The sequence below is a fragment of the Chanodichthys erythropterus genome, chromosome 3 (genome assembly GCF_024489055.1).
Source record: "Chanodichthys erythropterus isolate Z2021 chromosome 3, ASM2448905v1, whole genome shotgun sequence".
Lineage (NCBI taxonomy): Eukaryota > Metazoa > Chordata > Actinopteri > Cypriniformes > Xenocyprididae > Chanodichthys > Chanodichthys erythropterus.
In genome coordinates this window covers 40998013-41105424 of record NC_090223.1, presented here as the reverse complement: position 1 = coordinate 41105424, position 107412 = coordinate 40998013, and the positions used below count along the sequence as shown (strand labels likewise).

The 107412-nt window shown below is 37.7% G+C and overlaps 3 protein-coding genes across 4 annotated transcripts in view; 1 reads left to right on the top strand and 2 right to left on the bottom strand.

Annotated features, from left to right (window-relative positions):
• Positions 1-22070, top strand: part of asic2 (acid-sensing (proton-gated) ion channel 2) — a 448191-nt gene extending 426121 nt beyond the window's left edge. For both annotated transcript variants that reach the window (XM_067375601.1, XM_067375593.1), the window contains exons 4-10: positions 2978-3128; positions 11437-11493; positions 15979-16132; positions 18643-18734; positions 18819-18898; positions 21575-21643; positions 21776-22070. In XM_067375601.1, the coding sequence (XP_067231702.1) occupies positions 2978-3128; positions 11437-11493; positions 15979-16132; positions 18643-18734; positions 18819-18898; positions 21575-21643; positions 21776-21877 (705 nt within the window). In that variant the 3' untranslated portion in view covers positions 21878-22070. The remainder of the gene's footprint in view (positions 1-2977; positions 3129-11436; positions 11494-15978; positions 16133-18642; positions 18735-18818; positions 18899-21574; positions 21644-21775) is intronic.
• A 14801-nt stretch (positions 22071-36871) lies between these two features.
• On the bottom strand, positions 36872-61520 carry mpp3a (MAGUK p55 scaffold protein 3a). The gene is made up of 19 exons (XM_067375579.1): positions 61420-61520; positions 53150-53205; positions 52926-53044; positions 52672-52749; positions 52271-52351; positions 52045-52182; positions 50517-50598; positions 49886-49971; positions 49140-49214; positions 48840-49036; positions 47156-47220; positions 46624-46644; positions 45455-45496; positions 40010-40171; positions 39346-39426; positions 38820-38913; positions 38606-38714; positions 37380-37508; positions 36872-37051 (listed from the first exon to the last, which is right to left on the bottom strand). The coding sequence occupies exons 2-19, from the start codon at positions 53184-53186 to the stop codon at positions 36872-36874; spliced, it is 1776 nt and encodes a 591-aa protein (XP_067231680.1). The 5' UTR covers positions 53187-53205; positions 61420-61520.
• A 5753-nt stretch (positions 61521-67273) lies between these two features.
• si:ch211-198m17.1 (mucin-2) lies at positions 67274-96218 on the bottom strand. Its single transcript, XM_067382289.1, has 15 exons — positions 95979-96218; positions 85570-85701; positions 77801-78889; positions 75948-77654; positions 75727-75828; positions 75466-75572; positions 72876-72934; positions 72630-72784; positions 72086-72220; positions 71680-71722; positions 71430-71467; positions 71183-71279; positions 70864-71053; positions 69525-69539; positions 67274-68390 (listed from the first exon to the last, which is right to left on the bottom strand). Exons 1-15 carry the CDS (start codon positions 96025-96027, stop codon positions 68268-68270), a joined length of 4041 nt encoding a protein of 1346 aa, XP_067238390.1. The 5' UTR covers positions 96028-96218; the 3' UTR covers positions 67274-68267.
• Between the last annotated feature and the right edge of the window lie 11194 nt (positions 96219-107412).

Below are 107412 nucleotides of genomic sequence, written 5' to 3'. Positions count from 1 at the left end.
TACATGTATTTTCAGGATTATTTGATAACTTGGAACAGCATTTATTTGAAATAGATATTTTGTAACATTATAAATGTCTTTATTGTCACTTTTGACCGATTTAATGCATAATTGCTAAATGGAGGTAATTATTTATTAAAATAATAATAATCTTACCTTTTTCCCAACTCTTTTAAATGGAAGTGTAACCGTTTTTCAGAAACTGATTTGGGACACATTGGGGCCAGTAAGCTTATGCATTAGTGACAGAAGGTGGAAGGTAAAGTCTCTACCCTTAGTGTGAGTTGAGTGTGATCACAGATAGAGCAATTATGAGCTACACACACACACACACACACACACACACACACACACACACACACACACACACACACACACACACACACACACACACACACACACACACACACACACACACACACACACTGATGCTGGAAGGGAAGGTCAGTATGAAGGGCAGAACCCTGATTTACACTCTAATTGTGTTTATCATTAATGAATAATTAATGGAAATGGAACATCAGCATTTTCTACAACTCAATTGACTGATTGAATTATAAAATAATAGCTTATACAACCTTGCTATACAACTGATTGTAAAAAACGATGTGTAATAATTAAAGCTATCAATTTAACAATTTTAGTTAAAATGTAAAAATAAGTTGAAAAATACAAATGAACGCTGTTAGTTTTAATTCATAAAAACATATTACAGAATTTTTATCCGAATAAAACAGTCTTGACATGTATTTTTGACACAACATCTTGACAGTGTTCATTGCTTATGTTCAGTGATATGAGAATTATACAGCAAATTATATATTTATTTACCTCTAAATCATGTGTAACCCTGGACCACAAAACCAGTCACAAGTCACTTGGGTATATTTGTAGCAATAGCCAACATTACATTGTATGGGTCAAAATTATCGATTTTTCTTTTATGCCAAAAATCAATAGGATATTAAATAAAGATCATGTTCCATGAAGATATTTTGTAAATATCCTACCATAAATATATCAAAAGAATAATTTTTGTGAGTGGACATGCATTGCTAAGGACTTCATTTGGACAACTTTAAAGGTGATTTTCTCAATATTTAGATTTTTTTTTTTGCAACCTGATTACTGATGTAATCTTGCATCTACACAGCTAGTAGTATACAGATGCAGTGTGTTTTTTAACATGACTTAATTAAGGCCGTTTTTCATACAGTTCAAAGAGAGTCTATGGGCTGCAATATGTCTGAAAGCAAGCTGGAGAAATACAAATGAAGTTATTATAAGGCTGTTTACTAAAGAACCTGAGTTTGTTTTAATGATGTTGTTTGTTGCGGAAGACTAGTGTCAGATCTGGATGCCGGTTTTATTTTTGATTCCTGGAGCAGAGGTAAGACAACAGGCCTTTTAAAGTCTTCCCATGCCAAAACAGCTTTTATTTTATCTCCACTGACAAATTTCATTTGCCTGTCAGATATCTTTTTTTCCCATCAGTAGCCGCGTGAAATCGGTTCCTCAATCTGTGCCTGATGCTCAGTGGTTTCCAGACGCAGTTGGAAAGAGATTATGTCCCTTCTTATCCTTTCCAAGTCAGCTCATTATTCACATTTGGCTCTTTCAGTCTTAAGACTGCATTACCCATGATGTCTCCCATTGAGACTAAATGAAGCTGACCTGCATGGAAGCGTGGGTAATGTATGCTAGGAGAAGTGTGAATGTGGACAACCTATTGTTTTGGGGCAGATGGGATCCTCCTCCTCTCCACCTGACATTTCCTGTGCTGTGTCTCTGCCTCTTGTTATTTACTATCTCTTTTGTCATTCCCTCTTAAATCCTTAATCCCGCTCCATATTTCTCGCTCCCTTGACATTCACGCCCTTCCCTCCCTGTCGTCTTCCCCATCCGTCTGCTGCCAGGTTCACTGAGATGAGAGCCAGTTCAAGGTGTTTGCTCATGAAGGATTGTTGAGTATGAGTGTGTTAGAAGTTGTAACACAGTAAACACTCCTTCCAGCCAATGGACTCATGCCAGCAGAATGCCTGTTGCTGCGCCTGGCAAAAACACACTTTTTGTGTTTGTGTGACTTCCTTAGACAAAGCAACCTTTTAATTATTAGTATTTTTTGATCAATTCGTATAATTCCAATTGTTTATCACTCTTGCACAGAACAGAAGGCAGGGAAACTATGCACTATGTATGCCGAACTTGAATTCACCCTTTTCCGATGATTGTGATGTGCAAATTTAAATGTGTTAGGAATACTTTTTAATTTATTTTTCTGGCTGAAACAACAATGGTTTTGGATTTCATACTGACAGGCATGGATACAGAGGATGCAACATTTATTTATTTATTCAGCAAGCAAAGTGTACGATAATAGGGGGTTACTAAGAACTTTCTATTTAAACAGGAAGAGACTGTCTGATGGATTTGATGTCAAATGAAAAGTAACAGACCACACAGTTGTCATTGTTAATTCTTCCCTTAAATCTTATCTTTACTTTGTAGCACTGTAGCTTTTTATCTTTTAAATTGGTTGACCTTTTATTTTTTATTTGTATCTGTTTTCATTTTGGATCAACTTAAGTCATAGCTTTGTAAATAAACGTTGACTTAATAGTTCATTTGGTTTTTACTTGCAGTTTATAATAGAGCAAACTCATGAAAATGCATTATGCGGCAGTTTCTGTGACCGATTGTATGGAAAGCAGAAAAGGTCAAAACAGGCATAACTGGACTGTACAGAAGATGTTTCACTTGCTAAATCAAAACTCTGATGGCACTAATTAAAAATGTAAAAATGCAGAATGTTTTCTGTGATGGGTAGGATTAGGGGTAGGGGTAGTGTAGGGGGATAGAATGTACCCCCAAAATTACTTGTCTAATACCTTTTTGCTTTTACTCACTTATGCTGTTGCATGTCAATCATTTGCTAATCAATCTGTCTAATGAATTATAATCCTTTCTCCTCCTTCAGTTGACGTACCTTCCTCCTCCATGGGGCGAGTGTGTGTCCAGAGCCCTGGATTCAGGCCTCTTTCAGGTGTACAGCGTGTCTGCCTGCCGTATCGAGTGTGAAACGCGCTACATCATAGAGAACTGCAACTGCAGGATGGTCTACATGCCTGGTACGTCCCAACCTACACTCAAAAAAATGAATTGTTGGATTTACTTAAAAAATAAGTAAATAACAATATTGAGTAATTTGTACAAAAAACTAAAGTAAAGTAAAGCTGACAAAAATACAAATCATTTGAATGTCACTGTTACATAATATTTATATGTGCAGTTTACTTAATAATGTTATGTTGATTACATAAGGTGAACACTTTTTTTTTTTTTTTGAATAATCATTTAAATAAAAAGGATACAACATATCAGAATGCAGCCCCTCACCCCAAAATGCACTCAAAAAATAACTAATTGAACAAACTCAATTGAATTGAGAGCAGGAATTTAATCCTATAAACATGCCTATATGAGGCTCACAGCCTAAACACAGGCGACACTCTTCTGCATGATGGTAACCACAAAATTCAAAAACATTACAGAAACTACTCTAAATGTCCAACATAACTGAACATTGAACACTAACATAAACTAACAACATCTTTCCCTTTACTGAAAAACACATAAAATAACACTTTAATCCCTAAATTTACTCTCCTAATGCAGTCCCTTGCAAAGCATGCTGGGAACTACGGATCCACTGCACAGTTAGTTATGTCAACAATAATGTGTGCGTTTCACACAGCAATGTTAAGTTGACTGAACAAACACTTACTAAGTAAAGCTGACAATACTCAATATAAGTAGAAACAACGCAGTTAAATTACGTTCATGTAGTTACATGAGTTTTTAAGTAATGTGAACAAGGGTGGTTTGAGTGAAACTAACAACAGTGAAAGTTCATTTTTTTGAGTGTAGCAGTGCTTAAAACTTTATACCGTATACCTCTTTCTTTATAATTATACTGTTTATTTTTATCTATACTGTAAAGCAATGTTAGGTAAACTTCCGGCTTGCCTAGCTTAATAGATAAAAACATCCAGCTTTTCTCAGTACCCTTCTTTGTTTTAGATCTGGCAGTTACTACACTCTTACAAGTGTTTGCTTTTTAATGTACCTCGAGTTTTTACTGCATTTTACTTCCACACACCCTGGGCTTGGAATAATTTGCAAAAAGATTTAAAACTAGATAAATTTGTGTCTATTGGTCCATTTAGAGGCATAATAAAGACAGAAATGGAGGCTTGTGATTGTTTTTGTTGAGAGGATACTTTGTTTTAATATTTCTGTTTTATTGTTGTATTTTAAAGTGTTGTCTTACTATATGGCTGCTACCTTGGCCAGGTCTTTCTTGTAAAAGAGATTTTAATCTCAATGAGACTTCCTGGTAAAATAAAGGTAAATAAAATAAATTACTTTATACAGATCCTCTAGCACATCTCGATTTCACTATTGTTGAAGCATTAATAATAATAAAAATGTGAAAAAAGGTGCCTGTAATGACAAATTCCAAAAACTTATTTTTAAAATGACTATAACAATAATAACAGAGTAATAAAAAATAATAATAAAAAATACGTGATTGCCTGTAATGTCCTGCCATAATAAATTTGGCCTAAGAGCAACCTCTCAAAATAAATTAAATTAAATTAAATTAAATTGACAGTACATGTTTGAAACCAGCTTGCAATTAAATTAATTAAAAAAAAACATTCAGCAAGACATTTAAGAGCAATGAAAATATTCCATTATATAAACAAATACAGAAAATGGTGTTCAAAGCAGTGAGTGATTACATACATATGGGATAGAAATAAATGACAGCTTTTATGATGTGCAAATAAATAGTCTGCAAACAAATCAGCACAGATCCAACCTTTTATTTATGTTATCAGATGAAAGACATGATGAAGACGTCGCTTATAATGTCTGTGACTGAATAGTTATGACAAATAGAGTTTGTACTGTCTATCACAAAACCAGCAGGGACCAGTGTTCCTGTCTTCTCTGTGTAAACCCCTGTCGAAGATCTTCATTTCTTGATGAACAGTTAGCCAGTGAGGTCAGATTTCATATGCTCGTGGAAAGCATAAGGTTGTGTGTTGCAATAACTTAATGCCTTGTGGCATTTGTGGTTTGTATTTGGTAGTGGAGCAAAACCTAGCTGAACTTGTTTAGGAGAGGTCAGAATATAGAAAATAATTCAGTTCCCTTTCGTGGGAACTGTCGACGCTGCGTGGTAACGCATTGGGAACCTTCTGCGTGATGTCGTCACTGAAGCACTCATGTATCTAGCCAATCGCGAAGCGAGACGTCAGAGACGGGTGACGTCACGGACCAGGAAACTATAAAGCACACTCGGATGCAGAGCACGCCAGCTTCTGTGTCTTCAGCAGCAACACTTATTTGGTGTTGTTTGTCCTGCTTATTTTTGGAAAACATTATCTCTTCGTCTGAGGACAAGAGTGTTATTGTGCACCACACATATATATATATATATATATAGTGAATAAAGACACGAGTGAAATGGCGGAAGGCAGACAATTTAAAAAGTGTGTTCACCCATGCACACGGTTTATTCCAGATGGGGACACTCATGAGATGTGTGTTGTCTGCCTGGGGGTTGAGCATGCACAGGCAGCTCTCGAGGGGGCTGTCTGTGTTCATTGTGAGAAGCTCACCCTCAGAGTTTTAAGATCACGCCGGGCACTCTTTCACGATAAAGAGAGTGCTCCGGTCGGCGTTCCCCGCGGATCGGGTCCCGCTGTTGCTGAGGCGCAGCGGCGGCTTCATTCGTGGGGTTCGCAAATGGAGCTGGCAGAGGGGGTTGAGACGGGCCCAGCCTTATCTCGCCCTTTACCTGCCAGCCCCAGTGCCTCTTCTCAGGCGGCGGAAGCACGCGCTGCGGTTTCTTCCCCCCAGAGAGAGGCACCCGCGCTTCATCTCTCTTCCTCTGAGGAGGTTGATGTGATGAGCGTGGGGGAAGAGAAACCGCCATCCTCTTCCCCAGCACATGAGGAGCTCCTGGAGGTAGTGACCAGGGCTGTTGCCAAATTAAAAATTGACTGGCCAGCAGAGCGGGCAGATACTAGACCAAAGAGTAAGCTGGATGAGCGCTTTCTGCCCGCTCGGTCACTACCCCAGCGTCGGGGTTTGCCCTTCTTTCCGGACCTCCACACCGAGGTCTCGAGGTCTTGGAAGAAGCCGGCATCATATCGTGTCTTCAGCCCCCAGACCTCAATGTATAGTAACATCGTGGGGCTGAAGCAGCAAGGCTATGCGGCGATGCCTCGGGTGGAAGAGACGCTTGCGGGCTATCTCTCCCCCGAGTCTGCATCGTCGCTGAAAACCCCGACGTTGCCCACCAAGCCATTAAAAACTACATCAGGCTTGGTGGGCAAGGCTTATGCGGCAGCAGGTCAGGCAGCGGCATGTCTACATACCATGTCGCTCCTACAGGCATATCAAGCCGACCTGCTGGGGGAAGTGGAGAATAGCGGGGAGGCCACGTATGAGTGCATCCAGGAAATCAGGATGGCAACTGACCTGGCTCTCCGTGCCACCAAAGAGACGGCAAAAGAAATCGGCCGCTCTATGGCAGCATTGGTGGCTACGGAGAGGCACTTGTGGCTGAACCTCTCGGACATAAGGGAGCGTGACAAAGCCTCCCTTATGGACGCGCCGCTGTCTCCTGCGGGCCTCTTCGGCGACGCCGTTACAACAGTCGTCGAGAGGTTCCAGGAGGCTAAGAAACAATCTGCGGCGTTCCAGAGGTTCATCCCCCGCAAACCAAGAATCCCTCCCCCGAGGCTGATGAGCGGGATCAGCCTCGGCCGTCAACGAGCTCCTCAGCGCACCACAGAGCGCAACAAAGATTAGCGTGGCCGCCCGTGCTCCCCCGCAGAGAGCTTGGGGATCGGGTCGGCCCGCTCAGCCGAAGCCTTCTAGGGGCAGAACGGACCTGCGCGCCGTTATCCTGGCCCGGAAGGCTTCGAAGCGGTCCTGATGTCTGTGGGTCAGGAACCGATGAGGGCGGCCCCCTCCGAAGGGAGCCGGCGAAAAATACATCTAAAAGCCGCTTCCCTTCGGCGCCCTCAGGGGATCGTTATGCCAACCCTGCCACCCAGGGTGCGTCAGGGCGCAGCGGTCTCCACCGACCCTCCGAGGAGGGCCGGCCACTTGATTCGATTGTTCTCTGCCGGTGCGCCGCTTCAGAGCGTCGAATCAGGTGCTCAAAAAACACCAGAGGCCAGTCTCGAGAGACTGGTTCCCTTAGTAAATTTTCTGGTAGAATGGAAACTTCTTCCGAATATATCAAAATGGGTGCTGCTCACTATAAAAGAGGGTTACAAGATCCAGTTCGGGTCTCGCCCGCCCAGATTCAACGGGGTTCTTCCCACAGTGGTAACCCCCGAGCAGTCTCTGGTTATGGAACAAGAAGTTGCGACACTTTTGCGAAAAGGAGCTATAGAAAGGGTTCCTCCTCCCAGCAACCAGTCAGGGTTCTACAGCCGTTACTTCATTGTTCCAAAGAAGGATGGAGGTCTACGACCTATTATAGATTTACGTGTGCTAAATCGCTCAATACAAAAGCTCAAGTTCAAGATGCTGACACTCAAACAGATTATACCACAGATCAGGTCCGAGGACTGGTTTGTGGCAATAGACCTGAAAGATGCTTACTTTCATGTGTCCATCCATCCTTCTCACAGGAAGTTCCTCAGGTTTGCTTTCGGGGGCGAAGCTTACCAGTACAGGGTTCTTCCGTTCGGCCTATCATTATCACCCCGCACATTCACGAAATGCGTGGACGCAGCTCTGGCTCCGCTGAGGATCCAGGGCATTCGCATACTGAATTATATCGACGATTGGTTGATTCTAGCTCAGTCAGAGCAACTAGCAGTTCAGCATCGAGATGCTGTTCTGTCCCATATGAAGAGGCTTGGGCTGAGGCTCAATGCCAAAAAGAGTGTGCTAGTTCCAGCTCAATCCACCAACTATCTGGGTGTAGTGTGGGACTCCACCACGATGCGGGCATATTTGTCTCCCGCTCGGGTGAGTGCCATTCTTATGGCTATGAAAGGGGTGAAGTTAGGCCAGTCACTCACTGTAAAACAGTTCCAGAAACTGCTGGGTCTGATGGCAGCTGCGTCCAACGTGATACCTTTTGGCCTTCTGCACATGAGGCCCCTACAGTGGTGGCTCAGGACCAGGGGGTTCTCCCCGAGGGGAAATCCCTTTCGCATGATCAAAGTCTCAAAACGATGTCTTCGTTCTCTGACCATGTGGAAAGACCCCGGTTCCTGTCCCAGGGACCCGTGTTGGGGGCCACTACTCGTCGAGTAATGCTTACGACGGACGCCTCCCTCACGGGCTGGGGAGCGATCATGAGTGGTCGCTCAGCTCAGGGTCTTTGGGAAGACCATCAGCTCTCTTGGCACATAAATCGGCTAGAGATGATGGCAGTGTTCCTAGCTCTGAAACACTTTCTCCCAGACCTGAGAGGTTACCATGTGTTGGTTCGTACGGACAACACTGCAGTGGTTGCATATATAAATCATCAGGGGGGTCTGCGGTCTCGCCGACTATATTACTTGGCCCGTCAGATCCTCCTGTGGTCCCAAGGGAAGCTGCTCTCGCTGAGGGCAGCTTACATCCCGGGACATCAAAATGTGGGAGCAGATGCCCTGTCGAGGCAGGGGCCAAGGCCCGGGGAGTGGAAACTCCACCCAGAAGTGGTGAGTCTCCTATGGAAAAATTTCGGTCGAGCGGAAGTCGACCTGTTCGCCTCGGGAGAGTCAACCCAGTGTCCGCTCTGGTACTCCCTAACACATCCAGCACCTCTGGGTCTGGATGCTATGGTACAGACGTGGCCGAGGCTGCGCCTGTACGCATTTCCCCCGATCGCCCTGCTCCCGGGAGTTCTGGAAAAAGTACGCCGAGAAGGGGCCAATCTAATACTGGTAGCCCCATTCTGGCCAACCAGGATATGGTTCTCAGACCTAGTGTCGTTACTCAACGGCTCCCCAATGGAGCTTCCTCTCAGACAGGACCTCCTGTCTCAAGCGGGCGGCATGATTATACATCCCCGCCCAGAACGACTGAAACTATGGGCCTGGCCTCTGAGGGGGCCAGACTCATAAATGCTGGTCTCCCAACCGAGGTTGTGGAGACCATTCTTAACTCCAGAGCTCCCGCCACGAGGAAGTTGTATGCCTACAAATGGAATTTGTTTTCTACCTGGTGCAGACACAATAATACGGACCCTGTCCTTTCTTCTGTTAGCTTTGTGCTAAAATTCCTCCAGAAAAAATTCTCGGAGGGCCTATCTCACTCAACCTTAAAGGTTTATGTTGCAGCAATTTCAGCATATCATGCTCCTCTTGAGGGGAATATCTCGGTAGGTCGAGACCCCTCGTCACACGCTTCCTCCGTGGCACACTGAGGTTGAGGCCTCCAGTGCGCACAAGGGTGCCAACCTGGGACTTGGCTGTGGTCTTACAAGGGTTAGCTGAGGCTCCCTTTGAACCATTAGAGGAGGTTCCTGAGAGGTTCCTCACTCTGAAAACGATTATTTTATTAGCTATCACTTCTCTGAAGCGGATAGGAGATTTACAAGCACTTTCTGTTGCTCCCTCTTTCCTTGAATTTGCTCCAGGAATGGTGAAAGCATTCCTGTATCCTAAACCGGGGTATGTCCCAAAGGTCCCTACCAATGTCCCAGGCCCCATTGTGCTTCAGTCTTTCTATCCTCCTCCATTTGAATCTGCGGATCAGGAAAAATTGAATCTGTTATGCCCAGTAAGGGCTTTGGATACTTATGTCCACAGAGCTGCCCTGTGGCGTAAGTCAGATCAGTTGTTTGTCTGTTATGGGTCCCCTAGAAAAGGGGGCCCAGCATCAAAACAGAGAATGAGCAAGTGGGTGGTCGAGGCCATCTCACTTGCATACGAAGCGGCCGGACAGCCCTCTCCCTTGAATGTTCGCGCCCATTCTACCAGGGGTATGGCGGCATCAAAAGCTCTGATGTCAGGAGTCTCCATGAGTGACATATGTGATGCAGCTGGATGGTCATGCCAGCACACATTTATTAAATATTATAACCTTGATGTTGGCTCCACTCCGGGGTCCTCTGTCCTGTCAAGATAACCTTGGCAAGTGCTTGAGCTACGGCTCAGTTGGGATTGCGTTCCCAATGCGTTACCACGCAGCGTCGACAGTTCCCACGAAAGGGAACGTCTCAGGTTACAGATGTAACCCTGGTTCCCTGAGTAGGGAACGAGACGCTGCGTCTCTTGCCGTACCCCTGCACACTTGCAAGTGCTTGCTTCAGACTTACTTAGAAGCTGGCGTGCTCTGCATCCGAGTGTGCTTTATAGTTTCCTGGTCCGTGACGTCACCCGTCTCTGACGTCTCGCTTCGCGATTGGCTAGATACATGAGTGCTTCAGTGACGACATCACGCAGAAGGTTCCCAATGCGTTACCACGCAGCGTCTCGTTCCCTACTCAGGGAACCAGGGTTACATCTGTAACCTGAGACGTTTTCTGTGGGTCAAAGGTGGTTTGGAACAAGCCCACAAACTGACAGCAAGGACTTGGAAGCAGGAGCTGTGACATATTGTGTAATTTGAAAAGTGTGGAAGAGCTCTTCCCAAAATATTCTTCAGAAACGTTCAGTTTTAATTTCATTTCACTGATAAAATGGTCATTTTGGCCTACTGATAAATAGTCATCTTTAATTGTTGCTAAATGGTCTTTTTTAAAGACGTAATATATTTCCATGATTTCATAATATGATTTCAACTTCTCATTGTGACTCAGGGCCCTTTATGTCCCGTTCTTAATGCCAATTTACGCTCTCCCGTAATAGCTGATATTTAAAGTTAGTGCTGCTGTAGATTTCATTGTCAACTGGTCTCTTTTAATGACACTATATAGTCTCCATTTTCACCATTTTCTCCATTTTTATCTGATAAAATTGCACTTCTTTTTCATAAAGGTCCTTATTAATTCTAACCCATAGGTGCCAACCTCAACCTCAAATTGGCACTCAAGACAGAACAATTATCTCATAGATGACTAGTCCTTCATTCACACAAGCGCCCTTCTCTAATAATGTAATTATAGATTCATTAACTGATTATGATTGTCCTTTAATGTACGTTTGGGATACATCTGACACATTTTGACCAGGAGCAAGTGTAGACTCGTTTAATTCTCTCTTCCATGTGTGCACACACATACACTCACTGTTGTTTATTTCCCGTGTCTGGCTGGGTGAAGGTTGGGACTGTTTTTCTCCTACTCAGAACACGATATCAGTGTTTCATTATTAATTTAAGAAGGCTGAATAAAGAAGAATTTTTCTTTGACATTTTCCATATTTTTTTTTCTTTTCATTTTCTTTGTTTCCTTCTTGCTGCTAGGTGATTCTCCGTACTGCACTCCTGAACAGTATAAGGACTGTGCTGAACCTGCTCTGGGTGAGTGTGATCTTCACACACACACACACACATATACACGTCTCAACCCTCAACAGCCATTCATTAACTAATACACAAACACACAGGTTAAGATGAGTCAGAACAATCCAGAATGGCATTCCACTACCTTCAATTCAAGAAATGTTGGCAATTTGTTTGCCAGTCATATTAAAATTAATATTAATATAGAAAAAATTAATAAAATAATAATATCTAATTGACTGCACTGACACTATTGGATGAGAACAAAACTTGAACTCAGTTTAGCTGGATAATGACACTATTGTCTTCTGTAGAGCTGCTTTACAACTGATGAACTCGGCAACATCGACACTGTTATTGAACAGAATTGAATCAACATTGAACTGACTTGAGCTGAAAATCACACTATTTTCTTCTGTAGAGCTGCCTATAGTTGAATTGAACTTGTTTCATAATTTATGTTGCACTGTTATTGAACTGAGTTGAGCTGAATAATGACTCTGTTGTCTTCTGTAGAGCTGCTTTATAGTTGAAATGGATAATTTATGAATTTTGCAAGATTAACATTGTTATTTTCCTGTTTATTACTGTGATGCTAGTTAGAAACAATCTGTATTATATAAAGCACTTTATAAATAAATGTGAATTGACTTGACTTCCCTGTTGGAGGCTCTACTAATAAACTCATAATATTAATTAGATGTGTTGCAGAAGGGAGACTTAACAACCAGAATTATGTCGGATCCTGTTATATATAAGCTATATCTGAAATTGCAGACTTTTAGTACTCACATTGTGACTTTTTAAAAACACATGATTTATAGTATTAATGTGTGTAGTTTGAATGCAATATGGACAAACATTTGTCATGTTGTCATTGACATTCACATCTGGCATTCACAAGTCATCTGGGTACTTTTTGCATACTATTTTATAAAAACTGTGAATTCAGACATATTACTTTTTTTGCCAACTATGCATATCTGCATGCAGCCATAGTGATAAAGCATTTCATGTAGACATATAAACCTCTGTAATTGGCGTGGCACGACGCAACAAAACAAGAATCCTGTTGTAATCAACAAAGCTGTCCACACAGGCACTTTTTGTTGTGTTGCTCGCTTGCACGGTATAAATCCAGGTGTATCTGACATTTTCTCAGTGAGACGGACTGAACGAATGAATTCTGATTTGAATCCTGATGTATTACTAGGCTCATTTTCATTCATCTACCACACTACCATGGCACAAAATATATATGCGCAAGTTTCTGTCCAACAGGCCTTCATGACTATTATGGCACTGACCCTCCATAAAATCCAATTCAAGGAAAAACTGACAACAAGTCTGTAGTTGCGTTTTGTTCTTGAGTAGAATCCTTAAAGAGGATAAAAGGGCAAATGGTAGAGCAAAGAAATAAATAAATAAAATTAGAACAAATCTGTTTGTTTATATGTGTTTTGTACAGCAGTGTGTAGACTTTAGACATCAGAATGTATTATCTATAATCTTCACCAGCTTCACCAATTAGACTATATTAACTCTGCATGGAGAAACTTTGAAAGTATGCTTCAGTTCTCTCACAAAATAATTGCATTTTTCTTTGCTGATCTTGATTCCTCTTAACACGGAGACTTCTTTATTGAACTTTAAATTCCCTCATGAACTTGCTCAAATTAAGTCATTATTTTGGAAACGTATTCAGGGAAAACAAAGACTTTAACTGGTTTATGCACCATCCCTACCGACAGAATGCAGTCTGGCCCTCATTAACTCCCTCTCTACATACCATCTGACAGTATATACCAGTGGTCTATCCCACTCATAATAAGCAAGTTGGCTCTGTGCTCACTAATTATCTTCCACTAATGAGGAAATTCAAATTAGAGCACTGCTAAGACTGTACTTTTCAGGTATTCAGCACACAAACCATTTCCAAAGACTTCCTTGGTTTATTAACATGTCTAATTACACACATTTTTACCTTTGATTAGAATTCTGTGTGCACAATCATGCGAGATAAAGCCAATTTTAATATGAAGAGGGACAGTATTCCAAACCACTGGAAAAGTTTCGATTGGAAATGTCTGACCTCAATCAGACAAGGCACAACGGCACAGCATAAGAGGCTGCACAGCTTGTCCAAAACTTTAGCTGCTGGCTTCAAAATGCTTGACAGCTGGTTCTTATCTTTGGCAAAGTGGAGAGGAAATTATCACCAACTCCAACTCTCTGTTCACAGCACCCTGAGGAGGGAAGAAATATGTACTTTCTGTTTCACTCCAGAACAGTATGCAGATGAACACATTTAGACATGAATGAGAGGCTATTAGAGGTATGAAGTGAAAATTGCTGGATTTAAAAAAAAATAAATAAATGAATAAATAAAAAAGACACCATTGTCTTAGATGTTTGAGATAATATTTTTATGGCAATGATATAGACCAATCAGGGACAGATGACTATTATTTTGCAATTTAAATTGAATTATTTTAATCCAATTAACATTTTTTCCTTTAGTCCAATCAAATACTATGGAAAAAAGAAAATATTTGTGGTCAGTGCCAGGGTAGTTAGCACATATACTGTAACACATTATTCTTTAAAGCACATGTGGACAATGCATGTTTGAATCCAGCTTGCAACATTTCCTAATCCCATTTTACCCTCTTTTCTCCATAAATTCTTGTCCTCTCTGTTCTATACTATACTATACTATACTATACTATACTATACTATACTATACTATACTATACTATACTATACTATACTATACTATACTATACTATAAATAAAAGGCTAATGTAAAGTAAAGTAAAATGAAACATAAAAACTGTGGTTAAATGGCTAGCCACGCTGGAAGTGGAAGGTCGAGTGGAATGCATTGTGAGATATGAGTCTTGAATGCTTTGGTTGTATACTGTACTTTGCCAAACGTTGGTCATTTAACTGTTTCATGCATGCAAAAAATGTCCATGCTGTGCACTGTTTACATTTTGCACTGTCAAAATAGTACAAGTAGTATGAAACTCACAACCATTTTCTATAACAGAACCTTTGTGGTTTGAGCACAGGATCTGCCATAGGCGATGCCTAGAGAAGACAGGAGTTATGGGATGTGAACAGTGCTGTGAAGTTCATACAGAACGATGGATTTAGCAGAAGATTATAGCAGATTTAATAGCTGTGTGTGTGATTGTTTTCTGTTCATTTGTCAATGAGTGTGTTGAGGAGGTTAAATCTCACTTAATTCCCCAATTAAATGATGTGACTTTAGCATCGTCTCCTAGGGTTTTAGAGAGGATGGAAGTGAGGAGAAGATAGAAAAGGAGATAGAAAAGGTCAGGCATTTTAAAATGTTTCTGTGAAAGGTCAGATTCCATCTCCAGGTCATGCAAGTTATGAGCTGATTAGAAATCTGAGGAAGGCACAGCCAAGAGAAAAAGATTTCAGCCCTGGGCAACCGACAAGAGAATAGCAAATTATTCTCTTTTGTTTCTTTTACATGTACAAAAAGAGAAACAGTATTAAACATTAAGGTGTCGGTTATGAAACACATTTGACTCTTGCCAAAAGAAATTCCAGATTTTCCTATTTTAAATTCCAAATTGTATTTTTATTAAAAAATAAGGCTATTATGATTAACAATAGGATAAAATGTCCCCGTAGGATATCAAAAGGAATTTCCAGAGAATCGTTGAGGGTTTTTAATCTCTTGTTGCTCCCCTGTGATTTTTCTTTCTGTCCAGCTGCAGAACAGTTTATGGAAATCACAGTTCAAATGAAATAACTGGGATTCTGACAAAGACCCAGATGGACTCTAGGAATTAAATCAAAAAGTCCTGTAGGAATTTCTTTATATCCAGTAGCAACTTTATATGGTTCCTAGATAATTCTTATTTGATCCCATTAGGATGCTTATTGGTATGATTGGCATTCCAATTACAATTCCGTACACGTTCTTTTAGCACTTTTTGACTAGCAGGGGATGGACTCTTCATTTCACTGAAATTACCATCTAACTCCTTATTACTCACTGAAAGCTAAATGTCAGCACAAGTTTATTCAAAATTAATACATTTCACCTGCCAATCAATCTTTTGTTTTTCAGTCAGTTTTTGTAGACTTCTAGAAAGCACTTTGACAGAAAGATCCTTGTGGTTTATTTTTTTATTTTTTTGCAGTATCTCTGTAAAGATAATCAAAAGTGCAAAAGTGCAACACGCAATATTTTTCAAAGTCTCAAGGTTCGACAGCAGCGATTTAAAAGTGTTCTGACAAGGCTAAAAGTTGAATTATACTCCGATCTGTGTGAGTGTTTGTGTGTGTGTATGTGAAGACATACATGGATATCATATATATAGAACTCAGTTCAGGAATACCTCCTGCAGAAAGAACAGACCGATATTCTCCCTTTCTTCCCTGTACTCTTTCCTGTCTCTCCTCATTTTCTTTTTCTCTTTTCTTTTTTCTCACTTCTATTCTATTTTATGCTCTCCGTAGCTGCTCTGTCAGCTGTTGAAGGCACAAACTGCATCTGCAGGAGCCCCTGTAACATGACCCGATACAACAAAGAGCTTTCCATGGTCAAGATCCCCAGTAAAACCTCTGCCCGCTACCTGGAGAAGAAGTTCAACCGATCTGAGAAATACATCACGTGAGTTTGCACCTCACAACCCTTTTAAAAGCCGCTTTCCTCTACATCAAAATGGCTTTGAATTCAGCATCCAAAGGTTTCTGAGTTTTTTTTTTTTTTTGTCTGTGTTACAACTTCTCCTTTCCAAACTTTTTAATTGTAGTTCTTGTAATACCTTTCACAGGCTTTAACTTTATCTCATTACTGCCACCAATTTGCAAAATTACCAGTTAATGTACCACCTCATATCAATGATCACAGAGATACGGAGCTTGTTAATGATCACAAGCCTGCACTTTTCTGCCAAGGACGAGCTATGATGTTATTAGGATTGAGAATAAAATTTGGAAATTAATAATTGGCTTCATTTTATTCACAAGGTTGTACTGAATTGGCCATGAACCAGAGGACATTGAAATGACAGGAAGATGAATTTACTGAATTAAACAAAACAATTTAGTAAAAACAGTCATTAATTTACAACTGAACGAATGTGGAGTCATTATGTTTTTTGAAAGAACTTTCTTCTACTGACCAATTTTTCCAATATATTTTTAAATATCATTACAATTTAAAATAACTGTTTTTTTCTTTGAGCAATTTTCAGCATCATTACTCCAGTCTTCAGTGTCACATGATCCTTCACAAATCATTCTAATATGATGATTTGATGCTCAAGAAACATTTATGATTATTATCTGTGTTGAAAACAGTTGTGCATTGCAATATTTTTATAGAAAGCGTGATACATTTTTTCCTTATTTTTGATGAAGAGAAAGTTCAAAAGACCAGCTCTTATTTGAAATGGAAAGATTGTCACTTTTGTTACATTTAATGCATCCGTGCTGAATAAACAAATAATTAATTTTAAAAAAAATCTTACTGCCCCAACATTTTGAACAGTAGTGTGTATATATAAGTTAAGAAAAAAAGCAAGTAATGCTGGTAAACACAACATGACTGTTATTTTGAAGTACACCTAAAACAGTTCGGTTGCTTTTTGAATTTATTCTGTTTTAATTTTGCTTACTAAATATAAATTGCAATTTTTTCATTGTTCAAATGCAAATTGAGGAAATTATTATAAATGAATTGACATTTCCATTCAGTTATAAACGGCACATAGCCAGGGTTGTGACACTGAACATGAGGAAATGGACACTGGATTCTGCGAGAAAGCTTCACTCGTGTCAAAGAAACTCCCCATGTGTGTTGTCGTTCATAATGTGCGTTTGAAATGTTGCCCCATAGATGTGCTTCTCTACAATAAAAGCAGCATTAGGACATCAAGACATTTGATGTGGCCCTCAGACATATTTATTTCTCCTCAAGACATTTAGCTGACAAGTTGAGAACACTTTTGCTTTGTGTCAGGAAGATTCAGTGAGATGTTCTTCAGTATAGTGACAGATATCGCATCCTCTCCATTCATTAGTTCATCGTCATAGCGATAAGCTTGTGATTGATGTGTCTGAGACGTGGAGCTATTGGAAATACTGACTCTCTCGCCCTCTCTCTCTCTCTCTCTCTCTCACACACACACACACACACACACACACACAGAGAGATACACACACAGATGTTGCTCAAGTGCAGAGTCAATTAAATCAGCATAAAGCAGACAGCATATCATCACTCTAGTGTCCCACTAGAGAGATAAGCTTCTCTAGACAGTTTCATTTTATGGTGATAGAAAAAGAAAAAAAAACCTTGTTTACTTTTAACTCCTCCACTCCTCCCTCCTCACATACGCACAAATTATCGGTCATGCCAAGATCATTCATCTCTGCAGAATAATTGGAGCATAATGAATGGTTGAGATAATGCTAGTGTAATTGTTGTCAGGGTTTGGAGGTTGCAGTTTAGCCACTAACATCCAATAACAGTCAATTTGCCTTTGGCTCAGTGTGTGTGTGTGTGTCCCAGTGGGGGCTTAAACCTGAATGCACACGGACTCATGGGGACTCGTGTCACCGTGGGGACATAAATTGAGGTCCCTATGATGTAGCAATCCTATAAATCACACAGAGTGAGTTTTGAATGAGAAAATGTAAAAATGCAGAAAGTTTTGTGTGATTGGTAGGTTTAGGAGTAGGGTTAGTGTAAGGGGACAGAATATACAGTTTGTACAGTATAAAAACCATTATGTCTATGGAGTGTCCCCACAAGGATAGTAAACCAGACATTACCAGTTCTTTGATCTGAGTTTCTGTTCTAAGCAGCCACAATGTTTTATTGGCCAACTGCACACTTTATTGGTCATTTGTTTTTTATTTCTGTTGCATCATGGTGAGTAGCCCTGCCCACAGTGAAATCAAATCTAATTGGTCCAAAGTCCTGCTATACTTAGCCTAAAATGAAACATCAAAAGTCTTCTGATTTGTTGTGTTAGTGTCACATTTTACAGCATTTGCAGGTATTTCAGGTGTGAACAAACCAATCACTTTTTACATGAAACTTGTTTACTGGTTTTGCCATGAATCAAAATATCTGAAATTCAAAACATCCCTCTTTGTGTTCTGTTGATACAGGGACAATATCCTGGTTCTGGATGTGTTCTTTGAAGCTCTGAATTATGAGACCATAGAGCAGAAGAAAGCATATGAGGTGGCAGGTCTACTAGGTAACACAACACACAATGGATACTGTCTCTTTCATCTTTTCTCTCTCTTTGTTCATCTGAATCATAAATATATTTATGTTGCAGGTGATATTGGTGGTCAGATGGGCTTGTTTATTGGTGCAAGTATCCTGACCATACTGGAGCTATTCGATTATGCATATGAGGTATGTCAGCATCTAAACACAGGGTCCAACATGCCATCGTGTAACATTCTCTATTATAATAATTAAAAAAAAAAATAAATAAAAAAAATAAATATATATATATATATATATATATATATATATATATATATATATATATATATATATATATATATATATATATATATATATATATATATACTGGACACTTTATTGGTCATTTGGTTATTTATATATATATATATATATATATATATATATATATATATATACTGTACATATATATAACAACCAGGACAACTGTTTTCGACATTGATAATAATAAGTAGTGTTTCTTCAAATCAGCATATTAGAATGATTTCTAAAGGATCATGTGACACTAAAGATGATGCTGAAAATTCAGTTTTGATTAATGGAATAAATGACAGTTTAACACATATTAAAAATAGAAAACAGCTGCTGTTTTTACTGTATGAGCATGAGATGTCTTTCAAAAACATAAAAAAAAAACGACAACTTACCTATACCCCAAACTTTTGAACAGTAGTGTACGCATCTCTCGGGTAAACCACAGTTGTCACAAAAACATGAAAGCCTTTTGTGATTCACCCCCCAAATATTTTTATTTTGCTCTATTATTGCAAGTAATATTGTGCATGTGTGATTATCATTCTTATAAGTTAACCAGCCAATTCTGTCAATTTTTTGTCTGACACAGACAAAAACCCGTTGTTCAGTGTCTGAACTCAGGGGCACAGGAAACGCTATACACACTGCAATAAGCACACTGAGACATTAAAAACTGCAAATTTATTCCGAGAATCGCACACACACACATAAATTCTTCCAGACACTGTGATGGCTGTTGAAAACTTAAGTCTGTCTGTCTCTGGTGTAGAATGAATGACACTCTGATGGAGAGTTTCATCATAATGAGCCTTCATTAATTCTGCATTGCTACTGGTCTCTTTGCTCTGTGGACAGCAGCCAGCACAAGCCCTTACACCACTCATACCCTCAGGGACACACACACACATTTTGCATTCTGTCCTGTCCTGTTTTAATGGATTTTTGATTCATTATAGCTTTAAATGGATGTTTATTTAATTTAAATTCAAACTTTTTTATTTTCTTAAGCTTCTGAAGTCTCTCTGGATTTTAATAAATTGTGGCTGCTGTTAAAAAAGCACATTAAATTAAAAGAAACACTAAAGTGTTTAGCTTCATTGTGAATGCATGACACAAAAATGTGGTCATGAACTGACCTATTAACCAGTAATTATTAAAAAAGAGGAGGCATGTTAAACATCCTCGGGGCCAGGGCAAAGGCACCCCTGCTAGTGTGTGATATTACGAATCATACTAGAGCTCATGAATATTGATTATATGAGCCTCACATTTATTGGTATCCTCCTAGTGCAACCCAGTAATGCGACCTAATTAATATTCATGAGTTCTGACTTTTCCATAGTAGAATTCTACCTGCCCAAATTTTTTCACATGACCAAAAAGATGTTATACCGACAAACGACCCATAGGAGCGTTTACTAAAGTTTCGCCCCTATCGACAACAGGATCATATCTTGGGTATGATAACGTATCGCATATTGCATATCGCATATCTCGCGTAGCTTAATTGGCAGAGCATTGCAATATATAACAATATGGAATCGTGATCATGCGATCGTGGGTTCGATCCCAGGGAACGCATGTGCTCATAAAGTGTATATGCACTATAAATCACTAAGGGTAGGTTTAGGGATGGGGTAGGTGTAGTCGTTAATAAAAAAATGAGTTTTTGCTAAATGGAAATTGGACAAATGATGTAAAAAGTCCACATATTCCATTTAAATGGTACATCATTTCATGACGACAGACGTAACACAACACTGTCATTATTTTTATGTCCGCTAGAGGGCGCATGACTTTAAAACGTAAATATAGGTCGTAATAAGGTGCTTGAAAAATGACCTATAGGGTGTTTTTTTTTTTTGTTTGTTTTTTTGGAGGACCATATTGCATGGATAATTCATTCAAATATGAAAATACAATGTAAACGGTCAAGCAATGATCTCAGTTCTAACCACGCTCTAAAAACCAACATTTTTGTTAAACAACAATAAAATTAATGCAACCGTCTGCATCAATCTTTTTCAGTTATGAAAAGTTCTAATGAAATTATGTTCCACCAACAAACTAAGTTAGTGGAAATTAATAATTTGTAGCATGAACACATTTTTTTTCATAAACAGTCAACAGTTAAATTATTTCTTTTTAGAGTGCATATCAAACAGGCTTTGACATCACTGTCAAGAAGTTTAGTCTGTTTTGATTCATGTAAGTTTTCAGGCTTTTTATTAGCTCCAACTTCAAAACCTTTCCATTCCAGTGACATTTTAGAGTAGATCATGTCAAGATGAGATCATGTGTGCATTGCCAACATGAGGATCTGCGCAGCCAGTTTGGAGATGGAAACTAGACCAGACTGCATGAATTTCCCAATCAAAATGGCCACTTTCAATTCCCGTATGATTTCACGTTCCTGGGATCCCCCCGTGGTCATTGCCCTGGGCTGCAACCCATGTCGCTGATTTGATTAACACAGCGCTGGCAGAGCTACAAAGCTGTTCTCAGGCCAGCAGTTTGAGACCTGATTTGGCAGTGAATGAGATGGTGGTTTGTGATGTGTGCTGGCAGGTGGTGAAGGAGAGAATGCTGGACCTGCTGAACCGAGAGGAGGAGGAAGAGAGTCATGGAGAGGATGTGGTAAAAACAACCGCCTGCTAAGCTTCAAATAATTTATTTAGATATCAAGAACCCATTGCGTGGAATGACTGAGTTGTGCCTCAGGCATACAGTTTTAAGAACGATAACATCTGTTTGTTTGGTTTTTCTCAGAGTACATGTGATCCGGTGGTAAACCACTCTGAATCGATTAGCCACACGGTCAGTGTTCCCCTGCAGACCACCCTGGGCACCCTCGAGGAGATCGCCTGCTGAGCGCCGTTCCCCTCCACACCACCAGGAGGAGCCGGGCTTCTCCACTCCAATGGGTGAAGGACAGAGGAAAAAGAAGGAAACAGACTGGTTTTCTTTTTCTCAACATGTCATCATTTGGCATAAACATGAGAACTCGAAGCCAAGGAGCTTCTTGAGGAACATGAGGACCCCAAAGTTTCTCACAAACACCATCTGTTTGTTCTGGACTCATGAAGGAAAGCAGAAGTTTGTGGACCTGTCAGGACAGTCACTTGTAAACATAAGACAAACACGAAAACACGAGCATGTGAGGAACTGCAAATGCACCCGGCCTCGGCGTGTTCTCGCATCCTCTCTCTCTCTCTCTCCCCCCAGCCGCCATTTTGAAGTTTACTGCCAAAACACTGTAAATTATTAACAGAGAAAATGTTGTAAAACTGTTCTAACTGTGCATGTGTCAGTTCCATGCGTTACAATACGGTTTTCTCAAACATGTCGTTCTCTCTCACGTGTGGAGATGGTTTTGTTTTCTTGTGCTGTTCGTTTGCTATGTGATTCTAGCATCTCATTTGGCTTTTCGATGTATCAGGGATGCATCATAAAACCGAGAGCCCCTTCCTTCCTTTTATTTTTCTATCCTTCATAGAAGAGCCGGATGGGTCACGGTACAATAGCAGCCATTATGAGCCCATTGTGGCTGTGTATGGCTCTTCTAAATGCTTTCCGGATCCCACTTGAAAAATGATGAACAAAGAAAGTTTTTGTTGCTTTCCGCATAAGATTATAGAGATACTGTTTTCATTTTGTCAGAGGTAATAATGAATTTGTTATTTAAAACTGATATTAGAAAGCTGATATGATCTTTCATGCTTTTAGTTCAGAGTTGAGAGTACTCTTTTGAGAGATTTTTGAGAGCCATCGTGATTCCACTTTCCCAACCTCCTTAACTGGGACATTTTCAAACATATAAAGGATTTAGAGGTGTCCATGGTGGTTTATTATGTGTGTTCAGTCTTTATCTCATCATTTCAGAGCTCTTCATCTGTGCTGCGGTTTGTAATACTGTAATTGCCATATGTTATCTGATATTTTCCCACAGTGTTCTTTGATGATGGATGATAGACAGTTCAAATGTGTGATTGTGAACTAAATATGTGGTTCTCAGATCACTATACTTTAGTATGAATGAAGCCTCAGCCGACCTATTCATTCTTCAACATGTGTACAGTGTTTCAGCCAAAATTCATTAACTGAGGCAAAATCATTCTCGCAATGATTTTTCTCCTTTGGCTAAAAATAATGAAAAGAGGGCCAGTTCTGGGTGGTGAGAGTGAGCTTGATTGGATTTCTCAATTTAACTCACTTCAATATTCAATTTAAGAATACTGACTGGTGCAAAATTCAGTCACAGAATGAATAGAAAGAATAAAAGCTTGTGTCTTGGAACTGTAGGTGAAGCTTTTGAACAAATTGTTCTGGGACACTAAGGCCCCTGGCAGATGTGTTGCACCATGAAATTGTTGACAAGCTCCTAGAATCTGCATATGAATAAATATAAGGTAATCTGCTTTAATAAGCCTAGGCATCCACATGTGACCCACAGGGCACCCTTGTCCAATCAGATTTGAGCTTAGAGCCAGTATGCAAATATCTGTCATAAATATCCATGCTAAGATATATTTGTTTCAGGATTATTAGTAGTTATTTTCATGCCCCACTTCAGGGGCAACAGTATTAAGAGGCGTGATTTGCACCTATATCGTAATGCAAAATTTAATAAAGGAGCGGAAACGCTATAATTTTGCCACAGGGAACAGAATAATGAATGTGTACTCTGGGTTGTTTGCAGCATGTGAGAGAGCCATGTGATTGTTAATACAGACACATGTTGCTTAACATGTGTTATGTTTTATTCTATAAAAGTAGTTGGGGAAAACACGCAGTCGGGTCACTTTCCTAATTTGCAAAGTATCTGTGATCGAATGTAGATGTTTTTAGTTGTTTTATTTGCAATTCAGTTTGTGTAATGGACTGTAGAGGATGAACGTCTTATCCTTATTTGCCCTAAAATGTGATGATTTCTTAAATCTGTGTCAAAGATAGATCTGTGAACCTCAGAGGGTTTCAAGCACATGCAAAGAAAAAAAATAACCAGACATACACAGTACAAACGCATCCGCCCATACTTTCAAAACCGCGAACTAAGAAGCCACTTATAGTGTTAAACAGTGATTTTAGTAGACAGACTCTTTCTTGCCATGTGGACAAACACCAAAGGGGTGTCATGTCACCTTTGCTATTTTCTCATTAGCAGAAACCAGAGGGGTTGATGGTTTGTAACTCCAAGGTAATTGCTTCAGTACCTCAAACCTTATATGAAAACAATAAAGGATAAATGGATTACAGCACCTGTGTCTTTGCCTATGTCTCACTTGCATCTATCTATCTATCTATCTATCTATCTATCTATCTATCTATCTATCTATCTATCTATCTATCTATCTATCTATCTATCTATCTATCTATCTATCTATCTATCTATCTATCTATCTATCTATCCATCCATCCATCCATCCATCCATCCATCCATCCATCCATCCATCCAATGTACTTTTTTCCATCATTGGGTTATTCAAGGACTGCTTTCACAAAGAAATCCACTGTTTCTAAATTTGATTGAAATATTTTTATTTTATACATGCTTATCATGTCTTGTTACTCGATTAAACGGTTTCTCTTTTATCATGTGCTTGCATGTGGGCGTGAACACGGGTGAAGGATATGCATGTCTGTCTAGGTTGTCAGAAACAAATGGTAAAATACAGTTTTGACAGTGTGATCACTACCTAGTGAAGAAGAAACAAAGAAGCGAAGATGCAAGAAACAAATTCATTTTCAACACCCTTATAAACAGATATACACATACAAACATCACGAAGAACAAGAGCTATTTTTGAGCTCAGAGATAATGTATGAACTCGAGTGTGAGGGCTCTGCATGCCATTTACTTCCAAGAAAAACTAGCTACCAGCTCCTATCAACTTAATTGTAACTTAGAGCTATGAAAGTTGACCAGAAATTGCGTCACAAGGCTTTCTAAGGTCACGTTGCATAAGATGTTGCTGTTCGTTGTCATCACTGCAACATTAATTATTTAAATATGAATGGTTTATTTACTGATTTATGAATACAAGTGTTACCTTGCTGTTGTGGTTCTTGTTGCTGGTTTGTCTGTTTATTTATTTGATATGGTACCATCAAAAGTAGGGTAAGGGTAAGAAAACTTTTTTTTTTTTCTTCTTGATGCTCATGAGATACATGTACATTTCAGAGACATATTCACTATTTATTAAAACCTACTGGCTAATTTAGTGAAATCATTCTATTTGAATGTATAGTGTGTCATATTTTTGATTAAAATATGGGCAAGTAAATATTTACATATTCATTTAAGTCATAGAATAAATCTACCTTTCAGATGAATATCTTTTACTGGGATTCTGCCTTGCCTGTCATCAGTTATTCATTTATTCAACTAAATTGTCAAAAAAACAAATTTTAAAAAGAATAGTTGATTTAGTTCTTTAAAAATTAAAATGCACATGGTTCTTGGGGCATCTTTCCCCATCTTACCCTACCATCTGCCCATTGCAGTGCAGCACAGGATATTATGGAATGATCATGACTAAATATGTGCAATTTTAACTTTAATTGTAATCTTTAATTGCAATTTGCAGTGATTTCCCTTAGTCGTAATGAAATCAAAATTGATCGTCGAAGTAAAGAATGCAAAATAAGTGCTGCACAGGGCATGAGTTCCTTGTCTCGTTGCTCTTTGGGTGTAAGGGATGGTTCAACTCGTAAAAATAATGATAGTCCAAGGCACTCTAATCTTATTGAAAAAGTTTTAAAAAGCCTTTATTTAATCATGGCTACACTGTAAAAAATGATCGTAATTTTAACAGTAAAAGACTGTAAAAATGCTGGGGTAAAAAAATGTCAATTGGTCTACAGAAAGTAATAACTGTAATAGATCTAACTGTACATTTAATGTAATTTTAAGGTAAAATACCATTAAATTCACAGTTTTTGGAAGTGAAAAATAACAATTCATTGTAAAATTTACAGTGAAAAACCGTAAATTGACATTCCCACAATTCCCTGCTTGACACTTCACATTTGATATATTTTTGTTGAAATAACTCTGTTTCTTCTTAGTTTTTCTCATTTTTTTTTCTAATCAGTTATGTACATTAGGGTTTTATGTTACATCTAATGTTGTTAAATTAATGTTTATTGCATTTTTAAAATTGTATGCATGTTTCCATGATGGTGTTTAGTGTGTGTGTGAATGACGCTGTGTGCACCTTCTATATATTAGTGTTGTCCTTCTCAACTTGTGGAAAATCTGCTTGTGATGAACTTTGATTCATCATGTGACTCTCATCACCCCTGTGTTTGGTGACTGTCAGTGTATTATAAAAGTACAAAACGGATATTAGTACTTCATTAGGTTGGTAAATTAACATTATATCAGTTAATGAAATATGTTATTTTACCGTAAATTTAACAGATTTTTTTTTTTACGTTGCTACTGTATTTTTTACGGTAAAGTTCTGGCAACCACAGCTGCCGTTTTTTTACCGTAAATTTTACTGGGATTTTTTTTACAGTGTATAAATTTTAAAAACAGGTGACAAGTGCACATCTACACATGTATTTGTCGAGCTTCCTATCTTCTGTTTGTCATGTTCAGCACGACCAGGTGATTGTTATTAGACTAATTAATTGCTGCTCAAAATGAACTCAGATTGTGTTTGTGTTTGTCACACCCTGACAACGTGTAGATGTGCACTTGTCACCTGTTTTTAAAACTTATAGCCATGATGAAATAAAGGCTTTTTAAAACATTTTCAATAAGATTTGAGTGCCTTGGACTGTCATTATTTTCAAAATTGATCCTATTTACTTTGTTAGTGCACATTATTAGTCTTGTAGTGAACAAATCTGTGTCAGTTAATCAGTTAATAAAAAAAAAAAAAAATCAAAATCTGAAAAAACTTCCCCTCTGGAATGGCCTTCCTTCTTTGATGACGTCGAGTTTGACAGTTTGGGTAGAACCAGAGAACATCCCCTCCAACAGGGACGTGCACAGGGGGGTTGCTCAGGTTGCCCGGGCAACTGCCCATATGCCCTTCTCGACTCACGTTGCCCTTCCGAGGTGGAAAAAAATAAATAAAAAAATCGTACAATGGATGCAGAATTTCACTTAGGCCTAGATAAAATAAATAAATACATAAAAAAAATCACAAAGCCTCATTCACTTCCATATTCGGGCACCCGTCCGAAAGTGAAAGTCAGTAGGGGAAGGGCAAACTCTGTTTACTTGGCTGCAGCGCTGCACGCGACCGGCACCTGAGCGGAGCCTGCATGAGCGGCACTAGAAGGAGATTGTCGCGGTTGTCGGAAAGGTGAGTAAGGTTATAATCGTTAATGAAAACGAACGAAAAAACGAAAAGTAGGTGGGGAAAAACATCGTCGTTAACTGAAATAAAAATAAAAACGAGGCATTACAAAAAAACGATAACTAACCAAAACTGTAATGTGTGTTTGGCAAAACTAACTAAAATAAAATAAAATTATAGATTAAATGTCCTTAGTTTTCGTCTTTGTCAATGTCTTTCTTAGAGCAAACATTCAGCTGCATTTCATTTCCCTGCGTCTCTCACTCACGCGTTTCTCTCACATACTCGCGCGCGCATAGCCCCTCCCCTCCGTGCACACCGCGCCTCCATGAGAACGAGTGTTGGAAGCAAGTTCGCGAAAGGTTGGTATCTCGTGAAAACCTTTACACAAGCACACATTAAAAAGTGGTATAAAAATATTTTTAATTATAATATAATTTTGTCAGTGTGTTAATGTCGACCCGAGAAGCGATTGCTACTTTAGAAAGTTAACTAGACGCAAGTTTGAGGTATAAATGCACTTGGGTTGTCCATGTCAAAACACTATTTAAGCTGTCCCTCAAAATTCCTGTGCACGTCCCTGCCCTCCAACCAGAGCCAGCCCAAGGCATAAGCGGACTAAGCGGCTGCTTAGGGCCCCCGTAGCCACCAGGGGGCCCCCAAGAGCATATGAAATGACAGCTTGATCAGTTGCAGTTCTAGTGCCTCCGTTCCAATAATACTGTACAACTCGACGTACATTCATATCACATTAGGGCTGCACAATGCATCGTTTTAGCATCGATATCGTGATGTGCGTATCCACGATAGTCACATCAAAGGAACTGCAAAGATTAACCAAAGTTGCACGTGTCACACGGAGCCGTGCATACGCACGTGAACACCAAATTGCATTCGGACCACTTCCACATCAATTTGTGTTTGAACGGACATATACACGCAGAATTATGTCAAAATGTCCTTGTAAACACAGTTGCTTATAGGTAATGCAAACAATGAAAACGGATGTGTATCATTATTAACGATCCGTGCATTCGGTCTTAAAGTCACAGCAGGCTTGCTGCTTTTTGTTGTTAACAATCAACAAAATACAAAGAGAAAATTTGCTTTAACAGATTAATTATATTTAATTTATACAGTGAAGACTATGCAGTGTTATTTTACATTTGATTATTCATTTTCTGGACCTGAATACTTACCTGAAAAATATAAAACACTAATTTATTTGATTTAAATCACCCCAATTGTTCAAGAATTATTCTTTCCAAATAGAGCTATTCAAGTTATCTGTTAAATTTATTTCATATTATTTCATAACATATATTGCAGAAAAACAAAAATCACAGTTTTTTCCAATACCGTGCAGTCCTACATCACATGTTAATGCAGCAATAGAGTTACACTCATGGGACACTGCACTTATTCATAACCACAAAAGTTCATTATTTGTATGTGCTTTAAAGCCTTGCCGGTTAAACATTTCATTCACGTGCTGTTCTGACATGCGCTTTTTCTGAGCACAGAATCCCGAAACGTGTGCACTCTACAAGCCTGTCCAACAGCGCCCGATTACGCCTGATTGCGCTAATATTGTCAAATACTCACTAGGTTTACATAAACACAGTTGGTTATGTCTAAAGTAAAATTAATTATTTGAGAAAAAAACAAAAACAAATGTGTGTCTTTTTGTTAGATGCGTGCAGGTCTTAAAGTGACAGCAGCTTAATATTAAACATATTGCCGCTTGTCCTTAAAGGGATAGTTCACCCAAAAAATGAAAAATCCTGTCATTATTCACTCTTTCTCATGTTGTTCCAAACCTGTATTAACTTCTTTCTTCTGCTGAACATTTTGAAGAATGTGGGTATACCAAACAGTTGTTGGCTCCCATTGACTTAATAGAAAAAATACACTATAGAAGTCAATGGTGTTTAGTTACCCACATTCTTCAAAGTAACTTTTATGTTGAACAGAAGAAAGAAACTCATTCAGGTTTAAAACAACTTGAGAGTGAGTAAATGACAGAATTTTCATTTTTGGGTGAACTATTCCTTTAATGTTTATTGTTTTTTTATTATTGTTATCTTGTTACAGATCCACCTGATCTGTTCATTTTATTTCTTTATTTAAGTATGTGATTTTAAATGGTGCGTTTGGTAAATTTACATTTATTTTTTATATAATAAGATACTGTTTATCTTAAGTTATTCTAACAAGGGGCCCCCAAAATAAAATTCAGCTTAGGGCCCAATAAAGGCTTGGGCCGGCCCTGCCTCAAACTGTCAGTCTGCTGCGAGCTTTAACAGCAAACTGAATGACACGCTCACTACTCTAGATCTAATCGATTCCCAGAAGGGAAAAGCCACACTCTCTATTTGTTTTATTCAATGGCTGTGTCCAAAATCTCAAAAATTCTGCCTTTGGAGGATGCATACCAAGGTAGGAAGACATCAAAGCACGTCCGAATCCAATGTTAGCTTCGCTTCCTGTTTCCTGAGATACCTTCATCTGATCGATTTTTGAAGGCAGCATTGATGTATCCTTCGCTGCCTTTGATATCCCACAATCATGTTCTTCCCATTCCTTTACCATCGAGCTTAAAAATATAGATGGTGTCTGAAAGTTGTGGTGGGTGGTTGGTTTGTGTGTAAATGTATGTTTTTTTGACCAGCATTTTCCACTTCTGATGTCATTTCTAGCGAGAAATTACTATTGTAGTAATTAAATATTTGTTTAGTTCTCACCAAAGCTCACACTATTTTGCGGTAAATCATTAAACCATTACAGTGCCTCAGAAGTCTGTCCGAAATCAGTTTCACGAGGTGCCTTTGTGCGCAAACACTGTCTACAAAGTCATTGTCAATGTATTTCCAGTTCCAAACTGCTTATCTGGTAGAAATTGTTTTCATTGTTTTAGCCATCAGTCCCTTCCGTCACAAAAGTAATCAGAATTAGAGCTGTTTCGCCAATTATTTCCAAACTAAAATACCAAACATATTTTAGATGTGTTTTGTAAATCACAAGCAGCAGTTATGTTAAGGGCAAGTCATATGCAATCACTTGTCACTCTTGTTTACTGCCTTTGAGAGACTGCTGGCTAATTGAATGGAAATATAACAAGGCCTGGGGAAATCAATGGCATTTAAACAGTGGCCCAACAACTAATGATGAGCGTGGCATCGGTGTCAGCCATTTGGATCCACAATAATGCTCCTTTCTGACTGCCTGCTGACAAATAATAATCTCAGTATGAGGCATTTACAGCAATTCTGTGAACCTGTTCTCCGAAGACTTAATTGTGCCAGGTAGAGGTAGGGAAGGCAATTTCAGAAAGGATAGCAATAGCCAGCTAGCTTTGAAAGCATAAGACCCCACCCTCCCTTCAGAGCATCTCCAAACCCACACCTCCTCCAAAACACACAAACCCGCACACAGCAGAGTCTGCAAAGCATCACAAGATGAGAGACGGTACTAAATCACCTCATATCTCAAAGCACATAACATTACGAAAACGTAAACAACTTACAGAGCTCCAGTTGTACCACCTGACTGCTACAGATTCATTTCAGCGTTGTCAGTGTTGACATAGAAATGCATAAATCAGCGTTGGAGGACGTGAATAGCTCTGGGGAGAACGTCAAAGGTTGCCATCTTGTAAATATGTGACCCTGGACCACAAAACCAGTCATAAGTCACACGGGTACATTTGTAGCAATAGCCAAAAATAAATTGTATGGGTCAAAATTATCGATTTTTCTTTTATGCCAAAAATCATTAAGATATAAAATAAAGATCAAGTTCCATGAAGATATTTTGTAAATTTCCTACCGTAAATATATATATATATATATATATATATATATATATATATATATATATATATATATATATATATATATATATATATATATATATATATATATATATAAATTGTGAGTGGATATGAATTGCTAAGGACTTAATTTGGACAACTTTAAAGGTGATTTTCGCAATATTTAGATTTTTTTTGCACCCTCAGATTACAGATATTCAAATAGTTGTATATTGGCCAAATATTGTCACATACAAACCATAAATCAGTGGAAAGCTTATTTATTAAAAAAAACTGATCCTTATGACTGGTTTTGGTCACATATGGTTACGACATGGTGTGAACGCAGCATAAATGTTAAGGAGTGGTCACATTAGCAAAATTTCAGTACATTTTTATGGGCAAAAAGGACCATTGTCTGGCCTTTATAGCAGAAGCACAGCAATTGCTTTTAGACCAAGCTGCTTTCTTTTGGTCAACATGGTGATTCTGCTTGTGAACTCTTTTTCACTCTCACGCAAAATATCTGATCGCATGGATTCCTGGTTTAGCTTGAGAATTTGCTGAACAGCGGTAAATGCATCGGCCCCTTAAGTGCTTTAAGTGCTTGTTTCCACTTGCAGTCGGGAGGAGCTGAAAATGGAGACTTTCTGCTTCCCTTAGGAAAGACATGAGGGTGAGTAATGAACCTGAAGGTGTTAGAATAATCACGAAACATGTGATTGTTGTCATGCAGTGAATCCGGTCAATCGTGAAACAGCTGATGTTGTCAGCGCTCTCAAGTCAGACAAAATTTCTAGCCGGCATTTACTGCTTCAAGTCAACCGCCGATCGGTCTGTGCAGCGCTGCAACAAGCCTTAACTTAACTGTCAGTAGACTGTTTGCTTTTACAAACTGAGGTAGGTATATGAGTTGGTTTTTATTTTATCTACCCTAATTGACTGCACACAGCCAATAGAATTTAACTTGTATTTACCCAGACCTTTTAAACTGACATTGTGCCCCCCCCCAACATCGATATACTTGTGATTGTGCTATAGTTCAATATCGCTATCGCCAGTCCATAAAAGCATAAAAACATACTATCCAATGGCTCTGTGATGTTGACGGTCTGTCTAGAACGTTAAATCCTCAAATCTGTGTTTTTTATTCATTATGATTCTTTTGCAGTTTTATGACATAAATCCAATCTGTAGCGTAAAAGAAAATACGGTGTCTGAATAAGCCCCCTGAGGCTAAATACAACAGGTATATGCAGGGAGAAGATGTTCTGCAGGAGGTAATTTATCTAAATCCTTCAAAGATGACACAAAGCTTTTATTTTCCTGCGCATCTAACATAGAATACTAATTTCAGCTAAGAGTGTTTGCAAACAAAGGTTATAGCCTTTTTTTAATGTGGATGGCAATCAAGCTGATGTTGGCCTAGAGTAGAAACTGCAGGGTTTTTTTAGTTGTTGTTGTTTTTTTAGGCCGTTTGAATGTTCACTGTGATACTTAGAGCTCCATTTATCAATCGAGTGCTGAGTTAAACATTATATTCTAATGCTGCTTCTTTTTTTTCTGATTTGACTCCCAAATGTTTTGTCATATGTGAATGAACTGGAGGCACTAAAAAGGTGCAAGTGTGAAATAAATGCGTACAGTATACGGCCCAAGATGCTAGACTCCAGCATCCCCGCGACCATGCATAATGCAAGCGGTTTATTGGGAGGATGGATAGATATTTGTTATTTTTAGTAATAATGCATCTAATTACTCCTCGTATGTCTTCTTGTGGTTCTCAAAGGCATTGCTGCCACTAGCAAAATCGACTCTAAACAGATGAAGGTTTAATAAAAGAATAATCACACAAATTTTCGTTCTGATGAACCAAACGGTCAGAGTTAATTCGTTTTTGTTTATGAAGTCAAAGCTATCCTCAGCCACTTTACATTTGCATTAATTATTAAAAAACAATAAGTAAGACTTGACAGATATTCAGTTGGTTTTGAGCTATAAAGTAAAAAGTAAGGTAATTCTGCATCAGAGATGCAAAAAAGTTTACTGTCAGAAAAAAAAAATAGACAAAAATCTGAGCTTTAGGGGTACAACAGCTTGTCAGCAGGGCAGTATCCTCAAAAACACTCATAGTGCCTGAAGTACACATTAAGGTACTAATGTACCCTTTAGGCCACAGTGACAAGCTGTCGTCGTATACCCCTAAAGGTACAAACTTTGCAGAAAAAAATTCTAACAGTACAGTACACTCATTAAGTTTTAACAAGTTATAATGCCAGCGGTGCTGCTTTCGTAAACAGACATCATGGCATGCCTGATGTAACGGGCTGATAGTTGAGCCTCAGGATGCTTGTGAAACATTTTAAATTACTTTTATGTAATAGAAATCAGGAGTTTGGAGTCTGAACAGCAAAGCAAAACTGCAAAAGCTGATCATCCAGGATGCACTAAACAATGATACAATTACAAAACCCGCCCAATGCATATTTGCAATATCAATTGCTCTAATGACATTCAGTAAACATAAAAAAAGGTAGGCCATGAAAAAGCTAAGCAGGCTACTGATTTGAAAATGTCATTAATGTTGGCCTTTATCAGAGTTATTAGCAATGCCCTTAATGATACAAAACACAATACAGTGTAAATTAGCATGCTGTCAGACACATGCAACACAAAAGTCTCAGATAAATGAATAAACTAGCTAATGAGAATATTGTTACCTCACAAGGATGACTCTATTTTGCATTTTCAGTATAGTATTTCACACAAGTTAATCACACTGTGTGTGTGTGTGTGTGGTTGGCTTCAGCTTCACTTTTAAGTTCCTTCTAAAAATGTTGTGTTTATGGCATTATGATTCTGTGCTGGTAATAGAAATCCACTCCTCTGCCAAGACTTCCATACTAATGAGATCAATCACCACCCATTTTAATTGTTTTTTCTTCTCCTTCCCATCTGTCTTATAGGGCAACCAAAATGTTCCAGAACTTAATTGCTCGAGAGGGAGAACGAGGCTGAGACGGGATGACTTCAAAGGATCTTTCTGCCACCAAACAAATAACAGTTCTTCCCACACAATCAAACAAATGTCAATTACCAAGCATCACATCCCCTCCCTCTCAGCCCAATTAAGTGGATAAAAGTCTATCACACAAATATGCCACTGCTCAGAGACCTGTGAAATAAAGCTGGCTTAAGATAGCCGAGCTTTCACTGAGCCCAGGCCTTCTGTCCACTTTCCTACTAAAGACCATGATCTACTAATGAATAAGAAAGTCTGACACTCAGAGGTCTCCGCCAGGGGGTCGGTTGTTTAATCGGACACTTGGCTTTTCTTTGATGCTTTTAAAGGATTACAGGATGACTGCACTGAGGGAATGTGTTGTTTTCTCCATCTTTTCACTACTCCCAGATTGAATTTGGCAGAGCTAGCACCCCGTCTGATTGATGCATATACCTTTTTGCTTGCATATTAGGTGAAATGATTCATCTGAGTGTTGTGGACACCTCAAATATTGAACAAATCTAACATTGTTTATTTCAGTTCTGTTTTAAGACAGCAGCTGTCAAACTGTCATAAATGCAGTCTAACATGAAACAGAAAAAAACAATAACCTGAGCTTGGAAATGGGATAACACAGTCTCAGGTTTGATTGCCCGCAGCAAATATATTCATAATGTTAATGCACAATAGAGTGGCTGACAGAATAATCCGCAAAAACACGCAGTACTGCTTACTGTCATTTCAATCTGAATGCAATAGACAAATGTAATAAGAGGCGGCGTTAGTCATAATAGTCACATTTCCACACATTCAAGACAGCCAGCTTCTTGATAGGTTTTGATTTTTACTTGCAACCAGTACATGACATACAATTAAGAATTTACACCAAAGAATGGCAGCTTACAACAAAAGCGACAGATTTCAGTTGAAAAACGGTGAGGTAGGATCAAGAGGATTTGTATGATATGTTGGGAAATGGTAGAAAGTCCTAGAGAAATTGTGAATGTGACAGTTAAATGGCAAAAGATGCATGAGCTCATAATGTAGTTGAAACGTATCACGCTGAACTGTCGCTTAAACCTTTACAAACAAAGTCTAGTTTAAAATAAGGGGCCTTTGTGTTACTGTCTCAACTCAACACTGTCTCAGTTCATCTACATCTAACAAACCTCAACTCCAGGAAGCTTAGTTACATATTTACATAGATCATGTGTAGCGTAAGTGCTTTGGCGTGGTATTTCGTAACCCACCGAATGAAGAAAATCTCTGAGAAGAAAAGCTTGGTGCATTGAGACAGTTGTTGGCACAGCAGGAGTTTAATATTTTCCTGTGAAACTTTGATCAGTCGTGCTCTTCAAAAAGAACCTGATTTCTGTGATTAAATTAGACAACAAAGTCTGATAAGCAACACTTTATGAAATTAAAACTTCAACTGATTTTCAACTGAAGTAGTTACGGTTGCTAAATGAGTCTCTGCATGGGAGTGCGTGGGAAAGGCTTACTGTGCATTGTGCAAATGTACAGTTCAATCTGCAAATTTCCCACTTGCTATGGTAAGATGTGGAGTTCTATGGTAACCATATTCCACATTCAATACTAAATATCAACACCTTTCTGAAAATATAATCTGGTTATAACTGAAGTATTGCTTTAGTGAACAGTCTTCTGAAACTCTTGAAATAACTTAAAAGGAAGATATCAAGTATCAACTAAACAAATGTTATGACACCACAAGGCAAATAATAAATAACTAAAGTAATTAAAAAATAAATTATATCATTCATGCCGATATAAGTGCTTATGTGCCTGCATGTCCCAGCCTGAAAACAAAACCTATATTAAGACAGACACCCCCAATGGCCTGTTTCCCTCTTTTTAGTCTCTTAATGCTTTCCCTAGAGGTCTGCGAGACCGAGTGCGGCGCGGGACGAGTTTTGAATTGCTGAGTGTGTGTGCTGATGGGAAGATACTGATATGTGGCAGAACCTGATTTCACCAAGTACAACATGTTCCTGGAGCGAAATCTTTGTTGATCCTGGAACAACATTCCAATGAACCAATCAGATTTGAGGGACAAGTTTACAGTTGGTCAAGTTTAGACTTACAGTCAGGGTTTGGTGCTTCTATATCAGTGTTATTCACCTATCATTTCCTTCTGATTTAGGGATAACTTATGGGTATGGTTAGGTTTAGGGGTAGGGATATGGTTAGGATTCATTTTTGGACAGGAATGTTGTAATTTTTGGAAAAAAATATGTTGACTCGGGAACGCGTCTTCTAACTCTGCAAAATCAGGATGTGTTGATATGTGCGCAGAAAGTTGAAGAAATGACTCGTTGGCACCTGCAAAATATAATAATGTAATAATAACTGCATGCATAAGTCTGTCACTGGAGCTCTGAAGCGTTGTGTGTGTGGAAATAAGAAAAAATAGCCCATTGACCCCTGAACAAGACAGAATCTAACCAAAAATCTGCATAGACCTCTTCCTATGGGCTTTTGTCTGAGGGAACGGGACAAAACGGAATAAACTATAACATTTTTGTTGGGAGTGGGCGGGATCGGGATTGAAAAATCCATCCTGCGCAGACCTCTACATTCCCTTACAGATAGTGGATGGCTGAAAGAAGCCAGGCCAAGGAGAACGTGTGCAGTCCGACTGCACCGTATGGAAGAAAAGAAGCCTTCAGTGGAAGTGTTGGTCAACAGTCTGGAATGAAGCTAATGGGGGGGTCCTAGGCCTTGACCCAGCTCAAAGGAACCCAGAAGGTCTCCCGCTCCAGTCTCTCCAGGATGCTACGTAGTTCTGCGCTGGCACTGGCAGTGTCCTCCTTAATCAGGACCCGATCCACTAGATGACCATATTGTTGATCTATCTGCTGCGCAGACAGACGCATTTCCTGCAGTTCCTCTTCCTGAAAAATGAAGAGATGAGAGAAAGTAGGGCATTAATATTAATAGTGAGAATGAAATGAAAGAGATGTCAGAAGATGTGTGCAAAAATATATTATAGTCAAGCTAGCGATATCGTGCCTGTAGATTCTGTGATTTTCCCATAAATTCTGCAAGTGAGACAAACCTCAAGCTGATTTTCAAAGCCAGACAGTCGTGGCAATTTTATTGCAATTATCACTAAATTACCCAATTTCATGGCTGATTTTTGAGAGGTTGGAAGAATCGTTGTTGATCAGTGTCACAGGGTTTCTTGAAAGCTGAGTGATGTAAACCTGAGATGAGACTCACTGTGATTCGGCCATGTTCACCTCCTCCCGGCGAGGTGCCGGCACTGCGGCGTCTACGACTCTCTGGGATTCGTGGTTTTACAAATATGACATAAGGCTTGAATTCGGCTGTCCGCAGGGCCTTCAGAGCCTGTGGCAGGGCAAACAACAAAAACAGTAATGTGACAGGTTAAATGATACTATCTATATGTGTACAGTACTGTTTTGGTGTCAGTAAGATTTTATTTTATTTTTTTAAAGAAATTAATACTTTTATACAGCAAGGATGCATTAAATTGGTCAAAAATTACAATAAAGACATTTATAATGTTAGAAAAAAAATATTTCAAATAAATGTTGTTCTTTTGAACTTTCAATTCATCAAATATTCCTAATAATAATAAGAAATGCACCAAATCAGCATATTAGAATGATTTCTGAAGGATCATGTGACACTGAAGATTTAAGTAATGATGCTGAAAATTCAGCTTTGACATCACAGGAATAAATTACATTTTAAAATATATTCAAATACAAAACAGTTGTTTTCAATTGTAATAATATTACTGTTTTTACTGTATTTTTGATCAAATATATACAGCCTTGGTGAGCATAAGAGACTTCTTTCAAAAACATAAAAAACTTGATGCCCAATCTATCTGACTCTTTCAAAACCTTTCCTTTATTGAGGTTTGGCATTTAAAATATACATCTGTAGGGCCTCACCAAGAGACTTTCTGAAATAGTTAAACTAGTTTTAACCCAGCTGCAGTGATCCTCTGATGTCCATTTACTGTACAAAATCAAATATTAAGTCAATTATGTGGTCCATATTTCCTGATAAACGTCTTGTTCAGTTTCAGCCAGTAGCGGTAAAATCTCACATTAAAAATGCATGAGAGCGAGTTTAAGGTAAATTGCCTGCCATGACCATAAGAAGGATTCTTGCCATTGGGGTAAAGTGCTGCATGTGGTCTTGCGCAACTAAAATGCTTTTTGCAATAGGTAAGTAGCTCCACCTGAAGGTGAAACCAGTCAGTACATATCAGCATTGGAGAAAGACTTCCTTTTGGCTAAGTGATGCATGAAAATTGTAAATATAACCAAAACAACATGTACAAAACATGTAATTAGACATATGCTTTTGTGCATAATTTACGTTGATTAGAGAATAGTTTTGCTGCTTTCATGTTCAATGTTTACAGTAGTTCTTGCATCACACCCAGGGCAAAAGCTGCAGTAATTTACCTCAGGCTGTACATCTACCAGACACATCTTGTTCTTGGCTTGAACAGAGCGGATGGCCTCTATACTGGTCCCATATAGATTCTCCTTATACTCTCCATACTCTATAAATCTACAGACAAACAATTTAAGTCAGGGTATGGCAATAGGACAATATATTTTCAAATGCTAGTAGAAAAGCAGCAGTAGAAGAAGTTCACATCACCACAGCACTCACTTGTTATTCTGTGCATCTGTATCAAAGGCCTGCTTAGTCACAAAGTGGTACTCTACTCCTTCCTTCTCGTGGCTCTTTTTGGGCCGTGTGGTGTCTGTGATGGAGGACAGAAAGCCAAAAATGTCATTTGGTTTAAATGGATAGTAGAAAAATTATGCTGTCATTTACTCACCCTTATGTACTTTCAAACATGTATGACTTTTCTTTGTGTAAAATACAAAAATTAAAATTCCCAAGACTGCAATTATAAAGGGAACTGAATCTTTCAAGCTTCAAAAGGGATGAAAATGGACCATAAAAAGATCATCAAAGTGGTCAGTTTGTGCTTTTACGCCCAGTCCTGTTTCACTTTGATTATGTATGGCCAAGATATTCTGGTCTAAAAACACTTTTAAGTCTAAAAACCCTTTTAAGTTTTAATGTTAATGGTTTGAACTATGTGTACTGTATATAATATAACTAGTGCATTTATCAGGAAACTCTTCTTATCCTGAATATGAAATGAGGAAATGAAATGAAGACCTACGGGGCACAGCCACGGCGTAGCGATGGGGATTTTCTGCAATGACCTTTTGCTTCAGCTCATTGATGCGTGCTCCCAGAGAACCTGCGCAAAGATAGGCAGCAAGTTCGTTTCAATTTAAACTAGTGTGTATTTTTAACCACATATTTTGTTTTAGGTTGACGAATAACATTCTGTCCAGGGACTACAGAGGGGAAAAAAAAGCCTTTGGATAATACTGGCACAAACAAAACAAAACTAATACATTTAAATAAATAAGTGAAGTAAAATACTTTAATGAAAGTGATCTCACAAAATGACAGAGACATTCTGAAGCTGAGTAAAATCATTATTGCCACTAGGGGTCAGTGTATCATCAGAATGTGGGATGCAGTAAACCAGGTTAGCAAACATCTAACTGATACAGGCAATTGTTTATGGATGGTATAATTTCTTTGTTCTACCTGCCATATGTTCCAAGTCTTATTCATAGTGATTCATATTGATTAGGCTGTTGTTTACTTTGTAAAATGGCAAGGACTTCGACAACCACTGTGCCTCTAGTATATAAAATTACACAGTGCACAATATTTACTGATTACTTATTACAAAATTATACAGTGCACGATATACACAGTATACCAAACACTGATCTGTAGTTGAAATATTATGTTTTATATTATCTTACCAATGAGAACTACTAATCGGGGTCTCTCATTGGGCCTCTGCTGGTAACGTGTCACTTCTTCATAGGTCAGGAACTCTGTGTCATTCTGGTCAGTAACACTGGCCTCTCCTGAAGATCCACGACGGTCCTTCCGACTTAGACGGAAACTTCTCCTTAAACCGGCTGAGACAGAGTCAAGAAAGCAGGTCACAAAATCAGAAAACATAATTTATTACATGTCTTAGAGTTTAAAATTACAAGACTAATCATTTTATGTATTTTTTCACTAACGTTATACCATTCAAACGTTTGAGGTCAGTAGGAGTATATATTTTTGAAATAAGTATCTGCCAAGGCTGCTTTTGTTCTATCAAAAATAAAATATAATATTGTATAATATAATTACAATTTAAAAATTTTGTTATAAAATACTATATATTAAAAAAATGCTGAATTTTCACCATCACTCCAGTCTTCAGTCACACGATCCTTCAGAACCCATTCTAATATGATTTGCTGCTGAAGAAACATTTCGTATTATATCCACATTGATATAATATGAAATGTTTCTTGAGCAGCAAATCATATTAGAATGGGTTCTGAAGGATCACTCACAATGAATTGATAATAATTCATTGTATATATATATATATATATATATATATATATATATATATATATATATATATATATATATATATATAATTTATTAAACAGTTAATTCCGGTCCTTGAATCTGATATTCACAATAAATCACAGCTATGACCGCTTCACCCAACGGTTCTGCGTATCGCTACACAACACCCTTAGCAACCACTCTTAGCAACGTAAACTGTATGTTCTCAATTGATGTTGTTCATTTAATCTTACCGTATTGTGTAGAAGAGTATTGTGAGAAAGAGATAGATTGAGCAAGTTTATTACCTGCATTCAGATTTATCATTTTCCTTCAGGTCAGTCCTATGTTCATAATAAAAAATCTGTTTAAATGGCCGATGTATTATCTTGTCCTTTTAACAGTTAAGGGGTTTTCCCGTGACTGACAGCGCTAGTCAAAGCATTTGTCAGTTGCGTCTTGTTCCGTGTTCACAACAATTCAGACTTTTCAATGTAAAAGTCTTCGCTACTGACTGACACACTCATAAAGACAGTCTTTGCCGCCATCTAATGGTGTAATTGCTGTTCACTGTCAGGGACTATTTTTTTCTGGCGGAAGGAAGGCTATTAGTGAAAGTTTACTTAATGAAAGTTGCATTGATACATATTTTTGGCTTTAATATTTGTATTGTGTGTTAACCGTTTTATAAAAGCAATAAGGTACTCGAGGCTATATATATATATATATATATATATATATATATATATATATATATATATATATATATATATATAGGATTTATTTGAAATAGAATTTTTGTTTTTCGATATTTTTGTTTTTAGATTTGAGTCATTTTAACAGATTTAATGCAGTAAAATCTTACTAACCCCAAAGTTTTGAATAGTAGTGCATATTTACTGTATTTATAATGGAAGAATAATGTGAAAGACAATTAAAAGTGAAATAGTTCAATTTAATTGATGAAATTCTCAGTAGTCAACTTACTCTATTTAAACTCTTAAGAACTCACACTTTCACTTTGTATAGTAATGATAAAGACATTGCCAAATGATAAAATATTGAAACCAAGCAGTGATTAGCCATAGCCTAACCACTAACTGTCCCTTAACTAGTTCCATCTTCAATGAAAATCCTGTATGGTAACTCCTGTAATCTTCACCCCACCCTCTAGCAGTATTGCTGATGTTATGAAAATTGTTGTAAAGTGTTATATTTCAGGACATGGAGGTTAGTGGTGGCAACTGTGTGGGAAGATTGAGGACTGTACCTGAGTAAAACTCCCAGGAAAACACCTGGCCACAGGAGGGTGTCACTGCATTACACTTCGAAGAGACTACAATGCGCATTAGACCACCTCACACTTGTGCATAAGCCACACTCTGCCTTCAACAACTGACCCAAAATCAGTTTAGACTTTCACTTCTGAGATCATTTATAACTGGCCATGAGTTGAATCCTGCATCAGCACTACCCCAAAAGTTGGCCTATTCAGAATCTGCCCAATTCATCACAATTTCTGTAACATTTGTGAGGAAAAATCTGCAGCAAGCATAGGATTTACATATACAGTAGTAAAATGCAGCTGAAAGCAACAACAAATTATCAAAAATATTTAAGAAACAGTCAAGTTGGAAATAAGGGATATGCAGAATGTTTTAAATTACAGATATTTGAGTTCTGCTGAAATTTATACAGATGTTTTATAACATTCTGTGGAGGCAGATTCCTTGCTGTCAGTAAATATGACTTCTAGACATTCCCACTGTCGTCTTTGGCACTTCTCAGTATTAATGCTATCAGATTATTGAAATGATTCTAGGTCAGTGGCTAAGGGCTGAGAGTTGCCATCATGCACATTAGCTATCACACACTTGACTCAGTGAGTGAGTGCACAGCCAATCGTGCAGGGTGGAATGTGCAGAGTGTCCAATAGAAGGGCAGCAGCCTGACAGTGGTTTTGGAGGGGTGGGGCTTTTTAGGGATGGAGGACTAAAGGAAGCAGAAGGCAGCAGAGGAATACATTCACATAGAGATCAGGCAAGGGAAAGTACTACCTGCCAGAGGGGAGGAAGGTAAAGTAAATTATTCTCATCTAATGTCAATGTAAACTAAGATTTGGTCATATTTGAACCAGAGGTAAAGTCTCACTACGAATTATATTTGCCTAACGATAGCACATTTGCACATGCTGTCCCTGTTGTTGGTCTGTATACACTATTGTTCAAAAGTTTAGGGTCAGTGAGATTTTTTTTTTAATGTTTTTAAAAGAAGTCTCTTATGCCCTACATGGCTATTTGATCAAAAATACAGTAAATAGTAATATATTGTGAAATAATATTACAATTTAAAATATCTATTTGAATATTTATTTTCAGCAGTTATTACTTCAGTCACATGATTAAGTGTCACATGATCCTTCAGAAATCAGTTTAATATGCTGCTTAATTGACATTGATTTGCTGCTCAATAAACATTTCTCATTATTACCAATGTTGAAAACAGTTGTGCTGCTTAATATTTTTGTGGAATTTTTTTTTTTTTTTCAGCAGCAAGATTCTTTGTGAATAGAAAAGCATTTAAAATTTTGTTTTTATTGTCATCTTTGATCAATTTGATGCATCTATGCTGAATAAAAGTATTAATTAAAAAAATATCTTGACCCCAAACTTTTGAAGGGTAGTGCACATCCAAAGTTACATATCTATTATTTAATCAGTTTCTATTTCCATGATTAATAAAAAAATAAATAAAAAATAAATAAAAACTTAGAACAATGTTAATTTTGCCAGGCTAACAGCATTCCATAACAAGCATAATGTAGATAAAAAAGGAGGTGTGTTTGCACTAAGTTTAATAATCACATCACAAACTATTTGAGCATAATTGGCACTTGGGAAAAAAATTAAATAAATTACAGGTGGTTGGTGAACAATAAGGTTTCTGCACTGGAAATTTGCACCAGCTTTTCAAATATCATAGCTATACTTATTCACACCACCCACAGAAAGTCACATAAATCTAAATTTTGTCAAGCTCATCTTCACAGACAGTGAGAAGGAGACTTCTGGTGTCAGAAAGTGAAGACTGGCAGATGAGAAGCTGTCAGCCTGTTGGTTGTCCCGACTGACACATCTTCATAGATATTTCTGCAGCTGGTACACGTTTTGAAAATAGCGTGATAGCCTGTGAATCAAATAGCTAACACTATCTGAACTGAATATCACGTCTCTTTCTTCACTCTCACAGCTCCTCAAATTAGCACTCATTAACTAATGAGACTTGAAACATGGTAGACATGTTTCTAACACTTTTTACTCAGAGGGATAACAAACCCTGCCTCTCTTTTTTAAAGAGTATGTGAGCGTTGCGGAGGATGATTTTGCCTAGAGATAAGAAAGTTTTGTAAGTCAGAGTATATATATATATATTTTTTATTATTATTATAATTATTTTTATATTAATTGTATTACTGGAAAGGAATACAAGATTAGCACATTTTTATTTCGCAGTTCTTACTGTTTCTTGCAATTGCGAGTTTATGTCTCAGAATTATGAGAAAAAAGTCAGAATTGTGAGTTATAAACTCATAATTGTGATAAATAAAGTGTGAACTGCAAGAAAAAAATCAGTAGTAGTTCTGAATTTATTTCTCAGAATTGTGAAATTTTTCCCAGTTTCACAGACAAGGTTTAAGCTGGTCCTAGACTAAAATGCATGTTTGAGCTGTTTTAACTGAATGCAACTAGCACTGACATATCTTAAAATATGTCAGTGCCAATGTTTTGTCTCAATATGCACATCAGTAATGTTTTTTTTTTCTAGGGTACGTTTATAAAATATACTTAAATACCCTAATCCTGGTTTAGCCTAAGCCCTGTCTGTGAAACCAGGCCATAAACTCACAGTTGTGAGCTATAAAGTCAGAATTGTAAGACATAAACTTGCCAAATGAATATAAATCCAATCTTCAATTCCCGAGCTAAATGCGAATTCAAGATCACATCACTGAAAGTAACCACACTTATCATCAGCTGATTTCAAGGTCAAAGACCACAAGGGTAGAGAGAGCGGAATCAGCAATGGCGAGAGAATTTAGCATTCACCACGGTTAATGAAGATGACTATGTGTTGAGGTTTAGGATGAGATGCGGAATGTTGAGTTTAAATTGCAGCAGTTTGAGCGTCTGCTTGCTGAAAAGAGATACTCATCTCCAGCGGGCCATATCTATGGAGATGTACGTTGTAGCGGTGTGGTATTTGGCTACTCCTTTTCCTAATCTACACATTTTTTTTTTTTTTACCATTTTGGGAGGAGTAAAATTTACATATGTAGCTTCAACATCCAAATGCATTTACAATTTTGCATCTGGAATGCATCAAAAACCACATCCTGAAGAGGATCGAGTGGTCGATAGCTATTCAAACAGAGGAAACACATGAAATGACCATGGGTGAAGAGGCCCACCAGTGAGTAAGGAGCGAGAAATGGAAAACCCGGCAGTGATTACTGAGGAGAAATTGCTGTCGTTCCGCTCCACTCACATACTCTATTACTATGCGAAATCAAAGGTGTGAACAAAAATAGCCACCCGCTTCCCAGTCTATCTTCCAGAGAAACATCAATGCACCACTGCAAATTGGTTTCTTCACAGTGAAAGATTCAACTGATCTAAAATTCCCTTCACGCTGCCAAACACCCCCCAATCCGGCCTCCCCTCATCAAGGGCTCGGCCATTGCTCTTGGCACAGACGCAGGCAGCAATAGATGCTCACTCAGGCAGAAGGTTAGTACATTTCAGAGTTAGCAGGCAATGCCTGGGTACAGGAGTGGGCATGCAGGTTCTCACCTATGTACTGTCCATTGAAATAGCCCTCACAGTCACAGTCTTCTGTTGGGAGGCAAGCAGGGAGAGAGGGAGTGAGCAAAGGAGAACAGGAGAGAGGAAGCAGGGCTGCAGAACTACAGTTACACAAGCAGGTTCAACAATTAGGCAGGCAAGAGGGTGGACAGCAAGTATTTCAGCAGACTGTGACGGCCGTGGCCAACCAAGGGGGTTTGTTATTTGCCGAGAAGAAAATGATGGTGTGGTAGAGTGTAAATATTAGGATTTGTCTGTGTGGTTGAGTGGGACTCAGAGGAAACAGTGATTGTTTATAACCTACAGTAAATGGAAATGTGGTCCTTAGATTGAAAAACAAAACAATGAGAAAAGGTGATAGAGATTTGAAAAATAAATAAATAAATAAATAAATAAATAATGGAAGATACAGTCAAACCAAACTTTATTCAGACACCTTGAACATTTCATTCATTAATACAGTTTATTCGCTATAGTTTAAAATAATAAAAGTAATAAAATATGACAAGATCTCAGAGTTAAACTGTGTCAAATTTTTATCAGTTTTACTGGTAGTCCACTGTATGGAGAATTTTTGTGTATAATATACCAGTTTACTTTATTTTGCTATCCTCACTTACATAAGTGAACTATAGTGTCCTGCACCCACTAGTAAAAATATATTAAAAATATAAAAAATGTCTGAACAATTTTTGGTTTGACTGCATAACATCATCTGACAGCTATAGACAATCTAAGAAAGAAATTGTGAATACTTGTAGGTGGTTTTGTGTTTCTGTTGTACTGGCCTAAATGCTATTCATTCCTAACAGTGTTAATGTAGTATTATGCAAAAGCAAGAGGTGTCAATCACTGATGCCACTGTAAAAATGTGTACAGTCAGCCAGATTCATATGCAAAAGTGTTACTGATTTGGATGGTCATGTGATCTCAGCATGACCCCCATGAGGTGACTATAGCCCCAAGTAAAACATAAAACATGTAAACCCAATGTTTGTGTGTGTGTGTGTGTACAGTAGAACAGCAGTTGTAGTCTCTTTGCAGGAATTAAAATAGATTAGATGACAGACTGGCCTAATTTCCTAATCACTGTGGTACCAATAGGTGTGTGTTGTGTATTAGAGTGTGAATGTGTGAACTCAGATCTAGAAACCCACCTTTATCACATCCCTGGTCATCTGGTGTCAGCAGTAATAGGAAAAGGAAAAGATATGATGACAATGAAAGAAGCCAAAACTGCAGACTTCATTAACAGTGAATGGGAAATAATGCTTTAATAATGGCCTTGGAGATTACTTATTTAATAGAGATTGTTTATAATTGACATCATTCCCACATCACGCAGGTCAGCAGTGAGTCCAGCAGTAAAGACCAACTCAGAGATGCAGTAATAACGTTAAAAGCAGAAGAGGATCAGATATAATACACGTAATGAGAGTCTGTGAGTGAGTGAGCGGGGAGAGAGAGAGAGAGAGAGAGAGAGGGGGAGACATGTTGCTAAACTGCAGATGTGTCTGTTCTCTAATCAGCTTTAGATTAGCGAACATGAAGCGCTTGGTTGGAGCTCAATAATCACCTGGCCACTTCACACAAGCACACACATCAGCAAATTATGCCTCCCGTTAGTCAACACTGATTAATAACAGAAGGGGTTTTCGGTAAGGAAAGAAGAATCACTGAAATACTCACAGACAGTTTTTTTGGGAGACTTGGAGTTTTGAAGAGTGCCCATTTTTATTCTGTAGGCTAACCGCCTGAGGGGGAAAACCATATAAGGTGAACTTCAAACAGTTGAAAAACATCAAGTCCCTTGGCAAATATAGCTATACTGGTCTGACTAGAGCCATCATACATTATTGAGCAAGATCAAACAAACTCATTGGTGAAAGAAAAAATCCTATTCTTACTATATCCAGCCAAAATACACCCCGCTGAGATGAAAGACAAAAAGACAGACTGGCGAATTTCTGTCTGGTAAGACCCACAGAGGGAATAATTTAGACTTAATTTAATTGATTTGGCCTAAAGAAACCACAGCTTTGAAAGACTGAATGTAATTTGTAACTATTAACAATGATGCAGCAGCCACACTGTCCATTTATATCTGATTTACTAAATTCTCAATAACGTTGTGTAATTTAGAAACACAACTGTATCTCTTAACACATATCACGCTGATATTACAGATAATTGTTTTTAAGCAACCCAAGTTACCTTGTGTTTAAAAAATGCTAGTCAGGGTTGGTTTAAAAAAGTAGTTTGTATTAAATGTACAGTGTATCTCAAATCTTAAAAGTATATTTAAAAATAAAACTACTTGCAGATAATATTAATGAAATAAAAGTCCACTTAAATGTACATTCAAGACTGCTTCTTAACTTTGTAATAATGTCAAATTAAAGTTTTACTTTAAAATGCTTTTTAAATCATTATGTTTTAATAATCTTTTTGTAATGCTTTAAAGAAATATTACTGTTAGTTATTATTATTATTCAGGTCTCGTTTCATTCTTCGTGCTGTGCTCAAGGACTCTTATGTTGAAGTGTATTTTCTGTTACTATTGTTCCTGGGTTCCCTTCCTGTGTTTTCCTTGTTTCCTTTGCTCCCTTGATTGGCTGGATCCCAAATGGCACCCTAAACCGTCACGGTCTTCCTCTGAGTCTGCACTTTGGTGACGTTATGCCGCTTTGACTGCCGGGTAAAGTCCTCTGCGTAGCTCGCGAACTTGCGGGCTCAGCTGAAGTGCGCATCCAGGGCGCATCCCTCGTGAGCACCTTTCTGAAACCTAAAATGATTAATGGGACACCCTACGGTCTCTACTTAAAGGATACGCTCACGGGGCAGCCACTGTAAGTCCACAAGACCGAAAGTGCTATGAAGTGTGCCATTTGGGATTCAGCCATTGTCTCAATAGTTACTATAGTTTGTTGCGATAGTGATTAATTACCCTCAACTGTCCATTGTTAGCCCCTTGTTATCTTGTGTATTTAAACCTAAGGGTTTTCTATTTTCTTGGTCTAGTGTTTTCCAGTGATTGTTGATGTGCTCAGTATTTTCAGTTCTGTTCCTGATTTTATGTGTTTCTCTGATATTTTAAGCTAGTTTGTGTCTTTGTATTCAGCTCTCCCTCGTTTCTGAGTCTGTTCATTATTACAATTATATTTTCAATGTACTAAATAGCAACTTCACCATTACAAATGAGTAATTACAAATATATTTAAATGCTAGACATACATAGTTTCTTACAAGAAGCTGGTTGATCTTGCTAGTCAGGCTATTTTTTGAGCGGGGTTCCTAAAATATTTAGCAGTTTCATGCAAACGAAACATCTCTGAGGTAGCAGGGTGTGTGTTTTATGGATCATTTGTCCCACCTCTCCTGAAACTGTTTGGATGGGATGAGTCCTGCACGTAGGCTGCAGTCTCCCACTCTCTTGGCCTGCCACCACGTCTGATCATCTTGACTGACCACCTGCAGGACGTCTCCACGTTTAAACGGAAGCCCTGCCTCCTGACATGGCGTGGCTTTGTCCTCCAATGGAGTGTAATCGAACAGTGCCCGCATGTAGACCTGAAGACGACGCAAACTCAGTTGACAAGACAAAAACACTGGAGAGATGCTGGGCTGATTACTGTTAAATTACTAGGTTTCTTGCTGTTTTATAGTCAATCACCTTGCTCTCTTTCAGCTTGTCCTCCTCTTTGATTGCTGGGATGATTTTCAGTGTGATAGAACCTTGTGATTGTGACTGAGAAAGAAAAAAAACTGCTCAAATGATTCTGTTATTATGACAATAAACGGGAATGATTATGGTAATTTTTAGGGCTGTCTCAATTGATTAAACAGGTTAATCAAATTAATTACATGATATGTTAATTAACTCAATTATTCACAATTCTATCATGAGAACTCTGAAGATTTTAACATGGTAATGATATGACAATGTTAATGTATTTGGTCTTGGTGGAATAGATCTGCTACGCTGCTGCTGAATTGATGCTGCTGTTGATTATTGTTGTAGTTGTAGATTATTGCTGCTGCAGAGTAAGTACAGGAACTTGCTACTGCCAGTACATAAGCTGATACACTACTGTGAGTATATTCATGACATACTACTGCTACACAAATAGCATTTATAAAATGACTCATAGCAGATCTATACAGGTGGAGCTGGGGAAGGTGGAGGGTTTCTACCTATACCTTTGTGTCTACCTATAGACTTTGTGTCAAGCTAGAAATGCTTTGATGATAGAGCAACACCTTGATATAGAATTTAGGAAGCATGTGTTGTTAATTTATCTGTTTAAATCGTTTGTTTGTTTTTTTTGTTTTTTTTTAATTGATTATTATTATTATTATTTATTATTATTATTAATTATACCAAATGAATGTGATAGGAGTTAAGTAGGTCCTCCTTACCAGTAGTTGACTGATCTCATCTGGTCTCTTGTGCATTACAGAGCTGCCGTTGACTTCTCTCAGTTCATCACCGACATGCACCAGACCTGTGGAGAAAGGAAGGAAGGACAGATTTACTACTACATGTTCAAGCTGCACCCGCCGTGTTTGATCCACAATACACTTTATAGGCATAGTTTGATGAATTTTTAATGACCAAGATCATTCTCACCACACACACACACACACAGCTTATATGGATTATATTCCCATGGCAACAGCTGTGGTCAGGTGGTTACTGAGTCTGTTTGATTCTCTTGATTGGGTCCTTGGAGACCCATTTTGACCACACAGATGGACCATTGCAGCAGACATGCCGCCCAGTGCCCATCACGTAGGTGAAAATAAGCATATACAGTATAGCACACTCAGTAGAGGTGCAGGGATATTTAGACTCTTCACTGGGTTTAGAGATGAATACAGAACCTCTGAAGACTACAGTGGTTTTCCACTCAATGGTAAATGAAAAAGATAAAACACATTTCAGGAGTATATTTGGTAAAATAGCTTTGCATCAGGATAATTATGGATTCCAGCATGAAGTAAAATGAGACCTCAAGATTAAAGAGAAATTCTTTCAAGTGTCACTCACCACTCCTGTCTGCAGCCCCTCCCTTCATGATCCGAGCTACAATCACGGCCCCGGTGGATTCATCCCGCCGAATAGTGGCACCCTGAGAGACAGAGAGAGACAAAGAAAAGGTTCTGCAAAGAAAAAACAAACTATAATGACCTAAATATTGATGGTGATGACAGATGAAAAATCTCTTCTGACCCCAAAAAGTGTATTAGGACTTTTTAGTCACACTTATAGTGTTTGATTTATTTGCTTCTTTTGCTTTCTTATGTGTTGTTCAAGTCAGTGTTGTTATTTGTTAACTAAAACTAAAACTATTAAAAAACATTTTCCATAATTGAAATAAAGCTGAAATAAAATATACATTTTAGCTGAAAAATATGTTGAAAAAACATTAATTAAAAATGCTACCTTGGCAACTAAATGAAATAAATTAAGTTTAACAACTAAAATTACTAAAACTAAATTGAAATAAAAATGAAAGCAGATAGAAATAAATAAAAAACTAATCCAAAAGACAATAAAAATTTTGTTTAACATTACTAAAACTTAAGCAAAACATGGTCATTTTTTTAAATTTTAGTTTAAGTGTTAGAAAAAAGTGTTAGTATTTTCACCCCACAAAAAAATGTTTTTAAGCTAGTTATTTATATCTTTTGCTGTAGTGTGTGAATAGGAATTATCAGTTTACATTTACAAACATTAATTTTGCCATTAATTTTAATAATCCAGTGAGATTTTTGTGTGACTGACTATAGCCGGTGCTGCACAGAGATCTGATCTCACCATCATTGAGTTTTTCTGTGATTACGTGAAGAAACAGAAAAAACTTAGACTAAATCCAGAAGAACTGTGGCCGAGTCTCCAAGATGCTTGAAGAAGCGATCTACAAAGATACAGTACTGTGAAAAGTTTAGGCACTTGTGTAAAAATGCTGTAAAGTGAGGATGCTTTCAAAAATACTGTCAGAAATTGATTTTATGTATCAATTAATTTCTATTAACTAAATTAAAATCAATATTTGGTGTAACCACCCTTTGCGTTTAAAACAGCTTATGTCCAGGTATCCTTGTGCATCATTTTTCAGGTATCTTTACAGGTTGGTTTCTTCAAGCCTCTTGGAGATGTTTCCACAGTTCTTCTGGATTCGGTTTGTCTCAGTTTCATCTGTTTCTCCATGTTATCAAAGACGGATTTGATGATGGTGAGATCAGATCTCCATGTGGAGCACCGGCTGTTGTCAGACTCCTTGTGTGTTCAAAAATCTCACTGGATTATTACAATTAATGGCAAAAATGAATGTTTGGAAATGTGAACTGATATTTCCTACTGACACATTACAACAAAAAATATATAAATAACTGGCTTAAAACCCCTTTTTTGGGGGGATGAAAATACTGACGTGCCTAAGCTTTTGCACAGTACTGTATATAACGTAGGAATAAATACTATAATAGTGTGTAAATAATACTAAAAACACACAGTGTCCTAATATGTTCTGGGTCACTGTATGTGTGCAACAGGCATTGTTTATTTTTCTCACCAGTGGCTCTTTGTTTTTAACTAGGCGGACGATCTTGACAGAGTCCTCATCTAGTTCATCCTCAAAGTCGTCAGGAAGAGGAGGCAGCACAGGGTCAAAATTCTTCTGCGCCACTGTGTCATGAACTGACAGAACCGCCTAACAAGCAGGAGGGATATGAACATCTACATTTTGTTTCTAGTCCAACATTTTTAATGGAGGTCTAACAATAAAGGTGTTTTTGTACCTTGAGATGAGGTGATGTCAACAAATGTAGAAGTTCTTTTTCCTCAACGCTCATCGGTCCACTTTGCAACTCCTCTGCCACCTACCAATCAGTAAGGGTAGACCAAAATCAAAGCATTTAGCAAGCTAGCTATCTTTAAATAATATAGTATTCTTCTTTACCCAACCTCAAGGGACATTTTTGAGCAAATTTGTCCTCAGAGTATGGATACATTAGAGATTCAAATTCGTATGCAATTTAATTAACTTTCTCAAGAAAGTGTAACACAGAAAGTTGCTGAGTCAAGCAATTTAGGGTTTCCATCAGTCCTCCCAGATACCATTAAACTAGTCTCATATATTATTGTAAAAGGCCATTAATCTTGCCTGAGGTGATGTGATATGACAGACTGCAGCACTTACATCCTCTGCCAGAGTGGAGGCACTGTGGAGAACTGGGGTGGGGCTCTGCCTTTCATATTGACGCAACTTCTCATGGATCTAAAAAAGACACACATAATGCACATGTACTATATACAGAACTGGAAAAGACTGGTGTCTTACACATTTGCTGCCATAAATTTAAAAATAAGATATAAGGTAAATAATGCATGTTGTGAATAGTTTATAACATATGATGCTGCGTATAAGAGGCGAATTTAATGCAAAGCCCACACCTTCATCAGGTAGCTGAGACTCCTCTCACTGAAGACATCTTTGAGGAAGACCATGTCCTCTTTGTGATTGGCATCTGGACGCAGCTGTGAGGTCAGCAGGGCAAGCGTCTCATGCAACCCTACAAGTAAACAGGAGCGTCTTTGTGACTGACTGACTGACTGACTGTCTGTGACTGTACATACATAAGTATGTTTATTTTGGTGGATACATTTGTGCAGCGCACCTGCTCCTGCAGAGAGGACTGGCATGGCTTCTTTCATCGATCAGGAAGGGGTTGACCTAAAAAAAAAAAGGTAACCATTATTGCAGTGTATGCACCCACAGTCCTGACAGTGTTTTTAAATCAAGCGTTCCCATTGTAATTTTAAGTTTACGATAAAGGGCTTGGAAAAATGTAAACATTTGCGACACTAACTTTCATTAGTCTGAGGTGGCGTTGGTTAATCAGCCATATTGCGTCCGCAAACAATGTTTACTGCACGATTCGCGAACAAATGAATCTTGTGAACCGGTTATTTTTAATGAATCTGTGAATCTTTCAGTGTTGTAAATTAGTACACAATTGATTCACTCACTGAACCGCAAGTCATTTTTCGTTCCAGTTCAAAGATGAAGCCTATTTGAGCCTATTGAGGTGTAATATCATTTTATAACAGACTTTTGTTGCAATATTCTAGAACTAGAACTGCTTAGCTGAATTGAACTTTCATAATTTATGAACTTTGTAAAATTGCCACAGTAAAACTGAATTGAAACAACATTAAACTAAATTGAGATGAATAATGACACTATTGTCTTCTGTAGAACTGCTTTACAGCTGAAATTGAATTCATTTCATATTCATAATGGGTTAATTTTATAACATTAACACTGCTATTTTCCTGTTCATTCATGTGAAGCGTGCTTTATACAATCTGTATTGTATAAAGCACTATATTCAACTCCAGAATTATTGGCACCCTTGGTAAATATGAGCAAAGGCGGCTGTGAAAATAAATCTGCATTGTTTATCCTTTTGGTCTTTCATTCAAAAAATTCACAAAATTCTAACCTTTCATTAAAGGTGCTAAAGAGGATCTTTTCGTCGACTGAGAATCCAAAGACTGTTACTGAGTTTTTGAAATGAGCGCATGCGTAAGAACAACCCCCCTCCTTCGAAGGAACGCCTCCCAAAACTCGTGCACGAGTATGTTTACCACCGGCATTCGTTGTGTCGTGTTAGTGGATTCATTATGTCGGACTCACCGTAGGTAACTCATAATCTGCAGTTGTTACTCCTGTCTCCGGATGAAAACATTGCATGCGGCGCCTGTGGAGTGTGGAAAAGTACTGGAGCACGCAGCCACGCTCGTCTCTCAAGCCTCGTTTACACTGCATGCGTGTGCGGCACGTTACGGCAGTGACGCAGCTACCGGAGCTGATACGCGGCCACTCTAGTCAATGCTCGTGTTTACACCAGCCACGCCGCGGTGCGTTTGAGAAGCGTCCCAGAAGCGCCTCGCCTATTTTTGATGGACGCTGCATCCAAGACGCGCAGCTCAAATACAAAATAAAGTCAAAATTATCACCCTGAGTAAACTCCCGCTTATATTTCACATCACTACGATGCCAGAAACTGACGACAAGAGATTTGAAGTTGAAAAACTTTAAATTTCTTTGTTTTTGTTGTCCATAACTGGAATTTTAAGTGTGTTAACTTCATCTGTATGGCTACAGCAAAATAAAATGGCATAGCAATAAACACAATCAAACCGGACAAAATATAACCATTTAGCCATTAAAAACACGAAAAAATCAATGAAAAAAACGTCAGATATGCAAATCTCGTGGTCCCAGGAATCCAGCCGCTTCGCTTCCGAAATGCTTCTGGTGTGAGTTGACACCGCTCAGAAGACGGAACAAAACCTTGCCAAAGCCTTACTACAACGCACACACGTGCAGTGTAAACGAGGCTTCACAAGGAACGTCACGGCAGTGATTGACAAGCCAGAGGGCCAATCGTTTACGCGATGATCACGTAAATGATTGGCTGATGTTTTTAAGGCCCTACCTCGTGCACAGATGATGTATATTATTATTATTCCTTTCAGTGCACCTAATAAATAGTCTTTTATCAGTTAGTAAAGATAGTTTCAAGTAATATTGCAAAAATGTATAAAACAAAACATCCTCTTTAGCACCTTTAAGGTAAAATAATTGAAAGTGGGGGGAAACTCACATTATGAAATAAATGTTTTTTCATAAATATTCTTATGAGTAAAATATCTCTAAAGTATATTCCCATTCATATTTGTTTAGCACATCAGGGTGACTAGGAGCATGAAATTGTCCAGCCATGACTTCTTGTTTCACAGGAGTATAAACATGAGGAAACACAAAGGCCAAATTCCCGTAATCATTCATCACAATGAATAAAACCAAAGAATATAGTTCTGATATGCAGCAAAAAGTTTGTTGAGCTTTGCAAAATAGAAAGTGGCTGAAAATAGCTAAAGCATTGAAAATCCCCATTTCCACCAACTAAAGATGTTACAAATTTGCCTGGAAGAGGATGTATGTTTATATCGTCCTAATGCACTGTGAGGAGGAGAGTTTGAGTGGCCAAAGACTCTACAAGGATCACAGCTGGAGAATTGCAGAGATTAGTTGATTCTTGGGGTCAGAAAGCCTAAACAAATTATCAAACAGTACCTACATCAAGTTGTTCGGGAGGGTTTCAAGAAAAATCCTCTGCTCTCATCCAGAAAAAAATCTCCAGCATATTCAGTTGCCAGACACGACTGGAACTTCAAACAGGACCGACTTCTATGGTCAGATGAAACTAAACAAATAAAAAAAGCTTTTTGCCAGCAAACCCACCAGATGGGTTTGGTGCACACATGGATAAAAATTACTCCATGCCCACGGTTAAATAAACTGCTGGATATTTAATGTTGTGGGCCTGTTTTTTTGCTGGAGGTCCTGGACATCTTGTTCAGATACATGGTATCATGGATTCTATCAAATACCAACAGATAAAAAAATCAAAACCTGAAGCTTCTGCTAGAAATCTAATAATGGGCCATGGATCTTCCATCAGGGTAATGATCCAAAACATACATTGAAATCAACACAAAAAATGAGCACAAAATGAAGCTTCTGCCATGGCCATCCCATTTCCCTGACCTGAACCCTAAAGAAAATGAGTGGAGTGAACTGAAGAGAAGAAGCACATGGAGATGGGAATCTGAAGGATCTGGAGAGATTCTGCATGAATTAATGGTCTCTGATCTTGTCAGGTGTTCTCCAAACTCATCAGGCATTATAAGTGAAGACTCAGAGCTGTTATCTTGGCAAAAGGAGGTTGCAGTATTTGGGTGCCAATAATTGTGGCCAACGTGAACTAGAGAAAAACATTTATTTCATAATGAGATTTCCCCCCACTTTCCATTGTTTACTTCAATGAAAGGCTAGAATTTTGTGATTTTTGTTTTTTGAATGAAAAATAAAAAGGATAAACAATATAGATTTATTTTCAAAGCCCCCTTTGATCATATTTAACAAGGGGGCTAATAATACTGGACTTGACTATAGATAAACATCAAAATGTAAAGATAAACGTAAAAAGACAGAAGAGCACATGGAAAACAAACAAAAGACATGTTCTCCAACAGAAATGTTTATGGTGCATGGATGTCAGAATTCAGACACCAAATATCGAAATTGAACTAGACTGGAGTGTGATCCAGACACCATGCCCTGAACACTCAAAACATAAAAACATAACAGGGATGTCACAATCTCATCACCGCTGACCAGAAACAAACTCACAAAGGTGACAGGACCATGACACCAATGGCTCCTTGTTATTTTATAGTAACCCTGTTAAAATCATGTGCTATTTTTTTCTTTGTTTTATCTTTAATCTGCAAAATTATTTATGTATTTTCAATGTATGATTCATCTACTATCTAACCATTGCTGGTTTTGTCAAAGCTCTAGTAATCTGTTTAAATACCTGTAGTGGATCTGTACATCGATATCCCATCACTTTTAAGCTTGAAACTTCATCTAGTTCTACTGAGTGTGCATTGCCTTGATAAGATTAATGGATATTCGGCCATGATAAAGTGCTAGAATAGAGGAGAGAGAGAGTGACTGGAAGTGATGCTCTTCTGTGGGTGCTGAGAGGCCACAGCATGAACACAAATCTCAGAGTGCTGTCACAACTTCCTCTTTTACACTCTTTCTCCCACACAAACACTCTCCCAAAGAAATTCAGACGTGCCATACTTTCACAGTGCCAGTGAAACAGAAATAGCATTTCCACAAGCACTGATCCATCTAGAAAAGAGATGAGAGACAAAAAATAGAAACTCTACTGCAGTTTTTCTTCCTCGTAACACTCAGCGTAAGCAGTGTTGTAACATGGGGTGAGCTTTATCGGTTGAACCAGTTAGAAATGAGCTACAGTGAAGCTTACCTGCTGACAGTCTGGAATGAATGCTGATGTAGATGGACATGTCAGGACTGAGTAATGTGCTCATTGTGAACACACTCATACTTATTTAGCTGGCTAAAAGCAAACCAAGCAACCAATCCTGCATCACTCTTGTGAAAATAATTAGATGGAAATCTGTGACTGTTCCATGTAGTAACACAATATAACATCATATGCACTTCCTGCTGTGTCTGTTGGGGAAAAAACAACAACAACAACTACAAACAACAAGCTATATGATTGCAGAGTATATGGCAAATCACATTTTTATATATATATATATATATATATATAGGGGCTGATAAGATAGCTGCAGGCACGTATAATACTATAAAGCTGCATTCAATTCTCAGCATTATCAGAACAGTGAATGTGAGATATAAACTAATAATCCAGTCATGACTACCGCAGACAGGAATCCACAATCACTTTTGCTCTAAAGGATGATGTCATTCCCACTTTACGCTGTTCTGGTAATGATATAATTGGCTTTTGTGGAAGCAATACACAGGGGAATGAGATGTGTTTTTAAAGGTGTGTGTGTAGCTAGTATTGAGAAAGAAAAAGGGTTTTATTGTTAGAAACTTTATAAATGTATATTATATCATCAAAGGAATACCAGTTTAATGAGTTTTTACTAAATGAAAGTATTACTTTATAAATATTTAAAATAAAATCTTACAGGCCCCAAATGGTACTGTATAGTTAAGCATTGCTATATAACTGTAATACAGTACTTACTGTATTTTATCAAAAATAATATCTGGTTAAATATAAGTGTAATGTTATGTAAAATGTAATTTGTATGGCTTGTTCACCTAAAAAAAAGATAAATATGATTTTTGGCATAAATGCATGAACACGTCATCATGTGTGCTATTTCTGTACAGAACAGCTTAGAGCCCATTTCGTTTTTTGGCTTGGATATAAGAAAGGCACAAACAGACAGACACACACACGCACACAAACTCTCAAAGACCTCTCTGCAACCTTATTGGCTTTGAAAGTCTGTTTAGGTCACACAGTCTTCAGCAGATAGTACATCTGTTTGGCCTTCCTAATTCTCACATATACGTGCTGAATTTCAGACCGTCAAATGCAGTCTGCTTGTTAAAAACTTTAAGGATGTATAAAACACATTAATGTAGTTAAGTGAATGTTGCTGTCTGGAGGATGTTCACTGTACCAGACAATGAAAGGGAAAAATATGTAACCTATATGGAAGCTTGTGTTTCTACTAGCCTTGAACTTGAATATGAGTGAACATTTTTAAGATTGTTTGAATACAGTCATATTTCATTAACATTTTGTAATTTTCTCAATGTAAAATTCCCTGTTTTATACTGTAGGTTAATTTCCCTGAAAAGTGAAACACTGGCTTTGTTGTACCATCAAACATTTATGACAGACAGTTGCTTGATGAGTGCAGTTTACTTTCTTGAGCTGACCTTACTAATGAAACTGGAAAGTTGAAAAACAGCATTTATTTGAAATAGAAATCTTTTGTAACATTATATGTCTACTCTCACTTTTGATCAATTTAATGCATCCTTACTAAATAAAAACATATAAGAATTTATTTAAAAAATCTTACCGACCCCAAACTAGTAATTGGTCCCCCTGATATACTAAATCATGGCTACTAATTTGTTCACTTGTTTTAGTTTAATATATATATATATATATATATATATATATATATATATATATATATATATATATATATATATATATATATATATATATATATATATATATATATATATATATATATATATATATATATATATATATATATATATATATATATATATATATATATATATATATATATATATATATATATATATATATACACAGTAAGAGTATATATACTATATACTATTTATTTGTCTGAATGTCATGTGTGGGACTCCATAGTACATATTTGCTGAAAGTGAATTTTGTTCAAGTTCAGGAAAACACTAGCATGAGCTAATACACACATGAAATAAAAGCTCCAAAACTCAATTTTTTTTTAATTTCATTGCTGGTGCCTGGTGACTGCTGGGAAGGTTATTACAAATAATCATAATGAATTGTTTGCTTACACAGCTGAAAGCAGGTGGAGAGCTGCTTGGCAGGATGGTGCCTGCTGTCTAAGGGCAGGTGGGATACTGCTCCTTTAAACTGTTATAATGGTGACGAGATGTTTCAATCAGGTTATCTAAGAAATGGATAGGTTTTCACAGACAGAGATAAAAGCATGTACATGATTGTAGAGTTTTTATTTCCCTCAGGATGAATTTTGATCCAGTGCTGGTGATGAATCTGGGAAGGCAATGTGAAGTCTGAGAATAAAGAATCACATTTTGACCTGGACACTTTTAAGATAAAAATAAAATCATCCTCAAAAAACACCTAGGCCTAATAGTATGATTTTTTTTTTTTTTTTTTACTAAATGATATCTTGAACAATAATTCTCAGCCTTTTTGTCTAAAAGCCCCCCATTGTCCAATGCAATATTTGAATATTGCAGTATTTCTGCTGTAATTATGACAACGCTGCTTGTTATCTGCAGTGTTGGATGTAATGCATTACTAAGTAATTAATTGTTGTAGTTTAATTACTTTTCTCTTAAAAAGTAACGTATTATACCTAATTATTCTGTAATTTAAATCCAATTACTTCTGATGTAATTGCATTAAATACTGTATAGATTATAGAACAGTTCTATATAAAACAATAGTGGATCTAACTTCAAAATGTAACATCTAAGGATAAAATGTGTGTTTTTAATGTAACATTCTCCCTTTAAATACTTTGGTCAGCTCAGTAATAATGTATGCAATTTTATATCATTTACTTGAAAGAATTAAAAGAGCAGTTTCATGTCTTTCCTTGTATTGTTCAACTGGTTGAGGTTGAAATGGGATATGGAAAATAATTATAATAAGCAATGCATTTTTGAGAGAGTAATTAATACAGTAATCGAATTACACTGTTGAAGATGTACTTAGTAGCTAGTAATTCATTACATTTGTATTAACAGAAACTGTGAGTGTTATTTTAAATTTAAATGGATTTTTTAGCATTTAAACTAAGGATTCATTATTTCTTATCGTTATACTGAACCACTGATCTAGAACAATATATAAACAAGTGAGTCCTTATTCTTACTTTTAAAGTCTTCAGGACCTCTGAAGATGGTGTATGTTTATGACATATAGTGGGAGATTTCATAGTACCAAATGGATTTATGAATAATAATCTGACCCTAGGGGTGAAAGGTCAGCCATCACAACAGAAGCTCCTTTTGTTAGAGATTAAAAAGACAGCAAGACATTTTTAGACATCAGTTTGAGTGTTTTCCTGGACCCTCTTCAAAAATTTAATTCATCTGAAAGGAATATAAGTTGCCTGGAGGCTGCACTCTTGTTAAAAAAAAAAAAAGTTATTTTGCAAGAGCAAGTTCATTAGTAGTTCAACTGCCTGTTGGCATGAACCAAACTAAAACATGTTATAGCATTCTGTCACAAATAGCGGTTATTTAACCCTGCATCCACCTCCAAACAGATCCAGACCATTAGAATTCAACTCACAGTGACCTAATTCTGTTTCACTTACATTGTTGCATTACCATGTGCAACACACACAGGAACACGTGCACCTTATATGAACAAATAGATGGACTCTTACCAATAATAACGGAAACAGGTGGGCACGTTTTCCTCAGCAGTGTTGTGAAAGCATCAGTACTTTCTCTTTCTCTCTGCTCAGATGCCTAATGCATCCTTACACACACTCTCTCTCTCCATTACAGCCTTTCTCTTCCTCCATCTGCAGTGCAGTGCTGATTTGCACATATGCCACTGATTGGCTCAGAGAGAAAAAAGCCCCTCTACATAAGATAATCACCAAAACACACACATACAATCGCACGCATGATCTCGTGCAGTGCATGCTGGGCCTTGCTTTGTGTTCAGCTCCGGTATGATGAAGCAAATGAACGTAATAAAAAGGAGCAGCCTACCTCTGGCTCCGTCTTCTCCTCTGTTTTCTGTGTTTCTGGATCTGTCGTTCCCAGACGGTTGCCTTACTGATCCTTTCGCTGTGACTCTTCCTCCAGCTGCCGCCCCTGCCGTCTGTCGCTTCTCTTTCTGTCTCTCTCTTCCACACACATACACAAACCCCCTCCCCTTTCCATCCTCCCTCCCCTACTATCTCCTCCCCTTCTCTCCTCCGTTCATCCAGGACTGTATTCCCCAGCTAGTCTCTCTCTCTCTCTGTTGTCATTATGTCACCAGAGACAGAAGCAGGTGGGCGTTGTAAGACACTCGGGGTCCGTGTTGCCTTCAGTGGGCATCTCTCCCCCCTCCCACCCTCTGTGTCTTTTTTCTCTTTAGATTATTGTGTTCACTTGAGCAGCTCTGAAAGCCTGAGCACTCATTCACTCACAGTCAGATGGAAGAGAAAGAGAAAAGAGGATCTCCCCACCCCCCTCTTCTCTATTCCACAGGCATGCAGCATGTTTATATGCGTGTGCATGTGAGATTGTTGCTGTTTCTTTGTTGTGTAGATGGATTAGTCCAGTCCAGAGCTTATGTTTGCTTCTGAGCTAGTGTAGGTTTCATTTCAGGTACAGATGGAAATCTGGAATTTTTGTTTATTTATTTATTTCAATTAAATTAAACCTTTAGAATTCTGATTATGTTAGAACATGAATAAATGAAGTTGAGAAAGTGAATAAGATTCTTCATTATTTAGAAACAAAATAGTAAATTTGTGACATTTATCATCAACTTCTTTGTACAAATTTTTCATTCATTACATTATTTTAAATTGTCTAATTTGTTTTTAACTGGTTTATCACTGGTAATATAATTTATAATTTTAAAATTGATATTGTAATTTATGAAAACATTTGCATTAAATTAAAAACTGCTAATTTTAAATGAAAACATTTGTTTTAAAAATATAATGGTTGGTATAATTTGTAATGAAAATATTTATATTAAATTAAAAACAGAAAATATATCCATAAAAATGGATCTTAATGTACTGTGTTAATATGAAGAAATGTTCTGTGTTGAGTTTTCACTGGTGTTTTACCTGTATTTTGAATTTCGCATTGCATTTAGTTGTGTTTTAGTATTGAAGAAAATGATCTAACTTATCTCATTATCTTTTTTTTATTTTTTAACTTAATGAAAAATGTTGTATTAAATTATAAAGAAATAAAAAAGAACCATTTTCACAAGTAGTCTTTTGTATGCTGCTGTATGTGATACTAAATCTCCCTAAATAGAAGATTAAATACAGACATGAATGGACTTGTTAGTAGTTTATAATGGAACTCTTGTTTTAATAACAGGCTTATACTGTAGGATCAAACCGTGTGTTTGTGTTGGGGCCATGTGGTCCTCTCTGACACAGTAAAATAAATGACATGGATGTTCTTCAGTCAGAGCCCTTCATTTTTGAGTGCAGGGTCGTTAAGGGTTGAAAGGGTTGTTTTGGGACTGTTGTCTAATTAATTCAGAGACATCTGTTACACCTGATCTGACTCTAAGGAAAAGATTTAAAAGAGCCCTCTGTCAGTGCACACACACACACACACACACACACACACACATACACGTTTGTTTTTGTGAAATGTGGGGACATTCCATAGGTGTGATGGTTTTTATACTGTACAAACCGTATTTTCTATCACACCAACACTACATCACACCCATCACAGGAAACTGCACATTTTTACTTTCTCAAAAAACTCATTCTGTATGATTTATAAGCCTTTTGAAAAATGGAGACATGGGGTAATGTCCTCATAAGTCACCCTCTCCTTGTAATACCTATGCCATACCCATGTCATTATACAAATTTGTGTCCTGAATGATATGACACACACACACAGAGAGAGAGAGAGAGAGAGAGAGAGAGAGAGAGAGAGAGAGAGAGAGAGAGAGAAAGAAGATAATAAAAGGTCATCTTTAAATGTTATAGAATGTTTTCACAATATATCTCAACCTGAATATGTATTGCAGATATATCTTTTGCTCTTATATGGACAGTCTTTTTTGTTTAACATTTTTATTCATGTAGTTTCCAGTTTCCTCTGACTAATTTATAACTTTTCAGAATTTAACACATTAAAGGTAGGTCATTTTCGGATTGGCTAACAATAGCAAGCTAGCTTTGAAAGCATAAGATCCCACCCTCCCTTCAGAGCATCTCCAAAGCCACGCCTCCTTCAAAACACATGAACGCACACTTTATTTGCTTTGGAAGTTTAGTTGGCAGAGAAAATAACCGTTCTGTATGCCATCAATTATCCGGCCAATACTCAATATTAATTAAATAATCTCAGCGTATTGCCTAAAACAAAAGTTATGACTGTGTATGATGACTTAAATTGATACTGGTCTGGGCTTCACTACCATATCAGTGTGCCAAAAGTGTTGGCTATTAGGTAGTTGTGAGTGCAGGTGTGAATAAATGATTACTTCTGAGATAAACTAGTATATTAATAATATTTTGTCAAGCCGTTTGCTTGTTTGGCTGTTTGATGAGAAAGAGATTAAATGTAGTCGCAATAAATGCATTAAAATCCATAGCAGCGGGCTTCGGAGAACTATTATTCTGCTGCGTGGAACTGCGGAAGAACTATGGCACGGTTTAATGTTTGTTTGACCAATCAGTGGAAAAGGGTGTTGCATTCCCGCCCACATGTATAGATCAAATATTGAGTTTATTAATTTTCTACCCCATAACAAATGTTGTTTTTTGTTTTGTTTGTAAAATGAAAAATGTGCCTTTTTTTTTCATTTTTCTGATTTAATATTAAATCAAAAAATGAATGAATGGAAGATACCCTGATTTGTAACCAATGAGGTTAATTCTTGTGTGTTACACAGCACGTTTGTGCTTCTGGAAGAGGTTTGTTCTTGTGCGATGTTCAGGTTAGGTTGAGCTTCTGCTTATGTTCGCTGATCAGTGTTTACATGAGAGTAAAAGCCTAAATCAAATCTGTTCATCATAACAAGCAATGGATTCTCTTCAGAAAATCTGGACTAAACCGCTCGATTCATATGGATTAGTTTTCTGATCTCTTTATGAAGTTTTTGAAGTGTCAAAGTAGTCTATGGTTGACCATAATATCCTGATTTCGAGGCTAGAACAATGTGTTGGTATTAAGGGTACTGCATTGGAATGGTTTAAATCCTATTTGGCTGAAAGATCTTTTTCGGTTCATCTTGGAGACTATACCTCCTCAACTGCTGCACTCACATGTGGGGTGCCCCAGGGCTCCATTTTGGGGCCTATTCTGTTCTCCCTGTACATACTCCCATTGGGTCATATTTTTAGGAAATTTGGTATTTCTTTTCATTGCTATGCAGATGATCTGCAAATTTATCTGCCCTTGAAGCGTAAAGATACCTGCTCTTTAGCACCTCTTTTGCAGTGTTTTGAAGAAATTAAGACCTGGATGGCACTAAATTTCCTTAATTTTAATGAAAAGAAAACCGAAGTGGTGTTGTTTACGCCAGGGGGAACTTGTGAGACAGTAGACCTAAACCTCGGAGAGCTGAATCCATATGTGAAGCCCCATGTAAAAAATGTAGGTGTTGTTGTGGATTGTGATTTTAAATTGGATAAACAGATAAATTTAGTAGTTAAATCATGTTTTTTCCAATTGAGACAACTCACCAAGGTGAAACCTTTCTTGTCATCTAAAGACTTTCAAAGAGTTGTGCATATTTTCATTTCAAGCCGCCTTGATTATTGTAACAGCCTTTATTTAGGCATTAGTCAGGCCTCTCTCTCCAGACTGCAAGTGGTCCAGAATGCGGCAGCTCGCCTATTGACGGGCACACGAAAGCGGGAACATATCACTCCCGTTCTTGCGTCTCTTCACTGGCTACCTGTCCATTATAGGATTAATTTTAAAATTTTGGTGCTCGTTTTTAAATCTCTTAATGGTTCGGTGCCAAGTTATTTATCAGATTTGATTAATCTGTATTCTCCGTCACGAGCACTAAGGTCTGCTGACCATTTGCTTTTAGCTGTTCCTAGGGCAAAACTGAAGAGCAGGGGGGACAGAGCCTTTGCAGGGGCGGCCCCGAAGCTATGGAACAGCTTGCCTCTCTATATCAGACAGGCTCAAACACTTGAGGTCTTCAAATCTGGCCTTAAAACTTATTTTTATAGTCTGGCTTTCAATGCCATGTGAGAGCTGCTTTCTTTACTGTTTTATTGGGTCTTAAGTGTTTTTTCTTTATGGTGCTGACTGTTTGTATTATTGAATATGTTTTCTTTTTGTATGTACAGCACTTTGATAAACACTTGTTGTTTTAAAAAAGTGCTTTATAAATAAACTTTGACTTTGACTTATGGTAGGAAATCTGACAGCATTCTGTCATCAAAAATATCTTAAAGCGGAACTCAGTAAGATTTGCGAAGCTCCCCCTACAGGTTCCTTCAGTGAATCACAGTGTCTTAAATACTCCAAGTGCAGCTCTGGACTACAATGAATAACAAATACAGTACGAGAAATCTCAATGGAGGTGGGTAATTTTCGAAATTGTCTTATAAAGTCATAATATATACATTGTTTTTGAATTACCGTAAAGCATTTTGTCACTCTCACGTGAACTCGAGGCGAGATTGTGTCAGGTCGGTGCAGCTCAACTTGCAAGTGCTGTTTTCTGGCGTAGACGTGCCAGAGGGGGTTAGTGTCAATTAAGTCAATTAACCATCGTAAGGACTTAGAAAATTATTTATGAAGGTAAAAAAAATTGTTACTTAGTTCTGCTTTAATTTGTGTTCTGAAGATGAAAGTCTTGTGGCTGTGGAACGACATGAGGGTGAGTAATTAAGAATTTTCATTTTGGGGTGAACTAACCCTTTAAACTACCTCATGTCTCATAGCACAAACAACATAAACAACTTAAAGAGCACTGACCTGTACCATCTGACAGCTGCAGATTCATTTCGACATTGATAGTGTTGCCATTGAAACTCATAAATTTGAATCACAAACCGCTCTTAGTATAACATCACAGGATTCCATCTCTTCCAAATTACAGTAGTTACGGTGTGAATGCAGCATAAGCTAATTTTTTTGGTTCAGGAGGAAGGTGGCTGCTGTTTTGGTTGTGGTGCTCGTGACTGACATCTGTCTAACACTAGCATGAACATAGCGTGAAATGCGTCGATGACGTGTGATGTCTGCGTGAGCAAGGTGTGCAAGAGTATGAGAATACATAGATTGACAGGCAGGTAGGACATCATATCATTCCTTTCGGACTGAATGCAATGATTTGGCAAACATTTCATTATCCTACGCTTTCCACAGACTAATATGCTAAATTAGACCACTTATGTAAGAATGTACTTTTATAATGATTGTTATCTCATAAACCAGATGCCATGATTATACAACTGTGCGCTAATAAACTAATATGGTAACACTTTACAATAAGGTTCATTAGTTAACATGAACTAAGAATGAACTGCACTTTTTCAGCATTTATTAATCTTTGTTAATGTTAATTTCATCATTTACTAATACATTATTAAAATATTTTTACTATTAGTTAATGCACTGTGAACTAACATAATGAACAACTGTATTTTCATGAACTAATACAGTAACAAATGTATTGCTCATGGTTAGTTCATGTTAATTAATACATTGAATAATGTTTAACTAATGAACCTTATTGTAAAGTGTTATTACTAATATTAAATGTCTAACACTTGCAAAATATCTTAATTTAACAATACTGGAAAACAAAATCATTAAAAAAAGGAAAGAAATAGGCTACGTGTTTAAATGTGCGTATGCATGTGTGGTGGCATATACAAAGACAGCTGGACAAATATTAGATAACTACATCTTTATATTAATTTATTTCCTTTCAATATACAGAACAAGATGAACCAATTTGTCCCAAGAGCATTGTTTTACAAAAGCTTTATGTACAGATAGAAAATATCCCAGTGACACATAAATAAGTATATATATATGAAGCAAACAGATGGTTGCGTAAACAACAACATCATGTTCTGATTTAAATAAATATGATTATTGGCACGACTACAGAGGAGACATGGTTAAGAACTCCTCCTCATTGCATAAGTCTCCTATTCAAAAAACAACATCAGAGTCAGGCACAGAGATCAATTTCGGGTGGCATGCATTGTCCTGGCATAAAATAAATTAATGCTTTCATATAGCATCATATAACTTAAAACGCAAACACAACATAGACACATGACATGCTCTCTTACTGTATCAGAATATAGATTAGATGCAATCAGAACTACTGGATTACACTGTATATTCCGCCATTTATTGCTTCCACAGATAAGAAAAAATTTAATATAAATGTGCTGAAATGTGGTTCAAAATTAAATCCTTTATAATAAAGTATTTTGAGTTGAAAACCACAGTAACATGCATGACCTCTGACAGACAACAAAACACTGAATATGATATAAATTGTGCAGATAAAACATGGTAAGAAATGACAAGAAATACAGATGAGTGGTTGTTCAATGTTCATCTCTCATTGACATACATAAGACACATCAGTCAAGCTTGTGGTAAAAGAAACCCAATCATCAATGCACTTTTAGGAAATGAGCATTTTATCCTGGGTGAGAGGGATTTAAGATAAAAACGGTAAAATATTAAAAACAGTGTATCTCTCAAATGCCGTTTGTGTGCAAACTTTGAGTCTGTGATCAGCTGTATGGTTTTGACAGCATTAACTTTCCTGAAACAGTTTGATCCAAGGCCTTTTTTATAATTCATTTTGTTATTGCACTCTTTTTTTCTCCTCTTACTATTCACTGGCTTTTCTGCTTCTTTCCTCATCTCTTCTCATCTCCTTGTATGAAGTAGGGGTTTTCATGACCCACCAGATAAGAGTATCGTGTGGGGTTTGGGTCCTTAAAGGTCCTCATGCCATCTGTTCTGAGGTCATACGAGCCCGTCTGCCCAAGAAATGAGTTCATATTAGCCACATAGAGGTAAACACAACCCACAACCCTTCACTCTCTCAGCCCAGCTCCTCTTATAATAATACCAGCATGCAGGAAAATTACCTGCTTAAAAACACATGCAAAGCTTATGATGGCATGCAAACAGTTGAAAACAGAGATCAAAGTCAAGATCTCATCCAGAATGGCAATTCAGCATAGTGGCAGAATAGCAGCGATGTAATTCACAAAGAGAAAAGAAGAAATAAAGAAAAGTAAAGGAATATTCCTTCCAGGTTAAATACAGCTTAAGTCATAGCAGATGTTGGTGCTGCATTCATTATTCTGGTTTTGCTAGTGATGCAGAATTACATACTTAACATTAAAGTTGTATTTAATCCAGAATATTCCTTTACTTGGACTTGGACAATAAAGTCTCTTTAAGGCACGTCAGTTCACTTGGTGGCCATATTAGTAACGCAGCCACTTTCAGCTATACAAGCCGTGAAAAAATTCAATTTATGTAAATGTTTGTTAAAATTACATTTCGATAACATACACTGCTGTTTAAAAAGTTTGGGAACTGTATTTAATTTTTTTTTTTTTTTTTTTTTTGAAAGAAGTCTCTTATGCTCACCAAGGCTACATTTATTTGATCAAAAATGCAATAAAAACAGTAATATGGTGTAATATTATTACAAAAAAAATAAATAAAAGAACTGTATTTCTATTTTAAAATGTCATTTAAAAAGTCATTAAAACTGTTTTACTAACTCCAAACTTTTAAAAGGTTGTGTATTTTAAATCAGTAATATAATCTGACAGCAATCTTATCATATTTTGTGCTTTAAGCTCAAATCACATATACAAATATTGCATTTTTCAGGCTGGTCCAGCTAATGTTGAATGTAGGGTAAACAAACACACAATTCGCTGTTTTAACTTCAATTCCTACAGCCATCAAATTAAGCATTTCAATAACACGACTGCCATTTTAACTTTTAGGCAGAACTACAGGAGGTATGTTCCTGTTGTGCATTCATATTTGTGCAAGTGGACCGTCTTTGCCTTTTACAGTCCCTGACGATGCACCATCACACACTTTAACAGCCCAATTTTTTTTTTCCAATCGCTGAGTCGGTGACTTACCTTTCCTCTAATCTTCTACAGTCATAGTGTTTGGAGTGAGGCAGAATCAAGCCCGTGTACGGGATACCACATACAAAGCACAGTAACCACAAATACGTGCACAAACACACACACAAAGAGGTTTGTTTATGAGCTTATGAGGTCATAAAACTTGTACATCTATGATAATATTATGATTTTAAAAAAAGTCTAAAATACGCTGAGAGATAGCCCAGTTTCCTAAGAAATGTTAGCTTTACTTTGCCTCACACTGCAAAGGCACTAATGTAATAGAGCCTCTTTATGTGTGGCCTTGTTAGGACTGCATCTGCTCATAATGGACTTCAGTCATTCAGTCAAGTAATACTTGGGTGAAAATTAGGATAATGGATTAATTAATAGTGTTTGTGGAGTTCAGCTTGGCAGGCAGAGTATTAGAAGGTGTGGTGTGTCTGATGACACTGATTAGTGTTAGTATAAGATTACATGCAGGATTAATGTAAGAATTGGAGGGAACTAGCTTACAGTGGGTTAATACAATTATTAAAACGAGCTACAGTAATATGCAATATAAAAATGAATATAATATATGAATAAAATAATATATAAGAATAATATATAAATTACAAACTATCATAAAAATTTGGGGTCAGTAAGAATTTATATTTTTTTAAAGAAGTCTCTTATGCTCACCAAGGCTACATTTATTTATTCAAAAATGCAGTAAAAACAGTAATATTGTTATTACATAATACATGTGTGTATATTGTGTATATTTATTATGTATATATAAATACACACACACATTTATATATTTTACCTATATATATATATTATATATATATATATATATATATATATATATATATATATATATATATATATATATATATATATATATATATATATATATATATATATATGTGTGTGTGTGTGTGTGTGTGTGATATGTCCTGTGATGGCAAAGCTGAATTTTCAGCATCAATACTCCAGTCTTCAGTGTCACACGATCCTTCAGAAATCATAAGAATATGCTGATTTGTTGCTTAAGAAACGTTATTATTAATCTGCGATGTTGAAAACAGTTGTGCTGCTTAATATTTATGTGGAAACCTGACCCCAAACATTTGAACAGTAGTGTATATGTATAAAAATACAAAAATAATACAAAAATTCAATTGTTTACTAGATTTTATTTTACAATGATTTATTATTTTATTTAAAATGTCCACACAAGCTTGTCTTTGAATCAGAACAAAACCCACTGTAAGTTAAAGATCAGTGTAACGGCTCTGTGAACCAGTGTGTTTAATAAGTTCTCAACATATTTGTGAAGTTTTGACTGGAAGGAGGTACTCACCATTCCATTACTGTGGCCTTTTTTGCCTGGCCCTTCAACCATCTCCAGATTGTTGCCAAAGACATCATTGCTGGAAGTAGATGTGAGAGTGACACGAGGAATATGGCTGATGTCCTGAGAGGGCCACGTGCCCCGGAATTCCTCAGTAGGATACGGGCTGTTGAAATGATTGTCGTTTGACTTCCTTCTGCTGCAAAATAAGTAATACACACACAAATTGTCAACAAGTGGGGAATGTACAGTACATCCATACCCAAGCATAAAAGACACAGAAGAGAGATTCAAATGCATGCCAACCTGACCTCTCATAAACACTCACCTATGAGTCACACAGATATAGATGAGAACAGCCAGAATCACAATGAGCAGCAGTCCCCCTAACACACACGCCACCACCACTAGAGCCAACAAAGAGGCTACGCAGAGAGACAAACTCATTAGGCACAAATATACACACAAAATCTATAATTTAGCAAAGTATAAAATAAACAAGCAGATGTAATGAATGGTGTAAATTAAAAATACAAAAAAAAAAAAAAAAAAATTGTCATAATATTATATCTTACAGTCATCACAGTTGAAACCAGAATAGCCAAATGAACATCTGTAAAAAAAAAAAAAAAAAAGAGAGAAAATAAACATTGAAACCCAGCCACAGACATGTGACTGTCGCAATTTTGCCATGACACAAGGGGGCAGCAGTTTCTATTACAAATACACTGACCATTGAAAAGAAACAGTCAGTTGTTTAGGAGATGATTGTTTTTAATACATACACTCTCATACTGAAATGCAAAGAAATGAAATGGTACTCACTGAACACAAACATTTCCCTGTGCTTTGTAGCCACTTAGGCAAACTGTGAAAAGAATAGAAAGCAAATAGTTGGTTTTGTTTATGAAAATGACATTACAATAAGACTATTCTTTTTTATATTATGTAGTAATTCTCCCAAAAAAGTGGCTTTTTTAATTTCTTTATTATTTTTGGTGAGTATACAGTACATTCTGAACCCTGATCTCACCAGATCAGTATTCATTTGTCTGTAACCATAGATAAATCCACTTCAACTCAAAGGTCACAGATGATTATGATATGCAAACACACATACACATAGCCTATGCGAGTGTATGTGTGTGTTGTTGGGGGGGTGGGGGCTATGTGTGTGTGCATATCATAATCATCGGTGACACACAAGCACACATAAAAGACACAAACTCACCTCTACAGCTTCTGGTCTGGTAAGGGCTGGGTACATGGCCAGGTTTGCAGGTACAAACAGCGATCCCATCTTTGGTCTCACACACTGTAGTGTCAGCATCACAAGGAGCAGGATCTCGTTCGCACAGATTGCTTACTAACAAGAGAGACAGTGAGAGAGAAAGAGAGTATAGTAGTGGGTAGTTGTTTAGAGAGATAAAAGAAAAGTATAAATAAAAGTATAAAAGAAATGGATTTTTAAAGTATAAATAGTTCACAGTCTCATGTAATTTAATGTAGTTCCATTTAATATGAATACTGTAATACATACATAAAAAGCTACATGTTAAGCTATATCTTTGTGGAAATTATCATTAAAAAAATACTATTGTATTGACATACAAATTTGTTGCCTAAACATGAATTAATGTGTTTAGAATTAATGTAATGTAGATGTAAAGAATATATTTTTTATAAAGAATGATTTTATATAATATAATTCATTATGGAAATTTAAACACTCTTGTTTCACATACAGCAAAACTGAATCTTTTCAAGATACGCACCAGTATATTGAGCACCAGAAAGAATGCCACAGTCTGCCGTTCCACAGTTTGTTGCATTTTTTATAGCAGTATTTATGGCTGATGCAACCGATTCCTGTGTGACTGGAGAGTAAGGCTGAAAATAACTGTTTACTGAAGCCACTATACTGCCAGGCCTGGAAACATTTACACAAAGATTAGTAATTGACAAATATGATACAAATGTGTAAGAGCTGTGGTTAAAAACTGTTTGGAAGGGCGACTTACGTCAACCTAAGGACTGTGCTGTTAATGTAGTTTGGCTGGTTAAGCAGAACTTGATTTACCTATGGTGAAAGGGAAGAATGGGTAATGATTTAGACTCACTAAGACTGAAGGATATTGAGCCAGGATATTTACTTTGGCAGTTGTTATTTATATACAAGTTTGTTTATTTGCATGATTATTAAACAGTCTATACTGCCAAAGCAATATGTAGCAATATTTAATCTTATATAATATAGCTTAAAATATGATCAATTCTATAATATGTATGTATACAGTGTATCCGGAAAGTATTCACAGCGCTTCAATTTTTCCACATTTTGTTATATTACAGCATTATTTCTAAGGGGATTAAATTTTTTTTTTCCTCAAAATTATACAAACAATATCCCATAATGACAATGTGAAAGAAGTTTGAAACCTTTGCAAATTTATTAAAGTCCCCCTGTAGTCAATTATTTTATCCCTTAAAAATCATCTTTGATCACCAAAATGACATATTAAAAAAAAAAAAAAAAAAATCAAGTGAATTTTTTTTTTTCATGCCTTAAAATAGCTTGAATGTAACTCTACAACTTTGCCTCATTTAATATACATGGATCAATGAATATGCAAATTAGCCCTGCCTCCATTCACGCCAGCTCGGAGAGTCTACTGTTGCTGCAGTGACGATTTGTTGTTTGTGTTGTGGCTACATGAAATAAATGCACATCCTTGAATGAGCGTGAATTTCCAGCGTATTTACTTGAACTTATCAGATTATCAGGCTAATATCTATGGTTTGATCCATTCCAGAGGCAGCCAAAATCAGAATTTATAATGGACTGAATAGCTCTCTCAGGACAAAAACATTAACTTTATTGGCTTTAAAAAATAAAAAAATAAATCACACGTACATAGGTATTCACAGCCTTTACCATGGCACTCGAAATTGAGCTCAGGTGCTTCCTGTTTCCACTGATCATCCTTGAGATGTTTCTACAACTTGAATGAAGTCCACCTGTGGTAAATTCAGTTGATTGGACATGATTTGGTAAGGCACACACCTGTCTATATAAGGTCCCACAGTTAACAGTGCATGTCAGATGTCATGAAGTCCAAGGAATTGTCTGTAGACCTCTGAGACAGGATTGTATAGAGGCACAGATCTGGGGAATGGTACAGAAAAATTTCTGTAGCATTGAAGGTCCCAATGAGCACAGTGGCCTCCATCATCCGTAAATGGAAGAAGTTTGGATACACCAGGACTCTGCCTAGAGTGGGCCGCCCAGCCAAACTGAGCGATCGAGGGAGAGGGCCTTAGTCAGGGAGGTGACCAAGAACCTGATGGTCACTCTGACAGAGCTCCAGTGTTTCTCTGTGGAGAGAGGAGAACCTTCCAGAAGAACAACCATCTCTGCAGCACTCAACCAATCAAGCCTGTATGGTAGAGTGACCAGACAGAAGCCACTCCTCAGTAAAAGCACATGACAGCCCGCCTGGAGTTTGCCAAATGGCACCTGAAGGGCTCTCAGACCATGAGATCAACAAAGATTGAACTTTTTGGCCTGAATAACAAGCGTCATGTCTGGAGGAAACCAGGCACCACTCATCACCTGGCCAATACCATCCCTACAGTGAAGCATGGTGGTGGCAACATCATGTAGTGGGGATGTTTTTCAGCGGCAGGAACTGGGAGATTAGTCAGGATAGAGGGAAAGATGAATGCAGCAATGTACAGAGATATCTTTGATGAAAACCAGCTCCAGAGCGCTCTGGACCTCAGACTGGGGCGAAGGTTCATCATCCAACAGGACAACAACCCTAAACACACAGCCAAGATAAGGAGTGGCTGTGGTACAACTCTGTGAATATCCTTGAGTGGTCCAGCCAGAGCCCAGACTTGAACCCAATTGAACATCTCTGGAGAGATCTGAAAATGGCTGTGCAGCAACGCTGCCCATCCGACCTGATGGAGCTTGAGAGGTCCAAAAATAGGTGTGCCAAGCTTGTAGCATTTTACTCAAAAAGACTTGAGGCTGTAATTGGTGCCAAAGGTGCTTCCACAAAGTATTGAGCAAAGGCTGTGAATACTTATGTACATGTCTTTGTATATATATATATATATATATATATATATATATATATATATATTTATATATATATATATATATTTTTTTTTTTTTTTATTTATATTTTTTTGTAATAAATTTGCAAAGTTTTCAAACAAACCTTTCACCCTGTCATTATGGGGTATTGTTTGTAGAATTTTGAGGGGGAAAAAATGTAATCCTTTTTGGAATGAGGCTGTACTGTAACATACCAAAATGTGGAAAAAATTAAGTGCTGTGAATACATTCCGGATGCACTGTAATTCTATATGATACATGAAATCAAATACACTACATTTATGATCAAACTCTATCCAAATTTGTATTAATATATTTATTTTGCAAAGTTATTAGATGAACAATTTTATTCCATGCCTTCTTAACAGTTATACAGCCAGACTTCATAAATTACACAGTTTCAGTGTGTAGAACTACATCTTTGCAAATATTAACTGAAATGTTAAAGCTAAAACACCAGATTGTAATGTAAATTTGTGACATACCGCAATTAGGATTTCATTAGATGCAATCTGGAATGCAGGTGATAGGGGATCATTCATAGCATTTACAAATGTGCGGTTCACCCTTAGTGAACTAGGGAAGGTTTTAGCTGGGAATAAGACAGAATGGGGGTGTTAAAGGTCTTGCACTGTCTATCTTGTTGTTTTCACTACAAAGTATTACACAAAGTGTAATTATACAAACTAAAAGAAAGAAGTGATTGACAGTCATTGACAGAGTCTTGGCATCAGATAGAAACTTACTTTCCACACAGGTATTATTTGAAGGAATAGTTCCTGTCAGACACTGACAGATGGAGTTCACACAGACACTGAGTGGTGGGCAGGGCACGGAAGGACAGGTAGCTAAAAGAACAAACGGAGTGAGTTAAAGGGAGAATGGGAGAAAGTATTAGGCATTTGTGAAGATTTACAATGCATGAACATTACACTGCAATTCACACAACACATTCATTCAAACACACCTGGTGTGGTTGTGGGGTTAGTTGGGTTAGTAGTAGGTACGATGGGTCCATTCGTTGAGTTGGTAATGGGTGGTGTGGTAACATTTCCTGTTGTAGATTGAGGTGGTGTGGTAGCATTCCCTGTTGTAGTGTTTCCTGGTGTAGTTATGGGTGGTGTGGTAGTGTTGCCTGGTGTAGTTATGGGTGGTGTAGTAGCGTTTACTGCTGTAGTCATGGGTGATGTGGTGATGTTTTCTGTTGCATTGTTCCCTGGTGTAGTCATGGCTGGTGTAGTAGCATTTACTGTTGCATTGTTTTCTGGTGTAGTTGTGGGTGGTGTAGTAGCATTTAATGGTGTAGTCATGGGTTGTGTTGTAGCATTTACTGTTGCATTGTTCCCCGGTGTAGTCATGGGTGTGGTGGTAATGTTTACTGTTGCATTGCTACCTGGTGTAGTTATGGGTGGTGTTGTAGTATTTACTGTTGCATTATTCCCTGGTGTAGTCATGGGTGGTGTTGTAGTATTTACTGTTGCATTATTCCCTGGTGTAGTCATTGGTGGTGTGGTAATGTTTCCGGTTGCATTATTCCCTGGTGTAGTTATGGGTGGAGTGGTAATGTTTACTGTTGCATTGCTACCTGGTGTAGTCATGGGTGTGGTGGTAATGTTTACGGTTGCATTGTTCTCTGGTGTAGTCATGGGTGGTGTTGTAGCATTTACTGTTGCATTGTTCCCTGGTGTAGTCATGGGTGAAGTGGTAATGTTTACTGTTGCATTGCTACCTGGTGTAGTCATGGGTGGTGTTGTAGCATTTACTGTTGCATTGCTACCTGGTGTAGTCATGGGTGGTGTTGTAGCATTTACTGTCGCATTGTTCCCTGGTGTAGTCATGGGTGTGGTGGTAATGTTTACTGTTGCATTGCTACCTGGTGTAGTCATGGGTGTGGTGGTAATGTTCACTGTTGCATTGCTACCTGGTGTAGTCATGGGTGGTGTTGTAGCATTTACTGTTGCATTGTTCCCTGATGTAGTCATGAGTGGTGTGGTAATGTTTACTGTTGCATTATTCCCTGGTGTAGTCATGGGTGTGGTGGTAATGTTTACTGTTGCATTGCTACCTGGTGTAGTCATGGGTGGTGTTGTAGCATTTACTGTTGCATTGCTACCTGGTGTAGTCATGGGTGGTGTTGTAGAATTTACTGTCGCATTGTTCCCTGATGTAGTCATGGGTGTGGTGGTAATGTTTACTGTTGCATTGCTACCTGGTGTAGTCATGGGTGGTGTTGTAGCATTTACTGTTGCATTGCTACCTGGTGTAGTCATGGGTGGTGTTGTAGAATTTACTGTTGCATTATTCCCTGGTGTAGTCATGGGTGTGGTGGTAATGTTTACTGTTGCATTGCTACCTGGTGTAGTCATAAGTGGTGTTGTAGCATTTACTGTTGCATTGTTCCCTGGTGTAGTCATGGGTGGTGTTGTAGAATTTACTGATGCATTATTCCCTGGTGTAGTCATGGGTGTGGTGGTAATGTTTACTGTTGCATTGCTACCTGGTGTAGTCATAAGTGGTGTTGTAGCATTTACTGTTGCATTGTTCCCTGGTGTAGTCATGGGTGGTGTTGTAGCATTTACTGTTGCATTGTTCTCTGGTGTAGTCATGGGTGGTGTGGTAGCATTTACTGTTGCATTGTTCTCTGGTGTAGTTAGTGGTGGTGTTGTAGCATTTACTGTTGCATTATTCCCTGATGTAGTCATGGGTGTGGTGGTAATGTTTACTGTTGCATTGTTCTCTGGTGTAGTCATGGGTGGAGTGGTAACATTTACTGTTGTGTAGTGGTGTGTGGTGTGGTAGCATTTGCTGTTGTAGCATTACCTGATGTAGTTTGTGCTGTAATTGTGACATTGTTCCCTGGTGTAGTCATGGGTGGTGTTGTAGCATTTACTGTTGCATTGTTCTCTGGTGTAGTCATGGGTGGTGTGGTAGCATTTACTGTTGCATTGTTCTCTGGTGTAGTTAGTGGTGGTGTTGTAGCATTTACTGTTGCATTATTCCCTGATGTAGTCATGGGTGTGGTGGTAATGTTTACTGTTGCATTGTTCTCTGGTGTAGTCATGGGTGGAGTGGTAACATTTACTTGTGTAGTGGTGTGTGGTGTGGTAGCGTTTGCTGTTGTAGCATTACCTGATGTAGTTTGTGCTGTAATTGTGACATTGCTTGGTGTTGTAATTGGTGAAGCTGTGCTGTTGCCTGGATCAGGTAAAGGAGTAGTTGTGTTGTTGCCTGGATCAGGTAAAGGAGTAGTTGTGTTGTTGCCTGGATCAGGTAAAGGAGTAGTTGTGTTGTTGCCTGGATCAGGTAAAGGAGTAGTTGTGTTGTTGCCTGGATCAGGTAAAGGAGTAGTTGTGTTGTTGCCTGGATCAGGTAAAGGAGTAGTTGTGTTGTTGCCTGGATCAGGTAAAGGAGTAGTTGTGTTGTTGCCTGGATCAGGTAAAGGAGTAGTTGTGTTGTTGCCTGGATCAGGTAAAGGAGTAGTTGTGTTGTTGCCTGGATCAGGTAAAGGAGTAGTTGTGTTGTTGCCTGGATCAGGTAAAGTAGTAGTTGTGATGTTGCCTGGATCAGGTAAAGAAGTAGTTGTGGTGTTGCCTGGATCAGGTAAAGAAGTAGTGGTGTTGTTGCCTGATGCAGTTACAGGATGGCTTGTAGCATTCCCCGTTGTAGGTACAAGTGGACTTGTGGTGTTGGCTGCTGTAGTTACAAGTGCAGGTGAAGTTGTGGTATTTCCTGATGTATTCACTGATGAACTTGTAGCATTTACTGGTGCAGATGTGGATGAGTTTGTCACGATGCCTTGAGTAGATAAAGGTGGAGATGTTACATTGCCACCATGCGTTGACAACAGTGGAGTTGTGGCATTGTTTGGGAATGTCGTCGTCGTATTCCCAGATGGAATGCTTGTTACTGCTGTTGTTGGCGAAAAACACAATCACAAAAAAAATTATTGCATAAAGTTTTAGAAATCTAATCTCAACTTAAATCAGTGACACCTGAAGCTTTACAGCTGTACACACTGTGACCCAAGAAACGTTTTCCCTGCTAATATTTTGGCAGTTATTATGTGTCTCATATTTCTGAACCCCTTTTAGGGGTTATTTCAGCTGTGTTGAAAAACATTAGTATAGAAACGTGTTTCCACCTCAGAGTAAAAGTAGGTAATTTCTTGTTGTTATGACTCTTTAATCTGTCAGCATGGGTTTCATTTGATGGGGTCACCTTATACCTTGAATAAAATTCAACTTATTTTATTTCTAAATTTACTGAATCTAATTACATTGGATGTTAAAATATGTTCTCAGAACTCTTTACTATTAAAGGTAATATTGTATAAATGATTAAAACTGTAAAGTATGCTGTATTTATAACTGTATTCACCCAACATATAGGACATATTATGTTAAAACAGTGGTTCCCTTTCGTGGGAACTATCGACGCTACGTCAGTGACGTGATGGGAATCCTCTGCATTTTTGTGTTCGTGAAGCACTATTGTATCCAACCAATGAGAGAACGTGACATCAGAGGCGGGCAACATCGCGGACCGGAACCTATAAAGCATGCCCAGAAACAAAGAACGCTAGCTTCTGTTGTCTTCAGTAAGCGCTATTTGTATCTTGTCTGTCTTATTTACTGTTGTCTGTCTACCATCTCGCCAGAAAGTGATCTCTTTGTCTGAGGACAAGAGTTTCTAACAAGACACATAAAAGACATACATATATATATATATACATATATATATATATATATATATATATATATATATATATATATAAAATGACGGAGAAAAGCCAGCGTTTCACTAAGTGTGCACCTCCTTGCCCGCGATTCATCGTGGAGGGAGATACACACGAGATGTGTGTGAAATGCCTGGGAGTTGAGCACGCACAGGCAGCTCTTGAGGGGGCTGTCTGTGTGCACTGTGAGCGGCTCACTCTCAGGGCGCTGCGCTCACGCCGGGCGCTCTTTGAGGAGGGTGCCGCGGCGAGTGTTCCCCGCGGGTCTGGTCCCGCTGCTGCCGAGGCACAGCGAAGGCTGCACTCGTGGGGTTCACAAATGGATCTAGCAGAGGGGGGAGAGATGGGCTCTGCCTTATCGCTTCCCTTACCTGCTAGATCTAGTGTCTCTCCTTTGGTGGTGGAAGCACGCACTGCGGTTTCTTCCCCGCAAAGGGAGGCACCGGCACTGAATATATCTTCCTCCGAGGAGGTTGATGTTGAAGGTGTCGAGGGTGGTGATGAGGGACCGTCATCCTCATCTCCAGCCCATGAGGAGCTTATGGAGGTAGTGACCCGGGCAGTAGAAAAACTGAAAATAAGCTGGCCCGCGGAGGAGAGCGTTCAAAAAATAAAAAGCAAGTTAGATGAACGCTTCCTCCCAGCTAGGTCACTACCCCAGCGTCGGGGACTGCCGTTCTTTCCCGACCTCCACACCGAGGTGTTGAGGTCATGGAATAGACCCGTGCAGTACAGTGTCTTCAGCCCACAAACGACAATGTACAGTAATATCACGGGGCTGAAGCAACACGGTTATGGGGCGATGCCTCGGGTTGAGGAGACGCTTGCGAGCTATCTCTTGCCCGAGTCTGCATCGTCCCTGAAATCCCCGACGTTGCCCACCAAACTACTAAAACAAACATTGAGTCTGGTGGGCAAGGCTTATTCGGCAGCGGGTCAGGCTGCGGCATGTCTGCACACAATGTCCATACTGCAGGCATACCAAGCTGATCTGCTGGGGGAGATTGAGGAGACTGGGGAAGCTACTTTTGAAACAATTCAAGAGTTGAGAAAAGCCGCAGATTTAGCTCTCCGTGCCACCAAGGAGACGGCCAAGTCAGTAGGCCGTTCTATGGCAGCCCTGGTGGCCACGGAGAGACATCTGTGGCTCAATCTTGCAGATATTAAGGATAAGGACAAACATATCCTTATGGATGCGCCGCTTTCCTCCGAGGGCCTGTTCGGTGACGCAGTTGCTACTGTCGTCGACAGGTTCGAGGAGGCGAAAAAACAGAAAGCGGCGTTCCAAAGATTCCTTCCCCGGAAATCTCATCCCCCTGAGGCTGCTGGGCGGGAGCAGCCTCAGCCGATAGCCTGCTCCTCGGGATACAGGTCCCAGCAGAAAGCTAGTGTGGCCGCCCGTGCTCCCCCACGGAAAGCTTGGGGACCGGTGCGCGCTGTACAGCAGAAGCCTTCTGGGGGTAGGGCGGATCTGAGGACCGTCATTATTTCCCGGAAGGCTTCCCAAAAGAAATCCTGACGGTCATGGGTCAGGGTTTCTGAGGGCAGTCCCCTCCGAAGGGGTTCGACGATTAACATCTATCGTTCCCCATCGGTGCCCTCAGGGGGCTGTTCTGCCAACCCTGCCACCCAGTGTGCGACAGGGCGCAGCAGTCCCCGTCGATCCTTCGAGGAGGGTCGGCCAGCACATGATTCGCTTATCTGCCGGTGCGCCGTGCCAGATAAACGAGCCAAGTGCTCAAAAAACACCAGAGACCAGTCTCGAGAGGCTGGTTCCCTTAGTAGAATTTTTGGGGGAATGGAAACTTCTTCCGAATATTTCGAAATGGGTGCTGCTCATGGTAGAACAGGGTTACAGAATTCAGTTCGGTTCTCGTCCGCCCAGGTTCAGTGGAGTGATTCACACAGTGGTAGCTCCAGAGCAGTCTCTGGTAATGGAACAGGAGGTTACGACGCTTTTGCAAAAAGGGGCTATAGAACGGGTTCCCTCTCCCAGCAAAATGTCGGGCTTTTACAGCCGCTACTTCATTGTTCCAAAGAAGGATGGGGGTTGCGTCCGATCATAGATCTTCGTATACTAAATCGATCTGTAAAGAAGTTGAAGTTCAAGATGCTTACACTCAAACAGATTATTCCACAGATCAGATCCGAGGACTGGTTTGTGGCGATAGATCTAAAGGACGCATATTTTCACATTTCCATCCATCCTTCTCACAGGAAGTTCCTCAGGTTTGCTTTCGGGGGCGAAGCATACCAATACAGGGTTCTTCCCTTCGGCCTATCACTATCACCCCGCACGTTCACGAAGTGCGTGGATGCAGCCTTGGCTCCGCTGAGACTCCAGGGCATCCGCGTGCTGAACTATATCGACGATTGGTTGATTTTAGCTCAAACAGAACGTCTGCCAGCTCAACATCGAGATGTTGTGTTGTCGCACATGAAGAAGCTTGGGCTGAGGCTCAACGCCAAGAAAAGTGTGCTGGTTCCGAGTCAGGTTGCCAACTATCTTGGGGTAATCTGGGATTCCATCACGATGCGGGCGCAATTGACTCCCGCTCGTGTGACTTCCATTCTCGGGGCCATGAATGGGGTGAAGTTAGGCCGGTCACTCACTGTAAAACAGTTTCAGAGACTGTTGGGTCTGATGGCAGCTGCGTCCAACGTTGTTACTTTTGGCCTTCTACACATGAGACCCTTACAGTGGTGGCTCAGGACCAAGGGGTTTTCTCCGAGGGGAAATCCTTTTCGCATGATCAAAGTCACGCGGCGATGCCTTCGTGCTCTGGTCATGTGGAAAAAGCCTTGGTTCCTGTCCCAGGGACCCGTGTTGGGAACTTCATGTCGTCGCGTAATGCTTACGACAGATGCGTCCCTCACGGGCTGAGGAGCGATCATGAGTGGTCGCTCAGCTCAAGGTCACTGGGAAGTACACCAGCTCTCCTGGCACATAAATCGGCTGGAGATGCTGGCAGTGTTTCAGGCTCTGAAGCACTTCCTCCCCGACCTGAGGGGCCACCATGTGTTGGTTCAGACAGACAACACTACGGTGGTCTCCTACATAAATCACCAAGGGGGACTGCGGTCTCGGCCACTATGCAAACTGGACAGTCACATCCTCCTGTGGACCCAGGGGAAATTACTCTCACTAAAGGCGGCGTATATTCCGGGGTATTTGAATATGGGGGCGGACGCTCTGTCGAGGCAGAGCGCGAGTCCGGGGGAATGGAAGCTTCACTCAGAGGTAGTGGAGCTCATATGGAAAACATTCGGTCGAGCAGAAGTCGATCTCTTTGCCACAGAGGAGTCAACTCAATGCCCTCTGTGGTACTCTCTGAGGCACCCAGCTCCTCTGGGGTTGGATGCCATGATACAGACGTGGCCGAGGCGACGTCTGTATGCTTTTCCCCCAGTCTCTCTGCTCCCGGGAGTTCTGGACAAAGTCCGTCAGGAAGGGGTAGACCTGATATCGGTGGCTCCTTTCTGGCCAACAAGAATATGGTTTGCGGACCTAGTATCACTTCTTCACGGCTCTCCTCTGGAGCTTCCAGTCAGACAGGATCTCCTGTCCCAAGCGGGCGGCATGATTTTACATCCCCGTCCAGAAATGTGGAAACTGTGGGCCTGGCCCCTGAGGGGGCAAGGCTCATAGAATCTGGTCTCCCAACCGAGGTTGTGGAGACCATCCTTCAGTCCAGAGCTCCATCTACAAGGAAGCTTTATATGTATAAGTGGAAGGTTTTCGCTACATGGTGTAGCCATCATAGGGTGGACCCGGTCCACTCATCTGTCAGCTATGTGCTTCAATTCCTCCAAGAAAAGCTTTCAGAAGGCTTAACTCACTCCACATTAAAAGTGTATGTGGCTGCTATTTCAGCCTATCATGTTCCTATGGGTGGTGTCTCGGTAGGTCGAGACCCCTTAGTTGTTCGCTTCCTTCGTGGCGCACTGAGGCTGAGGCCTTCAGTACGCCCAAAATCTCTGACCTGGGACTTAGCCATTGTGTTACAAGGGTTGGCTGAGGCGCCCTTTGAACCTTTGGAAGATGTGTCAGATAAAATGCTCACATTGAAGACTGTGTTTTTACTGGCCATCTCATCCTTGAAAAGGATAGGTGACCTTCAAGCTCTTTCAGTTTCACCATCATGTTTAGAGTTTGCACCAGGCATGGTTAAGGCCTTTCTACATACAAGGCCTGGTTACATTCCTAAGGTCCCCACTAGGGTCCCAGGTCCTATCGTTTTGGAGGCTTTTTATCCCCCTCCGTTTACTAATCCGGATCAGGAAAAACTTAATCTGCTGTGTCCTGTGAGGGCATTGGACGCTTATGTTCACAGAGCTGCCCTGTGGAGAAAATCAGACCAACTATTTGTATGTTATGGGTCCCCGAGTCGAGGGGGCCCAGCGTCTAAGCAGAGGATGAGTAAATGGGTGGTTGAGGCCATCTCATTGTCGTATAAAGCCCTGGGGCGTCCATGCCCCTTGGATGTTAGGGCACACTCAACTAGAGGTATGGCTGCTTCAAGAGCTCACATGTCAGGAGTTTCCTTGGCGGATATTTGTGGCGTTGCTGGATGGTCATCCCAGCACACCTTCATCAGATTTTATAATCTTAATGTGAGTAGAACTCCGGGTGCTTTGGTGTTACAAGATAGCAGCCAGGCACTCTGAGGCACGGAGTAGTGGGGACAGCGTTCCCATCATGTCACTGACGTAGCGTCGATAGTTCCCACGAAAGGGAACGTCTTGGGTTACGAGTGTAACCCTTGTTCCCTGAGTAAGGGAACGAGACGCTACGTCACGTTGCCGTACCTCCAGCATGCCTGGAGCGCTTACTTCAGACATATCACAGAAGCTAGCGTTCTTTGTTTCTGGGCATGCTTTATAGGTTCCGGTCCGCGACATCGCCCGCCTCTGACGTCACGTTCTCTCATTGGTTGGATACAATAGTGCTTCACGAACACAAAAATGCAGAGGATTCCCATCACGTCACTGACGTCACTGAAGTAGCGTCTCGTTCCCTTACTCAGGGAACAAGGGTTACACTCGTAACCCAAGACGTTTTGTAGTGTATTTTATAAAACTTTAGAGGATTTAAGTTAATCTGGAAATATTAACCTATGTATGAGGTAAAAATAAGTTATATAAAAATAAGCATAATACCTGTAATAAATGAACTAGCAGAAATCATTCCATTACTCTGTGTTAAATGAACAACCAAACATGCTAGGTCAAAATAACCGACTGTCCGTCTTTTACCCATCAATTGGTTCCAGAACAACTCAAATTGGGTTAGTTTCAACCTGACATTTGTGTATAGCATGATATTAGAAACAGATTTGGTATTACAGAAATAAGCATGTGAGAATAAACATTCATCAACAAATATCTGAATTAAGCTGTAGTTAAATAACAGTGACCTATTTTGTCAAGACAAAAGGTCTTTATACCAAATTCTTCAAATAAAGTGTGCTAATATTTATGTATGGCTATAACTAGTAGTTGCCCATCCTTACTTCTTTAAACAAATGACAGACAGTAAAACCAGTATAAAAACAATGGTTTGGTTATTGAACAAGCAACAGCAGAAGTTGAACAATGCCGATGCAAACGAAAGGAGAATATTTACAAAATTGTTTTTATCATTTAAAAGAAAGATCAATTGTATCACATGAAGAAACATTGCTAGTGCTGCTTAGCTTCTGAAGCAACAGCATATTAGCAATGATATTTCTTGAGGTAGTAGAGGTCGATGTGGTGTTACTGTTTTTATATATAGGCTATAATAATGTCTGATATAATGACTTCATCTGCGTTGTAGTGATTGTACAAGCTAATGTTTTGAATGTGTCCTTACCAACAGTGGCAGTAGAGGTATCATTGATTGGTCTAGCTGTGGAATCACTGGTTGAATTTGTGCTAGATAAAACTGGTGTCGTTGTGAAGGTAGTCATGCTTACGGGATCCACATTGGCTGTGGCTATTAAAGCTGTGAAAACACACAAAATTGATCAGATGGCATGATACATACAACAAATACATACAATCTTGGGACACAAATTTCAGTTTGGTTTCCTGACTCTTTCTTGTAATTCAGTCAGGCACACCCATAGCATTTCAGTAGTCAATAAGGTACTATTTACTGTCAAACACCAAAATTACACAAAGTATGCATCACATCCTGGCAGTAATATAATTAGTTTCGAGAACAAACAGTCATATAGAGTGAATGTCTCCTGAAGCTATGTACCTAGCAACCACACACAAAAGAACAATAGATTAATAAGGAAATGTGAACTCCAGAACACACACACACAGGTTTGTTTTTGTGAATTGTGAGGACATTCCATAGGCGTAATGGTTTTTATACTGTACAAACATAATATACCCAGTTTTTATACTGTACAAACACCCGTATTTTCTAACGCCCTACACCAACCCTTCTCCTAAACCTACCCATTACAGGAAACTGTGCACATTTTTACTTTCTCAAAAAAACTCATTCTGTCTGATTTATAAGCCTTTTGAAAAATGGAGACATGGGGTAATGTCCTCATAAGTCACCCTTTCCTTGTAATACCTATGCCATACCCATGTCATTATACAAACACACACAAAGAGAGAGAGAGAGAGAGAGAGAGAGAGAGAGAGAGAGAGAGAGAGAGAGAGAGAGAGAGAGAGAGAGAGAGAGAGAGAATTTGAATTTTAACAATCCTTTATTACAAAAATGAAACACAAACCAATTAATTTACAATATTATAAAAAGTGAATAAAACACAAATCTCCTTCAAAAACACAGCACAAAGCTTCATTGCAACACCAAATACCTTCAAAGGTAACAAGATCATCCATAAATTTATAATAATTAAAATCAATCAATATTGAATATCAATCAATCAAGAGAGAGAGAGAGAGAGAGAGAGAGAGAGAGAGAGAGAGAGAGAGAGTCTTATTTCTATTATTGCTTTTATTGTTTGCTTTTGAAAGTAAGCCAGAAATCCAAATAAAGAAAAGAGTTACAAAAATTAAGAACTATCAGGCTATTTGCATAACTGCCTGTTTATTTATTAACTTTTCCACTCACCTACACACTCACAGATAGATCACAGTTTACCCAGCAATAAAGTCACATTTATTCACGCTTAGTGGAGAAGAACATGTCAATAAAATAGATCAAAAATAGGCTATCACGACTTGTTTAAAAGAACCATGTCAACCTTATAATTCATGAATGTCTTGCGAATGTAAGCAGAATTCTCATTTATGAGCACAAGTTGTGCAGAGGAGTAAAGAGTACCTGAAAACCACACTTGAGTAAAAGTACTGATACCTTACATCGAAAATGACTCCATTATAGTTACAAGTAACCAATTCCAATACAACTTGAGTAAAAGTCTAAGAGTATCTGATTTTAACAGTACTTAAGTATTTTACTCATGCTGAATGTAGGCTCAGAGATGCACTAGTCCTCAACACCTGAGAGACATGCTAGTGAATATAAGAAACAGTTGATTTGTAAGATGAGAAATCAAGTTTATTTTCTAAAATCAAAATAAAACTGAACACCTCATTGTTGCAATAAATCAAGGTCGACACAACAGCCTCTTAAACGTCTACAAACTCTCAAGTCTCTGTTAATCTCAAGTGCACAGAAAGGTCATAAGTAAACCGATATCCTTCAAAAAGATCTTGTCACTATAGTGGATAAACACAACAATGTTAAGTAAATTTAAATAGTCAAAGTCTATGGTATGTGCTGGTTTGAGCCTCATCACCGGCTGCAGTAATTTCCTCATCTCAAAAATCAAACACACGTGATCAGCAACTACCTGCTAATGCACTCACATTCACGTAAAGTAGCCTTGTTGACATGTTAGGGTGAGTAAAGGCAAAATGCACAAGGATATAGTACCTTCAATGCCCTTAGATGGCGATATCGCTTTTTTATAGCAGAAACAAACTGCTGCAGAAAAAGTTGTGTGCCATGAAAAATGTAATTTGTAATTGCATTACCCATCACAAATGTAGTGGAGTAAAAAGTACATTTACTTCCTCAAAAATGTAGTCAAGTAGAGAGTAAAAGTTGCCAATATCTTTGATACTCAGTACAACTACAAAGTAGCCAAAAAGATTAAGTACAGTAACTAACTTAAGTACAGTAACTAATTACATTTACTCAAATACTGATGTGAACTCATGTGAAATCAATTAGATTGAAACAAAGTATTCTTACATACATATATATATATATATTTCTTTGAATGTCTCCCAGCTTTTTAAAGGAAAATCAGGCTTAATGTTTCCCTGCATCAGTGGGTCATATCTCAAAGGATGCAGGTTTTTAGCTAACAAAGAAATATGTTGATAGACATTCATATAGGCAGTTCTAGAATCTGCATTTCCTGAGGATTTAAGGGGCTTCTTTAAAAGTAAAGATCCAGCAGACTCAGAGGCACTATGCTCAAATCAGAAACATCTGCTTGTCTTCATAGTTTATCATTGTGAGGACAAAAAGTGAAAACATTACCAATACTCCCAAAAAAGAAGTATATTTCAAGTAGTGAATTCCACAAAGGTACATACTATTTAAATAACTGTATTTAAGTATTATATATAAAAAATTCTATTATATTACATGACATAACTTTGCAGGAAAGTTATCTGTTTGACGATCATATATATGCAAAGTAAAAAAATAAAAATAACACTACAGCAAAAAAAATTACTGTCTAATCCTGCATTATTTTATTAAACAATTTTAGCATTAATAATAAATCTTGTGTGTTTTCCCAAGGGCAGGGCATGGTTTAGGGTGATTAGCCTACTACTTGCTAATCTGTTCCAGACACAAAAGAGATGAGTGGGTTACGTAAGGTCCAGTTCTAGCTCAAAGCATCACCAGAAAACCAAGTCTGAATGAGGAATGAGGCTGTCTGGGTCAAAGAGCACATAAGACTTCACTTCTGACCAGAGCAGAGGTCAGGTCAGATGTGATCCTAGTGGAATTTACCAACTTAATTGAACTTTCTACATATATTTTTCCACAAATCTCTTATTTGAGTGTAGTAGTGGTCTGGACGGCAAAGGTTTTTTTAATGTTTTATTTATTATGTGTTAAGTTTTGTTTCTATAAAAATTTTAAAAATAATAACAATGAACATCAAATGGTTAATTTGCAGTGGATTTTAAATTATATTTTATATTAATTATATTTTATGCTACTTCTTGAGTGGTGGAGTCTTGAGCACAAGTATCAGGTTATTATACAAACCTTTTGTTTGTTTTTTAATGTGTTAATGTGCTTGTCAAGAATGGATGCCATTATCATATCATTTTACTGCAAAACAAATTTATCTGCGGGTATAAATAAAGTAACCTAACCTTACTGCCATCAGCAGAAAGGAAAGTTATACATTTTGAATAAAGATCACAAAGAAAGATCACCTTTTCATTAACAATAGGACTGTCAATTCATATGTAGTGGTTAAAATAAATAAATAAATAAATCAACAAATAATTAACCAAATTAGGTATTATTATGAACATTTATAATTATTAAGACAGTAAAGACATTAGCTTTACGGTCAATTAAAGTTTGTCATCAAATGAAAGACTGCTAGTCTGCTGAGAGCATTCACAGGATACGATTATTGGGGTCACCCTAGAATTCAACTACAGCATTCATGCAGGTCAAAGGAAGACAAGTTGCTTCTGTCCTGTTACCAGAGTAGCCAATGTCTCAACACCCTGTCCTCGAACCAAATTCCACTATTGCTATGTACAGTAGGACCTCTATTTCTGAACTAATGTGTGTGTGTGGCAGGTATAAAATGACCTTGGAGCTTATCCCCACAGAACCTTGGAGCTTGTCCACTCCCTCTCACACAGAAACACACCCACTAGATTTGTGAACTATGTGGCAATAAGCATAAGTGTAAGATATAAAGCCAAAATTACTTCTTTAGACCAAACATGCACACTGAGGGGCAGACAGTGCAAGAAAAACTAAACAAGATGGGTTGTGGGTGTGTGAGAGAGAGAGAGAAAATGTGCGGGTTGACAAGCAGATCTGAGATGCCCCGAGGCTGGAGTCTTCTGCTCGCCACTTCAAAGCAGCAAACTTGATGCCAGGCAGCAGGAAAATGTGAAAATTGTGAACTGCTTTCACCTCCACCTCCCACAGATAAACACACACTCACACCCACCCACACAATCATCTATCATCCTGGCTCTCTAAAACACACGTAACCTTCTCATTCTTGTAACCCAACACAAAAACCATGTCTGACTTTCTCTGACGCACACTGATTGCCCTTTCTCTCTGTTTAATCATCTCCTCCATTCACTCCATGGGCTCAATTAAAATCTTTTGTTAAGTAAGTTGAGTTTCGGTTTTTGGACAATAAGTGGTTAAATGTACTTTAATTAAAGTAATATATCCTTGTATGTATTTGTAACGTTTGCAGTTTGAACCAAATATGCTTTTGTTCAGCAGTGTCAATAGTACTGTTTGAGCTACAACAGATCTGTAGTTAGTTAAAATATATTGATGTATTATATATATATATATATATATATATATATATTATATATATATATAAACTCAATCTGCTTGCAGTCTCATCATTCTCTATAGGTCACAGCTGATCACTTCCTGCTGTTTCAGTAGCCAATCAGCTCGCTGCTCAACCTTCAAATACTTGGTCAGCATTTGCTGCAGCAGTTTGCAGCGCACTTTCAGAAACCCTCCACCTTCCCCAGCTCCACCTGTATAGATCTGCTTTGGGTAATAAATGTATGCTTTATTGTACAGCAGAAGCATGTCTTTAACATTTGCACCCTTCCCTTTTTACAGTAAGGGTGTGAGAAGAACAGCAAGTCGGTCTGATCACAATGTTATCTGATGTTTTACACACTTTTTACAACCAGTGTTTCCCTCACTATTTCAGACACATTTTCAACTTGACATGTTTTATGGGCTGGGGGTGGCATATGTTGTGCCTTTTTTAAAGACAAAATAAAAATTCTGTCATTTACAAAGTAAAAATTATTGTCTTGTTTTCAGAAAAAAAAAGTGACGATTATTTAGCTTGTTTTCGGTTTGAAATAAGATTATTTTGCTTACCCCTTTGGCTGATTATTTTGCTTGTTTTAAGGAGAAACTTGTCATTTTTACTTTAGATATTTGGACTAGAAAAAAACAAAACAAACAAAAAAAAAAAATCTAAGCAAGAATAGCATTTTTTGTTGTCCCTTTAAGTTATCCTCTAGGCCAGGAGAAATGAAATAATAATAATATTAATATACCTAGTTTGATTTAAGGTTGTCTGCTATTAATTGAAATGTAAAGAAGGCATCTATGAGAGGGCCATAAGAACATGACTTCTCCAAAAATGTCATGTAGTGAGAAAAATCCACAAGGTCATAGCGACACGACACCCCGCCTCAAGCATAAGCTGTGTCATGTAATCAAAGTAAGTTGAAACAATGGGCAACACCATTAACCTGCTAGGAAACAGTTTAAATGCATGCAATTTCATTTGTGAATGAATTTAAACATTTATTTTTTATCAAAATCGTATCAAAAGTATCTGGCAAAAAAAATCTTTAGCATATAAAAATTATTGTGCATCTTTCAGTCATAGGCAGCTGTATATCATGAGGCTTTTGTAAATATTTACGGTGACATGAACAAAAAAATGGCACTTTCAAACAGAAACTTGCATGCGATCAGTGTTTAGTTACCGTTCCTCACTTACATTGTTATATACTCAGCTGTGACAATGTTGTTCCTCTATCTTATCTTTCTTTTCTCTCTTATGGCACAGACATGCTCTCCCACACTCACTCTGTTCCTCCTTCACACTACCTTATCTGTATTCATAATATAAGTAGCATTTGGAGATACGTGACCTCTGTTTAGGGTTCCTGCCTGCCTGGCGCTTTAGAACTACTTTCATAGACTGAAACTTCTTAATGCCAATACTAAAAATTGGCACCAGCCATCCTGGCCATTTGGACAGTAGAATCACATCTGGTCTGTCAAGTTAATCAGAACAAAGCAATCAGCAATCACAGATCTCAAGTCAGCTTAAAAATCAATGTTAAGTCTGTAGTTTGGCTTAAAATAAGGGTCTAAACAATTTAAAGTCTCTTGTGCCCTGAAAGGGATTTCTTGAACTGCTAAAAACAAAGTAATGTTTAACTATAGACAGTATTTTTATATTGTTAATTAACACTAAAACTGCTAAAAAACATTTGTGAAGTGAAGTAAAGATGAAATCAAATCAAATAAATGATGACTCAAATCCTGCCGCTTGTTGGGAAAAAAAGGTGTGATATGACATTTCTAAGCCGCCTGACTGATGTACTTTTTATTTTGGACCAGTAAGCAACCACATACAACACCCTAGGATTCACATAAAGCCATTAAGCAAAACCCTGGCAACCATTCACAACACCCACATATCATTTTATTTACAATATGTAAAAAAATCTGAGTAGTTCTGATTTACATATAGGTCTTGGCCTAAATACTTGTTTTAGATAAAGTTCCCATTTTCTTTGTTCCTTAAAAGGTTAGTTCAGCCAAAAATGAAAATTCTGTCATTGATTACTCACCCTTGTGTCGTTCTACATCCATAAGACCTTTGTTCATCTTCAGAACACAAATTAAGATCTTTTTGATGAAGTCTGAGAGGTTTCTGTCCCTCCATAGAGATCCAACGCAACTACCACTTCAAGGTCCAGAAAGGAAGGAAAGAAACCATTAAAGTACTCCATGTGACTCCAGTGGCTTAAACTCAATTTTCTTTTTTTTTGTGAAAAAAACAACATAATCTACCATTTTATTTACAAAATATTATCCAAGGCGTGTTCACGCAACAACGTCAGCTCTCATGCGAACACAAAACGCATGCATCATAAAGCTCTCGTAAATGTCGCTTGATAAAATTGAGTTTAAGCCACTGGAGTCACACGGAGTACTTTAATGATGTCTTTCCTTACTTTCTGGACCTTGAAGTGGTAGTTGCTTTGGATCTCTATGGAGGGACAGAAACCTTTCAGACTTCATCAAAAATATGAACGAAGATGAACGAAGGTCTTATGAATGTGGAACGACATGAGGGTGAGTAATTAATGACAGAATTTTCATTTTTGGCTGAACTTGTGAGGTTTACTGATGTTTTGTTGAGGATGTTATATATATTATTCACAGAATTTATTAACATAATTTTACTGCACATATTACTGTCATTTGATTCATTAAGGAATGGAACAAGTGACTGTATGTATGAATGAATCATTGAATCATTTGCGAAACCGATTAGTTAATAAACGCTGAATCATTCATTTCAAAAAGCAAACACAGATCTTAACCACACATCCTCTTTTTGTGTAAATTTGGATGATTTTGCTATTTATAGACACAACATGCCATTATAACGCCATATACTCTCCCTTACTCTCTCTTACAAGGGCTTACAAAGCTTTAAATGGCTTTTAGGTAACAGATGGTTCCCTGGAGAAGCACTTCTGAGCAAATACACACTAGACAAACTCACACTCAATCATATCCAATTAAAGCACAGTCAGTCTATGCTGTCCAATTAAAGGGGCAGATTTACAATTACTAATCCGAAAAGAATTAATGTTATAAACAATTTCTGAAAGCTAGAATTATCAAAAGAAACTAAAATCTGCAATTAACTCCTTGTAGATTTGGATGAAGCTCATGGTTAACTTACAAACCAGGCAGCATTAATAAACTATATTGGCTGTATTAGAGGGCTTCTTTATCCCTCAGATGGCCAGATTAGTGTTACAGCACTTTGCCTGGATTAGAGCACACTCTGAAACAAAGGCCTTATTCCACAATCCTCCCAGCCCCATTTAATCAGACCTCAGAAGACCCAATAACATCATTTATAATGATTTTTTAATTTAAATATATGTATAGGCTATTTTTCACTTACATTTTATAGCCTATTTTATTCTGCTACAATTGCAAGTACTATTGCAACAAATAAATAAACAAGGAAAAACCAAGGAGTGTCCCGAAGGCCGTTTTGTTTAGAGCTACTTTCTTATGCCTATGATTATTAAGGATCTGAAATTGTCCGAGCCTTATTACTCATTTAAAAAACATCACCTCAGAAACTAACAACAACACATGTTGTTTCTGAGGCAGTCATATGACATTGCTTTTACACAACAGTTCAATAAACAAGAAGTTCATTTTGAATAACTTCCATTTTAGACACAAATTCACAATATTGCTTTTCATGAACAAAAAAGTCCCAAACAAAGCCACATCAGAACCTTAGCAGCACACTTTAGTGGTGTTTGCTTTTCGAAATTAATGATTCAGTGTTTATTAACTAATCGGTTTCGCGAATGATTCAATGACTCATTCATACATACAGTCACTTGTTCCATTCCTTAATGAATCAGCGTTTTTGAAGTAAATGATTAAATTGGTAAATGTTTCAAATGACAGTAATATGTGCAGTAAAATTATGTTAATAAATTCTGTAAATAATATATATAACATCCTCAATAAAACATCAGTAAACCTCAGTAATATGTATGGCATATCAGTAATATGATACGCATGATGATTATGGGTTAGAAATAAGGGAGATAAATATAAATACTATCTCTCTCCCCCTCACACAAGACATCTTGCCATCTATCTGCCATCCTGCCATTCTCTCTTTTACTCGCTCTCTGTGTTTGACAGGTCCCCTGTAAGACACAGCTGGACTTGGTGCCAGACAGAAAGGCAAGACATACCCACAGGCTATTCTTCTATTACAGAACTTCACACACACACAGTAGGACTTTATTAGAAACACAAACAAGCCCTGAGGCAAAGGTACGTGTGATGCCGCATCTATTATGTTTAACTAGGCCTCCAGACCAGTTTGCCATGATTGAAATTTCAAAACATGAAATTTGAGTCAAATTTATGAAATAAACTTATCAGTCTGTGATCAGTACGTCACAATCAGAGCTGCAACACAAAAGCTCATATCCTGAACCAAACAAATGATATTTAATAGCCTACTTCTGCGGTAGCTGCTAAACTAAAGGATGTGACGTAGCCAGTCCCCCGAGTGCTCACTCACACCCAAGTGTGTGTGCGTGAATGAACACTGGAGAGTCTCAAAGTCATGTCTGACTGTGTGTGTGATACAGTGACTCACCACAGACTAACCCTCACACCACACAAAATGCCCAAATTAAACAGAAACTTGAAAATAAAATAAACTCATGATCTTTTTAATATGATGTGTTTTATGATAGAATTACAAAGAAACTTTTGTTCTATTCTCTATCATACAAAAATCCTGTAGTTTACTTGGTTTTTACTATTAGGCAATAGTGGATAGTGAATAAAAGGGGAATAATCCAAGAATAAATCATAACTATTGCTTGTTTCAATAAATGTTTCTACTTTGAAACCTACAATTTTAAAATGTGAATCAGTTACTTATTCAAAATGAGTCTGTTTTCCACTGACCACAACTGTGACCGATGACATATTTGCATGTGATCATGTTTTATATGAGAAAGAGCAATCTTTTTTTTAAAAAATGCATTATAATATAATTTCAATACTCTATTTAATCTATCACATGTGGCAGTTGTGTTTGTATCACTGCATGTTTTACAGAGCTTTATCAGAGGAACAACATGTGGCATCATGTGACTTTAAATTAGCCATAAAAATGTCCACATGAATTCAAAACACTTTGTACTTTAATTTATAGCTGACAACTCTGTAAAATGTAAAATGATTCAGCTGATAGTTTTTAGAGTCTTAAAAGTACGTAAATGACGCAAATGGTGCCTGTAGGATTAAATGGGTTAACTAAGGACAACGCTGAACGCCTATAAATGCTGCCTAAGTTTTCAATGTCGATGTATCAACACTATTATTTCATCATTTTTTCTTCTTCAAAACGGGATAGACTCGTTTGTGCTCAAAATCTTCAAACGTGCCCCACGTTTGCGCCCAGCGAAAGTTTTGACTTTTACAAACAAAGACCAACATTAGTATAAAACTAAATGGACATTTTGGAGCTTGTCCAGCTCTCGAGACTGTCCATGGTCCTTAAAACATATCCAAGGAGCAAGTCAAATTAACACCAGTGTGTTAGTCCAAATTAAATAGCCATCACCTGGTCTTTCTTTTCAAACAGACTACTTATTGTATATCTAAAAATAAACCCATCAGCACACAAAAACACACGCGCTTACCTGAAGTCGAGATGAACATTAATAGGAAGAGTCGATGCGTCAGTAACATAGTTCTAGCTATACTTGAGTGGCGTTCATACAAATAAAAAACAACAGATAAAAAGCTAAAGCAAAAATATTAAAAACAAATTTACTAGAAGAAGTCTTCCGTGTCAATGGGTTTATGTCCGTTAACTCGGTGGCTTTCGGAGGTTTATTTCCGTTGGAGGACACAGATCCGCTACAGGTGGCTTCACAGAGTCCTGCGAGTTAAATACGCCCGCAGGGGGAGGATACTTAGGCTACAACCTAGATTGCGAAACTGGACTCTTCAAATCAGAGTGGCATATTTCTTCCCCTGCGGATAGATTCCGTAACACATGGGTTAACCAACGTCATGGGTCTGTTAAAAAAATGTCATTTATTAAAAATCAATGGTTAACTTCCTATTTTTAAATGTTCAGTCCTCTTTATAGCTGCTGCTTTATTTGCATTCGTTTGGTAGCCTATACGTTTGCATCAATATGCAGTTTATTTGCAATAACATGAGCGATGAGAGTCAGATCAGAAAATCCTTTAGGACTCACGTAAAGACCTCTCAAAATTTAAATTAATTTCCATAGAGAATCAACAGTGAAATTAAGCTTATGACTGGTTTAGGGTCAGTATGAAAGAAAACTCTATTGTTTTGTTTTCTTTTTTATTCACCTTGGTACTATTTTCACCATTGAATTTTAACATTTTCCAAAAAAAAAAAAAAATAAAATAAATCACAACTAAAACCTGATTTCATTCTTTCATTACAGTTAGCATACATATTTTTAGTCTTCATAATCATTGTTTCAAAAAAAGATTATTTTAATATTTAAGGTGAGACACCCCAGGTGAATAGGGTAAAAAAACAAACAAAAAAAAAACTAATAGATATCACCATACTACCCCAGCTGATTGATTACATATTACTTTCTAAAATGTTATGTGTATATGCAAATGAGGCGTTATGTAATTAAATATGCACTAATTTGCATACATTTCTAGAACAAAAATCTGAATATTGGATGACATCAGGTTCAAAATTCTCATCTAATTTTTTGGACATATTAAATTAAAAGAAATTTTTACAGAGGGAATTTTGGATATCTCTTTATTACACTCTAAAAATGCTGGGTTAAATATGGACAAAACCAGGGATTGGGTTGTTTTTACCCAGCCATTTTTTTCAACCAATTTTGGATTTATTTTTTTAACCAGCAATATATTAATATAGTAAAAGGTATGTTTTTGCTCACCCCCAAATAGGGGCACATTTGTGGGGTATTTTAAGCTGAAACTTGACCAGACCAGAGACTTATATTACATCATGTGAAAGAGGGCATAATAGGTGCCCTTTAACCCAACCTGCTGGGTTTGTCCATATTTAACCCAGCTTGGGTTGTTTTTAACCCAGCATTTTTTTAGAGTGTATCACTCCATAAATCAGAAAATACTATCAACAGCCAGGAAATATATATTTTCACCATTTTTTAGGAATAAAATGTTGTATAAAATCAGGCAAATTATATATCAATGAATCCCTCTGTAAAAGCCTTCAGAATATAGATAGGAATAAAACTGTAAGGTTTGGTGTATATAAGTTCTGCTGAATTAGAGATTTCTGACTCAGAGCAGGAGAAAAAACTTTTGAGAAAACGGCCTTTAAAGATATTTACTTGAAATCTATAGATGCAAATAGATAAAGTGCTATAAAATATACACTTAAAAGTGTATTTTGAATGTTTTCTTTCCACCAGTCTGAAAAAAACACTTTATGAAAAGCCAAAAAGTGCAAAATCTCAAAATTGACAGGTGCATGAAAAAACAGTGTTTTGCCTGTAGTGTCCCCCCTTAAAAAACACAACAGTATAATCTAATTTTAACAATAGCAAACAATGCAAGACATGTTTCAAATCCCCCTTGTTGCTAAAGTAATTACAATAATGCAAACTACAGATGCTACATTTGAAAATACACTTGCGTTACTTGTGTAACTGACACAAGTTATATAAGAGTTTGCTGTCAATACAGTACCATATGACTGATTTTGTACTGTAGTTGACCTTTGCAGATGAGTTGTGGCAGTCTCTTCCATGGTAATTCCTTGGTTTAAAATATCACATGGTGTATTTGATGCATCTGTCTCCCTTCTAATGCATCTTTGATCAATCTGATGTTACACAGTCATTGACTGTTTCTTTTCCTTTATACTTTATCCTGATGTGTTCACAAATCACAAATCTCTCTGTATCTCTCTCTCTCTCAACACACACGCAGACACTTTGAACACAGTAGTTATCGTCTAAGATAAATCACTCATGATGTAATTTGAAAATGTCCTCCAATAATGTGTGTGTATACGTATATATATATATATATATATATATATATATACATTTGGTTATCTGTATCAGAAATTGCAACTAGTTCTACAGAAAGTAACTGTATCTGAATCTATATAGAAATCTAGATGTACCAAATGATTCAATGATTAACCATTAAGATCAGTTTGGTTAAATAATAGACAAATGCATTAAACTGTGAATGAAATGTTTATATTATAGATGAAACACTTATTTGTACTGAAAATTGTACTTTGTGATTTTGTGTATTGTACTAACAATTGAAAATATGCTGAAATGTTTGATAAAAGTGCACTTTTGATGATCTGTTGTGATATTAGTACTAAAAGTTTTGAAAATGTACCACTTTATAGTGAAAATTGCGCCAAAGCGATTTAAGTGTGTGTCTGTGTATGTATGCATGATGTATGTCACTCATTTATTCTATCACTTTATGATGGAAACACTTAATTCAGATCAGTAATAAAGCAGTAATAATTAGATAACCATCTTTCCTTTCAAACTATATCGTCATATTGGTCCTATACTGACGCACACATAGGAGTTGGTCAGTTAGAGCACACCTTATTGTGAAACACTTTACAAATTCTTTTTTCATAAAATTAACTCAAGCCTTCTAGTATAGCATAATATGTATTTTTATGGGGCAATAAAAAGGCTCCTGCTTTGAACTAAATCATATCTGAGGTTGTCAACATTACAGGCTTACTTGATGTTTGCAGATGACATGATGAAGCATAAGTAAACCCTATTAACAAATATGAAAAATTTAAACCACAGAGAGGAAAACAGTATGAAAAAGAGTCTGACGTCAAAGTTTTATTACTCTGATTCATTACGAAACTCATCAAGAGCTTCGCACAAGGGTGGAAATCATTCATATCTGCAATGGAAATGTTCTGTTTGATAATGTTTTAAAGAAGAATGTCCTGACATTTAGTGCTCCAACTCCTTCACTTTGTATCAAGTAGCTAGACACTCCCTTCCTTCTTATCACTTTGGAAAATTTGTGGATTGCCAAGGACGGGATGGCAACATAAGCCTTTTGTTTAACCAGCAGTGATAAAAAGAAAGACTGTGAACACTCCAAGTCCCAAGAGATAAAACGTAGCTATGCCAAGACTCGGTGTCAACCAGCAGGCCACAGCAAAATGTAGCGAAACAAAACAGCCAGACATTGTTCTAGTTGTTTTTATGCATTTCTAATTCACAAAACCTTTTTATTGTACTCCTCAAGGCACCTTTGTATAATAAACAAATAAAAATAGTAATTTTACAAGAGGGATATTGTGGATTCATGATCAGAACATCATGTAATGAGAATATCTTGGGTCCTCCACGTCTAATCTCTCATCTTCTGATGTTCTACACACTTCATCCAAACATTATCAAAAGCTTCCACTTATATGTCATTTACTGTGTGATAAAGACTGAACTGTGCTACCATTCGGACTGTATATGAGGGCAAAGAGTTGTTGAGCTGTAGCCTACTGTATTGATAACATTTCGAAATGGTCATAAAGACAAACGGGGTCTGTGTAATGAGGAGGGCTTGAACTCTAATCTGTGTAGGAATGCAAAGTCATCAGCGTGGAGTATCAGTATAGTCAGTGTAAGCACCGACAGGGATACACCACACATGTCAGATTTTTCCATGTTGTTATTACTAATAGAGCACGTATGGCTTTACTTAAATCTGAGTATTTTTAAATGTTTTAAGTAAGGTTGTTAATAGTGAGCTAAATTATTAGACTGACTTGAAAAAAAAAAAGTAAGGGTACGTTTACACAACAACGATAGAATGTAGAATGAACACATAATACCAATGCTACACTCTAAAAAATCCTGGGTTAAAAACAACCCAAGTTGGGTTAAAAATGGACAAACCCAGCGGTAGGGTTAAATGTTTGCCCAACCTGCTGGGTAGTTTTATTTAACTCATCTATTGTTTTAAAATTACTGTATTGCTTAATTAAAAATAACCCAAAGTAAACCCCAGTGATGGGTAGGTTTAGGGGCGGGGTTAGGGGTAGGTCATTCGTACGAATTCGTACAAATTAGCCACCTCGTAAAATACGTATGAAAATACAAATTCACAATTTTTGTAGTCATCAGGCCCCCAAAATGCCGGTGTTGTAAAACGGTGTCATGTAAACGCCCTCTTAAAGGGATACTTCACCCAAAAATGAAAATAATCCCATGATTTACTCACGCTCAAACCATCCTAGGTGTATATGACTATCTTCATTCTGACAAACACAATCTGAGATATTTAAAAAAAAATATCTTTAGTCCTCCAAGGTTTATAATGGTTGTGAATGGGGGCCTGCATTTTGAAAAAAAAAAAAAAAAAATAAAAAAAAAAAGCATCCATCCATAATCGAAGTAATCCATACGGCTCCAGTGGGTAATTTTAAATGCGGCTCTCATTCACAACCATTATAAATCTTAATGGAATACTTTTAATTATGGATGGATGCATTTTTTTTTTTAAATGCGGGCCCCCATTCACAACCATTATAAACCTTGGAGGACTAAGGATACTTTTAAATTGTGTTCATCTGAAAGAAGAAAGTCATACAGACCTAAGATGGCTTGAGTGTGAGTAAATCATGGGATAATTTTCATTTTTGGGTGAACTTAATCTCTTCTCTACAAAATACTTGTTGGAAATGCTGTTCAGAAGTGATTCGAAAAAAGTAAACAATAGAGATGAGAATTGGATTTAAGTTACGGCATTACATTTGTTGGACTCAATGCAGGTTACTAGGTTAATTCAATGCTGGTTATATAGGATGGAGGAAGCAGATTTTGGACTAAGCTTGATGATTGCACACAAGTATACAGAGGCTCATTTTGCCCTAGCCTTTATAGTTCGAGAGAGCTCCATTATGTACTCATGAAAATTTGAGGGAATGATTTCAAACAAGTATTATGATAGGCAGGCAAATCGTCATGAGAGAAAGGCAGATAGCTGGCCGCCACCATTCCAAGAATGGTTACAGAACATGGGAAATTTGCAGCATATGAAAATGTTTTATTGTCTAGTTAAAAGAATAGATGTTTACTTCCGAAAAGGGTATATTTTATAGTAGGTAGTGAAACATGACCTTTCAGGGAGTCTAAGACCGTTAATTATTGGAGGACATTTTCAAATTACCTGTTTATTTGAACAACACATGTATTAATTTGGCACGTGTGTGAGTTTTATAATATAAAATAAAATAATTTTAACTTTATAAAAGGATGCTTTATCAGTTCCTGAATCCTGTATTCAATTAACACTTTTGTACATATTATACTGTTCTCTTTGTCATCCATCATTTCAGAGTAATGGCAGAGTAACAGTGACCATAGTAAAAAAAAAAGCTGACCACTTCCAAACAGAAGCAGATAGACATGAAACCTTTGCAATTTAAAGGGATAGTCATCATTTACTCAGGCTGTTACAAAACTGTATACTTTTCTTTGTTCTGTTGAACACAAAGGAAGATATTTTGAAGAATGTGAGAAACTGAACAGTTTCACGGCATCAATGAATTCCATGGTATTTTTTTCCCTACTATGGAAGTCAATGGTGTCCCAAAGTGGCCTGGTTACAAACTTTCTTCAAAATATCTGCCTTTGTGTTCAGTAGAACAAAGAAGCTCATACAGGTTTGGAACAACTTGAGGGTGAGTAAATGGTGACTGAATTTTCATTTTTGGGTGAACTATCCTTATAAGTAACAATTTTATATGCAGCATGAATTTACGAACCATGTGTGCGTCTGTTGTTACTTTTATTGATGTGCAACAGGAAGAAAAATTAGGAAATAGGAACAAAAATATAAGTAATGCATATAAAGTAGTAAATGGAAGTTCCCTAAAAATGTATCACATACCAGCTCTGTCATTATTCTTTTATTATACTTATTGTCTCATATCTCTAATGCTCTCAATAATAGAGTCTGTGACACACATCTGAGCCATTGTTTTGATGTCATTTCCTCAAGATGTTCTAAACCATCAGTAAACGTGTGAGCGGTTGTTCCGCAAGATTACCATGTTTGAATACGCTGCTTGTTCCTAAGATACATGGGACAGAAGTTTTTTTTTTGTTTTTTTTTTTGTGGCCAGTCATTCATCAAAAGGACAGGACATAGAAAACTGCAGTAAATCCTTGTGCCTTTAATTAAAACAGAAGAAAGAAAAAAAAAAAAAAACACTTCTTAAGGTCATGGTAAACTTGACAGTCTTACAGCTGCAATACTGATTAAAATTTGGAGACCCTAAAAGAACCTAAATCAAGGACAATTTTAGTACAATAAGTTATTTTCTTTTTGCACTGTATAATCCCACGAACCCTCTAAATCGAAAATGTTTTAAGTATGGTAATCACAGAGTAATAGAGGTAGTAGTACACAGTAATAAAATAAAATAAATGCATATTGTGATAAGATAAGAAAAATATAAATACAAATTTAGCCTTCATTTTTTAGCTTTTGGGTTGAAGCTGCAGTTTTGTTGTTGTTGTTTTTACATAAAAGAATAAAAACTTCCCTTTGTCTGTAAACAATATGCATTCTGAGTTCAGATCCACTGGGAAGTCTATTCCAGGACATGGGAAGCAGGAAGAAGAATTACTGTATTTTCACAGTAAAATATGACTTCTTCCTTACTGTTATGGTTAGAATGGAAGTGTGGAATCAGAATAACAAACAAATAACAAATAAGCAGCCCATCAAGAATGTCAATTTAGAAACATTTTTGAAGCATCTGCATACAGTTGATAGAGACTCTACCTCATCTCTGTGATGCCAAACTAAGGATACAATATCTTATTGAGTTAAAAGAGTTCACTTCGGTTCTGCTGGGATATTCTATTATTAAAAAGAGAATGCTGAAATGAAGTAAAAGACAAGGAAGTTGAGTATAGATATGAAAAGCACTGTCATATGATATGACTCAAATACGGTCAAACAAAAGTCTCAAAGGGATTTGCTTCTAAATTACATCAAATCTATCACAAAATGGGAAAATATGAATAATAAAGAACAAATGGATGAATTTGAACTCTCACACCACACCACCTAAATCGCAACCTAGAATTGGAAGCTTATTCCGTACAGTCAATAGATGCTTGGCTGAAATGTATTCCCTCTGTCTGTCCAAGTAACAACTCTCTGTTTGATCAGGTGTGCTCAGGACATGATACATTTTTATGGCTTTATGACATGCAAGTTGCCATGGTGATCACTCAGTCCTTCACTGTAAATATTTCTTAGAAAGCTGCTCCTTTGCCCTCTTTTTGTGACTGATGCGAATTTAGAAACCTACAACTTGCCTGATAAGATGAGAGTACTAAAGTCATTTTTAAGAGTTCATTTTCATAGCGGAGTTACAGTGGCCTATCTAATGTGTGACGTGAATGACTACAAACAAACAGTCATGCGTGGACTTTAAACCTATTGAGTGACTGCACAATGTGTCTAATGTGTTATTACTAGGGCTGTCAATCGATTGAAATATTCTATCTAATTATTTACAGTGTAAATAATTAGATAAAATATTTCATTCGATTGACAGCCCTAGTAATAACACACTCTAAAAAATGTTTGGTTAAAAACAACCCAAGTTGGGTTGAAAATGGACAAACCCAGCAATTGGGTTGTTTTAACCCAGTTGTTGGGTTAAATGTTTGCAAAACCTGCTGGGTAGTTTTATTTAACCCAACTACTGATTAGAAATGACTATATGGCTGGCTTAAAATGAAACCAAAATATGTTGGAAATTAAAAATCAGATGCATAATTACTAGAGGTAACAATAATAATCAAAAGGTGTACATTTATTAATAAGCAATTTAATAAATGTTTATTGTTTATTATTCATTATCTTATTAATAAATGCTCGTTTTTTAAACATATTAATAAATGTTAATTTCCAGCATATTTTGGGTTCATTTTAAGCAAGCAATACAGTAATTTTTATACAAAAGATGAGTTAAATAAAACTACCCAGCACGTTGGGCAAACATTTAACCCAACCACTGGGTTAAAACAACCCAATTGCTGGGTTTGTCCATTTTCAACCCAACTTGGGTTGTTTTTAACCCAGCATTTTTTAGAGTGCACATTAGACACATTGTGCAGTCACTCAATGTGCTGATTAAGTAATCTAAATAATGGCAAATTAATTACACATCAAATTTGGCTGAGAAATTACCCCCAAAAGATCATTTAAAGTCATTATTGTGTTAATAATGACTTAAATGAAACAATGAAAATGAAAATTAAACAATCGACATATAATTTATTAAACAAACATTTAAGCTATACTGGGCCATGTTTTTTTTTTTTTTTTTTTTTTTTTTTTGAGAAGCTGCATCTGAACTGAATTTGATTACCAACATTCTTCAAAGGTCTTCTTTTATGTTCCGCAAAATAAAGAAAATCATACAAGTTTGAAAAAACATGAGGATGAGTAAATGCAAATAAACAGAATTTTCATATTTGGGCAATGTTTTTCAACTCAAAATATGAAATTATTATTTTTTAATGAAGTGATACTACAAATAAGAAACTTAAACAGTAAACGTCTAAATCAGTAAGTCATTGAGTTATTTATTCATTCAAATGGCTGATTCACTCAGGAATGAAGTAAATAATGGCTCGAATGGGCCATTGAATCATTGGTTCACCCAACTTCTTCGCTTAAAACCGCGGATTCATTCAGAAACAAAACACCATTGTGTGTTGCTCGGAAATGCACAACAGTTCTGCTCTGGCTTCATAGGTAAATTTCCATTGGCATTGTTTATTTATTTATTTTTTTGCCACACAAAAAGTATTCTTGTCATTTTATAATATTAAGATAGAACCACTGAGCTCACATGAACTGTTTTAAAAATGTTTTTATTACCTTTATGGACCTTGAGAGTTTGAATGGCTTTGCTCTCAATAGAGGCCTCACTGATCGGATTTCATAAAAAATATCTTCATTTGTGTTCCGAAGATGAACGAAGGTCTTACGGGTTTGAAACGACACGAGGGTGAGAAATTAATGACATTATTTTTATTTCTGGGTGAACTAAACCTTTAAGATGAACTAAGTAGGTCTGGGGCAGTATTAAATTATGTATGTAAAAATTGCAATTGTAATTATGTAAAAAGTGTATTAAATAACTTTTTCCGTGTTCATTAAATTAATGCGTTAAATCTACAGCCCAAGTTATAACACTATAAATGGGACAATAGCAGATCTCAAATCATTACAGAACATTCATGGACATCAAGACATGGATCTTTGGAAATTAATATTAATATGCCTGACGAAATATATATAATAAATACAAATTATGGGGACATGCCCATTCCCGTCTAACATATTTTCATAAATTCAAAAATGGGTAGTCAAGCATATTTTTCATACATTCAAATTTCTTCACTCCTCAAACAAAATGAACAAAGCATCTGTTGATTATGAAGCTGAATTTATTACCCTGAAACGAGCAGGGCCATAAATATCTCTGTTGACTATAATCAGGGCCGTTTCTAGCTTTTTTGGCACCCTAGGCGAGATCCCTATTGACACCCCCCCCACCCCCCCCCCCCACCCACACACACACACACACCCCGCAATATGTTACGTTATCAGCTATTATTACTCAGTAATAAGTATTATTATTCAGTAATACGCAGTTCTCACTTTTCAATAAAACAACTATGCACATCCATTTTCAAAGGAAGTAAATGGAACTGGTAAACAACTACAAGGACTTAAAACAAATTGACCATGGCATATTTGAGCATATGTTTACTATTTTCAATAGCTTTAAAAGTGGACACGCCTAGACTTAATTGCTGCAAAAGTGTCAATAATGTCATCATAGGACATCTGCCTGGAAACATCCCTGTTTATGCTAATACAATCAGACATGGCATTGCCACATACCATTTTAAACACTTTTGAAACTATTCTTTATAGCTAAAGAAGTAAACACTTACAGTTAAGACTGGGGCTTTCCTCTGATGATTCTCTTCCTACAGTAGCACCTGCCTTAATTGTGATTCTCTAAAAATTTGTTGAGTGCACCTATCATGTACAATTAATATAAAACTCTCTAGCATAAACAAACAAATTCTCAAAATCTACACGCCCAAATCACAATGCCTGTCTGTCTGTGGCTTCAACTGCACTATTACAGCATAAAGAAATGCATTTATTTGATATTATATGCTATAATATCCTAGCTAACAATTTTTGGTTCCCAGAATGTTCCAGGAACGTTGTTTATGGTCCCCAAAACGTTTCCAGAACAAAGATTGTAACGTTCCCTGTTCGTTTGCCAGGAAAGTTTTCTTTACGTAAATAGAACGTTCCCTTTAGGTTACAAAAAAAGGAACCAATAGAGGATGTTCCCAGAACGTTCTTATTTGGTTCCTCCAAAAAATAACCAAACGGGAACCATATTGAAACGTTAGGGGAACGTTCTGTGTTTACTGGGATTCTGCTGCGTGACTTATCCGTGTGCTAATATGCAGTATCATGTTTTGCTCATGATGATGGACAGCACAATTAACCAGTTAGTAACATACCTGTATATTTCACTTTCTTTTTCTCATCCTCATTTTTATTATTATGATACTGAGCCCCTGATGGTTTTGACCTATTCATGATGATGAAACTAAAACACTTAATCCAGGTAAGCACGGATGACGACGTTCCCTGCCGCCTTCTACATCTCGTTTCTCTACTCTCTTCGTAACAGCAGTGGCCACTATCACCAGGAGACTTGTCACTCAGATAATACGCAAGTAATCATAATGCCTTGAAATGGCAAAAGTACGAAATAATAATTTTAGTAATAATCATTTTTATTCAGTTTTATTTTATTAGTGTTTATATATATTATATAAATCTCTTGGTGGGGCAGGGGCTCTAACTGGCGCCCCCCCAGCTGTTTGCGCCCTAGGCGACCGCCTAGTTTGCCTATGTCTAGAAACGGCTCTGACTATAATTGTATTAAAACTTCCTTAATGTTGTAAGATATGAGTAAATGTTCAAACTTTAAAATGGC

Excerpts from the sequence above, each read along its gene's own strand:
- mpp3a (XM_067375579.1), bottom strand. The coding sequence starts at position 53,186 with ATGAAAGAAGCCATGCCAGTCCTCTCTGCAGGAGCAG. Across the intron at positions 49,972-50,516 it reads AGGGGCTGCAGACAGGAGTG|GTCTGGTGCATGTCGGTGAT; the intron begins GTGAGTGACACT and ends CTTTCTCCACAG. Across the intron at positions 47,221-48,839 it reads TCCAAACAGTTTCAGGAGAG|GCGGTTAGCCTACAGAATAA; the intron begins GTGGGACAAATG and ends TTTCCCCCTCAG.
- si:ch211-198m17.1 (XM_067382289.1), bottom strand. The coding sequence starts at position 96,027 with ATGTTACTGACGCATCGACTCTTCCTATTAATGTTCATCTCGACTTCA. Across the intron at positions 85,702-95,978 it reads AATGTTCATCTCGACTTCAG|CTTTAATAGCCACAGCCAAT; the intron begins GTAAGCGCGTGT and ends GTGTTTTCACAG. Across the intron at positions 72,935-75,465 it reads CTAATGAAATCCTAATTGCG|GTAAATCAAGTTCTGCTTAA; the intron begins GTATGTCACAAA and ends CTTTCACCATAG.